Source organism: Sorex fumeus, unplaced genomic scaffold, assembly GCF_029834395.1.
Source record: "Sorex fumeus unplaced genomic scaffold, SorFum_2.1 ptg000065l, whole genome shotgun sequence".
NCBI classification, from domain to species: Eukaryota; Metazoa; Chordata; class Mammalia; order Eulipotyphla; family Soricidae; genus Sorex; species Sorex fumeus.
Window position 1 is genome coordinate 5,604,269 of NW_026606122.1, and position 144,179 is coordinate 5,748,447.

The window sequence follows — 144,179 nt, forward strand, 5'->3', positions numbered from 1 at the left end:
TTCTTCTTCTTCTTCTTCTTCTTCTTCTTCTTCTTCTTCTTCTTCTTCCTCTTCCTCTTCCTCTTCCTCTTCCTCTTCCTCTTCCTCTTCTTCTTCTTCTTCTTCTTCTTCTTCTTCTTCTTCTTCTTCTTCTTCTTCTTCTTCTTCTTCTTCTTCTCCTCCTCCTCCTCCTCCTCCTCCTCCTCTTCCTCCTCCTCCTCCTCCCTCAGATTTTGTCAGGCATGATCATTCCCAGCTATTATTGTCATACTGACCTCTCTCTATCTTACCTATGCTCAGGCTCCCACACAGTTGTGGTTCGTTCCAACCATTGACCCTTGTTTTTCCTGGCCATGGATATTAGTCTTCTACTATATATTTTTATATACCACAAATGAATGCAGTCATTCTGCATTTGTCCCTCTCCTTCTGACTCATTTCACTCAGCATGATACTCTCCACGTCCATCCACTTATAGGCAAGTTTCATGACTTCATTTTCCCTGACAGCTTTATAGTATTCCATTGTGAGATGTGCCATAGTTTCTTTATCCATTTGTCTGTTCTTGGGCACTCAGGTTGTTTCCAGATTCTGGCTATGGTGAATAATGCTGCAATAAACATAGGAGTGCTGATGGTGTTTCTGCTGTGTGTTTTGTGGCCCCCAGGTTATATTCCCAGAAGTGGTATTGCTGGGTCAAATGGGAGCTCAATTTCTAGTTTTTTGAGAAACGTCCATATTGTTTTCCAAAAAGGCTGGACCAGTTGGCATTCCCACCAACGGTAAAGGACAGCCCCTTTCTCCTCACATCCACGCCAACACTGGTTGCTTTTGTTGTTTTGGATATGTGCCAGTCTCTGTGGAGTGAGTTGATATATCTCATTGTTGCTTTGATCTGCATCTACCTATTATTAGTAATTAAGAGAATTTTTTCATGTGCCTTTTGGCTGTTCAAATTTCTTCTTTGAGAAAGTTTCTATTAATTTCATTGCTCATTTTCTGATGGGCCAATCCCCTTTCTTTTAAGACTATTTTCCACCATGTGCTGTTTCTTAGCAGTTTTCTCTCCTCCCTCCATCAATGTCCCCAGGTTACCTCCTGCCTCCTTGGCAAGACTATAACAAATTTATTCTATACTTTCTTCAACAAAATTAAAGGAATGGAAAATGGGATTATCAGAAAATATATTATTAAAATTCAATTTGATTTTAAGTGATTTTAACCAATACAAATAAGACATTAATTTATTATTGAAAATGTGTAAAATAGCTTTCTTAATCTAGTAGAGGGCAACCATATGCACCTTTAGTGAGTGCCATACTCAGTGCCACATGTTGGGAAGTTTGTCCTGTCCTTTAGAGAAGGTCTTTTAATACTTCTTGAAAAGCTCATTTCAAGGCTATGAATTTCCTAAGCTGTTGCCTGTCCATGAAGTTCTGGATTATTTCCTCAAGTCTTTATGATAATCTAGTTGGATAGAGTATTCTTGATGAGGTCTTAATTTCACTGAATTTTTATGCTATTTCCTTCCATACTCTTCTGGCCTGCAGAGTTTCATTTGATAGATCTTGTACATCTACTGGGATTTACTTTTTATGTAAGTTTCATTTTTTTATCTTACTACTTTCAGCCCGGCAAGCTACCGAGAGTATCTCGCCCGCACGGCAGAGCCTGGCAAGCTCCCTGTGACATATTCAATATGCCAAACACAGTAACAACAAAGTCTCCTATGGAGACGTTACTGGGCCCGCTCAAGCAAATCGATGATCAACGGGAGGGCCTTTACTTTACTTACTTTTACTACTTTCAGTATTCTATCTCTAGATTTTGTCACTTTTAAGTACACTGTGTCATGCATTTTCCTAGTTGATCTTTTTTTCCGCTAGGACCTTTCAGGCCTGTAATCCTCAATTTTGGGAAATTCCTGTTGATATTTTCTTTAACTAAAGGGTAAAGGCCCTCCCGTTGATCGTCGATTTGCTCGAGCGGGCCCAGTAACGTCTCCATTGGAGACTTTGTTGTTACTGTGTCTGGCATATCGAATACTCTCGGTAGCTTGCCGGGCTCTCCGAGAGGGGCGGAGGAATCGAACTCGGGTCGGCCATGTTGGCCGCTTGTAAGGCGAACGCCCTACCGCTGTGCTATCGTTCCAGCCCTATTATTTCTTCATCACCTTTGCTTTCCTGTTCTTCAGGAACTCGGATGATTCTTATATTATTCCTCTTGAACTTATCCCATAACTATATGGTATGCTGTTCATTTATTTTCAGACTATTTCCACTTTCTGTTGTTTGCTAGCAGTTTCCTCCTTCTCTTCTTAAAGCTTCTTGATTTCCCCCCTAGCTTCTATTATTCTGCTATTTAGAGCTTCTGTTGACTTTTTATGTCACCTACCTCGTTCTTTATTTCTCTCATCTGATGGTAGAAGGTTTTTTTGTCTTTTAGGGTTACAGCTGGTGATGTTCAGAGATTACTCCTGGCTCTGCACTGAGGAGTTAGTCCTGGAGGTGCTCAGGGAACCATATGGGATGCCGGGGATCGAACCCAGGTTGGCCACCTGCAAAGCAAATGCCTATCCGCTGTACTATCACTCCAGCCTCATATGACCAGCATATATCTTTCCTCTGTGCCTCATTGTCTTCATTCCCCAGAACTCTTTCACTTAGAGTACCCAGTTTACCCTCTATTTTACTTGATTCTTCACCATTTTATCCCCATTCAACCATATGCTGTAATGAATAATAATGAATATTATATAGTATATATTTCAACACTTAGCTGCATTTGTCACCACAAATTGTGCTCTACTTTTGATCTCCTCATTCACTCACCCTGCTCTAATTTAATTATATTAATTCATGTTTGATCGCATTCACTAACCTCTTCTCATTACTCAAGTTTTTTCATCTTATAGTCCTTCTACATCTCCATTCATCTTAGTCTCATTTCCTACTCTCTTTTTTTAGTCTTATCACAATACATTAAAATATATAATTCACCATATAGAGTATGTGATTTAATTTTTTAGTTAATCTACAAATCAGGTTGCTGTTCCAATCTGTAAATTAGATTTTAGAATATTTTCATTGTTAAAAATTGCTGTGCTTCATTTGTTATTTTTGGGTTTTGGGCTACACCTGGCTGTGCTCAGGGTTTATTCCTGGTTCTGCACTCAGAAATCACTCTTGGTGTGGCTTGGGGAATCATATGAAGTTCTGGGCATCCAACCTCATCAGCCAGCCACATACAAGACTATTTCCTTATTCACTGTTCTACCTCTCCAGTGCTTGTGCTCATTTATTGTTAGTCCTCTTTTTCACCCTCTACTCCAAGCAACCACTAATATTATCTACTTCTATAGAATTACCTTTTCTTTATATTTCATATAAATGGAATAATTTTACATATGGATTCTTTTTTATTTGTTTTTGGGTCACACCTAGTGGTACTCAGGGTTTACTCCTGGTAGGAATGGGGGGCCATATGGGGTGCCGAGGGTTGTACCCAGATTGGCCATGTACAAGACAAACACCCTATCTGCTGTATAATCTCTCTAGTCCCTATGAGTTATTTTTGTTTTGTTTTGGGGCCACACCCAGCAGTGCTCAGGGATTACTCCTGACGCTGTGCTCAGGGATTACTGTTGGAGGGCTCAGGGAACCATATGGGATTCCGGGGATAAACGTGGGTCAGCTGCATGCAAGGCAAAAACCCTACCCACTGTACTATCTCTCCTGTATTGTCTCTCCAGTCCCTGGGTTCATTTTTATTATGGGTTCATGTATCTTGCTTCATTCACTTGGTTTGTGAAACATGGTGGGGTTCATTCATATAATAATATATATCTGTCATTGAAAACCACACTTCAGTACCAATTTGAACAAAGAGAATGTGCTTTCTCCACAGCCCCAAATTCATCTTAAGACCAATTATTTTGATAACTTATCAGTGAAATGTGTGCATTACTAATTGTCTTTGATGAGAATGTCATATTTTGCAGATTCCGTGGTGGGATCAGCTATTTGCTAGTATTCCACAACTCTTCATCTAGTAACCTGCTGCTTAGACCACTGTATGAGGAAATTACATTGGTAGGGACTGATAGTGCTATCGCTCCAGTATATAAGATATAAGAGGATCCTAGCTCTGCAGAAAATCTGGCCTCACCTAGATGTGGTTATGAAATGTGAACTGTGTTATCATTTCTGAGGGACTTGGGAACATTTCTGATTTTGTTCATGTTTTTTGTATTGTTTGGGGGCCATATCTAGCAGTGTTTGTGTGTGTACTGTAATGGTGCGGTGCTAGGGATCATACCTGGGGGTCCCACAAAAAAAAACATGTTTTCCAGTCCTTTGAGTCCTTCTCCCACTAACCTCACGCCTTTATTAAGCTGTTAATCACTGAATCCCAACAACTATCATCCCTAAAATATTCTCACCCCTCCTCCCACTTCTCAGAGCGGTGGAGCTGGGAAATGAAGTTTACCGATTGAAAGAGCCCAGGCTGTGATGGGTGCTGAAGGTCCAGCTCTCCTAATTTTCTCTTTCTAAAGGAGGGGTGGGAAACATCTAATGCACTGACCCACGAAATTCTGTGGTCTTGTGCTGGTACATGACAGGACAGACATGTTTCTCATCAGCCGCACAAGGCAAGCCTGTCTATATTGTATATAGACACCTATACTTTATGATGTTATATCCAAATGGTTTCTGACAGAAAGAAGATTCCCCATCCCTGTTAAACGCATTCAGCTGAGCTGACAAGTTTTAGACCCGGGAGGTGTTTGTCCTTCAGGGAGCAAGAGGTCTGAGTTACTCCCGTGATTTCTCTCTTTGATTTGTCTGCGGGAAATTTCTAGATTGTAGAAACATTCTTGGTATAAATAATTCATTGGCTAGTTTTAGCGGTTCTGTAACGAGGCCTCTCAGATACTTTCTGAAAGTTCTTGGCATATCAAGTCACGAAGCAAAAAAAAGAGTATTAGTTAAGGAATTGACCTGGGCAAATTCATTTAGAGTTTGCAGCTCAGTTTCTTTGTCTTATTATTGGACTCATAGGACTGACTGTTCATAGATATGGGGACTGAGGCAGGACATGTCGTGTTCTCCATACAGTACTTGGCACATGGGAAATACTGAGCTAGGTCTCAGCGACTGTACTCAGTTACATGGCTGGACCTATGTTTAAGAGACTCCTCTCAAGTTCTTGTGCCTTGCTTTTACTCACAACAGTTCTGTTCTCCAGAAACTAGCCTTCTATTTTTCCTTTTTATTGACAGAAGTTTTACACACATCCGGAGGCTGGAGAGATAGTGCAATGGATAGGGCACTTTTACCTTGCACTCAGCCTACCTGGATTTGGTCCCCGGTATTCCATATGGTCCCCCAAGCCTGTCAGATGTAATTTCTGAATACAGAGCCATGAGTGTTGGATAATATTGAGTTCTCCTTGCTCCTCCCTCAAGGAGCTTAGGTTTATTGAGTTACTCCCACAACAGTGCCCCTGAGGCACACCTAATTCCATCAAGCGCTAATAATCCTACATTGCTTTTCTCTTTTCTTTATGTCACTTCCATGATTTAGCAATGTTATTTTTGTATAGAGACAGGAATACAGTTGATGCTATGCTATGCTTTTGTAACATGGGAGTTAATTAACTACAAATAATATTTACTCCTGGGCATCCATAATTACTTAACTTAAGCCTCAGTTGCTCTTAGTTCCAGGCACTCCAAAAGCAGGGTCCCGACGAAGGGACTGGATGGACCCAGGGCAAGCTGTAAGCTACCCTGGCATCAAAAGGGGACAAACTAAGCACTATAAATATAAATTAGTTAAGAACATGGTCATGGGACAGACTCTGTCATCACCCAAAAAGAAGTAACTGAATGGAGACCCTGCTGGGGTTGGGAAGGAGTAGCCTGGCTTATAGTCTGGGATGTATGGTGAGATGTTCCCAGGAAGAGTTAACCTTTAAGCTTTAATATATCTCTTACTGTGTTCATACAAAATTACAAGAAATATTATAAGAAGTAAATTTACTATGATTGTTTAAATGGATTACTAGTTGAGGAAAGTATAAAGCAATACATCCTGGATGGAATCCTGCCTTTGAGTTGGTCTTTGAGTAATCTGGAGTGCTGAACCCTCAGATAAGATTTTGTCCATAAATCAATCCCCTAGAACTTCCCCTGAAGGAGTAGCTTTACATGTTTGTTGTTATGACAATGTTCAACCCCACTTTTGTGTACCCCTGCCTTTCATGATTTCTATATAACTATGCTGTGAGGGGTAAGAAGGGTAGAGAGGACTTTGAAGTCTATGAGGAGACAAGGATGATGGAACTAGGATGACTGGGACTACGACCAAATCTTCAACTGCGATTGTGCTGTAAGGGGAGAGATTGGACTACTTTGGAGAGAAGAGAGAAATAACCCAACTACCAACCAGCCTGGGGCCCAGTTCCCCTGTTTCTCTGTTCTCCTGGTCCTTCGTCTGTCCGTTGCCATGGACTGGCCTACGGAGGTGGCTCTTGGCCACCGACTGCTCTCGTTCCTCTCATGCCCACACTATTATTTTGAAAACCACACCTGAGCATTGCCAAGTGTTACCCCAAAACCAAAAAAATATGTCATATAAAAATACATCAAATTTTATATGACAACAACAATCAAACATAGCACTTGATGTGTACCAGGCAGTTTTCTAAACCATTCACCACTATCAATTTACTTGTCATTACAACCAAATAAATTAGGTACTGCCATCATCCTAAAACTAGCACAGAGATGAGGAAAAACAAGCTATGTCCTGCTGTACAGTTTTTTTGGTTCTATTCTTTTCTGCTCAATATTTAGAACACTACCTGGATATCCAAGGGAACTAATGCAAATAGTGGCAGTCTGTTCCAGAGTTCTGGTGGTGCAAGACATGAGTCAAATATGTATCTTATATATTTTAAAATGTAATCAGATCCTGTATGGAGTCCTATTATGTAAGAATTAAATATGAGCGCTGTCCATGACAGAGAAAGCCCTAATTTGGCTCCCACTCGACTCTCCCTTGTCTACATCGCCTACATTTCTGACAGACTATTTCTGTTCCTTCAATGGGACAATCTAGGTGGTACTTCGGTGTCTTTGCAACAGATGTGCCTTCACCAGAAATCTCTTTGCCTTGAGATACCTATGTTATCAATTTTTTTCGGTCACCATAATTGTCTCCTGTGATGAGAGGGTATCATCCTTACCCATCAGTTTATCACTGTCAGGAACTACTTAACAATCCCCTCCCTCCCAGGATTTGTGCATGCCACTTATTCCTGAGTTCCTTGTTTGCATACAGCTAGACTGTGAAATTCCCAGGTTTAGCCACTGGGTGGAGCTAGTAACCTTCATCTACCTGCAATTCTTTGTGCCCTATAAACCGTTTGGCGACTCTCCCTGTCTTCCTGTACAGTTTCACCTGCAAATCCGATGCTGATGTCCAAGTTCAAGACACCACACTACTGCCTGATAAAATTTCCTTTAATTGGGCACTTCCAGCCATTAGGAAACTGGTCTTTAAAATCTTAGAAATGGTGGTCCCCTAAAAGTAAAGAATACCTGCTCGACAGGGCAGTCTCAACTAGAGAAAAAGAGACGATGGGCGTGACCATCTCTAGAAATGACGTCACCAGCGCGGCCAGCTTCCACTGCGCCTGCTCCGTGACTCCGTCATCTTCCCGTCGGGTGTGCGGAAGGAGGCCCCATGTTGACTCTTGGCGGAGGGACCCTCAAAACTCATACTGGGCGTGCGCACAAGCGATCTCTGCAGCCCTGTTGCTTGCGGAGCCCGAGTAGATCCCAAAACGGAAGTGCTTGTAGGGGCCAATTCTTATAACGGTTTTCTCTACCGGGCGCTAAAAATTGTCGAGAGTGCGAGTGAGGCTCAGTGGGTAAGTGCTAGAAGTGATGGGGAGCTCAGAACAAATGAAGAGGGACCTTTGAAAAATGAAGGGAGGTGGTGGGTGGTGGGGGTGATTCCTAAGAGGGCTTGAGGAGTGAAAGACTGGGGAACCGAGAGGTTAGTTTAAAAAAGAATGAAGGTCTGGTCTTAAGTTGTGTGACTAAAGTGTGACTGGTCAGGATTGAGTGAGGCTTATTAAACTTTGGTTTGCACACGTTTCCAGCATAGTGACTTGTGTAAAATATTCATAGACACCGCGTCTTTCTCCCCCCCACCCCCTTCCCGTCGCCCTAGCCCGAGGTAAGGCCTGGATCGAATGCTCCACTTAGAGGGATTCTGCACTCAAAGATTTCCAGCTCCGGCCCAGAGGGCTCCAGCGAGGTAAGAAGGAAAAAGAGGCACCCGAAAGGCTTCACCTGACTTGGGGCTACTCAAGACCTTGGGATGGGTGAGTGGGACTTCTTGCTTTGGGACATGGGAGGATCGGGCTGAAAACATGGGGGTAACTAGTCTTAAAGTGAAGTGTTTGGGGGCATTTAACGTTTCATTCGAAGTACAGATGAGTCAGAAAATAGAAGAAAAGAAAGTTTAAAGGAACTTATTTCACTCTGTTTATGAGGTTTTATACAAGGTATGTATCTGTAAACTATTAATACCTAATTTTAAATGGGTCCCTGCAGTAGTATCTGCCATTTTATTCATTTAGGAGATATTGGAATTCAACTTGAAAATATATTCTATAACTTGGATTTTTTTCTAAATTTAGGTAGCATATGCTCTCCCAAAGTACCATTCCACATATGATTTTAAATAGTTCCATAGCATTTCACCCCTTGTATTTCCTTATTAATCCCATATCAAGGGTCATATAGGATGATCTATATATGGCATGGTTAAAATAAATGCTGAGGTCCTTACAGAGGAATTAAAATATCTTATTTCTTTAAGGAAGATACCTAGAAATACAATTTTTTTGGTCACAACCCTACAATAAATTTGGCACTGGGGCTAGGGTGAGGGGGATAAGTTAGGGAAGGAACACTAGGACAATGTAGAAGGGGGACAGTGCCTGCTACAGAGGTAGGCTGAGGGGTGGGAGGGAAACTGGTGACACTGGTGTAGAGTGGTGGGTGCTGCTAAAGGGATTGGTGGCGGAACAATATACCTTAAACTCAATCATATATCTTTGTAACTTTGTAATTCACAGTGACTCAATTAAAAAAGGAATATAGTAGTGGTACTGGAGTGAAAGCAAAGCGGGTAGGGCATTTGCCTTGTTCGCGGCCGACCCGGGTTCGATTCCCAGCATCCCATATGGTCCCCCGAACACTGCCAGGAGTAATTCCTGAGTGCACAAACCAGGAGTAACCCCTGTGCATCGCCGGGTGTGACCCAAAAAGCAAAAAAAAAGGAATATAGTATAAAAGAAATCATAACATGTAAGTAAAAAGAAGTCACAAATATGTGGTTAAAACCATATGTTTGCCCAAATGTCCTGAACATTAGACATATTCAAAGTGACTCATTTTATATATAGACATATATAAATATGGGTACTGAAAGCCTGAGTAGACTACTCATATGCTCTCCTCCTCTACTCTTCAGCTCAGGGTTTACAAATCTCTGACTTTTCCCAAGAAGAGCAAGAAATGGTTGAGACCTGGGTAAGTATGTTGTCTGTTCCTGTTTTACTCTATGAGATGAGCCATGTAGGAATCTCACATAAAATAGGAAATTGTAAATAATCATTAGGATTATGGAAAATGAGAGTTAGCACATCAGGGCCAAGTTAGATTGTTAGACAAGTAGAAGATCTAGGATGTAGCAAAGGATTTATGTTTTACAGATGATAGCCCCAAATCTTTTGCAGACAGAGGGAAATGTAGATTACTTTACTCATCTGGAGAGAGGATACCACATCCTCGGGGAAATAAATGTTTCCTGTAATTGCCTTTTAAGGCATTTCTTTGTTAGGTTTTCATGTAGATGGTGGGATTGTCTTCAACCATCGCCTGGTGATAAATGCATTCTTTGTATATATTTCCAATGATGTTCCTCAGTGGATTGTACACATAATGGAAAAATATAATTTGGGAGTGAAATAGATAACCTTTTTGTATTGCAAATTATTTTCCTGGAGTAGCTTTTTCAAGTTGGATTTTGGTTTTTGTTTGGCCAAGAGACAAAAAAAATAATGTGGATACTTATAGCCTACCATCTGTCTGTTTATTTCACTTACAGATAATGTTTATTTTTTTATAGGGGCTCCTTAGTGGTGTCTGGGAATCCAGGAGGCATTACAGGGCCCACAATGCAGGCCTGACCAGTGTTTGCCTGGCAGTGCTGGGGCTTACCAGGGTCATGTCTTTTGAGTGCTAGGGGGCTGACCTTGTGGTGCCCAGAGTCAAATTCAGGGTCTAGCATACGTAAGACTTGTGCACCAGTCCTTTGAGCTATATTCCCAGCCCCCCCAATTTTTTAAAATTAGTGTATAGCACAATGACTTTGTTTTCTGTTTTGATCATAACAGAGATTTGGTATTGGTATAACTAAACTATAGGATGGAGAATTGTTTCATTACCCACAAAGTGCCTCATGCTTCCTTCCCCTTTATAGATATGTCCTCCCCTACCTACAACCTCAAGTTAACGCACATCTAATTACTGTCATATTGGTTGTGTAATAATTCAAGGGAATCATGGTATATGACCTTTTTAAAAAATATATGTTTCTTTTGAGATAGTTGATTGACATGTATTTGTGAGAATAATGGATATTTCAATAACACTTTGCCAGTTCCTTCAATTGTGAGGGCTATTCCAATAACACTTTGCCAGTTCCTTCAATTTGAGGGCTGGAGCGATAGCACAGCGGTAGGGCGTTTGCCTTGCACGCAGCCAACATGGCCGACCTGAGTTCGGTTCCTCCGCCCCTCTCGGAGAGCCTGGCAAGCTACCGAGAGTATCTCGCCCGCACGGCAGAGCCTGGCAAGCTCCCTGTGACGTATTCGATATGCCAGACACAGTAACAACAAAGTCTCCAATGGAGACGTTACTGAGCCCGCTTGAGCAAATTGATGATCAACGGGAGGGCCTTTACCTTTACCTTTACCTTTACCTTCAATTGTAACATCTTGTAAAAGTGTGTAGGAGGCTGGAGAGACTATACAGCAGGTAAGGCACATGCCTTACACATAGCTGATCAGGGTTCCAGGGTTCCATCCCTGGCCCCACTATGGTCCCTTGAGCCCTACTAGGAGTGATCCCTGAGTGCAGAACCAGGAGTAAGCAAGTGCTGAGCATAGCTGGGTGTGGCGTCAAAACAAAAATATGTAATATGGCCAGAATATTGACAAAGAGATAGTTAAGAAAGTTCTGTCTCTTATATTGTGATTTTATATTACATCTGCTTCCCTGTCCTGTATCCACTTTATAAATCTCTAACAACTTCTGATCTCCATTTCTAGAAATTCGTCATTTCAAGGATGTGGTATAAATCAAATTATACTATAACTTTTGGGACAGAGTTTTTCTTTTGGTGATTCACTCAAGTTATTGTGTGTGTCAGAAGTTCTTTTTTTTAATTGCCGAGTGTTATTCCATGGTATAGATGTACCACTCTTGAATTGATGTACTTCAAACAGTCATACACAAGGTTTTGTGTGAACATGTTTTTCTGTAAATATTGAATTGTTTGATTATGTAGCAAGTTTATTTAACTTTTCAAGAGTCTGCCTAATTGTTTAATAGAGTAGTTTCATCATTTAAATTTTTTTTTATTTTAATGAGTCACCATGATATACAGTTACAGACTTATAAACTTTCATGATTACACTTCAGTAATACAATGTTTGAATACCCATCCCTCCATCAGTACCTTTCTCCACCACCGATGTTCCCAGTATCCCTCCCACTACCCCCACCTCTTTTCACCCCCTGCCTCTGTGGTAGGCACATTCCCTTTTACTCTTTCTCTCCTTTTGGGTATTAAGGTTTGCAGTTAGTCATCATGTTTGGTCCATAGCCTAATTTCAGCACGCACCTCCCATCCCGAGTGAGCCCTCCAACCATCATTTACTTAGTGATCCCTTCTCTATCTCAGCTGCCTTTTCCCCCAGCATGTGAGACTTGTTTCCAAGCTGTGGAGCAATCCTCCTGGCCCTTATCACTGCTATCCTTAGGTATTAGTCTCCTATTATGTTACTTTATATTCCACAAATGAGTGCAGTGATTCTATGTTTTTCCCTCTCTGACTAATTTCATTTAGCATAATATTCTCCATATCCATCCAATTAAATGCAAATTTCATGGTTTCATCTTTTCTAACAGCTGCATAGTATTCCATTGTGTAAAATATACTAAAGTTTCTTTAACCAGTCATCTGTTCTCGGGCACTCAGGTTTTTTTTTCCAAATTCTGGCGATTGTAAACAGTGCAGCAGTGAACACAGAGGTGCAGATGTCATTTCTACTGTACTTTTTTGCATCTCCCAGGTATATTCCCAGAAGTGGTATTGCTGGGTCAAATGGGAGCTCAATTTATAGTTTTTTGAGAAATTTCCATATTGTTTTCCAAAAAGGCTGGGCTAGTCGGCATTCCCAGCAGTGAAGGAGAGTCTCTTTATCCCCACATCCATGCCAACACCGGTTGCTTTTATTCTTTTGGATGTGGGCAAGTCTCTGTGGTATGAGATGGTATCTCATTTTTGTTTTGATCTGTATCTCCCTAATGATTAGCGGTGAAGGGTATTTTTTCATGTGCCTTTTGGCCATTCAGATTTTTTCTTTGAGAAAGTTTCTGTTCATTTCATCACCTTTTTTTCTGATGGGATTGGATGTTTTCTTCATGTAGAGTTCAACCAGTGCCTTGTATACCCTTGATATTAACCCCTTATCAGAAGGGTATTGGGTGAATATCCTTCCCCATAGAGTGGTTTGATCATTTTCAATTTCTTCCAGTAATGTAAGAAAAATACAGTTGCTTAATATTTTTGCCAGCATTTGGTATTGTCAATATTTGTTTAGTCATCTTAGTAGCTAGTGGTAGATCAACATGTTTGGTCGCCAGCAACCTGGGAGTAACTCAAGGTTCCTACTCAACTTTACAAAATTGGTCTTTCTAATGTGGTCAGTCCAACCCTAAATCACATTATTTTATCATGTGGTCTTAAGGACTTAATGCTAATACTTATCAAGTGTCATTACCTCCAAGAAAGCAAGAACAAAGGGTACACAGCTTTCGTTTATCCTCCTTTCTCATAACTGAATTACATTCCAGATGTATGTATGTGTATGTATATATATGTGTGTGTGTATATATGTATATATATGTGTGTGTGTATATATGTATATATATGTATATATAATGCACCGCACCTTTTTTGTACATGGTTTTATTTTTAAATAAGTTTATTGACATAATTCACATGTCATAAAATTTGCTCATTTAATTATAAAGATTTATGTGTTTTAGTATATTCATGGAAATGTGCAACAATAACCATAATTGATTTAGAACATTTTTGTTACCCCCCAGAAGAAACTATATCCCAGATTGGTGCTCAGTGGTAGACTACTTGCCTTACATGTGTGAGACCCTAGGTTTGATAAATATAAATTCTTGATTAAAAATTAAACAATATCTCCCAGTAGAAGTCACTCATTTCCCATTTTCCTCTCCAGTCCTAAGCAATCACAAATGTATTTTTCCTTTATTAATGTTTAGACTGGAAATTGTGTGTATATATACATATATATATATGATTTTGGCCACACTTGGTGGTATTTGGGGGTTACTCCTGGCTCAAATAAAACAGATAAGCTGAAGAATTCTAACATAATTCCTTTCATTTTTACTGAGACAGTGATTTACAATACTGTTAATACTGTTAATGATAAAGTTTCGTACATACAAAGTTCCAGTACAACACCCACCACCAGAGTGCCTGCTTCCCTCCACCACTGTTCCAAGGATACCTCCCCTCCTGGGAAGGCTCAGTTCTGTAGACCAGCTCTTAGTTTCTCTTGCCTTAAGCCATTTGTTGTTATCTAATTGAGTTTTTTGATATCCTATATATGAGAGAAATCTTTTTGATTCTACCTCTTTCCTTCTGACTGACTTCACTTAGCATGATACCCTCTGGGTCCATCCGTGTGGTGGCATTTTGTATCATTTTCTCTTTTTTGGATAGCTGAGTAGTATTCTTCCACTGCGTATATACTCCGCAATTTCTTTATCCAGTCATTTGCTCTTGGGTATTTGGGTTGTTTCCAAATTTTGCCTGTTGTGAATAGTGCTGTAATGAATGCACAATTGGAATGCAAATGTCTTTTCAATTTGTTTTTAGACCTTGGGGTAGATGCCAAGAAGTGGAGTTGCTGGGTTACCTAGAAACTCAATTATTAGTTTTTGTTTTTGTTATTTTGAAATGTGTCCATATTGTTTTACAAAGAATTTGAACCAGGGGGCTGGAGTGATAGTACAGTGGGTAGGGCATTTGCCTTGCAAGCGGCTGACCCGGGTTTGATTCCCAGCATCCCATATGGTCCCCCCAGCACTGCCAGGAGTAATTCCTGAGTGCAAAGCCAGGAGTAAACCCTGCGCATCACCGGATGTGGCCCCAAAAAGCCAAAAAAAAAAAAAGAATTTTACCAGTGGACATTCCAATCAACTGTGGATAAAGGGTCCTTTTTCCCCAACATCCATGCCAGTACTGATTGCTGATTGTTTTCATTCTTTTTTATTTGATGTGTGCCAGTCTCACTGGTGTAAGCTGATATCTTATTGTTGTTTTCATTTGCATTTCCCTCATGATCAGTGATGGAGAGCTTTTTTGGGGGGCTCACACTCGGCTATCCATAGGGGTTACTCCTGGCTTTGCACTCAAGAATTACTCCTGGTGGTGCTCGAGGGACCAAATGGGATGCTGGGAATTGAACTCAGGTTGGCCACGTGCAAGGCCAATGCCCTAACTGCCCTGCCATTGCTCCAGCCCCAAGGAGAGCATTTTTAAATATACATATTGCCATTTGTATGTCTTTTTATTTTTGCTTTCTGGGTCACACCCAGTGATGCTCAGAGGTTAGTCCTGGCTCTGCACTCAAGAATTACTCCTGGTGGTGCACAGAGGACCATATGAGATGCCGGGGTCAGCAGCGTGCAAGCAAATGCTGTACTGCTGTACTATCACCCCAGCTCCTGTGTGTCTTTTAAAAGGAAATGTTCTATTGGTACTACATGGAAAGTATCATGCTAAGTGAAATGAGTCAGAAAGAGAGGAACAGACATAGAAAAATTGCATTCATCTGGGGAATATAAAGTAACAAAATAGGAGACTAACGCCCAAGAGTGGCGGACATTAGTACCAGGAATTTTGCTCCATGTCTTGGAGGCCAGCCACACATGCTAGGGGAAAAGGCAGCTCAGACAGAGAAGGGAGCACCAAGTAAAGGGTGTAGGGAGGATCCTCCCAGGATGGGAGATGCATGCTGAAAGCAGACTATAGACCGAACAGGATTGCCATTCAATGCCTCTTTTGCAAACTATAGCACCCAAAAGGAGAGAGAAAACAAAAGGAAATGCCCTGCCACAGAGGCAGGGTGGGATGTAGGTATGGGGGGTGGGAGGGATACTGGGATCATTGGTGGTGGGGAATGGGCACTGGTGGAGGGATGGGTACTTGATCATTGCATAACTGAAACCCAAGCACCAAAATTTGTAACTCTACAAAGTGTACCTCATGGTATCTCACTAATAAAAATTAAAAAAAAATAAAAGGAAATGTTCTTATCTATTCTCCCTATTTTTAACTCTATGTTAAAAACAGGGGGGAGCATACCTAGCATTGCAGAAGGCTTACTTGTGGTTCTCTGCTCAGGGATCACTCCTGGTGGTACTTGGGGGACTATATGTTCTGTTGGGGATTAACCTGATGTTGATCACATGCAAGTTGAGTGCCTTAGCCTTTGTACTATGTCTTTGGTCCCAGGTACTTCATTTTTTTTGAGGAACAGTTGTGAATAGGGTTTTCCCCTCTTCTACTTCATTGTCTGCATATTGAAATACCATGGATTTCTGTGTTGAATTTGTAGCCTGTTATTTATTTATTTGTTTGTTTGTTTTCTGATCGACATCTGGCAGTGATCAGGGTTTACTCTTGGTTCCACATTCAGGCATCTCTCCAGGCGGGGCTTGGAGGACCATATGGTGCTGGGGATCCAACCCAGGTCAGCAATGTACAAGGCAGTTGCCTTACCCACTGTACTATTTCTTTGGTCCTGTAACCTGCTACTTTGAACTGTAAAAGTTACTTATTCCTGGCTTACTCCTGGCTCTACAGTTACGGATCACTCCTGGCAGTGCTGGAGGGACCATTGAACCCAGGGATTGAACCCAGGTTGGCTGTGTGCAAGGCAAATGCCTTTCATGCTGTACTATAGCTTCTGTCCTGCCTTACGCCTGATTTCAGAGGCAGGGCTTTCAGATTTTTACTGTCATATATGAGAGTAGCTATGGGTTTGTGGTTAGTGGCTTTAGCTGTATTGAGGAGAGTTTCTTCTGTCCCTATTTTATTGGAAGTTGTTTTGATCATTGGGTGTTGGAGCTTGTTAAATGCTTTCTCTGCATCTATTGATACAGTCATATGTTTTTCCCCCTTATATTGATAGTAGTGTGTGATGTTGATTGACTTGTGATATTAGGTCATCCTTGCATCTGTGGGACAGATTTTACTTGATCATGGTGTATAATCCTTTTTTATATTGTTGGATTCAATTTGCTAATAATTTGTTGAGGATTTTCGCATCTGTGCTCATCAGTTATGTTGTCTTGTTGAGATGTCCCTGTCTATTTTTAGGCACCAGCATAATGTTTGTCTTATAAAAACTGGAAGGATTCCTGTTTCTTCAACTCTGGAAGAGCCTGAGAATAATTGGGAATCAGTCTTCTTTGGAAGGTTGGGATAATTTGACTGTAAACCCATCTGGGCTTAGATTTTTTTTTGTGGGGAGTGGATTTTTTATTACTGTTTCAATTTCCTTACATTTCAGGAAATCTCAATTTTTTCTCATTCAGTCTTGGAAGGTTAAAAGAGTTCAATAAATTTTTAATTAAAAAAAGATATTTTTATTGAATCGCTGTGAAATAGACCCTTACAAGGCTGTTCATGATAGGTTCTAGTCATATAGTGTTCCAACACACATCCCTTGGTTTCCCAGCACCAGTGTCCCCAGTTTCCCTTCCTTTACCCCCACCCACACCCCCAACAGCCTCTATGTCAGGTGCTTTTCTTCTCTCTCTCTCTTCTCTTCTCTCTCTTTCTCTCTCAACTCTCTCTTTCTCTCTCAAGTCTCTTTCTCTCTCAACTGTCCATCGCTTCTAGGTTCTCCAATTTTGTGGCATAAACTTTTTCATAGTCACTGTCACTGTCACTGTCATCCTGTTGTTCATCGATTTACTCAAGCAGGCACCAATAACATCTCCATTCGTCCTAGCCCCGAGACCTTAGCAAGTGCCGCATTGGAGGCTCTTTCATAGATGACCTGCTTCTGGGTCAGGGTTTCATTTCGTACATAGCAGAGCAGCTCCCTCGCTGTGATTGCTGCGATCTGTTTTTCATAGTAATTTTTAGTAATTCTTTGACTTTCTGTGTCTTGCCTTTCTCACTTTTCATTTTTTATTTGTTCTGTTAGGAGTTTCCCTTTTTTGTGAGTCTTAACTCATGGTTTATTGATTTATTTTTTGTCGTCTTAAGTCAACTTTTGGTTTTATTGATTGTTAAAATTGTCTTTTTTGTTTCTGTTTTGTTGATTTCTACCTTAAGTGTTATTTCCCCACTGCTTAGTTTGGATTCCCTTTGTTGGTCTTATCTAGTAACTGAAGGTGTATAGTTATTTATTTGGGCTCTTTCTTCCTGATGAAGAGTTGCATTGCTGGGAGCTGCCATCATTTTGTTTTAGGGCTACCCTCTGCTGTGCTCGGGACTTATTCCTGGCTGTGTGCTCAGGTATCACCTCTGGTGGGGCTTGGTAGACCATATGCCATACCCAGGATTGAACCTAAGGGCAACTGTTTAGAGGTAAGAGCCCTACTGGCTATACTGTCTCTCTGGTTACCTGAACCTCTGTCTTAACCTCTTTCTTAACATAGCTTTTTCTGTGTTTTGTATGATCTGTATGTTCTGGTGTGCTGTGTCTTTATTCTCACTTTTTTCCCCAGGAATTGTGTGGTTTCTTCTTTGATTTACACTTTGACCCACTAGTTGTTTAATAGTAATTTCCAAATATTTCCCCAGTTTCTGTTTGTGATTCATTTATACTTTCAAAGCATTGTGGTCTGGGAAAATAGTTGATAGGATTTCTGTTTTTTATACTTTATGAAGATATATTTTGTGTTACAGCATGTTGTCTTATTTTGGATTATATCCTCTGTGTACTAGAGAAGAATGTAGACTCAAATTTCTTGGGATGAAGAGCCCTATGCAGGTCTGTTGGATCCTTTTTTGCTATACCTACCGGTGCTCAGAGGTTACTCCTGGCTCAGTACTCAGGACGCCCTCCCAGTAGACTCAGGAATGCTGAAGTATCAGACCCAGTTGGCAGCGTGCAGGGCAAGTACCCTACTTGCTGTACTGTAGCTCTAAGCTTGTTAGACCCATCTTTTTATTTCTTATTTGAAGGTTAGTATTTCCTTATTGAAATTTTGCCTAATTGATTTAATAAGCAGTGAGAGAGGATTGTTAAATATCGTACTACTGTTGTGTTGCTATTATTATCTTTCTTCAGATCTATTAGTTGTTTTAAAAATCCTGTTGGTCCATCATCCTGATACCCTGATGGTGCCCTACTTTCTGTACTACTACTTCAGCCCTCTTCCTAACCCTTGTTAGGCAATTGTTTGCTCATAAGAGTTTTTTTTTGTAGCCTGGAGAGATAGTACAGCAGGTAGGGTGCTTGCCTTGTAAGCGCCAGACCCAGGTTCAATTCCCAGTACCCCATATGGTCCCCTGAGCACCGCCAGCAGTGATTCCTGAGCACAGATCCAAGAGTACACCCTGAGTATGGCAGACTAAAAACCAGAACAAAATTGTTTTGTCGCCTTTGAATTTTAATCTGATTTTACCCATATTATTTGTCATATGTATCTCTTGTAAGCAGCAGAAAGTTGATAGATCAGTTTTCTGATCCATGTTGCCGCTTTGTGCCTCTTGATTGGTGCGTTTCAATCCATTGACATTAAGTGTGACAATTGAGGTGAAGTAATTTATTGTAATAATTTTATAGAAATTATAAATGTATGTGAAGTTTGCCCTGTCTTTTTAGAAGCTCCTTTAATGCTTCTTGAAAAACTGATTTCAAGATGATGAGCATCCTAAGCTGTTGTTTGTTCATTAAGCTTTGTATAATTCCTTCAAGTTTGATGATAACCCACTGGCTAGAGTATTCTTGATGAGATATTGCTTTTATTGATTGATTTTTTTTAGTACATCCCATCATTGTCTTTTCTGGTCTGTTGAGTTTCATTTGATAGATAAACTGTGAATTTTATGGGCGATCTTTTGTAACTATAATCTCTATTTTTCCAGTTTTTGTATATGTAAGATTGAAGCAAACACTCCTTTTATTTTTTAATTAATTAATTAATTAATTAATTTCTTTAGTTTGATGTCGGTTGTAGTTTATTCCAATATCCTCTCCATTTACTCCTGTCTCTCTCCTCTGCTTCCCCTCAGCCCACTCTTTTTTTTAAATTTTGATTAGCGAACCACCATGAGGTACAGTTGTAGACTTAAAAATTTTTGTGCTTGGGTTTCAATTATACAATGTTCGAGTACCCATCCCTCCACCAGTGCCCATTTTTCACCACCATGGATCCCAGTATCCCTCCTACCCCCCATTCCCTTCATTCCACCCTGCCTCTGTGGCAGGGCATTCCCTTTTGTTCTCTTTCTCCTTTTGGGTGCTGTGGTTTGCAAAAGAGGCATTGAGTGGAAATCATGTTTGGTCTATAGTCTACTTTCAGCATGCATCTCTCATCCTGGGAGGATCCTCCCAATACCCTTTATTTGGTGCTCCCTTCTCTATCTGAGCTGCCTTTTCCCCTAGCATGTGTGGCTGGCCTCCAGGCCATGGAGCAAAATTCCAGGTACTAATGTCCGCCACTCTTGGGTGTTAGTCTCCTATTTTGTTACTTTATGTTCCCCAGATGAAATTTTTCTATGTCTGTCCCTTTCTTTCTGAGTCATTTCACTTAGCATGATACTTTCCATGTAGTATCACTTGTATGAAATTTCATGACTTCATCTTTTCTAAAAGCCACATAGTACTCCATTGTGTAGATGTACCAAAGTTTCATTAACCAGTCATCTGTTCTCGGGCACTCAGGTTTTTTCCAGATTCTGGCTATTGTAAACAGAAGCACTCCTTTTAAAGATACTCTTTTTTTTGGCTTTTTTGGGTCACACCCGGAAATTCACAGGGGTTACTCCTGGCTTTGAACTCAGAAATTACTCCTGGCAGTGCTCAGGGAACCATATGGGATGCTGGGTATTGAACCCAGGTCGGCCGCATGCAAGGCAAACCTCCTTGCATGTACTATCGCTGTACTATCGCTCCACCCCCCTTGAACATACTCTTATAGTTAAGGTAATGTGTTTACAATAGTGTTGACATTTGTGGTCTTGGTGTATACAGTTTTACCACCAAAGTGCTCAAGATCTGCCCCCCAACCCTTGTTTATCTCATTTTCTGAGTTCTTCAACATCACAGTTCTTTTAGATTAGAATTTCAACCTCTTTTGTAAAGTACTCCTGTTCATTAAAGTTATTCACAAGACCATTGTTTTACCTTTTAATTTTCCTACAGCCTGTTGTATTTCTTACAATTCTTGAATTGTATTTGTTTGCTCACAGTATTCATGTCTTTGGATTCAGTTGTTGGTAAATTTGTTATTTTCTTGTTTTTGTTTTGTTTTGGTGCCACACCCAGCTTCTCAGGGGGTACTCCTGGCTGTGCTCAGGGGACTTTATGCATTGCCAAGGTCAAATCCAGGTTTGCCACATGCAAGACAAGGACCTTACCCACACTGTACTATCTCTGCATCCCTTGTTTTCTTTCTGTTATATTTATCATGGATTTTAGTACTGGGGAATTTTGGCCACACTTGTTAATGATCAAGGCTTACTCCTGACTCTATGATCAGAGACTTGGGAGACCATATGGGGTGCTGGAGATCGAACCCGGGCTAGTCATGTGCAAGGCAAGAGCCCTATCTGCGGTACTCTTGCACCCGCCCCATTATCATGATTTTTATGGCGTAAGATGAAAAGTGCCTCTTCTCCAATCAAATTGTGGAGCTGAAGAAATTTTTTAAATGAGGCCAAAAAAATTACGTTAATAAAGAATTGGAAGTACAGCTGATAAGGAAGAGAGTCAGGGAGAGAGCTCAAAAGGCTATGTGTGGCACCTTGCTTACTCGGGTAAGATCTTGTTTATATATTTTCCAGCTGTTCAGGTTGCTAATTAGGAGTCTTCATTTTCTTTTTCAGAAGGTGGCACTGTAGCACAAGTTTTAAATTTTTATTTTCAGCGCTGACTTGCTACTAAAGTTGGGATTGAGTATACACATATACATACAAACTGGGGAGAAAACTGAAAAAGGTGAGGGAGTGGCAGAGTTGGAGATGATCACTTCACTCATGGCTTCTCTAAGGGGTTTGCCGGGTGTTGGACAGCATCAGAGGACTTTGGACAGTCCTTCAGCCAAAATCTTGAGGCAGATGGTTGGAAATAGGTTCATCTCTTCTAGTCACTGTTCTCTTCTCAGAGTGACTGGGTCCCTCCAACTGTAGCTAAGAAGGTGTGCTGACTGCTTCCTCAAAGCATATATACACACCATTTTCACCTTTCTCTGCTAGAAACATACTGTCACACTGCCAACTCCTACCACTGCTCCCTTGGCTCTTGTACCACGTTTGATTCCAGTCCACCTGCTTTTGGGTACAGAGCCAGATCTCTCTGGTTCCCTGATGTGTTTTATTACAGATGTTAGATTAGTTGTACATGAAATGGGGAGAAGAAAGGAATGAACGTCTTAGGCCACCCTGATTCTGACTGACTTGTTGAATTTTCCTTCCCTTCTTGTCTAACTTGTCTTCAGTTACTTTAAGGAAATCGCCATAATTTTTTTTCTTTGTGGGCCACTCCTGGCTGTGCTCAGGGCTTACTCCTGGCTCTGTGTTCAGGGGACCATATGTGGCACCAGGGATATAACCCTGGGTTGACTTCATGCAAGGCAATTACCCTACCCGCTGTACTCTCTTTCTGCTGGAAACTGCCATCAATTCTAATCTTCCTTAGTGTTGTTTTTTTTTTAATTAGGATTGGATATTGAATTGTTCTCCATTTTTCTTGCAACATATCTTATATTTAAAGGTATCTCTTTAGTTTTATTTAAATGGGATTTTCTGGTAGTATAAGTTGAGAATAAATATTATTGATTTGTGATATATTATCATAATATGGATTTATTCTGTTTATGTTTTATTTAAGATAGTTTCATTGAGGTTGATCAGTGTTATGGATCTGTAGTTTTCCAGCCTTACGGATCAAATTTTTATTTGGTTCATGGAGGAATTTGGAAATTTTATTTCCTACACTTGAGAAAAATTGATGCAGTTAGACTCTTCTCAATTCTTTTGTGAACATATATCTTGTTGTGGTCACATACCTGTTTTTCTAAATTCCACTTCACATGGGTGCTTTACATGGGTGTTTCCTCAGTCCTTCTGATAGTTGCTAGACAGGTTAGAACAGACACATTTTTCTCTCCAGAGACAGGGCTCTGGCTCTCAAACTGTTTAAAAGACAGACTGTCACTGCCAATTCATAGGGCAAGGGCAAATGAAAATAATGTGACTCTCTTTAATCTGCCTTTTGTGTACCCATCCTGTATTTGCTTGGTTGATGAGTATTTTGATTGTTTTCCAGAGTTTCGACAAAGATGGTTCTGATAGCTGTTTGATTTATTAAGAAGGGATTGTTGGGGCTACACCCAACTGTGGTCAGGGCATACTCCTGTCTCTACTCAGGGATCACTTCTGGTGGGGCCTGAGAGATCATATGTGGTGCTGGAGATCACATTGGAGTCAGTTGTGAATAAGGAAAGCACCTTTAACCCCTGTACTATCTCTCTGGCTCCAGCTGCTTGACATTTTATGTTCCTGTGTGTCTATAGCCTAGAAGCTATATGAAAAGAGCTTGGAGACTGAGACTCATTTTGCTGATGTCAGTGGTGAATAATTTTTGTCTCTTGAAATATTTTTTATTGCCCTTTTTTTTTAGTCCTGCCTGGCAGTGTTCAGGGGCTATTCCTGACTCTGCTCAGGGGTTAATCCAATAGTTCTCAGGGGACCCTGTGGTGCATGGGATCAACCTTGGGCTTTCCTTTTTTCTTTTTTAATTTTATTTTCATAAGGTTGTTCACATTAATTGATTACATTCAATATTTCAACACCAATTCCACCACCATTACACATTCTCGTCACCATTATTTCTAATTTTCCCAATACCATTCAAGTCTGCCTGCCAGGAGCAGATGCTAAATAATTTATTTTCTGTTGCTTATTATGAATATCATGAGAGGTTATGCGGCCATGAAAGTGACTGTGCAATTCTGGAATTCTAAAATCGTAAATGGTTGGGGTCCAGGGACATCTCTGTAGGGAACTAATCCATTTTGAGATTCCTTTGGGAGTCTCTGGATCAAAAGCTGTTGATGCGCTGAGATGGCGCTCGGAGGCAGATCTTGGGCATGACAACCAGGACCCCAAGTAGGCAGGGAGATGGGAAGGGACGGCCAGTCTCCGCTGCCACCATGTGGCCTGGAGTCTTAGTTCCCTGAACCCGGTACCGGGGTTTTTCTTCTGGAAGCTTGTGGCCATTGGGGTTTTATCTGGAGTTGCAGAGGGCGCAACCGCTCCATCTGAAGTGGAACTGGCTTGGTATGGGGTCTGGATAGATCTCCTGTGGGCTGCTGTCTTCCGGGATTCACTGCTGTGTCCAAAATTGGGCTTTCTACATGCAAAGCCTGTGCTTCAGCCCTCTCTCTCTCTCTGGATCCCCTGTTGTTCTTTTTTTATGGCTTTTTGGGTCACACCTGGTGATGCACAGGGGTTACTCCTGGCTTTACACTCAGGAATTACTCCTGGCAGTGCTCAGGGGACCATATGGGATGCCGGGGATTGAATCTGGGTCAGCCGCATGCAAGGCAAATGCCCTATCCGCCGTGCTATAGCTCCAGCCCCCTCCCCTGTTGTTCTTAAGCTTTGAACAGTTGCAGACTGTTTTCATTGCATTGCTCTCAATTCAAGAACACTTGTCAACGAGGTCAGATGTAGTTTTCTTAATTAATGATTTTCTCTTGATACCTTGAGGAACCATGTGTATGCAATGACTTACTTTCATATATTTTGGCCATTCTTTGTCTTACCTGAATCTCCATTCCCCATCTGTAGTTTTCTTTCCCTTTTTATCCAACTCCCCCTCCCCCTGCCAGTGATTCTTTGTTACCTTTTATCCTTTGCTCCTTTAATGATGGTTGCCATCTTGAGTGCCACACACTTTTTCTGTTGCTGGTTCTTTGCTACATCCAGTCAGTTTTTCAGTATTTTTATACTTATGGTAGACTTTTTCTTTCTGAGCCTGATTTCAGCTCATTTTTGAGGCTTTCTGCTCTCTTCTTCTATTCTCTTTAGTGTTTTTTTTCTGACTCTTCATACGAAAGATTATAGCAGTAGTTTGAAAGCCAGCTGAGCTAGAATTTGGTTCTTTCTAGAGTTTATTATTTATAGCTAAATTTTGGCTAGTCAGATTTTTTATTGTTAAACTAAAGTTGTAGATTATGTGTGGTTTTCTTTGTTTTTTTTATGATGATCTATAGTTTTCTGAAGGAATGGAGAAATTTATATTTACACAGAAGTTGTTATTCTATAAAATTAAAGTATACAGTGAATCCCAGTTTGATCCTCGATATATGGTCCCCAAGCACTGCCAAGAGTGGTCCCTGAGCACAGAACCTAGAGTAAGCCTCTTAAGTACCACAACAACAAAAAATAAAACAAGGCCAAAAAATTTAGGTTACAAAATTTTTATGTAATCAAATAATATATATTATATACAGTACACCGCCTTTGATACATAGTTCTTCAAGTTTTGAACAGACTTACACAGCTATATAAACACTATCACATGAAGATATAGACAGTATGGTTATCTCACAGTATTTACTTTCTGGTCAGTCCCTTGCTACATACTTACCGTTGGTAATCACTGATAGAATTTTGATCTCTGTGGGTTTTGCCTCTTCTCTTTTTATATAAACAGAATCATACCATAGGTTGCTTTTGAATGTGACTTATTTCACTTGGCATAATAATAGGGTTATTTGTGTTGTATTCTTTCATTTTTATTGCACTGTTCTAACATGGATTCCAGTTTATTCATTCACTAATTAAAAATCACTTGAATTATTTTAAGATTTTGTTTATTATAAGTATAGCTGTCAGAGAAATATTCACATCCAGGATTTTGGGTTTATATGATTACTAATTCCATTTTGGTAAATATACCTATTAGTGCACTTGCAGGGTCATGTAGGAATAGATGCTTAACTTCATAAAAAGACAGGAACCTGTATATGTACATATATATCTAACGATTCCAGCACCATTTGTTGGAGTGGAAACTTCCATTTTCTACCAGTTGCACATTTGTTAAAAATAATTATTAAGAATAAAGATTAAAAAGTGCATTTAAACACAATATACCAGGACTGGAGTGATAGTACACTGAATAGAGCACTTGCCTTGCATGTAGCCAACCCAGGTTTGATCCCTGGAATCCCATATGATACCCCAAGAACCACCAGGAATGATTCCTAAGTGCAGAGCCAGGAGTTACCCCTGAGCATTGCTGGGTGTGGCCCCAAACAAGTACATTTTTGTGTACAGCTTTAGGAATTATCACAAATTAAACACATTGTGTAGTTTTAGCCCCCGAACATGATCAGGACCTCTGAAATCCCAGTCGTGCCCTATAATAATAACTCCCAAATGTAATCTCTCTTCTGACTTCTGACTTCTAACTTCATGGAATGGCTTTGCCTCTCCTCCTACTATATCTAAATAGAACCATGCATCATTAGTCTTGTTTCTGAATTTTTTTGCTGATCCCTACATCTTTGAGATTCATTTAGGTTAGATATTTAGATCTTTCATTTTCATTATCATGCAGTATTCCATTGAGTGATTGTACTGCAGCATTTCCACTGTATTGTTGAGGAACATTTGGAATTGTCACATAATTTGGTATTAGAAATAGTGCTCCTGGAGCTGGAGTGGCACCAGAGTTGACCCGGGTTTGATCCTCAGCACCACATATGGTCCCCTGAACTCATCAGGAGACCTGAGGACAGCTGGGTGTGGCCCCCAAACGCACAGAAATAGAAATAGTGCTTCTGTGACTAACATTGTACTTGTTTTGTAAAATACACATTGTGATTTTCCCTGATATGTACCTAGGAGAGTTGCTGGGCTAGAGTATAAGCAAATCATTAATTTTAGTAAATGCCAGACTAATTTCTCAGGCAATTATGCCCATTTATATTTGTATTAATACTATATGAGCTTCACTTCAACACTCCTATAGCTTCTTAGTCTACTTAATTTTAACTTTTCTCACAGCTCAATGGTGGTGTCTCAGTGTCACTTGAATTTTCGTTTACCTAAGTAAATGCCAGTGGGGTTGAGTATGTTTCAACTTACCTGAGTGCTAATGAAGTTTAAGTAGATTTTCTTAGGTTCATAGTTCATTTGGCTTTTCTTTTCAGTGAAGTACTAATTTACATTTCTTGTCGATTTTTTATGTATATGCTTCTGATTATTGTCTAGGGTTTATTTTATATATTCTAAATAAGATTCTCTTCACTTACAAATGTTGTTGATAGTGTAGTTTTCCATCTATAAGCTTGCATTTTTATTTTTGACTTTTTTGTGGGGGAAGCATTTTGGGCAACACCCAGCAGTGATCAGGGGTTACTCCTGGTTCTGCACTCAGGGACCATTCCTCGTGAGCTCAGGAGACCCTGTGGGGGTTCTGGAGATTGAATCTAGGTCAGCAGCATGCAAGACCAGTGCCCTATCTGCTGTGCTATGGCCCCGGCACCCTCATTGTTGACTTTTATTTATTTATTTATTTTTGCTTTTTGGGTCACACCCGGTAGTGCACAGAGGTACTTCTGGGTCTGCACTCAGGAATTACTCCTGGCAGTGCTCAGGGGACCATATGGGATGCTGGGAATCGAACCCGGGTCAGCCACATGCAAGGCAAATGCCCTACCCGCTGTGTGATCTCTCCAGCCCCCATTGGTTCTTTTTTTAGTTTATAAAGACTGTCACTCTCACTGTCCTCCAGTTGTTCATCAATTTTTTTTCTGTAATTTTTTAAAATTAATTTTTATTAGTGAAACACCATGAGGTACAGTTGTAGACTTACAAACTTTCGTGCTTGGGTTTCAGTTATACAATGATCGAGTACCCATCCCTCCACTGATGCCCATTCTCCACCATCACTAATCCCAATATCCCTCCCACCCCCCATGCCCCCATCCCACCCTGCCTCTGTGACAGGGCATTCCCTTTTGTTCTCTCTCTCCTTTTGGGTGTTGTGGTTTGCAAAAGAGGAATTGACTGGCAATCCTGTTCGGTCTATAGTCTACTTTCAGCATGCATCTCCCATCCTGGGCGGATCTTCCCAATACCTTTTATTTGGCACTCCCTTCTCTATTTGAGCTGCCTTTACCCCTAGAGTGTGAAGCTGGCCTCCAAGCCATGGAGTAAACCTCCTGGTATTTATCTCGGCTATTCTTGCAGCCCCCATTGTTGACTTTTAATCTTATTTAGGTTTTTTTTCTTTATGAGTAGAGCGTTTCATGTCTTATTTATTTCTGGTTCTTGGGCCACGCCTGGTGGTGCTCAGGGCTTACTCCAGGTTCTATGTTCAGGGATCAGTTCTGGTGGGCTCAGGGGACTGTATGTAATGCCGGGGATCAAACCTGTGTCGACAACATGCAAGGAAAGCACCCTACTTGCTATACTCTCCCTCCAGGCTCGTGTCTTATTTTAGAATTCTTTCCCTTTTTCAAGCCTTTGAAAAACATTTTTTATTTTATTTTTATTGTTAAAATTGTATTGTAGTTTTGGTAGTTAATAAAGTTTATGGTACCAGGGGCTAGAGAGTACAGTTGGTAAGGCGCTTGCCATGCATGCAGCTGACCCATGTTCAATCCCCAGCACACATATGGTACCCCAAGCCCTGCCAGGAATGATTCCTGAGCACAGAGCCAGCAGTGAGACCTGAGCACAGCTTGGTTGGCTTAAAAAAGTTTATGGCATCAACATACAAATTTATCATACCCTCACCACTTCCAAAGTGCCTGTGACCCTCTACCACTGTCTAGTCTTTCCATCTTGTCCTCTCCCCACTGCTTGGCATTTAGTTATGTATTTCAAGGCCAAGGGTATTTTGTTGTTCGGTACTGGCAAGTTCTTTGTTTTGTCTCTCTATGTTTCACAAATGAGTGAGATCACCTGATATTTGATATTCCTCCCAACTTACTTCAATTATGATATCCTCCAGTTACATCCATGCTGCAGTTAATTGCATGATACCATCTTTTCTTATGGCTGAATATATTGTATTGTGTATACATATTATAATTTATGTTCATTTTTGGATGAATGTTTACTTATTTTATTAAGATATCATAGTATTAAAATCATTATTTTATATTTGCAGAGCATTATACCAATCTTTTCAATGCTGTTTCAAGATTCCTCCATCATTATTTCTTTATTCATTCATCTTTCATTGGACATTTGGGTTATTTTCATATTCCTACTGTTGTACTAAGTGTTGCAGTGAATATAGGTATGCATGTATCTTTTCAAGTTAACGTTTTGTATTTGGGAGGGTAGATGCCAAGAAGTGGAATTGCTGGGTCATATAAGAGTTTTGTTTTCACTTTAACAAATCTGCATGCCGCTTTGTGTAGAGGATGAACTAGATGAAATTCCTACCAATAATGAATGAGGGTAATGCTCCAAATTAGAGAAAGAGTATTGGGGAAATTGTCTGCATAGAGGCAAGGTGGGGACTGTGATATGTGTGTGTGTAGGGGGGGGGATACTTAGACATCGGTGATGGAAAATGTGCACTGGTGGAGGGATGGGTGTTCCATCATTGTATGGCTGAATCTCAAACATGAAGGCTTTGTACCTCTATGTCATGTGATACAATAAAATACAAAAGTAATGTGCAGTTCATGCCCAATTCATTCAGCTTAATTAATGGCTGAATAAATAGCAGTATTCCTACATTATTTAACAAAATATATAGTGAATGAGGGTTCCTCTTCACCACATCCGCTTCAACACATTGTTTTCTAGTCTTTTAGATATGTCATTTTCACTGGTGTGAAATGATATTTTATTTGCATTTCCCTACTAGTAAGTGACAATGACCTTTTCATTTGCCTACTGCTCATCCATATGTCTTCTTTGGGAAGTGTTTGTGTATCTCTTCTCCCATTTTTTGATGGAGTATTTGGCATGTTTCTTTGTTGTCAAGCTTTGAGTGTTTTTTTTGTTTGTTTGTTTGTTTTTTCTTTTTTTTGGGTCATACCTGGCGATGTACAGGCTCTCAGAAATTACCCCTGGCGGTGCTCAGGGGACCATATGAGATGCTGGGAATCGAACCCGGTTCAGCTGTGTGCAAAGCAAATGCCCTACCCACTGTGCTATCGCTCCAGCTTTGAGAGTGTTTTATGTATCTTGATTAGCCTTTTTTCTTCTACTGAGTAGGGTATCTATTTATTTTAGTCTGATGTTTTTGTTTTTGTTTTTGTTTGCTTTTGGGTCATACTCGGCGATGCTCAGAAGTTACACCTGTCGGGGGACCGTGTGGGATGCCAAGGATTGAACCTGGGTCGCCATGTGCAAAGCAATTGTCTACCCGCTGTATTTTCACTCTGGCCCCATGTGTTTTTTATTTTTAAAATTTTATGTAGTCCCTTTTGTTTTTGTTATTTTTACCTATTAACGTCAACTCAATAATGAAACCTCTGAGGTCCATATGGTAGAGAGTTGTAGTTATGTTTTTCTCAATGTATTTTACAGCTTCTGGTCAAGTCTTAGGTCCTTAATCTTTGAATTAAAATGTGTCTAATATGAGATACATTTCAAACTTCATATTTTTTGACATGTAGAAATTCAGCTTTTCCAACACCATTTCACGTACCCAATTCCTTTGTCTTAGCTTAATCTACCCTAAATCTGAGAGTTTATTTCTTAGGCTCTTTATTCTGTTCCATTCATCTACAAATATGTGTTAATTTTAGTATCACACAATTTTGATTACTATAGCTTTATAGTACAAATTAAAGTAAGGAAATGCAATAATTAAAATCTCCTTTCTTCTCACTCAATAAGTTTGAGAATAGGTTGAGATCGTTTCGGCCCCAAGACCTCTAATCATTCGCTTTACCGGATAAAACTGCGTGGGTGGTCGTGCGAGAGCGCCAGCTATCCTGAGGGAAACTTCGGAGGGAACCAGCTACTAGATGGTTCGATTAGTCTTTCGCCCCTATACCCAGGTCGGACGACCGATTTGCACGTCAGGACCGCTACGGACCTCCACCAGAGTTTCCTCTGGCTTCGCCCTGCCCAGGCATAGATAGCACAGCGGGTAGGGCGTTCGCCTTACAAACGGCCAACATGGCCGACCCGAGTTTGATTCCTCCGCCCCTCTCGGAGAGCCCGGCAAGCTACCGAGAGTATTCGATATGCCAGACACAGTAACAACAAAGTCTCCAATGGAGACGTTACTGGGCCCGCTCGAGCAAATCGACGATCAACGGGAGGGCCTTTACCTTTTACTTTACCTTTACCTTTACCTCACTCAATGCCTCTTTGGCTGATCACAGCGCCCAGGAGGAGAGAGAGAACAGGGGGGAATGCCCTGCCACAGTGGCAGGGGGGGATGGGGGGATGGGGGGATGGGAGGATGGCGGGGGAGGGATATTATCCTGGTGGTGGAAAATGGGCACTGGTGGAGGGATGGGTATTTGATCGTGGTATGACCGAGATCCAAGCACAAAAATTTGTAAATCTACAACTGTACCTCATGGTGTTTCACTAATAAAAAAGAAAAAAAAAAAAAGGATGGCAAGGTAAAAATTGAATGGACCTTGTGTTTGGGGACCATAAAAAATGAGATCCTGAAAAAAAAATCATCTCACTATTAATCAGCACAACCCACTATTACTTGGTGTCAGCTCACCTTTGCTTGAAGCTTGTTTAATTACTATGGCATGAAATATAACTTCCTTTAAAAAAACAAAAAAAAATCTCCTTTCTTCTCAGAATTGTTTTCGCTATTTGAAGGCATTTATAATTCCATACAGATTTCAGTAGTGTTTGTAATAAGTCCTTGAATAATATAATAGGAATTTTAATATGTATTGCATTAATTCTATATAGTACTTTGGGTAGAATTGACATTTTGACAATCACAATTCTTCTAATCCATGACATAAAATAATTTTTTATTTCATGGTGTTGTGTTATATTTCTTTTAGTTTTTTTTTAGTTTTCAATGTTTAATTCTTTAATCATCTTTAAGTTTATTCCTAGGTCTTTGATGTTTTCATAAGTGCTCACTATTTTGAATGGGTTGATATTTTTATTTATTTATTTATGTTTTTGATTTTTTTTACCTTACATGGCTGTGCTTAGGACTTACTCATGGCTCTGTGCTTAGGGATCACTCACTCCTGGCGGAGCTTGGGGCACCATATGGGATGCCAAAGAATGAACCTGGGTTGGCCCTTGCAAGTTCAGCACCCTACCCACTGTACTGTCTCTCCAGCCCTCGGTGCGCTATTTTTAAATTTTTCTCTTCAGTTAATTTTGAGAAATAGAGAAATGGAAGATATTTTGTTTATTGAGTTTGTATCTTGCCATATTGCTTTATTTCTAGGATTTTATTAGTAGAGTAGTTAGGGATATTTTGTATATATACATATAAATAAAATATCTATATTCATGTCATCTACAAATAGTGATAGTTTAACTTCTTTTCCAGTTTGAATCCCTTCAGTTTCTTTTTTTAGCCTGATTGCTCTGGTTAGGACTTCCAAAATACATTTAATAACAGTGGCGAAAGTGATCATTGTTTGCCTTGTGCCTGATCTCAGGGGGAAGGCATTCACTTTTTCACTTTTAGCATTATGTAGGCTGTGAGTTTGTTGTAAGTGACTATTACCATCTTGTGGTCTGTTCCTTCTGTCCCTATTTTATTGAGTTTATTTTAAAATCACAAATCAATGTTGAATCTTGTCAAAAGCTTTCTCTGCTTCTGTTGATATGATTATGTGATTTTCTTTGTTCTTTTGTGGCTATGCCAAGTGGTACTCAAGAATCACTCTTGATGGTGCTCCGGGAACTATATATGGTGCCCAGGATTGAACCAGGGTCAGTTGTTTACAAAGTAATTACTTTAACCTTCATGCTATCTCTCTGGCCCTGCTTACATGACTTTTATCTTTGCTTTTTTTTTTTGAAATGGTGCAGTACATTAATTTATTTGCTTAAATTAAACCATCTTTGCCTCTCTGGAGTGAATCCCACTTCATCATGGTTTTGACCCTTTTCATATATTGTTGAATGTCCTCCGCCCCTCTCGGAGAGCCCTGCAAACTACCGAGAGTATCTTTTTTTTTCTTTTTTTAGTGTGGCATGGATTGAAATATTTATTCAGTTAGTTACATATGGTATTTTTTTTTTATTATTAGTGAAACACCATGAGGTACAGTTGTAGATTTACAAATTTTTGTGCTTGGATCTCGGTCATACCACGATCAAATACCCATCCCTCCACCAGTGCCCATTTTCCACCACCAGGATAATATCCCTCCCCCCATCCCCCCATCCCCCCATCCCCCCCTGCCACTGTGGCAGGGCATTCCCTTTTGTTCTCTCTCTCCTTTTGGGTGTTGTGATCAGCAAAAGAGGCATTGAGTGGCGAACATGTTCAGTCCAGTCTACTTTCAACTTGCATCTCCCCTCCTGGGAGGATCCTCCAAACACCCTCCACTTGGTGTTCCCCTTTCTATCTGAATTGTCCTTTCCCCTAGAATACCCGGCTGGCCTCTAAGTTATGGAGTAATTCTCCTGGTGTTGATCTCAGCTATTCTTGGGTATTAATCTCATATTTTGTTACTTTATATCCCCCAGATCAATGCAATCTATGTCTATCCCTCTCTTTCTGACTCATTTCGCTTAGCATGATACTTTCCATATTGTACCACTTGTATGTAGATTTCATGACTTCATCTTTTCTAAGAGCTACACAGTACTCCATTGTGTAGATGTACCAAAGTTTCTTTAACCAGTCATCTGTTCTTGGGCACTCAGGTTTCTTCCAGTTTCTGGCTATTGTAAAGAGTGCTGCAATGAACAAACAAGTGCAGATGTCACTTCGACTACACATTTTTGCCTCTCTGGGATATATTCCCAGGAGTGGTATCGCTGGGTCAAATGGGAGCTCAATTTCTAATTTTTTGAGGAACGTCCATACTGTTTTCCAAAAGGGCTGAACCAGTTGGCATTCCCACCAACAGTGAAGGAGTGTCCCTTTCTCGCCACATCCGCGCCAGCAATGGTTGCTTTTGTTCTTTTGAATGTGGGCCAGTCTCTGAGGTGTGATATGGTATCTCATTGTGGTTTTGATCTGCATCTCCCTGATGATTAATGATGTAGAGCATTTTCTCATGTGCTTTTTTGCCATTCGGATTTCTTCTTTGAGAAAGTTTCTGTTCATTTCATTGCCCCATTTTTGGATGGGGTTGGATGTTTTCTTCTTGTGGAGTTCAACCAGTATTTTGTATATCCTTGATATCAACCCCTTGTCAGATGTGTATTCGGCGAATATTCTTTCCCATTCTGTAGACTGTCTTTGTATTTTGGTCACTGTTTCTTTGGAGGTACAGAAGCTTCTTAGTTTAAGATAGTCCCATTTATCTATCTCTGTTTTCACTTGCTCAGCCAGTGGTGTGTCATCTTTGGAAATACCATTAGCCTCAATGTCATGGAGGGTTTTGCCAACTTTGTCTTCAATGTATCTTATGGTTTCTGGTCTGATGTTGAGGTCTTTAATCCATTTTGATCTTACCTTTGTACATGGTGTTAGGCAGAGTTCTGAGCCCATTTTTTTGCATGTAGCCGTCCAGTGATGCCAGCACAATTTGTTAAAGAGGCTTTCCTTCCTCCACTTCACATTTCTTGCACCTTTATCAAAGATTAGATGATCATATGATTGAGGGGAGATGTCAGTGTATTCAACTCTGTTCCATTGGTCTGCAGTTCTGCCTTTGTTCCAGTACCATGCTGTTTTGATTATTACCGCTTTGTAGTAAAGTTTGAAGTTCGGGAGGTTGATTCCTCCCATTTTCTTTTTCCCAAGAATTGCTTTAGCTATTCGTGGGGGTTTATTGTTCCATCTAAATTTCCGGAGTGTTTGCTCCATTTCTTTGAAGAATGTCATGGGTATCCTTATAGGAATTGCATTGAATTTGTACAGTGCTTTCGGTAGTATTGCCATTTTGACAATGTTAAGTCTCCTGACCCATGAGCACGGGATGTCTTTCCATTTCCTCATGTCCTCTTTTATTTCCTGAAGTAGCGTTTTGTAGTTTTCTTTGTACAGGTCCTTTACTTCCTTATTTAAGCTGATTCCTAGGCACTTGATTTTCTGGGGCACAATTGTGAACGGGATTGATTTTTTCATATAGCTTTCCTCTCTCTCACTGTTTGTGTATAGGAAAGCCATGGACTTTTGGGTATTGATTTTATAGCCTGCAACTTTACTATACAAGTCTATTGTTTCTAGGAGTTTTTTGGTGGAGGTTATTGGGTTCTCTAAGTATAGTATCATATCATCTGCGAATAGTGAGAGCTTGATTTCTTCCTTTCCTACCTGAATGCCCTTAATATATTTTTCTTGCCTAATTGTTATTGCAAGTACTTCCAGTACTATATTGAACAGCAGTGGAGAGAGTGGGCATCCTTGTCTCGTCCCTGATCTTAGAGGGAAGGCTCTCAGTTTTTCCCCATTGAGGATGATGCTTGCTGTAGGCTTATGGTAGATGGCTTTAACTATGCTGAGGAAAGTCCCCTCTATACCCATTTTGGCTAGGGTTTTCATCATAAAGGGGTGCTGGATCTTGTCAAATGCTTTCTCTGCATCTATTGATATGATCATATGCTTTTTATCTTTTCTTTTGTTGATATGATGGATTATGTTGATTGATTTCCGAATGTTAAACCATCCTTGCATCCCTGGGATGAATCCTACTTGGTCATGGTGTATGATCTTTTTGATGAGTAGTTGGATTCTATTTGCTAGTAGTTTGTTGAGGATCTTTGCATCTGTGTTCATCAGGGATATCGGCCTGTAGTTCTCGTTCTTTGTGTTATCTCTGTCTGCTTTTGGTATCAGTGTGATATTTGCTTCATAGAAACTGTTCGGAAGTGTATTTGATATTTCAATTTCATGGAAAAGCTTAAAGAGGATTGGGAGTAAGTCTTCTTTAAAGATTTGGAAGAATTCACTGGTGAATCCATCCGGGCCAGGGCTTTTGTGCTTGGGGAGACTTTTTATTACCATTTCAATTTCCTTGATGGTGATAGGTCTGTTCAGGTATTCCAGGTCTTCTTGGTTCAGCCTTGGGAGTCTGTAGGAGTCTAGGAATTTATCCATTTCCTCGAGGTTTTGATGTTCCGTGGCATAAAGCTTCTCAAAGTACTCCCTGAGGATCCTTTGAATTTCTGTAGTTTCTGTTGTAATGACCCCCTTTTCATTTCTGATTCGGTTTATTAGGGTTTTCTCTCTCCCTTTCTTTGTGAGTTTTGCTAGTGGCTTATCGATTTTGTTAATTTTCTCAAAGAACCAGCTCTTGGTTTCATTGATCTTTCGGATTGTTTTCTGGGTTTGCATCTTACCGAGAGTATCTTGCCCGCACGGCAAAGCCTGGCAAGCTACCTGTGACATATTCAATATGCCAAACACAGTAACAAGTCTCACAATATTACTGGGCCCACTCGAGCAAATTGATGAACAGTGGGAGGGCAGTGACAGTGACAGTGACAGTGATGTTTACTAAGATTTTGTTGAGTATCTTTGCATTGGTGATGTATTTTGGAGAGTGTTTGGTGTGCACTAGAGAGGGATTTGTGTTCAACTATTAGGGGGGAGGACACAGTTTCCTGTGTGTGTCTCTATATGTTGTATTTTTTTTTCTTTTTGGGTCACATCCGGCGATGCACAGGGGTTACTCCTGGCTCATGCACTCAGGAGTTACTCCTGGCAGTGTTTGGGGGACCATATGGGATGCTGGAAATTGAACCCGGGTTGGCCATGTGCAAGGCAAATGCCCTACTCACTGTGCTATCACTCCAGCCCCAATATGTTGTATTTCTTTGAATTACTCATTTAGGGCTCCTGTTTCTTTATTATTCTCTCCAGTGGTTGATCTGTCCAATAATTGGAGTATGGTACTAAAGTCTCCCACTGCTTTGCGTTGCCATATTATGTATATTAGAAGTATGCCTTACACACTTTGCTCCTCCATCATTTGGTGCATGCATGTTGATGACAGTTAATTTCTCTTGATCAATCGATCCCTTAGTCAGTATGTATATAATAATGTTAATAATTACCTATTATTTTCTTAAAGACATTTTTATTGTGTTTTGGGTGATTGGGTTATAATATAGCTCAAGTTTATGGTCACTGTCACTGTCACTGTTCTCCCGTTGTTCATCAATTTGTTCGAGCGGGCCCAGTAACGTCTCCATTGTGAGACTCATTGTTACTGTGTTTGGCATATCGAATACATCACGGGTAGCTTGCCAGGCTCTGCCATGCAGGCGAGATACTCTCGGTAGCTTGCCGGGCTCTCCGAGAGGGGTGGAGGAATCGAACTTGGGTTGGCCATGTCGGCTGCGTGCAAGGCAAACGCCCTACCGCTGTGCTATCACTCCAGCCCAAGTTTATGGTACTGATGTACAAAGTTACTGCATACCACTAGCACTGAAGTGCCTATGACCCTTATCTATGTGTCACCTCCAGTCTGACCTGCTTTCTTCCCCATCATTCCCCAATTTTTTCTTGATTGACAGTTACAGGTTTGATACATATTCTGACTTCTGTTAGCACTATCTGTGTACTTCAGACCCTCTGCCTATGCTCCCGTGTTACTTCTAGTCAACCTCTTTCTTTCTCTACCCCCAGATCCAACACTCTCAGGTCTGTATTCTAGGATCCAAGGTTTAATATCAATCAATATTGGTCATGCCCTTCATATGTGTCTCTATACCACAGATGAGTATGATCATCCTGAATTTGTCTCAACTGGCTGATTTTGTTCAGCATGGTACTCTGTTTTCATCCAAGTTGCCATGAACTGCATGACTTTATTTTTCCTTTGGCTGCATGGTATTCCATTGTGTGTGTATGCCATAAATTCTCTATATTCATTCAATTGTTGTTGGACATTTGTGTTGCTTCCCTATCCTGGATACTATGCTAAGTACTGAAATGCATAAAGGTATGCATATGCCTTTTTGAATTAATGTTTATGTGTGTGGGGGTAGATAATTAGAAGTGAGGTAACTGGGTCAAAAGGCAGCTTCATTCCTAGATTTTGGAGAAATTTTTCATATTGTTTTCTATGGAGGCTGGACAAGGTGACATTTTCACCAACAGTGAATGAAGGTTCCTTTTTGCTATACCCCCAACAATACTCATTGTTTTCAGGGAGTTTTTGCTATATGCTTTTCTCATTGGTGTGAGGTGATTCTTCATTATCATTTTGATTTGTATTTCCCTGACAGTAAGCCGACATGGCCAACCCAAGTTCAATAACTATTTTTTCATATAGTTATTGGCCATCTGTATGTCTTCATGGAAATGTCTATTCATCTCGTTATTTTTTTAAACTTTATTTTTTTGGGTCACACCTGGTGATGCTCAGGGGTTACTCCTGGAACTTCACTCAGGTGGTGCTCAGGGAACCATATGGGATGCTGGTGATTGAACCCAGGTTAGTCTTGTGCAAAGCCAACACCTTATCCGCCTCTCTTGTCCTCATTTTTGGATGGGATTATTTCTTTTTTTAAAAAATTTTCTTTAACTTGAATGCTATTTTCTATGATACAACTATGGCTATTTATGTTTTTTGTTATCCCCTCCTTTTTAATTAAAGGACTATAATACACAAAGTTATTGGTAGTTGAGTTTTAGGCATACAATATTTTTATAAAAGGTAAAGGCCCTCCCGTTGATCGTCGATTTGCTCGAGCGGGCCCAGTAACGTCTCCATTGGAGACTTTGTTGTTACTGTGTCTGGCATATTGAATACTCTCGGTAGCTTGCCAGGCTCTCCGAGAGGGGCGGAGGAATCGAACTCGGGTCGGCCATGTTGGCCGCTTGTAAGGCGAATGTCCTACCGCTGAGCTGTTATACTACCAGTGTCAGCTTCCTTCCACCAGTGTTCCCATATCCCCTCCCCACCCTCAACCCCTGCTTCATCCTGCCTGTCAACTTGACAGGCACATTACAGAGTTCCAGTTGTTGGAACTTAGGTCTCATGTTCTCAGTGTTGTTGAATCTGTGTTTTGGATATATGGCTATTCCACTCACTTGGATATATGGCTATTCCACTCACCCATATCACCAGTATAACTGAAAACCTGATGCCTGTTCACCAGTTACTTCCCATGCTATCCATGATTTTATAGTTTGCCATTAGCCTATCTGATTATTTTCTGCCGTTTCACTCTGAATCTGTTCTTTTTAAAATTGAATCACTGTTAGATAGACCATTACAAAGCTGTTCATGATAAGGTTTCAGTCATACAGTGTTGCAACACCCATTCCTCCACCACTGTATATTTCCCATCAGCAGTGTCCCCAGTTTCCCTTCCATCACCACCCCAACCTCCCACCCCTCACCTGCCCCTCACCTGCCTCTTCTCTCTCTCTCTCTCTCTCTCCTTTTGTGCATTGTGTTTTGCAGTATAGGTGCTGAAAAGTCATTGTTTTTGTTCAGGATGTTCAGTATATTTATCAGGAAGGTAAAGCTTGAGTAGCTTTTTTATAAATTGCGTGGCAGCTGTGAGGTACGGACGTGACTGCCGGGGCTTCCAGAAATACAGGGGGTTGGAAAGAGGTAGCCAGTATCAATTCCTAAAAAAGCCTGGAGATTTCAGTCATAAAGTCTGCATACCTGAATTTTCAGCAAGTTAATGTCTTGGTGAGGTCCATCCCGAGATGGTGGAGTCTGGCTGAGGGCATGGAGGCAACTTTGGATTGTGGAAGCAAGAGACTGCCATGGGGCTCTGTTTGGGCAAGAGCCAGGCTACTTTCTCCCTCTGATCTACCCCAGTCTCTTCAGACTGTGCAGGTTGGAGATTGACTATGGCTTTTGATTTCTTTTGAAATTTATTTATAGGTCTCTAAAGCTAGGTCAGTTGAAGAGCTTACATAGTGGCGTTAGGAATGGTTCATGGAGGTGACTGCAGGTGCTTCCAGGAGTATACAAAAGTGGTGGGGAGATAGCCCATCCTGACTCTGAGAAAGCCTGGATATTTCACTCCCGCAACCCAAATACCCGAATTTTCAGCAGTTTAATATCTCAGTGAGATCCATCTTGAGATGGTGGAATCCACTGAGGGGCATGGTAGCAATTCTGGATTTGGGAACAAAGTGGCAGCTCTCGTGGGATTTGCTTGGGTGAACACTAGGATGTCCTGGCCCCCTCCGATTTACCCTGGTCTGGTTAGCCTTGCACAGTCCTTGGTTAACTGCAGCTTTTGATCTCTTTCAAGATTTATTTATGTGTCTCTGGAGTAAGGCCGATGAATGAGATTGTATGGCTGAGCCGGAGATACTTGGAGATAGTTTGTGAGCGTGGCTCCCACATACCTAACTTTTGGTCATTTAATTTCTCAGAAAACTTAGTCCTGAGTTGTTGGAGTCTGGCCAGAAGCAAAGTGGCAATTTGGGGGTGTCAGGAAGGCCAGGGGTACCATCAGATTGCAGATGCCCTCAACCCCTGCCCTCATGGTGCTCTGCCCTCTGGGCCTCAGTGGCAGTGGCAGCTGTGGGGCAGTGGCAGTAGGAGGGACAAGGACCGAAGGCAGAGCTGCTACCGTTTGCATCTCAGGCACTCTGGATGGGTTGTAGCCACCAGTTTGGCAGAACCTGCCCAGGGGACACATGCCCCCATCCTCAGTCTCCAGACAGTTGGCGCTTAGGGATATTTTCCTCCATTATATGCTGTAGGCAGCACTGGTGGCGCGGGCTGGGGAGAGTGGGGGATGCCCTGCAGACGGTGAGTTGCCTGAGCCGGTCTCCAATGGTGGGGACCCGGCGCCCCTCCACTCCGTGCCTGCACTCCCCGGTAGTGACCAGCTGGAGCCTAAGAGCCCCACTTATTCATGCTAAACTTCTTTCCAGAGCGCCCAGAGCTGCGGTAGGTCCCTCAGCTTTGGAGCTCTGAGGCGCAGGGAGCCAGTTTGCTTCCACTTAAAGCCACTCTTTTTGAGAGAAGGTTTTTAGAGGGCATCACAGTCATTCACGCAGAAATATAACCCCAATCGGCCCTTCTGTTCAGAGCCCTGAGAGCTGCTGCCTCTCTGCCAGCTCTCACGTGTGCTGCTGTGCCCCCACCATCTTCCTTCTGAGTCTGTTCTGTGAGTGTTCAAGCCTGTATCTGTAAACGACACAAGGTTAATTCTGTTTCCTCATGAATACAACCACTCTGTGCCTCTTTATGGATGAGTTCAGTCCATTGACATTCAGAGAAATTATATATATGGATGAATTTTTTGCCATATGTCTGTGAGGAATTTGGTTATTTATGATGCTTAGTTTTGCCTTTTGGGGTTTTTTTTTTACCATACCTGGTGTTGCTGAGGCATTACTGCAGACTTTGCACTCAGGACTTACTCCTGTTTGTGCTCACGGGACCATATGGTATGCCAGGCATTAAATCCGGGTTTGTCTGTGCAAGACAAGCACCCTACCTACTACTGTACTATAGCTCGAGGCCCTTCTCTTTGCTTTTTATAGGGAGATACTCAGTAACCCCAACAGTGCTGGCTTAGATGATACAAATGTCCTTAGCGGCATTTTTTCTCTTTTTCAGTTTTTTAATTTTATTTTATCATTATTTTTTAATTGAAATACTGTGAGGTAGACCCTTACAAAGTTGTTCATGATTAGGTTTCAGTCATACAGTGTTCCAACACACACCCCTCCACCAGTGTATATTTCCCAGCACCAGTGTCCCCAGTTTCCCTTACCTCTTAGCTGCTTTTTATCTGAGATTGTGTTTTTTAAACCTGAGATTTTTTTTAACCCTCCTTCAACTCTCGAGTAGTCCCTTTTTAAAAATTTTTTTAACATTTTTATTAGTGAAAAACCAGGAGGTACAGTTGTAGATTTAGATTTACAAATTTTTGTGCTTGAGTTTCAATTATACAATGATCAAACACCCATCCCTCCACCATTGCCCATTTTCCACCACCACGGGTCCCAGTATCCCTCCCACCCTCGAGTAGTCTCTTTTTTAAAATTTAGTTTTCTATTTTAATTTTTTCCTTTTATTTGTGTAGAGTCTTTATTGGGTGTTCTTTCCCCCCCATACTTTGTGTATATCACTCCATTCTTTTTGATAGATTTTCTTAGAAAAATCTCGTGTGAACCTTCTTTTTCCTCCCTTTTTGTGTGATGGTTTACTTTTCTTTTGCTTTTTAAAGAAGTCTACACCTGTTTTTGGTTCTTGCCATTTTTATCACACTGTGTCTTGGTGTTCTGCACTCAGGAATAGTGGTATTCGGGGGAAGAGAGGATCAAACACAGATCGGCCACATGCGAGGCAAGCGTCCTATCCACTGTAGTATCTCTCCAGCCCATGTGTCTTGGTGATATGTTTGGGCTTACTTTGATTTATACTATTTGTGTCTCTTGAATCAGTACTTCTATCAAACTCTTTCAACTAGAAGTACTCACCTGTTATTTTTTCAATAATCCTTCCTACCCTCTTCTTAGTTTTGCTCCTGGGATTTCTATGATTTTGAGGTTGTTCCTCCTAGTATTGTCAATAATATATAATACTTTTTTCCCATTCTATTTTCTGTTTCCTCTTATTTATTGATGGAGTTGTGCACTGTATCTTTGACATCACTGATTTAGTTTTATCCATTCTGCTGCTGAGACTTGCTACTGTATTCCTTAACTCCTTTTTTCTAGTTGAATGTGTGTTTCCCTATTTTTTCTATAAGGCTTTCCTCAAGTTTATTAATTCCCTGTTCAGATGTCTTTTTTTTCAGATCAGTGGGCATCAATATGATTATTGTTCTAAAGTCTTCTTCAAGTAGATTTAAAGGTCTCATATAATTGAGGATCTTCCTAGACTTCTGTTAACCTCTCTTACATGGCTGAATTCCTTTGGTTTTATTGTTGTTCCTGTTCAGTTGTCTGAGGAATGAAACTCTGCCTACTTTCTGCTCCAGGGGTTCTATTCCCAGATGCTCATGATAGCTGAGCAAGTGGCAGCACTAGGGCTGTTGTAAGACGATAGAGGAGAATTTGGGCTGGGAGGAAGGAGTACTCCCCCTGAGGTTTGCACTGGGCTACAAGCGGTGCCAGGGCCATACTCTATAGTACGTTATTGAGTTAACTTTTACATTAGATTTACAATGACTTGTAGTTGATTTTTGTATATGCTGAGAGTTTATCATTAAATGTTATTTCCCCCATATAAATAGCCACATTTAGGGCTGGAGCGATAGTACAGTGGCCAGCCAGGGTTCGATTCCCAGCATCCCATATGGTCCCCTGAGCACCACCAGTGGTAATTCCTGAGTACAGAGCCAGGAGTGACCCCTGTGCATCACCGGGTGTGACCCAAAAAACAAAACAAAAAAAGGAAAGAAATAATCTAGGCACATTTATTTAAAAAAAAAAACTATCCTCTTCCCCACTTCATTACACTGACAACTTTGCAATAACCTGTGTGTCCATACATAGTTGGACACTCCTATTAGTTCGACTGGATTATTTGTCTACTTATATGCTTGTATCACATAACTTTCCACATTCTGTTACATAATGAAATATTTTTCTTCCAAATATTTTTTGGGGCCACACCTGGCAGTGCTCAAGGCTTACTCTTGTTTCTGCACTCAGGGATCATCTCTGGTGTGCTTGGGGGGCCTTATGGGGTGTTGGGGATGAACCCAGGTCGGTTGTATGCAAGACAAACACCTTACCCACTGTACTATCTCTCTGGCCCCAACCATGATTCATTTCCCCACAGAGTAGGTCACCAACTGATATAAAGTAGACATTTTGCATTAAGTTGTCATTATGAATTGAGGCAGTTCAGACAGTCAGAAGTCCCCTATGTTACATCCTCATTACCCAGGATGTAACATAGGGGAGTTTAGAATAAAAAGAATGTGCAATTACAGGGACCAGTGACATTTGAGGATGTGGCTGTGGATTTCACCCAGGAAGAGTGGCAGTACCTGAACCTTCCCCAGAGGATTCTGTTCAGAGATGTGATGTTGGAAACCTACAGCAACTTAGTCTCTGTGGGTAAGAATGACTTTGTCAGGTAATTTTGTTGTTTATGATTATTGTGTCCAGGAGAGGGCCTTTCCTTTGTTAGTACTGGAAACTTGCAATATCTGAACTGCTTGAAGAGTGTGATATTGCATATCACAGTTCCTTTTCTCCCTTTTGCTCATTTTATGAGGCGTTTGTGAACTCAAGACTTAGGTGAAATGGTTGATTTTACCATTGTGTATTGTCCCGACCTCTATCTTCCCCTTTCTCATAAGTCTTTTTTGCCAAAATTTCTAATTAACAGGGCAGGAAGTTACCAAACCGGACCTAATCCTCAAACTGGAATTACAAGAGTCGTTCTGGGAAGAAGGAAAAGTCCCAGTTTGGAACCTCCCAGGTAAGTGGCTTGATTCAAGCAATGCAGACAAGATCCCCACTTTCGAGTGTAAGGACATCAGAAAGGTTTTGGTCTTTGATAAAGTTGGAGTATCAAATAAACCACACTCAGACATAACATTGACATTCCCTCACTTCCTCACATCCACCAGACCACCCTGCAGTTGGTCCTCACCCACAGCTTTCTGCACACATTTATTTACCATACCATATCTTATAAATGCTAAGCCCCTGCCTGCTAGCTTTGCTGTTTTCACCATTCTCATTTCTTACTGCCTTAGCTCGCACCCTGCACATCTTAATCACAAGACTATGTATTAATCCATTTTTTGGTATGAAAATGTATTTAAACACCATAATTTAGAAACTTGTTCACAGTACAGTTTTTTCAGGTTTTTAATATCCCAGCACCAGTTCCACCACCATTGTGCCTTTCTTACTCCACCAATGTCCCAGTTTCCCACCCATCCCCTAAGTCTGCTCCGCTAGAAGGCACAAAGGAGAGCCAGCAAGCTACCGAGAGTATTCGATATGCCAGACACAGTAACAACAAAGTCTCCAATGGAGACGTTACTGGGCCCGCTCGAGCAAATTGACGATCAACGGGAGGGCCTTTACCTTTACCTTTACTTGTTACAACATATATCTCATAATGGTGTTGCTGAAATCATGGCCTGAGGATTGACTAAGTTGTTAGGTGCAAATTGAACCTTCTGTTATTAGTTTCACCCATTGAGCATCATGGGCATCAATTCAATTTTCCCATCTAATTTTCTGTGCTGTCAGCTCTGTAGTTTGGAGGTTTTGTGCAGCCACACACTTCAGGACTTTAGGAACTGGAACAACCAGCTGTGGACATCTCTGGCATCTCTCTGGTGTCTCTCTGAGATCAGTTGTCAATCTGGGCTGTTTCTCTGGCTGCGGCAAGAGCCAGATGTGGGTGGGTGGAGTGCTGAGTCTTTGGCAGGGCAGGGGATGTGGTCTGCCCCGTCCCACTAAGGCTCCAAAGATCTGAGCTTGTTGGCGCCTGGGCCTACCTAAGATAACTCTGGTACTGATTCTTTAGTTCCAGTTTGGATTACTTGATTCCATTCAGCTTAGATGTATTCATATGTGCTCTGCTAAATCATTTTGGCTCTTTTCAGAATACCTTTGAGATATAATTTTTATTTTGTTTTTGTGCCATAACTAGATACTCAGGACTTACTACTGGCTTTGGACTCTAGAATCATTCCTGGCAGGGCTCAGAGGATCATATGGGGTTCCAGGAATTGAACCCAGGTTTGCCACATGCAAAGCAAACTCTCTACCTGCTATATTGTCATTCCAGCTCTACCTTTGAGATATAACTGACATACTATAAAATTTACCTTTTATGAAGTATACAAGTTTTATGATTTTTTAAATCTTGATAAAGTTGTACAATCATCATCATTCTAATTCTGGACATATTTACTACCCCCTAATGAAACCCTTGCCCCTTATCAATTTTTTGTCTCTTTTATCTCCCATCATCTCTCCCCCCTTACCTTAACTACCACCAATGTATTTTCTGTCCCTGTAGTCTTGCTGTTCTGGATATTTCAGTTAAATGGAATCTTACAAAAATAAAGTCTTTTGGTTTTTTTGACCACGCCCAATAGTGCTCAGGTCCTACTCTTGTCTGTATGCTTAGGGGTTGCTCTTGGCAGTGATTGGGGGATCAGTTAGTGATGGGGATTGAACTCAGGCATCCTACACACAAAACATTCACTCCAGTCCATTGAGTAATCTCCACGCCCAAATGTGGTCTTCTGTATCTGGTTTCTATCAGTTGGTGTGTTTCCAGAGTTCATCCTTAACGCATGTATCAGCATTATATTCCTTTATATTGTGGAATGGTGTTCCTTCTGTGGATATACCACGTTTTTAAAAAATTCATCCCTCGATGGACATTTAGGTTATTTCTACATTGTGACTATTGTAGACAGTATTGTTATGAACATTCTCAGGCAGAGGATGTCTCTTCATTCCTTCTGAGTACATACATAGAAGTAGAATTATTGGATCATGTGATAACTTTTTTTGGAATTGAAAAACTGAATATATTGTGCCTCGTTATTTTTCCCAGTAGTTTTGGCATTCACTTATGATTCTTGTCTGAGTCATTTCTTACTAAGATATAAAAGTGGCGAATTTTCTGTCATCAAGTGGATATACTTCTATAAAGAACTTCCCCTTACTTCATCTGAAGTAATTTATAGTATCAGTATGGGTAAAAATTTTATTTTTCAATGTATTTTATTTTTAATGTATTTTAATCAGCTGTTATTTGATGTTATTTTTCATTTTGATGTTCAAATTTCCCTTCATTTTGTTAGATATCTTTTGACTGGTCTCTATTTTGACATGCCCCAACATTCTGTGAACACTTTGTAGCACAGAAATACATTCCAGATTCACATTGTACTTTACCCATTTCAGACATGGAAGGAGTAACTTCACAAGGTTCTCTGATTCTTTCTATTTTTATTATTTATTTTCCTTTTTGGGTCACACCCAGCGATGCACAGGGGTTACTCCTGGGTCATACACTCAGGAATTACTCCTGGCAGTGCTTGGGGGACCATATGGGATGCTTGGAATTGAACCCGGGTTGGCCGTGTGCAAGGGAAATGCCCTACCCACTGTGCTATCGCTCCAGCTCTGATTCCTTTTAGTAAGGAATGATGTATAGAAATTAGGATCAAGGTGCTGGATCTACTCAGAGCAATTTGGATTTCTTTCTTTTACAATCTTCAGATAATTTGCCTCCATCTATCCTCCATGTGTTTCTTTTGATTATCCTTCAGTGTCCCACAATTCTGAATTTCCGTATTTCCTTGTTAAGTACCCTTTAGTATATTTAACATACTTTTCTGCCCCCAATTTTTCTTGAAAATTGGTACTTAGATCTCAGAACTTGTTCAGATACAGGATTTTATTCTTAGTAAAGTAAATGCCTAGCTGGTGTGGCATACTTTCCTCAGGAGATATTCAGTGTATGGGTTGTCTCTTTCTTTTATCTTTCTTTTTTTTTGGGTCACACCCAGCAATGCTCAGGGGTTACTCCTTGCTCTGCACTCAGGAATCACTCCTGGTGGGGCTCGGGGGACCATATGGGATGCTAGGAATCGAACCTGGGTCGGCTCTGTGCAGGGCAAATGCCCTACCTGCTGTGCTATCACTCCAGCCCCGTCTCTTTCTTTATAAATCAATAGTGGTTATTGCTTAGATCCGTAATTCATTAATAGTACAAAATGATGATATTTTGTGATTCCTTCTGTGTTTAAATGCTTCTATAAAGAGGGATTTCCACCTACTAATTATTTTGTTATGTATTAGTTACATATAAGTTATAATACAAAATATCGTCACATGGTATACATATGATTTTTTCCATTTATTACTTTTCAAAATAATTATTTGGGTTTGTAGGATGAAAGGTGACTAATATGTACTTTTATTTTTATTTTTAATTTTTTTAAAATTAAATTACTGTGAGATAGATCCTTACAAAGCTGTTCATGATTAGTGTTCCAACACCCATCCGTCCACCAGTTTCCCCAGTTCCCCTCCCATCACTCCCCCAACCCCTAGCCTGCCTCTATGCCAGGTTCTTTTCCACCTCCTCCCTTTTCCCCTCCCCCCCTCTCAGCATTGTGGTTTGAAATACAGATACTAAAAGGTTATCAGGAATATCCCTTTACTTACTTTTAACACTCAGTTATTGTCCAATGTGATCATAACCAGCTATTATTGTCATACTATTCCCTTCTCTATTTTACCTACCCTCTGCCCCCCACACATTTGTGGTTGATTCCAAACATTTACCAGTCCTCCTAGCCCCTACAAGCCATGGATATTAGTCTTCTAATATATGTAGAAGACTAAAGGTAAAGGTAAAGGCCCTCCCGTTGATCGTCGATTTGCTCGAGCGGGCCCAGTAACGTCTCCATTGGAGACTTTGTTGTTACTGTGTCTGGCATATCGAATACTCTCGGTAGCTTGCCGGGCTCTCAGAGAGGGGAGGAGGAATCGAACTCGGGTCGGCCATGTTGGCCGCTTGTAAGGCGAACGCACACATATATACATATATTTATATAAGAAAGACATGTTAGTCTTATACATATAGTAGAATATATATTATATGTAATGTAACAATATTTTTTAATTAAACATTTTTTAAAAATTTATTTTGATAAAGTAGTTCACGATATTTGATTACATTCAATATTCGAACACCAATCCCACCACCATTACACCTTCCCACCACTATATTTCAGGAGTTTCCATCCTGAACCCCAATTCCTGCCCCAAAGCAGAACCAAAATAATTTATTTTGTATTGTTTGTTATGAAAAACCACTGAAAGTGATCCAAAAATGTTTCCTTAGAGGAAAGTATGTGAAGATTGTTGTACTTCACCCAGGGACCATTAAGCCTTTCTATAGGAGAATACTAATGTGTTAAAGGTTTAGCTTTATGTGCACACACACACACAACATATATATGTAAAAATAATAATATGTCATTTCAAAAGTATTATTTGTGGACCTATAAACATGAGTATTTAAGTATTTAGCCATTATTTTTTTCCACTTCTATATTTGCATCTATTTTTTAAAAATTTTTTTAAAAAATTTTTATTAGTGAGACACCATGAAGTACAGTTGTAGACTTACAAATTTTGTGCTTGGGTTTCAATTATACAATGATCAAATACCCATACCTCCACCAGTGCCTATTTCTCACCACCACGGATCCCAGTATCCCTCCCACCCCCCATCCCCCACATCCCATCCTGCCTCTGTGGCAGGGCATTTCCCTCTGTTCTCTCTCTCCTTTTGGGTGTTGTGGTTTGCAAAAGAGGCATTGAGTGGCAATCATGTTTGGTCTATAGTCTACTTTCAGCATGCTTCTCCCATTCTGGGAGGATCCTCCCAATACCCTTTTTTTGGTGCTCCCTTCTCTATCTGAGCTGCCTTTTCCCCTAGCATGTGTGGCTGGCCTCCAAGCCATGGAGCAAAATTCCTGGTATTAATCTCAGCCATTCTTGGGTGTTAGTCTCCTATTTTGCTACTTTATGTTCCCCAAATGAATGCAGTCTTTCTATGTCTATCCCTCTCTTTCTGACTCATTTTGCCTAACATGATACTTTTCATGTAATACCACTTGTATGTAAATTTCATGACTTCATCTATTCTAACCGCTATATAGTACTCCATTGTGTAAATGTACCAAAGTTTCTTTAACCAGTCATCTGTTCTTGGGTACTGAGGACTTTTTCCAGATTCTGGCTTATTTAGCCATTATTTTATTATGAATTAAATTGCTCCGTCTCTGACTCCAAATCATGATCTCAAGGCAGCTTATGTATTGTGACATTAAAAAACTCAAAATTTGAGGCTGGAGCAATAACACAGTAGGTAGGGCATTTGCCTTGCACACGGACGACCCGGGGTCGATTCCCAGCATCCTGTATGGTCCCCCAAGCACCGCCAGGAGTACTTCCTGAGTGCAAGAGCCAGGAGAAACCCCTGTGCATCGCTGGGTGTGACCCAAAAAGAAAAACAAAAAAGAAACCCAAAAAACCTCAGAATTTGGGGCTGGGCCATAGTGTAGTGCTATGGTAGGGCATTTGCCTTGTACATGTTTGACCCAGGTTCAATCCCCAGCATCCCATATGGTCCCTTAGCACCTCCAGGAGTAATTCCTGAGTGCAGAGACAGGAGTAACCCCTGAGCGTGGCTGGGTGTGACCCCCCAAAAAACCCTCAAAATTTATATTCATGCTAATTCTAAGCTCAATTTACCACAATTTAATTTGAAGTTGAGTGATCCTTTCAGAAATTGGATGTAAAGAACCAATAGTATGTGAAGAATAGCAACAAATTATTCATGATAGCTACAAAAGGGAATTTTTAAGATGTATTATATTTTTTGGTTTGTTTCAAATCTCAGTCATATATATTAATTGAATGTCATATTATAAACATTTAGCTGGAGTGATAGCACAGTGTGTAGGGCTTTTGCCTTGCACGAGGCCAACCCGGGTTCCATTCCTCCGCCCCTCTCAGAAAGCCCAGCAATCTATCCAGAGTATCTCGCCCACACAGCAGAGCTTGGCAAGTTCCCTGTGGCGTATTTGATAGCTAAAAACAGTAACAACAAGTTTCACAATGGAGATGTTACTGGTGCCCACTCGAGCAAATCAATGAACAATGGGAGGACAGTCACTGAAGAAGTCATTGTCCTCCCATTGTTCATCAGTTTTCTTGAGCGGGCCCAGTTACATTGTGAGACTTGTTACTGTGTTTGGCATATCGAATACATCACGGGTAGCTTGCCAGGCTTTGGTGTGTGGGCTCAATACTCTCGGTAGCTTGCCGGGCTCTCCGAGGGGTGGAGGAATTGAACTCGGGTCGGCCATGTTGGCTGCGTGCAAGGCAAACGCCCTACCCACTGTGCTATCGCTCCAGCCCGGGAGGACAGTGCTACAGTTAATTATAAACATTACCAAGGAAATCGTGTTAGAAATATAAAAATGTGTACTAAACTCCTGATTCAAAATATTTCTCTCAATCTTCAATTCTGTGTTTATTTTTGAGCGAGTTCAAGTTGCTATTCCAGTTGTGAGGAAAACATTTTAATAATTAAGGCATCTTTATGTTAATTCTTGAAAAGTTTTTCCATTAAGAAATTTAGACATGGGGATTGGAGGTGATGTGAGGGAGGTGGGGACATTGGTGGTGGGAAATGCACACTGATGAAGGAACAGGTTTGGGAACATTGTATGATTAAAACACAATCATGAACAACTTTGTAACAGTATTTCACAATGATTCAAAGAAAAAAAGAAAAAAAATAATAATAGAAAGAAAATTAGATCTAAGGGACCAGAGTGATAGTACAACAGGTAGGACATTTGTTTTGCAAGTGCTGATTCGGATTTTATCCCGAACCCCATATGGTATCCATATGATAACCATATCACGTACCCATAGGTATCCTGAGTACCACCAGGAATAATTCCTAAGTACAGAGCCAAGAATAAGCCCCCAGCACTTCTGGGTGTGGCTCAAAAACTGTAGCACTGTAGCACTGTCCCCCTGTTGTTCATCAATTTGCTCTAGTGGGCACCAGTAACATCTCCATTGTGAGACTTGTTACTGTTTTTGGCATATTGAATATGCCATGAGGAGCTTTCCAGGCTGTGCCGTGTGGGTGGGATACTCTCAGTAGCTTTCCGGGCTCTCCAAGAGGGGTGGAAGAATTGAACCCGGGTTGGCCTCATGCAAGGCAAATGCCCTACCCGTTGTGCTATCACTCCAGCCCAGCCCAAATACTAAAAACAAAAAAAATTTTTTAGAAACTTATGCATTTAACTGTGATCCAACAAGTTTAAGGAAAATGAAAAATGTAACCTAGGCTATGGATTACATACTAGATTACATACTGGAAAGGATATCCATATTACATCTTTAGGAAGGATACAGCTTGCCTAGTTGTATATATTTTTTTTGCTCAGCAATTATTCACAATGCTATAACTGCAATCTTTACATAATCAACACACATGTAGTTATTATTTCATTAAAATCTTTGTAGAATATCTGGACGAAAAGTTCATGTATTCAAAATGTATAATAAACTGTCAAATCACATACCAAAATATATGGAGCTATGCTTCCATACACAAGCAAAAAAGTCATTAAAGGAAGACTTAAATATGTGGTTGAACATGAATAGGGATTCTAGGGTGAGAGAGATAGTCCAGCAGATAAGATGCTCGTCTTATACTTGGCTGACCCGGGTTCTATCCCTACCATCTAATATGGCCCCCTGAGCACCACCAGGAGTAGCAGGAGCACCACTTGGAATAATCCTGAGCACAGCCGGCACTCAAAAACATAGTAATTCTGTAATAACATATACAAAGGGAAAATTTTTTCCTGAAAACAGATTTCATATGGATTATCAAGTCTGAGGTGCTTATAGAAGTTGGATATCTGCAGTCAGTTTTTCAAAAGTGCAGGTTGCCTAAGGAAACGGTCATCAACTACTGTTCTATGGACCTGTGCTCATCCACAGGCAGAGAAAGATTGAAAACTGCTGGTCTATCACTTTGGTTATAACTACAGATTCATATGATAGGACCTTTTGAGGTATAATATGTTGAATTTAAAATGAAAAAATGGGACAACATAGAGCTGTAGAAGTAGTACAGTGTTTAAGACTATTGTTTTGCATGTGGGTAAGTCCAGTTCAAATTTTGGCACTGCATGTGGTTCCCAAAGTTCAAGAGTAACAACTTCTCCCTTCTCTTCCTGCAAATGCAACATATAAATAGCAGCTGAATCTAAATTGTGCAGATAAATACACATTCATAAAAAATATTTGCCAGATTAAAATGATCACTAGAATTCAAGACTTAAAGAAGAGTTCAAACCAAATGGAACCTCAAATCTAATACCCTTTCTTTACCATTGGAAACTGTAATTTTCAATCTTTTTTTTATTGAAAAAAATTTTAATAGTGAGACATCATGAGGTACAGTTGCAGACTTACACATTTTTGTGCTTGGGTTTCAATTATATAATGATCAAATACCATCCCTCCACCAGTGCCCACTTTTTACCACCATGCATCCCAGTATCCCTCCCACCCCCACATCCCCCCATCACACCCTGGCTCTGTGGTAGGGCATTCCCCTCTGTTCTCTCTCTCCTTTTGGGTGTTGTGGTTTGCAAAAGAAACATTGAGTGGCAATCATGTTTGGTCTATAGTCTACTTTCAGCATGCTTCTCCCATCCTGAGAGGGTCCTCCCAACACCTTTATTTGGTGTTCCCCTCTTTATCTGAGATCCCTTTTCCCTAGTATGTGTGGTTGGCCTCCAAGTCATGGAGTAGAATTCCTGGTACTAATCTCAGACATTCTTGGGAGTTAGTTTCCTATTTTGTTACTTTATGTTCCCCAGATGAATGCAATCTTTCTATGTCTATCCCTTTCTTTCTGAGTCATTTCACTTAACATGATATTTTCCATGTAGTACCACTTGTATGTGAATTTCGTGACTTCGTCTTTTCTAACAGCTACATAGTACTCCATTGTGTAAATGTACCAAAGTTTCTTTAACCAGTCATCTGTTCTCGGGCACTCAGGTTTCTTCCAGTTTCTGGCTATTGTAAAGAGTGCTGCAATGAACAAACAATTGCAGATGTCACCTCGACTATACTTTTTTTTGCCTCTCTGGGATATATTCCCAGGAGTGGTATTGCTGGATCAAATGGGAACTCAATTTTTAATTTTTTGAGAATCAACCATACTGTTTCCCAAAAGGGCTGAACCATCAGCATTCCCACCAACAGTGAAGGAGTGTCCCTTTCTTGCCACATCCTCGTCAGCACCGGTTGCTTTTGTTCTTGTGGATATGGGCCAGTCTCTGTGGTGTGAAGTGATATTTCATTGTGGTTTTGATCTGCATCTCCCTGATGATTAATGATGTGGAACATTTTCTCATGTGCCTTTTAGCCATTCGGATTTATTCTTTGTGAAAGTTTGTATTTGTATTGGCAGAGGGACAAAGCCACGCGGGTTCCGGGGCCGAGACCTCCAAGCCTACTCGAATTGGAGTCGAGCATCTTCCACCCAGATCCTCCAAATTCCAGTAGGCGGGGGTCACATCCACCACCTGGCCCCCTGGCGCCGTGTAATCCCATCAGCGGCCAAGACTTAGAGACTATAAAATCCAGATCCCGGAACCGCGCGGCCGCATTTGCGGCCGCGCGACATCTTAACAGAGCTTTTTTATGACATCTTATTGTCTTATTCCTACTTTGGACAAACTTGCAGGCTATCGAATGTAGCCTGCCCACAGTTTGCAGTCTGGCAAACTCCCCGTGGCGTACCAAATATGCCAAATACCAGTAACAATGATGGGTCTCATTCTCCTAAATAGCCTTGAATATAATCTCAGGGCTAGAATGAAAGAGACGTTACTGGGGCCTGCTCGAGGCAATCGACGAATAACAGGATGATGAAATGAAATGAAATGAAAGTTTGTATTCATTTCATCTCCCCATTTTTTGATGGGGTTGAATGTTTTCTTTTTGTGGTGTTGAACCAGTACTTTGTATATCCTTGAAATTAACCCCTTATCAGATGTGTAGTTGGCGAATATCCTTTCCCATTCTGTAGACTGTCTTTGTATTTTGGTCACTGTTTCTTTTGAGGTGCAGAAGCTTCTTAGTTTAAGATAGTCCCATTTGTCTATCTCTGTTTTCACTTGCTTGGCCAGCGGTGTGACATCTTTGAAGACACTATTAGCTTCTATGTCATGAAGGGTTTTGCCAACTTTTTCCTCAATGTACCTTATAGATTCCGGTCTGATGTTGAGGTCTTTAATCCACTTAGATCTTACTTTTGTACATGGAGTTAGGCAGAGATCTGAGCCCACTTTTTTGCATGTAGCCGTCCAGTTTTGCCAGCACAGTTTATTGAAGAGGCTTTCCCTGCTCCATTTCACTTTTCTTGCCCCATTACCAAAAATTAGATGATTATATGTTTGGGAGGAAATGTCAGCATATTCAACTCTGTTCCATTGGTCTGCAACTCTGCTTTTGTTCCAGTACCATGCTGTTTTAATTATTACTGCCTTGTAGTAGAGTTTGAAGTTAGGGAGGTTGATTCCTCCCATTTTCTTTTTCCCAAGAATTGCTTTAGCTATTCGTGGGGACTTATTGTTCCATATAAATTTCAGGAGTGTTTGCTCCACTTCTTTGAAGAATGTCATGGGTATCCTAATAGGGATTGCGTTGAATTATACAGTGCTTTGGGAAGTATTGCCATTTTGACAATGTTAATTCTCCCGATCCATGTACAGGGAATATTTTTCCATTTCCTCGTGTCCTCTTTTATTTCCTGAAGTAGCCTTTTGTAGTTTTCTTTGTACAGGTCCTTTACTTCCTTAGTTAAGGTGATTCCTAGGTACTTGATTTTCTGGGGCACAATTGTGAATGGGATTATTTTCTTCATATCACTTTCTTCTCTTTCACTATTTGCATATAGGAAAGCCATGGACTTTTGGGTATTGATTTTATAGCCTGCCACTTTACTATACAAGCCTATTGTTTCTAGAAGTTTCTTGGTAGAGGTTTTAGGATTCTCTAGGTATAGTATCATATCATCTGCGAATAGTGAGAGCTTGATTTCCTCCTTTCGGATGCCCTAATATCTTTTTCTTGCCTAACCGCTATTGCAAGTACCTCCAGTACTATATTGAACAGCAGTGGAGAGAGTGGACATCCTTGTCTCGTCCCTGATCTTAGAGGGGAGGCTCTCAGTTTCTCGCCATTGAGGACGATGCTTGCTGTAGGCTTGTGGTAGATGGCTTTAACTATATTGAGGAATATCCCCTCTATCCCCATCTTAGTTAGGGTTTTCATCATAAATGGGTGCTGGATCTTTTCAAATGCTTTCTCTGCATCTATTGATATGATCATATGATTTTTATCTTTTCTTTTGTTGATATGGTGGATTATGTTGATCGATTTCCGAGTGTTGAACCAGCCTTGCATCCCCGGGATGAATCCTACTTGGTCATGGTGTATGATCTTTTTGATGAGTAGTTGAAATCTATTTGCTAGTATTTTGTTGAGAATCTTCGCATCTGTGTTCATCAGGGATATTGGCCTGTAGTTTTCTTTCCTCGTGGTGTCTTTGTTTCCTTTTGGTATTAGAGAGATATGGGCTTCATAGAAACTGTTTGGGAGAGTTTCTGTTTTTTTCAATTTCCTGGAAAAGCTTGAGAAGGACTGGCAGCAGTCCTCTTTAAATGTTTGGAAAAATTTGCTAGTGAATCCATCTGGGCCCGGGCTTTTGTTTTTGGGAAGACTTTTGATTGCAGTTTCTATTTCGTTGATGTTAATAGGTCTATTCAGATACTCCAGATCTTCTTGATTCAGCTTTAGGAGATTATAGGAGTCCAGGAATTTGTCCATTTCTTCTAGGTTCTCTTGTTTTGTGGCATACAGACTTTCAAAGTAGTCTCTGATGACCTTTTGGATTTCTTTGGTTTCTGTTGTGATATCCCCCTTCTCATTTCTGATTCGATTTATTAGGGTTCTCTCTGTTTCTTTGTGAGTGTTGCTAGTGGTTTATCTATCTTGTTTATTTTCTTGAAGAACCAGCTCTTGGTTTCATTGATCTTTCGGATTGTTTCTTTGGTTTCCATGTCATTGATTTCTGCTCTATGTTTTGTGATCTCTTTCCTTCTGCCTGATTTAGGCTCTTTCTGTTGATCCTTTTCTAAGTTCTTGAGCTGTGAGGTCAAGTTGTTTATGTGCATCGTTTCTACAGACCTAAGATATGCTTGCAGAGCTATAAATTTTCCCCTTAATACGGCTTTCGCTGCATCCCATAGGTTCTGGTAGCTCGTGTCTTAATTCTCATTTGTTTCCAAGTATCTTTTGATTTCGTCCTTGACTTCATTCCTGACCCACTCGTTGTTCAGCATCGAGTTGTTTAACTTCCAGGTGTTTGATTTCGTTTTCCGTGTCTGTGTGTGATTCACTTCTACCCTCAGTGCATCATGGTCTGAAAAGATGGCTGATACTATTTCTATCTCCCTGATTCTGTTGAGGTATGTTTTGTGTCCTAGCACATGGTCTATTTTGGAAAATGTTCCGTGTGCACTGGAGAAGAATATGTATTCTTTCTTTTTGGGGTGTAAAGCCCTGTATAGGTCTATAAGCCCTCTCTCTTCTATTTCTTCTTTCAAAGCCAATGATTCCCTGTTGTGTTTTGTTCTTGTTGATCTGTCCAGAGGTGATAGGGCAATGTTGAAGTCTCCAGGTACTATTGTGTTGCTTGTAATGTCCTCCTTAAAATCTGTTAGCAGTTGTTTTAAATATTTAGCTGTTCCCTCATTAGGTGCGTATACATTTAAGAGTGTGATTTCTTCCTGTTGTATGTATCTCCTGATGAAGAGAAAATAGCCTTCACTGTCCCTTCTAGTCTTTTTCAAGGTGAAATTAATGTTGTAGGATACTAGTATGGCCACCCCAGCTTTTTTGCAGGAGCTATTTGCTTGCAGGATTGTTTTCCATCCTTTGACTTTGAGTCTATGTTTGCTCTGAGTGTTGAGATGAGTTTCTTGTAGGCAGCAGAATGTTGGGTTCTGTCTCTGTATCCATTTTGCCACTCTGTGTCTCTTCAATGGTGAATTGAGACCGTTGACATTGAGAGAGAGTATGGTTATGGGGTTTTGTGTCATGTTTCTGTGCGGGTGTGTTGTGGTTGTAGGGTTTGTCTTGTCTTATAGTAGCCCCTTTAGGCCTTGTTTTAGGTTTGGTTTAGAGTCTATGAAGTTCCTGAGCTGTTGTTTATCTAGAAAATAGTGTAGTATTCCTTCAATTTTGAGTGAAAGTTTAGCCGAATAGAGTATTCTCTGTGAAGCATTCATATCAGTGAGTTTTTCTGACTATATCTCGCCACTGCGATCGGACTGGTAGGGTTTCCTCTGATAGGTCTGCTGTGAATCTCAGGGGTGCTCCTTTGTATGTGATTTCTTTTTTGCCCTTGCTGCTTGCAGTATTGTGTCTCTATCGGCAGCATTGATCATTCTAACTATAATATGTCTTGGAGTGTTTCTGTTGGGGTCTCTTTTAGCTGGCACCCTTCAGGCTTCTTGAATCTGAATGGCTGTATTGTGGAGCTCTGGGAATTTCTCGGCGATGATTTGTTTAAGCATGGTTTTTTCATTGGGATTGTTACCCTGAGATTCTGGTAGTCTAATGATTCTAATGTTGTTTCTTTTGGAATCGTCTTGTAGGACTCTGATTCTCTGTAGAGCTATTTTGAGGTCCTTTTCCACTGTTTGTTGTTGATTGTTCGCTTGGTGCAGCTGATCTTCCAGGTCACTGATTCTTTCCTCAGCTGTGGTCATTCTATTTTTGAGGGCAGAGAGTGAGTTGTTGACTTCATCTAGGGAATCTGTGATGCATGCCATTTCTGTGCGAAGCTTTCCAATTTCGTCTCTCATTTCTTGCTGTATTTTTTCGATTGTGCGATCAATTGTTTCTTTCATGTCCTCTTTCAGTTTAGCGGATATCTGTCTGACTGTTTCATTGAGTTGATTGAAAATCTTAATGACTTCATATCTGAATTCCTTGTCAGAGAGGTTCCTTAGGTGGCCAGCACCTAGTGAGGCTTCTGGACTTATTTCCTCATCGTCTCCCTGTGGCGGAGATTTGCGTTGTTTCTTCATGTTGTTGTGTAGGTGTAGGGATGAGATTTCTTGATTTGTGTAAACTACCTTCAGCTGCGTAAGCGGCCACCTGCCGAAAATTAGGCCACGCCCACTTAAAAAACCACGCCCACTTGTAAAGTTGCCACACCCCTACAGCTACCTGGTATGTGTCCTGGGAGAAAAGACTGGGTGGGGAGAAGAGACCAGCTCGGCTTGGGCGGCGGAAAGGGAGAGGCAGAGGGGCTCCGATCAGCTTTGTTGCCAGGCGTCCGTGGGATGCCGTTCCCAGGGCTTGCGCGGTGCAATCCAAAGTCCCGGGTCCGAGAAATGGCCCCAAAACTGACCTGGGGATTTAAGGAGGGAGACCAGCTCGGCCCGGGCGGCAGAAAGGGAGAGGCAGAGGGGCTCCGATCTGGAGTTAATACTTTTTTAGTGGAAAGAATATACAAAGAGGATAGTAGTATAAAATAGTGCTAGCTTGTTTTTTCTGTTTGTTTCGGGGCCATGTCTGGTGTTGGTGCTCAGAGGTTACCACCAGCTCTTTGCTTGACGGTCACTCCTGGTGATGCTTTGGGGATCACATAGTGCTGGAAATTGAACTAGGTTCAGCTGCATGTATGGCTAGTACCTTAATTACTGTATTATCTCTCTGGCCCACAGTACAATCTTGGATGGATACAAAGGTGAATTTAGTTAAAGATTTTTTAAGTTTAATTGTTTTAGGTCTTTGTTATTCATTGAGAATGTGGATTCAGCATTGTAAGATTTTTTTCTTTTCTTTTTCACTTTTGGTTCACATCTGGCAGTCCTCAGGGGTTACTCATGGGTCTGCACTCAGAGATCAGTCCTGGTGGGCTTGGGAGTCTATATGGGATGGTGGAGATCAAACCTGGGTTGGCTGTGCACAAGGCAAGCTCCCAACCTCTTATGTTGTATCATTCCCGCCCCACATTGTAAGATTTAATTCAGTGGATTAAGACTGTCAGATTATAAAAATTTTATTATACTTTTTTTCAGAAGAAGCCCACCATATTGATCAACAGATTGAGAGACTGTATCAATTTGATGAACAAATTGAGAGCCGGTTCCAGAACGGTGAAGATAAATGTTTGATGATGGAAGTTGAATTCCATAACAAGAAAACAATAAACCCCACTAGGGGTGGTTATAATGAATTTGGGAACACACTTCATCTGAGTACAAACCTTATTGCTTCAATACCTTATAAACATGAGTCATTTGTAAATAATATGTTAGATAATTTAAACCTATTTAGTAGAAGCTCTGTAGGAAAGAAATATGATAATGGATGTGCAAAATTATTATTCCATACAGAATTCGAGAAGACAAATCTTGGAGTAAAACCCTACATGTATAAAGAGTGTGGGAAGGCCCTCAAGAGAAAAGATCTTAGTCTGCATCAGAGAATCAAAAATGGAGAGAAACCTTTTGAATGCACTGCATGTAGGAAAACCTTCAGCAAGAAATCACACCTCATTGTACACTGGAGAACTCATACAGGAGAGAAACCATTTGGATGTACTGAATGCGGAAAAGCCTTTAGCCAAAAATCTCAGCTTATAATACACTTGAGAACTCATACAGGAGAGCGACCCTTCGCGTGTCCTGAATGTGGAAAAGCCTTCAGAGAAAAGTCAACTGTCATAATACATTACAGGACACACACAGGTGAGAAACCTTATGAATGTAATGAATGTGGAAAGGCCTTCACTCAGAAATCAAATCTCATTGTCCACCAGAAAACACACACAGGAGAAAAAACCTATGAATGTACTAAATGTGGGGAATCTTTTATACAAAAGCTTGATCTAATCATACACCATAGTACTCATACAGGAAAGAAACCACATGAATGTAATGAGTGTAAGAAAACTTTCAGTGATAAGTCAACTCTTATTATACATCAGCGAACTCACACAGGAGAGAAACCTCATAAATGCTCTGAATGTGGGAAGTCTTTCAATGAGAAGTCAACTCTCATTGTGCATCAAAGAACTCATACGGGAGAGAAACCCTATGAGTGTGATGTGTGTGGAAAAACCTTCACCCAAAAATCTAATCTTGGCGTACACCAGAGAACTCATTCAGGAGAGAAACCCTTTGAATGTAATGAATGTGAGAAAGCATTCTCTCAGAAATCCTATCTCATGCTTCACCAAAGAGGTCATACAGGAGAGAAGCCCTATGAATGCAATGAATGTGAAAAAGCATTTTCCCAGAAATCATATCTCATTATACATCAAAGAACTCATACAGAAGAAAAGCCCTATAAATGCAATGAATGTGGCAAAGCCTTTAGAGAAAAATCAAAGCTCATTATACATCAAAGAATTCATACAGGAGAGAAACCATATGAATGCCCTGCATGTTGGAAAGCTTTTAGTCAGAAGTCTCAGCTCATAATACATCAGAGAACACACACCGGAGAAAAACCCTATGCATGCACTGAGTGTGGCAAAGCCTTCCGTGAAAAATCAACATTCACTGTACATCAGAGAACGCATACAGGAGAGAAACCTTATAAGTGTGCAGAATGTGGGAAAGCCTTTACCCAGAAATCAAACCTTATTGTACATCAGAGAACACATGCAGTAAAGAAAGTCCATGGGAAAGGCCATGCCCGGAAGTCAAAGCTCAGTGCACATTAGAAAGTAAATTAAGAGTGCCTGTCATGTATGCTGGAGAAATATTTTTATCAATTAGCATTTTTAAGTATGTTCTGAACTTCTAGAGAATAATGGAAGCATTAAAAAAATTTCATCTCAGGGCTGGAGAGATAGCTCAGTGGACTGAGCACATGCATCGTGAGGCCTGGATTCCATCCTGGGCAACACATGGACTCTAAGCACTTCTGAGAGTGATCCCCAAGCACTGAACCAGGAGTAGCCACAAGCATTGCTGAGTACAGACTTCAAAGAAAAAATTTCACCTCAGTCTTCACTCAAAAGCTACAGGGCGAAAAAGAAGCAGAAATATGATCTCTGTGTTAGAAATAGATCACTGAAATTCTTTTTTTTTGGAGACACCAAGAATCTTTATTTATAAATCAAGAATTCTGCAAACTGGTGAGATTCCCTATCTTTTTTTTTTCTTTTTTTAAAAAATTTTTATTAGTGAAACACCATGAGGTACAGTTGTAGATTTACAATTTTTTGTGCTTGGGTTTCTATTATACAATGATCAAATACCCATCCCTCCACCAGTGCCCATTTTCCACCACTATGGATAATATCCCTCCCACCCCCATCCCACCCTGCCTCTGTGGCAGGGCATTCCCTTTTGTTCTCTCTCTCCTTTTGGGTATTGGATCACTGAAATTCTTGTGAGAAGACAGGCAGAAGAAATCAAGAGCCAGTACTGGAGGTTACAGAGATCACTCATGACTGTAGATATGAGACCAAGCTGGTAAAGACTTTTAGCTGAGGTTCAGGTTATATCCTGAAGAGGTTCATGTCCATATATAAAATGGATACACATATTTATCTCGGAGAGCCTGGCAAGCTACCGAGAGTATCTCGCCTGCATGGCAAAGCCTGACAAGCTACCCGTGATGTATTCAATATGCCAAACACAGTAACAACAAGTCTCAAAATGGAGATGTTACTGGGCCCGCTAGAGCAAATCGATGAACAATGGGAGGACAGTGCTACAGTACACATATTTATAATAGAGCACATGAACAGGTAGAAGGTGGGGTGTTTTCTAGACATATTTGAGATCTGAAGAGAGACAGCAACGGGCCTCAACAAGATATCACTAATACAAGCCATATTTGCAGAAAGTCTGTACTCTTAGGTGCAGTATTGGGGCAAGAGAAAGGATCTTTCCTTTTGAAGAATGCTACAAATGTTCCTGCTTAGTAAATCCAGAGCTGTAAAGTTTGAAAGAACCAGCATATTGGAAAAAAATTTCTAGATGTAAGAAAACGTCTTACCTGCCTAGAATGTGGCTTTGGTTTACATGACCTCCAGCAAAAAAGTCCAGGAAAAAACTTAAAGAGGAATGATTCCAAAGTAATTAAAACCACAATTCATATGGCTATGAGCCAGAAATTCTGCTTGTAGAAATGTGTATGTTCATGCATGTACGAGTTGTTGATATACTATATATAGAAAAGGATTTGAAGTTGTGTAGAATACATAACCAGGGTCTGGTAAGTGAAGTAACAGCAAATTCCATAGCAGACAAAAATAAATAAAAATATGGAGAACTTGAATACCATTTTATGTAGTGATGTGAGACGATCTCCAGCATACATTATTAGATGAGGATAGTGGTATAAAATGTTGCCATTTGTACATAAAAAGGAGAATAAGTGGTAAGTACATAATTGAGTGTATTGCGTAAAATCTCTCTGGAAAGATATGCAAGAAGCTGAGAATCTTGATTACCTCTGGGGAAAGAAAGAGGAAGTGGGTGGGTAGGGAGATGAAATAGGGAAAGAGCTAATTGTATATCCTCTCACAACTTAAAAAACTACATTATGTGAATGTAATACCTTTTCAAGAAATAAAACTTTTTAAAAAGAATATTTTGTTACATTACTGTTAAGCTAGATTCCAGATAAAGGATTTTATAACATTTTATATAGATATGCTCAATGTGTACTTTTCAGGTGACTTCATTGAATGGTCAGACAGAAATACAGATGTACAATTGATTCCCAAATCAGAAAGAAATTTATTTCCTGAGGGTAAAGTATAATTTTGAAGTTGGTTGGTACCATATTGTATAAACCTAGAATAATCGAGACTGCAGTGTATTTATTACTTAGTGTAGGACTGCACTGTAGCACTGTCCTCCTGTTCATTGATCTGCTCGAGCGGGCCCAGTAACATCTCCATTGTGAGACTTGTTGTTACTGTGTTTGACATATCGAATATGTCATGGGTAGCTTGCCAGGCTTTGCCGTGTGGGCGAGATACTCTTGGTAGCTTGCTGGGCTCTTCGAGAGAGGCGAAGGAATCGAACCTGGGTCGGCCGCATGCAAGGCAAACGCCCTACCTGCTTTGCTACCGCTCCAGCCCATTACTTAGTGTACTCAGTGAAATCTATGAAAATACTCTGCAGTAAATTCCACTGTCTTTTATATCTTTTATATTTTATATCTTATTACAATGATTTAAATTACTTAATATGTGTGTATGAATATACAGTTGACAAGTATGAACTACATGGTTCACTTAAGTATATATTTTTAAACATGGTTCTAAATTTATTTTTCTCTTGTGATTTTCTTAACATTTTCTTTTCTCAGGGCTGGAGCAGTAGTATAGTGGGTAGGGTATTTGCCTTGCATGCAGACAACCCGGGTTCGATTCTTAGCATCCCATATGGTCCCCTGTGCATCGCTGGTGTGACCCAAAAAGAAAAAAAAACTGAAGAATTTCTTTTCTCCAAATAATGTTAATCTAGAGTGTAGTATATGCTAGTAGAACACACAAATTGTGTTAGCCAATAGCATAGTATTAGAAAAGTTCTGGGTAGTCAGCAGTTTTGCATGGGCTTTTCCCACTATGGAGAAGCCCGTGTTCTGTCTTAAATATATATTTCTGACTTTATCTCTCTCAATCTTCTCTAAGTAAATTTCTTTAAATAAAACTATTTTGCTTCATCAAAGAAAGTTGTGTATGAAGTTAGTGTGAAGGGTTGGTGCACTGTTCCACGGTTCGCTGTGTGTATTATTATATGTGATGTAAATCTTGAACATAGAGGAATTAGGTCAACACTGCTGATGACATACTATTATTTCCCAAGGTGGAAGGAGAGAGGAGAGGGATAGTGAGAGTGTGTCCCAAGTCTGAATAGACACAAAGACTATGTAAGAACACTTTTGCTCCAGAGCAAATGGTCCCAGTTGTGAATGACCATATTTGACTTTCATCCTTCTGTGGCTTTTCAGTGGGGCCTTTGCTGGTTGAGCTGGGCAACCTAAACTATGTGAAACCTGGGAATATTCAGTGTTTGATGTTAGCAAACACAAGTGGATAATTCAGGTTTTTTAAGTTGTACCTGTACTCTTGCAGGCCTTGTTTTCCCCGTAAAAGATGCTCCAGGAAAATAATCAGTGGGCTTATTATTTTATGAACAGTAAGTCATACACATCATCTTTAGTGCTGGGGAGGGTGTGTGTGAGTAAAGTTTGAATGGACAAACAATGGATGTTGGAAATGTGGACAGAGAGGAGTAAAGTAGGAATGGCGGTAGTGAATGGGTAAAAAGGTAAAGGTAAAGGCCCTCCCGTTGATCGTCGATTTGCTCGAGCGGGCCCAGTAACGTCTCCATTGGAGACTTTGTTGTTACTGTGTCTGGCATATCGAATACTCTCGGTAGCTTGCCGGGCTCTCCGAGAGGGGCGGAGGAATCGAACTCGGGTCGGCCATGTTGGCCGCTTGTAAGGCGAACGCCCTACCCGCTGTGCTATCGCTCCAGCCCAGTGAATGGGTAAGAGTGGCAAAATGTAGGAGAAAGTACAAAAAAAGAGTGACTGTCAATATGTAGGCCACTGGGATTTGGAAATAGGCACTCTGTGGTGAATGATGAGCTGTGTTTGGGAGCCCAGAGATGCCTGTGGTGGTGTTGGCAATTAGTTGGCAAAGACTGTATAAGCAGAAGATGTTGGATATGGCCACAGGTTTTCTCCACCAGAGAACTCAGGTGTGTGGAATGGAAAAGTTCTGTGATTAGAAAATTATTTCATGTACTTGTTACTTTAGACAGTGATTTCAATCATTTTACACTTGACGACTAGCACTTGTCTAAGCACTGACTATCAATTTTCAACCATTTCATGCTTTTGGCACTGGTCTGTGGGCCAGTAGTTGTAAACCACTGATTTATAATGCAGGGAGAAGCCCCACCACAAGTATGTCCATGACACTTCCAGATCCGCTCCTTTGTGCTCATAGGCCAGTCCTTCCCCTCAAAGTACCCTACATTCATACCAGTTATATGCCTTGTTGCATTAGCTAAAATCTCTAAAATGATAGGATTCTGCTTTAATATTTCTTCTTTAATTCTAGGCTATTCAACACTACAATGGAACCCTCGAGATTAGCCATCAGGCTTGTTATTGGCCTTACAGTCACACAAACAATACTAAACCTTCAATATTTTAAATTATTTTATATTTGAATTATGATCCCCTTTGCCTCACCTTTTGGGACTTATTAAATATGTGGCATTTCTTGAATGCAATGATATTCTCTAATATGCTCCCAGCCGAGTTACTCCAAAGTTTTCAGCATAAAAATGCTCAGAACAAAGCTGAAATGTTTGAGACTCATGAATTATTATTATTATTATATCAACTTAAAATATATTTTAAAAAACACTTAGCAAAGGTGAAGAGTCGGAAAAGTTAACATACTTAGGACAAGGTGCCATCACAGTGAAAGACTAGATTTATTGAAAATTGTTGTGTAATGTTTGTATTCCCTTTCACCTACTTTCTATCTTTAGTATTAACATTCATGTGAAGACCAGAGCTGAGGTTTGAATAAGGGGGCCAGTCACTGTCAGCAGTGTCAGAGCCAATAACATTCCTACTTCCTTCAGCTCTAGCTTGCCAACTATCAGGCACAGTCATGGCTGTTTATGTTCAGTGTCATAATTCTTACCAGATAGATTTAAGTCAACTAAAATTGTCAGGGGTTGGAGCCATAGCACAGCAGGTAGGGCGTTTGCCTTGCACACGGCCAACCCGGGTTCGATTCCTCCACCCATTTTGGAGAGCCCGGCAAGCTACCGAGAGTATCCCACCTGCATGGCAGAGCCTGGTAAGCTCCCTATGTCATATTCAAAATGCCAAAAACAGTAACAACAAGTCTCACAATTTGTTGGGAATTGAATCCAGGTCGACCACATGCAAGACAAACACCCTACCCGCTATACTGTCACTCAAGACCCATGGCTAGAAATTTTAAAAAATGAAATGCAATCTCCACAGGTGATACACGAAGTTCAAAAGCATAACCTGGCAAGGCTGCAACAAACAACTAAAAAACAAAGACAACATACTTTCAGTTTGGGGGAAGGGAGAAACAACTGATGTGGTTAGGTATCCTTAAAAGGAGTTTAAATTTGGTGGCATGGAATCTGATTGTAAAACATGGGGAAAACATGTTGGAGCTTCTCACATGTGAAAAAATGGGGAAATGCCATGAAGTTAACAGATCTAGAACTATATGTCCATAGAAAGGGGCTGATAACCTATGGGAAAGCATTGATGCCAACTCAAGGGGGAGAGTGAAAATAGCCAGAGAGAATGACTTGTCTTATTTAGTTTGAAGAGGTTGGGATCATATTCTAGGGACAAGGGGGCATGCAGGTTCTCTCATAGCTAAGGGCCAGAGATAGTACAGCGGGTAGGGCATTTGCCTTGCATGTGGCTAACCTGGGTTCTATACTTGGCATCCCATATGGTCCCCTGAGTTCTGCCAGAGGTGATTGATACCAGAGTTCAGAGACAGTGGTAACCCCAGAGTACTTCTGGTGTGTCCCCCCTAAAACAAAGCTAAGCAAAGAATGAGAGAGGATTGTGGAAGTCATTCTGAGGAGCTCCCATACATGGGCTGTAACCATCCTTATTTTTGTTGTGTGATTTTGGATCATACCTGGCAGTGCTTAGGGTTTACTCCTAGCTCTGCTTTCAGGGAGCACTCCTGGTATGGGCGCAGAGGATCACGTGGGGTTCTGGGGATTGTACCTGGGTCAAATGTGTGCAAGGCAAGTGCCCTTCCCGCTGTACTATCACTCCAGCCCAGTGTAACCACCCTCTTGAAGAAAGACTAATACTCATGTGGATGATGTCAAGGGAACCTCACTCAGGCCAGCTGAAATCTTCTGCCCACATGATCTATTTTACTTACTTTGCGACACCCAGTAGTGCTTAGGGATTACTCCTGGTCAGTGCTTGGCGGTTTCTTGTTCCCTATGGTGCTTGGGTTACCATGCAGTGCCAGGTACAAACCCAGGTTTATAAGAAAAGCATAAATAAACTCAACAATATCTCTGCATCCTCCCCTTTATTGAGCAAGCCAGTCCCCTCTAGTCTTCATAGTTTTCACCTTTATGGAACTTTAGATTTTTCTGCCACCCAAGGTTCTGATAAAATATCTAGTCTGATTTGGAAACTGATATCCTGCAAGAGGACATGATTGGGAATGTAAGATACCTGCTTAGTCTCAGAGCAGAAGGGGGATCTTCTGATTACAAAAAAGTAGCTTAATGAAGTCTGGCCAGTTTCCTTGGAAGGTAAGAACAAAAAGAAGAGGAATTTTTCACAGCACAGTAGTAGGGCGTTTGCCTTGCACGCAGCCAGCCTGGCCGAGCCAGGTTCGATTCCTCCACCCCTCTCAGAGAGCCTGGCAAGCTACGAGAGTATTCAATATGCCAAACACAGTAACAAGAAGTCTCACAATGGAGATGTTACTGGGCCCGCTCGAGCAAATCGATGAACAACGGGAGGACAGTGTTTGTTGTTTGAAAATGTGCAGCACTTCAGAGTTAAGGAGCGATCAGACATTTTCTTTCTCACCCAGAAATGACCACTTCAGACTGAGTTATGTGGATGCATTTGAGTATGAGGGCTTCATCTGGGAGAAGTAGTTGGCTTTCTGTAGCAACACGATTCTGGAGAACTACAGCAACCTGGTGTCTGGGCAAGGAAGGCTCCCTCTGGAAATGTGATTTTACAATTATGCCCCGCACAGTACCTTAATTTCTAGGGTATTTTTGCTTTGTTTGTGGGGGGGCATACCTGGCTATGCTCAGGGGTTACTTCTAGTTCTGCACTCAGGAATCACTCCTGGCAGTGCTCAGGGGACCGTATGAGATGCCAGGTATCGAACCTGGGTGGGTCGTGTAACTTATCCACTGTAATATTGCTCCAGACCCTATTTCTAGTTTTGAGAGCTTTTCCTCATCTAATGTCACTGATATAATGCCATGTGATGGCTCCACTGGTATGATGCCATGTGATGACTCTGTAATTCCTGAGGATTGGTGAAAAGTTATATGGGAACTTCATACTTCTATTTCCACAAAACGGATGTCTATATTCAACCTTGGCTTTTTTATATTATAAAGAGACAATTCTAGTTGAGAAACTTTTGCTTTTAGCACAGCGGGTAGGGCGTTCGCCTTACATGCGGCCAACATGGCCGACCCGAGTTCGATTCCTCCGCCCCTCTCGGAGAGCCCGGCAAGCTACCGAGAGTATTGGATATGCCAGACACAGTAACAACAAAGTCTCCAATGGAGACGTTACTGGGCCCGCTCGAGCAAATCGACGATCAACGGGAGGGCCTTTACCTTTACCTTTACCTTTACCTTTACCTGCTAAGAGAGAAAAGCTTTTAACTTCTATATTCCTACTAAGAGCAACAATAAAAAACTAGACTTTATTGAGAAAACAAATCTGCTGAGGCACCTGATATTTGAGAGGCAAAGATTCCAGAAAATTAAAATATCTAAGGATATCGGATGAGATGAAGATCAAGTCAAAAAATAGCATATGCCACCTGTGAAAGACAGCTTTCTTCAGCCCTGCCCTTAGACTATGCAAGTGGCTACCTCTAAGTTTTCTTTTTTATTTTTTTTTTGGTGGGGGAAGAGTTTATTTCTGGCTCTGCCCTCAGGGACCACCTCTGGTGAATTTGGGGAACCATATGTGGTGTTGACCATACTATCACTCTGGCCCCTAAATGTTCTAGGTCTCTCTCCAGTGCTTGAGATTAGCTGTAGTCCAGTCCCTTCGGGGCAGGTAATTAGCTTGATTCTGTAATACCAGCACATTGGTATTCTTGTTTGGCACCACATATCTTTATATCTTTCATGGGTTCTTATGTGATTAAGACACCAGAACAGTGCTAACATGTTTTGTATGCTATAGACATGGAAAACAGAATGTCCTGAGCTCTGAACTATAAACCACAGGCTTGAGCTACATCTGTCAGTTTTTACTTGTAAACTGTTTTCAGAATCCAATAACAGTGGGCTGCCTTTATTATGAGAAAATAGAGGTGCAAGTGGATGAAAAATACAATGAAATGAACAATCAAAGAAATAGAAAAAAAGCTGGAGCGATAGCACAGCGGGTAGGGCGTCTGCCTTGCACGCAGCCAACATGGCCGACCCGAGTTCGATTCCTCCACCCCTCTCGGAGAGCCCGGCAAGCTACCGAGAGTATTGGATATGCCAGACACAGTAACAACAAAGTCTCCAATGGAGACGTTACTGGGCCCGCTCGAGCAAATCGACGATCAACGGGAGGGCCTTTACTTTACTTATTTTTACTTGCAATGACTAACCAAAGAAAGTAGGTGTGTCTATACCAATGTCAAGCATGTTCTATAAAGTGTGTATCTGGGTGAAATGGTTTTATAAGTAATCTGGACAAAATACAAAGTCTTGTCAAACTTGGATGTAGAGCTTTATAGTATTTTCCTTTATACCTTTTGATCTGAAATACTAAAATTTAAAAATAAACCAAAACAGACAAATATTAAAAAAATAATGGAAAATGCACATCAAATAAAGGCAAAAATATTAAGCAGGACAAAGTGGGATGTTCTGTAGTAATTAAAGGAAAAAAATCAGGAACTGAAGAAATAGTACAGTGGGTAGATTGTTTCTTTTGTATGTGGCCAACCTGGGTTTGATCTCCAGTACGGTATGGTCCCTTGAACCTGCCAGGAGTGATTCCTGAGTGCAGAGCCAGAAGTAGCCCCTGAGCACTGCCAGGTGTATACCACCAAAAAAGGGAAAGAAATCCATGAAAACTCAATAATGGTATTCAAGGATGTGGCTCAGTGTTAGAGTGCATGCTTGGTATACATACTTGTATATGTGCATATGTATACATATACATACATATATGTATATATATATTTTTAAGTATATAGACAGAAAACATCTGATTAAAAGAAAAATGGTAAAAGAAATATTAGGAGAAATGGGAGATTACTAGACATACAGGAGAAAATTTTATTAACCCAATCTAAGGTTTCTAGGTTAAAAATGTAAATTGATTATAAGTAACTTACCCCTCTTTTTCCTGAGACACATATACACTCTTTTAAAAAATTGTCTTTACTGGACTGGAGCGATAGTACAGTGGTTATGGCGTTTGCCTTGCATGTGGCCAACCGGGTTTGATTCCCAAAAACGGGAAAAAAATGTCTTTACTGGGTGTTGGGAGGATCTTCCCAGGATGGGAGAAGCATACTGAAAGTAGACTATAGACCAAATATGATTGCCACTCAATGCCTCTTTTGCAAACCACAGGACCCAAAAGGAGAGAGAGAGAACAAAAGGGAATGCCCTGCCACAGAGGCAGGGTGGGATGGAGGGGATGGGGTGTGGGAAGGATACTGGGATCCGTGGTGGTGGAAAATGGGCACTGGTGGAGGGATGGGTACTTAATCATTGTATAATTGAAACCCAAGCACAAAAATTTATAAGTCTACAACTGTACCTCTTGGTTTGTCACTAATAAAAATTTAAAAAATGTCTTTACTAATGTTAGTTTATATGACCTCTGTGATTTAGGGGTATAATTTGATGCCTCTTCAAAGTATCTGTTACTGCACTGTCTCCACCAATAAAGCAATAATGTCCCTTCATTTTAGTCAGCTGGGCCTCCTCATCTATTGATTCCCTCACCCCACAGCGGCAGGGTGGGATGGGGGGGGATGGGGAGTGGGAGGGATGCTAGGACCCGTGGTGCGGGAGGATGGGCACTGGTGGAGGGATGGGTACTTGATCACTGTATAACTGAAACCCAAGCACAAAAATTTATAAGTCTATAAGTGTGACAAAGTTCTTAGCTCTGAGTCTACAGGTTGGTTTCTGCTGGTTTTCTGTATTCCCATGCTTTGCTTCTCTGTTCTGCATGGGTGTAGTCAGCTAATAACTTGTTTTTCTCCTAAGATTTTATTAAACAAAATTGCCCTTCATGTTGTTGCAAAAGGCAAGATTTTATTTTTCCTTCTGACTGAGAAGGAACTTATCATGTATACATGCCACATTTACTTTTGAAAATCAATTTTATTCTCTCCTCCACTGCCTTCATTATTGTCGATAGTGTTGGCAATGACCAGGGGTTGCTAGCACTTCTGGCTATGGTGCTTCCACACTGTTACCTGTGACACTTGCTAGGGGTCACAAATCAAGTTTCAGTGCTTGCGCACTAAGCTGCAGTGCACAGAAAAGTTTTGAACTCCTTTGGTTGTGTTGTTTCCTAATATATCACACTTTTGAGGTCCATAATGTATAGTCGTGGTGCTTGTTGTGGGTTGCTGTGATGCTAAAGCACATGCTTCTCTGGGGTTATGCTTCTTGGACATGACACTATCAATTTTTAGTTGTGATGCTGACTAGGGTCGCACACCTTTTTGTGGTACAGCCAAAAATTGCTTGCAGTGCTGAGGATCAGACTGTAGAGCTGCCAGAATTTCCTGGGCTATCCGTGGTGTATATAGGATACCAGGGATTTGAACTCAAGACCATATACTTGCAAGTATTCTAAGTCTGACAATATTCCTCTGGGTCCTATACCACACTTTATTTTCTGGTATGTCTGTTGTTGGGCACTTTGGTTGTTTCCATATTTTGTCTATTGCAGATAGCACTGCAGTGACCATACTTTTTCTTTTTTTCTGGAAGCTAATGTGTTTTTCCCCCCATTTTTTTAAAAAAAATTGAATCACTGTAAAATAGACCCTTACAAAGCAGTTCATGATTAGGTTTCAGCCAATGTTCTAATACCCATCCCTCCACCAGTGTACATTTCCCAGCACCAGTATTCCCAGTTTCCCTCCCATCTCCCCCATCGAAATGCCCCCAGCCTGGCTCTATGCCAGGTACTCTCTCTCTCTCTCTCTCTCTCTCTCTCTCTCCCTCTTCCTTTTGGGTATTTGGTTTGCAATACAGATACTGAAAGGTTACCAGTAATATCCCTTTACCTACTTTTAACATTTGGTTCTTGTCCAACGTGATCATTTACAGCTAATATTGTCATACTGTTTCCTTCTCTATCTTACCTACCCTCTGCCCCACACACACTTGTGGTAGATTTCAACCACTGACCAGTCCTCCTAGCCCATTTTCTCTGGCTGTGGATATTAGTCTTCTAATATATATATATATATATATATATATATATATCACAAATAAATGCAGTCATTATATGTGAGTATATATATTTTCAAAGTAGTATATTTGTATTATTTGGATTGCTACTGAGGAGTGGAATTTCTGAGTTATACAACACATCCATTTTTAGCATTTTCAGAGACTACGCCAATTTATATTTCTACCGAAATGAATGAGGAATCCTTTTATCCCCAAACACCCCGACAACACATAATTATTTTTGATATAATTCTTCTATGTGTTAATTAGCATCTCATGTTTTGATTTGTCAAACCTTAATAATAAATGACAATTAGCCATTTTTATGGGCTGGTTGGCCATCTATGTGTATTCTTTGGTGAAATGACTATTCAGCATGTTCAACCATTTCACTGGTTTGTTTCCGTGTTGGTGAGCTTTGTTAATTACTTACATATCCAGTCATGTGTATTTTATGTATTCTGTACCATTCAGTAGGACATCCTTTCATTTTTGTGCTGTTTTCTTTAAATAAAGCAGACACTTTCTAGTCCGATCACATACTTTTAAAATTTTTCAATTTTGCTTCTCCTATCAGGCTGGTAGGGCATTTGCTTTGCACATGGCCGACCCGGGTTAGATTTCTTCGATCCTCTCTGAGAGCCCAGCAAGCTACCGAGAGTATCCCGCCCACACAGCAGAGCCTGGCAAGCTCCCTGTGGCGTATTCGATACGCCAAAAACAGTAACAACAAGTCTCACAATGGAGATGTTACTGGTGCACGCTCGAGCAAATTGATGAACAACAGGAGGACAGTGCTACAGTGCTTCTCCTGTCAAATCCCAGAAGACATCACAGGACCCAATATCATGGCATGCTTTTCCTGTTTTCTTCAATGTATTTTATGGCTTAGGGTAGAATGCCCTCAGCTAACGTGTGTATGGTGTAAGATAGTGATCCAGTTTCACTTGTTTTGTGTATGGCCATTTGATTTTCCCAGAGCCATTAAAATAATTTTTAAAGACAAATATAATTCCACCAGAATAAAGGGAGTGGGAGAAATACTTCCATTTTTATTAAAAAGTAACAAGATAGACACATAAAAATTGCCTTATCTGTAAAGGGAATTAACACAAAACCTATAGCAAACACAATAGTCAATTTTGAATGAGTAAAAGGTTTTCCTGAGATGAACACAAGAAAAGAATATCTTCCATAACTAGGTGATTTCCATTCAATATTGAATTGAAGATCCTAGCCAATGCAAGAAAAGGGTAAAAATACAAGAGACAAGAAAGAAGAAATGAAATTATCCTAATTTTTAGGTCACATTTTTATGAATGCAAATATTTTTAAATGCAACTATTAGAATATTTAAGTGAATTTAACAAGACTGCTAATAAAATGCCAACATAGGAGCTGAAAGATAGTACATGGTTAGGGTTCATGCCTAACATGCTCCTGACCAGGGTTCAATTTCTGGTATCACATGGTCCTCCAAGCATCACTGGGTGCCGCTCTGGAGGCCCCAGTGGACCAGGTGTCTCCAGCACCACAGGGCTGGAGCAACATCACATCCTCGGGCTTTACACTGAACTGACAGTTCAACTGGTTGACTGAGATCACTGGTGGGGTTCCTGGAACTCCTGAGAACTGCTTGAGAGCCCCTCCAATGTAAATATACAAATTTATATACATAACAATGATATATCAGCAACAACTATTAGAAAATGAATATTTAAGATGACGATGCTACTTACACTAGCATCCATAAATGTAAAAACACAACTAGGAATACTTTTAAGAAAATATGTGCCATTCCCCTGGAAAGAAAATTCTAAAAACATTACTGAAAGACTAAAAAAAAAACACAACAAAATAGCACATAGCAAACTGGAATACTAAATACTGCAAATGTATCAACTTCCCCCTGTTGATCAATGTCCTTTCAGCAATCTTTTTTTTTGGGGGGGGAATAACATTCTAAAATATACATAGAAATTCAAAGGAGCAAGAATATACCAGAAAATTCTGAAGTAAAAAAACCCCAAAATTTGAGGACTGATAATATCTGATTTCAAGCCTGAATATGAAGCTATATTAAAATACTTGAGACCGTGAAGTACTTGTTTCCAATCTGAAATCTTCTAATGGCAATAAGTTACAATCACATCTATTACACAAATGTGGGAACTCCAGGTATCTGGTGGGAAACTTTTTATGAGCACAATTATTAACAGCTGGTTTTCCATTAGAAATCAGCAAGTTATTTTTTCCTCCTTTTTCTCTTTTGGGGGGAAGGCATACCCAGCAATGCTTAAGGGTTACTCCTAGCTCTGAATTCAGGAATTTCTCCTGGTGACACTCGGGGGACCATATGATGTGCCAGGGATCAAACCTGGTTGTCTGCATGCAAGACAAATACCTACTCGCTGTAATATCACTCCAGTCTCTCTCTCTTTTTTTGTATTTGGACTACACCTGGTGGTGCTTCAAAAACCACCAGAGCTTACTCCTGGCTCTGCTCTTAGGGGTCATTCCTGGCAGGTTTAGGAGACCATATGAGGTTCTGGGGATAGAACCCAGGTTAGATGAATATAAGGCAAGCACTGTACCTGCTGTACTACCTTTCTACCCCCCTCCTTGTTTTTCTTTCAAAGGACTATTCTCTGGTAAGTGGTTCAGTATTTATGATCTATCAAAAACCAAAGGGTGGGGAAAAACAGTGATGAATTAAAACTTACTTTTCAGGAAGGACAACACTCATTTTCACAAATTTACAGGTGTTACTGGTGCAGGAATATCTTTATAGTAATTATCCTGGGAATGCAACATAAATTCCACTTCCTACCCAGAAATTACAGAAAGAGAGATTTTGGTGTATCTTTCTAAATCGAGCAGCTGTCTATTTCAACCAAGTGTTTTGGATTTGAAAGTTAACACAAATGATTAATTTCCAGACAGATCCCAGGATATCTGTCTCCTGCTCTTTCTAGCCTAATTCTGTGAAAAATAGAGGAGCTGCGTGGAAGAGTGGGGAGCGTGGAGGGTAGAAGGTCGGGGGGTTACAGCCCAGCTACAGGAGGTCTACACGTTGATAGTACAGGAGATAGGCTGTGCGGCCTGTAACAGGCTTCACCACCTGGCACTGGTTTACCACCTGGACCCTTTGGTCATCGATATGCAGCCAGTTGTTGAGGCCCATCTGGAAGATGTCAGTGGTGTAATGGATGCCGGTGGCACTGCTTCCGTGGTGGTATATGACTGCAAAGAGCTTGTAGGTTCGGTGGCTTTTAGAGTTCTTATGTTTAGCCCCTGGAGAAAGCAGTTCTTTGCTAATCTCCAAGTAAATGGGGTAGTAGATATTCTTGAGGATCTTCTGACACTCCCCAGTCTTCTTGTACACAAAGCGCTTCAGGTGTAACACCAGGACAGGTGGCAGCTTCTCCAGAGTCACTCTCCGGCTGATCTCCACCTCCTGTTTGGTTTTGGTGCTGTAGCCTTGGCTGTACTCCCTTGCCACCAGGCTTTCCAAGGCATCCTGGACAGTGTGGATCTTGTCAGACTGGATGTCCAGTTGCAGCGTGAAGAACAGCTGCAGTGTGGCCGAATCTTTGAAGCTCTGCTGGTAAACCACCGACCTGATGTGTCCCCCAAAAATGCTAGTGATTGGAGTTTGCACAAAGTCCATCAGCCACTTCACAGATCTCTTGTTTCTGGGGCCCACTTGTTCCCACTCATCATCACTTCCCTCATCCGGTACCTCTGGCCTTTCTTGGTTTACAGAGAGGCCTTTGGGTCCATTGGAAAGAATGAGTTTTTCACTATCTGGTGAGAGCAATTTCTTCAGGGCCAACATTTCTTCATGGAGTCCATTGAGGATGAAGTCCAAGCACTCCTCTGCATCTTCCTGCCGTCCCATTTTGGACGGGTTGGCCTTAATCACAGTGAAGAGGTGATAGATATAGGTGGGCTCAAAGGCAATACCGGGGTGGATTTCTCTTATGAACCTATTCCCGAGAGTTTCTCTGGACTTTGAAGGTATTGGCATACTTGTGAACTCATTCATCAGCTGGACAAAACCATCAATCATGGGTGTTGATGAGTAAGGCCGTTGAACTTTTGAGTAGAGAGGGATGAACTTCATTAGGTGGTACATAGGAGGGCAGGCAACTATTGCCTGCAGTGTGGCATTAATGTAACTCCAGTTTCCCTTATTTATTAACCCACGTGGCTGCAGGGACACAGGTGTGTGCACCAGGGTCACATTCTCCAGCAGCTCTGCAATCTCTAGAGCGACAGAATCCTCTGAGAGTGGAACCATCCCTTCCTTGACCTCCACCTGCTCTTTTGAGACCATGGAAGATGTGGCAGAAGAGGAGTGCTTAGAGGCCACAGGCAAGGAGGAAGAGGGCTTGGTATCATAAAAGAGACTGGCCCACAACTTAGTGGGCTGACTAAGAGGCACGGCGCCCATGGCAGGTTTCTGCACATCAGCAGAAATGGGGGTGCCCTTGGCACTTGCAAGGTCCAAGTCTATGCTCTTCACAGTGTGGAACTCCATGCTTTTGGCAGCTGAGCCTTCTCCCGAGGATTCACATATTTGTTCTTTATCAACTACAAGCTTTTCAGTAGTATCAGACTCAGCAGAAGGCTGAGCTCCAGTTGTTGACAGCAAATTATCCCTGTCCCTGCCTGCCTTTGCAGGGTGGCAACTTTGTTCAAAGTCAGTTCTGAGAACGCTCTTGGGTTGCCCTCCAGGCAAAGAACCACCAGGCACAGCATCGCTGATGAGGTCAGTGGATTCCTGAGGACTCCTACTAGTGCTGGGAGACAATGATGGAGGAAAGTCCTCTGCCACCTTGGCATCCTTAGGGCCTACACTGCACATAGCTGCTGGGTTGGCCGGTGCTTTGGAGGAAGTAGTGCCATCTCCATCATCTTTCATGGAACTGTAATAGCTAGGGGGGCGTTTCTTCTTCTTCCGCTTCTTCTGCCTTTCCCCAGTGCCCTTGTTCTCCAGACACTCAGTCTCTGCATTGGAGGGGCTTTCCACAGCCAGGGTGGCAATGGTCTCCTGGCAGTCTGTAGAGTTAGAGGTGACTTCTTTGTCCATGTTCTCAGGGGTTGTTCTGGAAGTTGTGCAACTCTGAATAAGCTCAGACTCCTGAGGAGTCAATGTGCTTGAAACACTGCAGTCAGGGGTTCTTGGCGGAGTGTCACTATGGTCTGTGACTTCATTAACACCAAACTCGGTTCTCTGGTCCTCCGGGTGCTCTGGTCCATCAGGCTCCACAGCCTGTGCATCACCCATGTACATCATATTTAATGGAGGAAGTTCAACTGAAGAAGAATGAGTCATGAAGAACTGATCATATTCATCAGGAGTAAAATCTCCAAAAATTAACTGTAGCTTGGGGAGGGCCATGGTCGCCCTTTTCAGTGAGCCCTGTTGCTCCTCTAGTTGCTCCTGCTGATTCTCCTGTTGCTTGCTCTTTGTCTCCTGCATCTCCACACTTGTCGAAACTGTGAAGTATTGACAAGGGTGCATGATTAAATCAATGGTCTAGGAATATATTATCATCAATACATGTATGAGTAATTGAAGTCCAACAAAAATCACAATAAAATTCACTGAAGCAATGTCAGTATTTTGGAATCCATGGTGCTAGAACAACTAAGTTTCTGCTTAAAAAATGATCTTTTATTTTGCTTTATGGGCTGCTGGGAATTGAACCCGGGTGAGCCGCGTGCAAGGCAAATGCCCTACCCGCTGTGCTATGGCTCCAGCCCCCAAAACAAAATGATCTTGATCATTTTCTCACATTATAAAAACAGAAGATTGTTACAGAAATGAGCAAAAGAAGGACAATACATATTAGTTCTTTAAAAAATGTTTTCTTTTCTTTTTAGAGGGGTTACAACTGGCAATGCACAGGGGTTACATCTGGCTCTGCACTCGGTTTCTTTGGCCCTCCAAATGATATATTTTAACTGAAACTTACTTAGATGTGAAAGGAGAGAAATGGGGGAAATGTGTTCAAGAGAGAACTAAGGCAGCAAAGCAACATAAAGACAAGCAAGTAAATTACATGTTCAAAGTAGAACATGGCCTTGATAAGCAGTTTTCAAATGATGTTTTAAATCCATTTAGAGTCTGACTGCTTTGTACCCCTTGAAAACAGTATCATCTTTTAGGGGTTGATAAACCCTTGAACTATACAGAATCCAAAGAAGCTATTGTTCTTAATTATCCTGTCCCCAAACTTTAATGTTGTGGGTCACAGTCAGCAGTGCTTAATGGTTACACATAGACCAGTGCTCAGGGATTACACCTGTGAGTGCTAGGGGGCATGAGCTCCTGGGGCCTTAACCCTGGCCTTCCACATGCAAAACATTAGCAATCAAGCTATTGCCTTTTTAGAACTTTTTTTTATGTTGGAGTACTGCTATTTATTCAGCCACTGATCAGCTGATTGAATTGTGTATGAACTCCACCTTACTTTTCTTTTTTCATTTTTTATAATTTTATTTATTGAATCACCATGAGAGTAGTTACAACGCTTTTGGGTTTAAGTCTCGGTCATACACTGAAACACCCATACCTTTACCAGTGCCCATTCTCCACCCCCAACAACCCCAGTATACCCCATCCCACACCCTCCCCCTACCTGTGGGGCAGATGATTTCCACATTACTCTCTCTCTACTTTGATCACATTCAACACTTTGACACCAGACACACCATTATTATTTGAGATTTTACCCCAACACTTAGATCTGCTGAAAAGGCAACAGTAGACAATCTGTTTTCTATTCCTGGTTATGAATAACATATGATGTCGCATGGCTGCAGTAGTGGCCGTGCAATTTTGAAATTCCAAAATTTTAACACCTAAATCTGGAGGGATTTCTGCCAAAATTTGCTGGTTTCCGAGATCTGCTCCTGGGTCTCTGGAATCATGGCCGTTAAGCAGCTTGATCAGGAGCCAGAGAGGGTGTTCGTGGGCAATGACTTGGGGTCTCGTTGGGGTGGGGAGGACAGGACTGGCTCCACCCCCATCCCATGAGGCCCTGCGTGTCTTGTCACTGCAGGCCCAGACCTGACTGTCCAATGGCCTCTGGAGGATGGCGGCCACCAAGTCACCAGGGGGAACAGGCCAAGGCACGAAACCTATTCCCACCTGGGTTGGCCCAGCACCTGTAACCTACTGCAGGGAATGGATGCATTCCTGCCAAAAGTCACTGGGTTTCGAGATTTATTTCTGCGTCTCTGGGATCATGGCCGTTAAGCAGTTCAATCAGGAACCAGAGAGGTCATGCCTCCAATTATATAGCTGAGCCGGAGGTGGTTTGTGGGTGTGTTTCCCACATACCTTTTGGCTGTTTACTTTTTTGGTAAAGTTTGCCCCAACTTTTTGGGGTCTGGCCAAAGGCACAGCAGCAATTTTGGGGTATCTGGAAGTCGCCTTTTCAGAAATTTTTGACACAGAACCTTCATCTCACTGCTGTGGAACATCATCTAAGCAATTTACATGATTTTAATCCACCTCTTCACTAGGAATTCAATGGCTTCTTCCTTTCAGAAGGTAAACTGTGCCACTTGTTTTGGAGATCTCCTGGTGTGAAGTAAATCCATCTTATGCAACCAGACACAACTCAGTACTTATTGCCCCTGAAAAACTTATTATATAGTAATGATATCTTATGATCTATAATTTTTGATCAGCTCCTAAATCTTCAGACTCTACATGGGGTAAAAAAAGATGGAACTTGGTGAAAGATAAAAAAAATGAAATTGACATGTTTCACCAGTCAGTATGACATTCACGACAAACAGATACTAACTGATCTAAAGTGGTTAAGATTCAAATCTGGAATCTGCCTGTGTTGGTTAAGCATAGCATTCCTCTTTAGAGTTTCTCTATATCAGGACTTATTAAACTTTTCCAACTCATGACCCCTTTTAACTACCCTGAGAAACTTTATGCAACTCTAGGTATAAGTGTATAAAATAGGTATGTAAATAAAATATTTACTAATATAAAGAAATTTAGGGGCTGGAACAACAGTAGTATGGGTAGGGTGTTTGCCTTGCACGCGGCTTACCTAGACTCCATCCCCAGCATCCTATATGGTCCCCAAACACTGCCAAGTGTGATTCCTGAGTACAGACTAGGAGCAACACCTGAGCACTGCCCAATGTGGCTCCAAAACAACAAAAGAGGAATTAATTGTGAGGACGGCATAACCGGCAGTGCCTAGAGGCTTTTCCTGGCTCAGTGCTTGGAGGACCATGTGGTGCCAGAGATGGAACCTAGATCTCCTTCTTACAAAATATGAGGTCCAACTAGTAAAAGATTGGTGTTAGAACACTGTACATCTGAAACTCTGACATAAATATGTATGTAACTGTATAATTTACCGTGATTCAATTAAAAAAGAAAAAAACCATGAGGCCCAGTCCACTGAGCTATCTCTCTGGCCTCAAGAAACTTATTTTTTTAAATTTAAATTATAAAACTCCTGATACGTTTCAACACATAATTAAAGAAGATATGTCCTCTATTCCTTGTGGTCTCTCCTCTCTGCTCCATAGTCTTCCCAGACAGTAATATTAGTATTTGAGTGATTAGAACTGATTTTGTAATCAAAGGTATTGAGGTGTCCTGGGATGAAGGTCAACTCCTCACCTTTGCCTCTGACCCTAACCACATTCTAGACACTGTAAGAACTGGGGGATTACAAATAAAAAGGGGGAAGACTGTTCACCTCTCGGCTAAATGTGGGCTACCATTGCTCCCATAACAGACAATTAAAGGAGGATGCTCTTGTTACTGGGCTTATGATTTGGTTTATTTTGAGACTCAAGTATGGGCTTGCCCCTGAAGACCTCTATGGGATGAAGACAAAGTACAGGAGGCAAAGTTATTAGGACAAAGCCAGATGCTAAAGTGCAGCTGGGGGGCAGGGAGCATATATGCAACCAGCTAGTGAGCTTCAGATGTTATGACATTTAATTTGTTGTGAATGCCATCATTGTAATTCTTCTCTGGACAGACACTGAAGACAAAACCCAGGACTTAGACAGCAAAGGGGTTACTTAAAATCACAAAGGCAGTATGATATTCCTATCATCAAGGATCTGTGAAGGAGGTTTCTGTACTGCCAAAGAGGAGCATCCAGTTATGAAAGGCATTCTGGGCCTTGCTTCCTCTAGGCAGCTTCACCCCAGGACACTATCTGGGTAGTAGATAAAATTCCCCAGGGGTATCAGTGGATTGGGTGGGGTGGAGAGAAACTTGGGAAGGCACATTAGTTCCACATTTAGATGAAAGTTCTAAAAGTTTTTTTTCTTTTTTTTTTTCTTTTTGGGTCACAACCTGGCAATGCACAGGGGTAACTCCTGTCTCATGCACTCAGGAATTACTCCTGACGGTGCTTGGGGGACCATATGGGATGCTGGGAATTGAATTTGGGTCAGTCATGTGCAAGGCAAGCACCCTACCCTCTGTGCTATCTTGCTCCAGCCCCCCTTTTTTTCATTCTTGACTCATTTTTGCTTGAGAAATACAATAAAGGCGAGCACTGCCTGAAGCTCTTTATATTCATTATGCAGTTGGTTTCAGACTTTTTGGCCATCAAGTATTCAGAAATCTGTTAGTATTGCCAATTAGTCTTGTACCAGTCTCATTCAGTTACATGACCCCATATAGGGTTCACTTAATCACTTAATCACTTAATCCCCGTTATTCATTGATTTACTCGAGCGGGTGCCAGTAATGTCTCCATTCATCCCGGTTGCGTGCTAGCGTAGCCCAATGGTATCTGTTCGTTCTAGGAACATGCAGAGCCTCAAACCGATCATTCAGGGTCTTGACGAAGAAGTCTGACCATCTTGTAGGTGGGCGTCCACATGATCTTTTGATGTCCCGTGGAATCCAATCAGTAATGGCTCTAGTCCAGCGGTTGTCTGTAAACCTCATTATGTGTCCAGCCCATCTGATTTTTGATGTCCTGGCAAATGAGACAGCGTCCCTGATTCTTGAGCGTTGACGAAGATCAGAACTCCGGATTCTATCTCTCATTTGAGTGAATCGTGATATTCCAAGCATAGTTCTTTCGATTCCTCTTTGAGAGACCTGAGTAGCGTTCTCATCCTGTTTTCATAGGGTCCAGGTCTCTGAGGCATATGTTAATGCAGGAAGAACAGTGGAATCAAAGAGATGTGCTCGTAGCTGGAGGTTCTTTGTTCTTTTAGTTATTTCTTCAACGTTCTTGAAGGCATTCCATGCCGCACTCTTCCTCCTGCGCAACTCAGGTGCCAGGTCATTCATCATGTTGATTTCTCGACCTAGGTATATATAACTGTTGCATTCGGAGATGGTGGTTCCGTTGAGAGCGAATGGAGCGTCAGGAACAAGGCTCTTTCTCATAAACATTGTCTTCTTAAGATTCAACTGTAGTCCGACCTTTCCACATTCACGGTCAAAGTCGTTCAGCATTTGTGCCACTTGGCTGATGTTTGGTGTTATTAGAACGATGTCCTCAGCAAAGCGGAGGTGGTGTAGTTGCCGACCATCTATCTTCACTCCCATGCTTTCCCATTCCAGTCGTCGCATGATGTTCTCGAGGGTGGCACTGAAGAGTTTTGGTGAAATGGTATCACCCTGCCGAACCCCTCTCTTGATATGGATGATTACTTCTTTGTAGAATGGTGAGATCCTGGTAGTGAATCCGCAATAGAGCTCACGAAGGATCCTGATGTACTGAGTTTGTCCGCCCTGATTGGCTAGGGCTTCCATGACCGCTTCCGTCTCAACAGAATCAAAGGCCTTCTTTAAATCAATGAACGTTAGACACAGCGGCATCTTGAACTCCCGAGAAACCTCAATGAGCTTAGTAATCGTGTGGATATGGTCGATTGTACTGAATCCTTTTCGGAATCCTGCTTGTTCACATGGTTGTCCTTCATCTAGTGTTCTGCTAATCCTATTCAGGATGACTCGAGTGAACAGTTTGTAGATGACAGACAATAGGCAGATTGGGCGATAGTTGCCAATGTCGTGGATGTCTCCCTTCTTGTATAGTAGTACAGTCCTGCTGGTTTTCCATTGGGATGGAACCTTGCATTCAGACAGGTAGCGTGTGAAGAGCCGAGCCATATAGGGTTATAACACACAATTTAAGTTAGGCTCAAGAAAAACATCCAGCATGTTAGTGATGAGAATATACCCTAAGCTTTGCTGGTGACCAGATGCATGTAATAATGACAGAAGATAAGAGGGGACAGTCAAGAAAGAGGGGCTGCTTCTCACTTGGAGGAGATACTTATCCTCTCATCATCAGGAGCCGACTCCCTTAAAGACTTAGTCCAGAAATCCAATGAAAGGGGCTGCTAGGCCTGCCACTTGCCCCCCTACCAGAGCCCACCACTAAATCCCTCTTCCCACCTGCTTTGCTCCTGCAGATACACTAGCTTCCACTTATCCTTCCTATTGGCCCAAGCTCACTTCTACCTCTCATTCAGAAACCACTGCTGAGCCTCACCTCCCATGCATCTTGCTCTGTAGCTGCCCTCCTGCAATTGTCACCTGGATGCTCAGCCCTTCTGCATTTGCAAGCCTTTAACATGGAGCCTACATCCAAACTAGACTTCTACTTGCTCCAGCTCTGCTCCTCACTCCTTGTATACTTCCCCTCTCTACTGTGATCCTGCAAGGGCTTGATGAGCCCGGCCAGCTCTGAGTCCCATGTAGTGAGAGCCTGGTCCTGAAGAGAAATCCTCACAAGGCAGCAGCACTGTCAGAATTCAATAGTTAAAATAAGCACTAGCCTGATTTTGAGTGGCAGCACTGCTCAGATTATCCGGAACATGGAGTTCACTCTTGCTACCCAGAAAGCCCCAGAAATAATTTATAAAATAAAGTAAAGTAAAGAAAGTAAAGGCCCTCCCGTTGATCGTCGATTTGCTCGAGCGGGCCCAGTAACGTCTCCATTGGAGACTTTGTTGTTACTGTGTCTGGCATATCGAATACTCTCGGTAGCTTGCCAGGCTCTCCGAGAGGGGCGGAGGAATTGAACTCGGGTCGGCCATGTTGGCCGCTTGTAAGGCGAACGCCCTACCCGCTGTGCTATCGCTCCAGCCCTATAAAATAAAGAATTGAAAAAAATAAATAAATAGTTCACCTGCTATACAGAGGGGGACAGAAATCCAAATAAGTACTCAAACACATCAGAATGTAAAATAATTTTATCTTTACTGATTGAGGTACTGTGACAATACTGTTAATGATGGTTTCATGTGTACTTCACACTATGTGTACTTCACGTACTTCACACCATGTGTACTTCACACCATGTACTTCACACCCATCACCAGTGTATTTGCCTCCCTTCCCCAATGTCCTCAAAGCTGTAAACTCATTTCTGTGGATCAACTCTCCTGTTGTGTTTCCTTGGGACTTTTGCTGCTACCTTGCTATGTATCTTTAAGTTTCACATATTAGAGAGATCATTCTATATCAGAGTTTTTGACACTGCCCAAGGATAACTTCAGAGCAACAATTCTTTTTATATTCACTGAACTAAGTAAGTCATTGGAAGAGAGATTCAAAAAACTCACAAGATTGATGGAGGGACTGGAGAGACTGTACAGTGGACAGGATGTTTGCCTTGCATGTAGTTGACCTGGATTCAATCCCTGGCACCCTATATGGTCTGCTGTGCCTGCCAGGAGTTATTTTGAGCACAAGGCCAGGAGTAACCCATGGGAACTGCTGGGTGTGGCAAAGAAAGATTGATAGGAAAACTTAAAATAATTCATTCAAGTAGAAATGAAAGTTAAACAACAGAGTAACAAGTCAAAGTAGCATAAGAGAAGAAGCCTAAAATAGAATCAGTGATTTTGGAGACAAAGGTACATGATTATATTAACAAAGAAGAGTGAAAGAAGAGAATTTTTTTAATTAAGAAAATTTCAGACATTAAGTGCACAATAGTGGAACAACATACAAATTATGGAATTACAGAAGATATAAAGAGGAGAAATGGCTGGTGGAAGATATAATAGCTGAGAACCTCCCCAGTCTGAGGTGGGAGATGTTTGCACTAATCTAAAGTGTCAAATAGGGGGTATGGTGCCGCCAAAAGGTCAATCTGTACCTGTGAGGCGAGTGCATCCATCAGCAGCCTGATGGCGCCTTCAGACTTCCAGATACCCCAAAATTGCTGCTGTGCCTTTGGCCAGAGCCCAAAAACTTGGGGCAAAGTTTCCCAAGAAAGTAAATGGCCAAAAGTTAGGTATGTGGGAAACACACCCACAAACCACCTCCGGCTCAGCTATATAATTGGAGGCATGGCCTCTCTGGTTCCTGATTGAACTGCTTAACGGCCATGATCCCAGAGACTCAGAAACAAATCTCGAAACCCAGCAGCTTTAGGCATAAATGCATCTGGTCCCTGCAGTAGGTTACAGGTGCTGGGCCAACCCAGGTGGGAATAGGTTTCGTGCCTTGGCCTATTCCCCCTGGTGGCTCGGTGGCCGCCATCCTCCAGAAGCCACTGGACAGTCAGGTTTGGGCCCGCAGTGACAAGACACGCAGGGCTTCACAGGATGGGGATGGAGCCGGTCCTGTCCTCCCCACCCCAACGAGACCCCCAAGTCATTGTCCACGAAGGCCTCTCTGGCTCCCTATCAAGCTGCTTAATGGCCATGATCCCAGAGACTCAAACAAATCTCAAAATCCAGTGGCTTTTGGCAGAAATGCGTCCAGACACTGCGGTAGGTTACTGTAGCCAGACCACCCCAGGGAGGAAAGGGTGTTGTCCCTCCGCCTGCTTCCCCCTGGCGGCTCGGTGGCTGCCATCCTCCAGAGGCCATTGGACAGCTAGGATTGGGCCTGCAGTGACAAGACATGCAGGGCCTCATGGGATGGGGGTGGAGCCAGTCCTGTCCTCCCCACCCCAACGAGACCCCAAGTTATCGCCCACGAACACCCTCTCTGGCTCCTGATCAAGCTGCTTAACGGCCATGATTCCAGAGACCCAGGAGCAGATCTCGGAAACCAGCAAATTTTGGCAGAAATCCCTCCAGATTTAGGTGTTAAAATTTTGGAATTTCAAAATCGCGTGGCCACTACTGCAGCCATGCAACATCATATGTTATTCATAACCAGGAATAGAAAACAGATTGTCTACTGTTGCCTTTTCAGCAGATCTGAGTGTTGGGGTAAAATCTCAAATAATAATGGTGTGTCTGGTGTCAAAGTGTTGAATGTGATCAAAGTAGAGAGAGAGTAATGTGGAAATCATCTGCCCCACAGGTAGGGGGAGGGTGTGGGATGGGGGTATACTGGGGTTGTTGGGGGTGGAGAATGAGCACTGGTAAAGGTATGGGTGTTTCATTGTATGATCGAGACTTAAACCCAAAAGCGTTGTAACTGCTCTCACGGTGATTCAATAAATAAAATTATAAAAAATGAAAATAAAGTGTCAAAATAAATCAAACAGAACAACACCAACAACATACACTATAATAAAAATTGTAAGAATGAAAGAGAGGGAGAGTTAAACTACTTAGAGTGGCAAGAGAGAAGCAAAGCACCAAATGCAAGGGGAATAAGAAAAACCACAACCATATTTCTGAAGTGAAAGTCTTTGAGCAAGAAGGGAATGAAATAATACATTCAGAGAATACTCAACAGAAAGAATTTTTAATCAAGAATCCTCTGCCCTTTAAAGCTGTCACCGAGATTTGAGGGAGGGATAAAAACATTCTCAGACAGACAACATCCTCCTATGAATAACCAATATCAAACAGCAAAATGACCTAAATCCTCATATGAGGAAAACACAACAAACTCCTTCACATCAATAATCTCCAGTCAACAAACTGAAGTTTTCTATGGAAAGACACACAGTAACCAGATGTATCAGTAAACAAAATCTAATTTTAATTTTCTGATAATTCTATTTGCCATTTTATTGGAGCAAACAATGTGAAGTAAATTTGTTATGTGTCAGCTAAGGAGGCAGACAGTGGGGTGTTAGGTAAACTATGGACACTGATGGGGGGAAGGTCACACCAATGATGGGAATGGTGTTGGAACACCGTATGCCTGAAATAACTGTATTATGAACAAACTTGTAAAGTGATTTAATAAAAAAATTTAAGATTTTAAAATTTATATATTTCTCTCTATGATTTGTTGACTACTACCTGAACCCAAATATGGTGTGGTAATTATGGAAAATGGGTAGGAAGTGTTTTGGCTGGACAGGACAGGCCCTCCCGTTGATCGTTGATTTGCTCGAGCGGGCCCAGTAACGTCTCCATTGGAGACTTTGTTGTTACTGTGTTTGGCATATCGAATACTCTCGGTAGCTTGCTGGGCTCTCCGAGAGGGGCGGAGGAATCGAACTCGGGTCGGCCATGTTGGCCGCTTGTAAGGCGAACGCCCTACCCGCTGTGCTATTAGCGGCCACGCGGTCCGGAAAGCAGCCTGGAGCGTGGTGGCAACTGTAGCAGAGGTTGGCTGCCGGGGCTGGGTCTCTTGGGGTGGAAAAGGCTCTCACCCGCCCCAGTATGGTGCGGAGTCCAGGGATATATATCCCTCTCTGGGAGCCCAGCAAGATACTGAGAGTAAGTATCCCACCTGCACGGGCAGAGCTTGACAAGCTCCCCGTGGCATATTTGATATGCCAAAAACAGTAACGACAAAAGGTCTCATTCCCCTGACCCTGAAAGAGCCTCCAATCATTGGGAAAAGACGAGTAAGAACAGGCTGCTAAAATCTCAGGGCTGGGAGGAATAGATGGAATGACAGTGATACAGTGAAGATTTTAAAAAGTAACTGATTCATCTTAACACTCTCACTCAGTATCAATACAGAGTGGCAGGATGGATCAGAAAACCGAACCCAACTTTATGCTGCCTACAGGAGATGCATCTGACCAGTTAGGGTAAACATAGAACATAGGCTCAAATTCAAAGTCTGGGAAACAATCTGACATGCAATTAATTCCCAAACATCCTACCCACTGCATAGTCTCTCCAGTCCCTCCATTAATCTTTTGAGTTTTTTGAATCTCTCAGTATTGCAAACCACAGTTCCTAAAATGAAAATGAGAAAGAGAAAGAGAGAGAGAATGAGAGAATGACAGACTATGGGGCCAGGGTAGGGGGAGGCAGTCAGGAGTCAGGAAGGAAACTGGGGGGCATTGGTGGCGGAAAATGTGTACTGGTGAAGGGATGGGTGTTGGAACATAGTATGAATGAAATTCAATCATGAACAACTTTGTAACTGTATATTCCATGGTGATTAAATAAATTTAAAAAATTAATGGACATATTAATATTGGGCTGGAGCGATAGCACAGCGGGTAGGGCGTTTGCCTTACAAGCGGCCAACATGGCCGACCGAGTTCGATTCCTCCACCCCTCTCAGAGAGCCCGGCAAGCTACCGAGAGTATTCGATATGCCAGACACAGTAACAACAAAGTCTCCAATGGAGACGTTACTGAGCCCACTCGAGCAAATTAATATCAGACAACAGACACTTTAAATTTAAAAAGGCTATAAGGGAGAGGTACGGTCATTTCTTAATGATCAAGGGGTTTTTACATCAAGAAAAACTCACACTCTTAAACACATATGCATCTAATGATGGACAATCAAAATACATGAAACAACTGCTAAAAGACCTGGATGAAGGAAGACACTGACATCAACACAATAGCAATTGGAGATATTAACATCTCACCAGTATTTCTGGTTAGATCAACTAGATAAAAACTCAAAAAGGAAGTTCTGGCATTGCAAGAAAAAAATGTATAAGATAGAACTAGTAGGTATATATGTTCATCTCCCAAAAGTTGAGTACACATACTTCAGTGAACATAAGACATTCTCCAAGGTAGACATGTTGGATCTGTAAGGTTTGCTCAGACCATCTGGCAACCAGACCAAATGGCAACCAGCTGAGGAGATAACAGGATTCTCAGAATCAAAGATCACCCTGCCTCCAGCACTGACTTGTGGCCTGCCCGAAGACTTCTGGGCTGGATTTCATGCTTCCTAACATCAACCCCCAAGGATGGCAGGGTAAAATTCCTGAAATCTTGAGCTCAAATTACAGTAGGCCTTCGTGCAGGAAATTGGAGCAACAGGGACACCTGTTCGCCCCTTTCTTCCTTTCTGTTTTCCTCGGTGGGAGGCAGGATAGAAGATGTTCTTTCCCTCTAATCACACAGTTTTTCGGGAGTACCGAACCAGTACTGAGATGTAAACACTCGGTTGAACTTTCCCAGTTATTTACTGTACCGTTCTATGATTTGGTCGTGGACGAATTCAAATAGGGAACCAAAAAATAGAAACCCACGCCTGACACCCTTCTGGGGTGCCTTTTGCGTTGGATCCCTGAAGGCACTTGATCCATCCCAACCGTCGGATACATTTCTCTGATGTTGTTTGGCCTCAATACTCCCTGGTTGATGGTCTTAGCACTGCACTGTACTCCCATTGTTCATCGATTTGCTGGAATGTGCCCAGTAACGTCTCCATTGCGAGACTTGTTGTTACTGTGTTTGGCATATCATCAGAGGTAGCTTGCCAGGCTTTGCCATGGGAGCGTGGGAGCGAAATACTCTCGGTAGCTTGCCGGGTTCTCCTAGCTTGCCGGGTTCTCCTAGATCGGCGGAGGAATCAAACTCAGTCCGCCAAGTTAGCGGCGTGCAAGGCAAATGCACTACCACTGTGCAATCGCTCCAAGACTTTTGACTATTTGATCTTAATGGCCTTCTGAAATAACTGCCAGTGCGAGGACTGGTGGGGAGAAATACCTTATATTCAGGTCTCTCTTCCTCTCTCTTGCGCGCTCTCTCTCCCTTCCCTCTCCTCTAGCTATCTCACTCTCCAAGCTCTCTCTCCCAGCCAGCTTTAACGCTCCCTCCCGCCTCACAGGCTCTTGCTGCGCTAGCTTCTGTCCAGAGCCACCGCCCTCCGCTCCCCTTCCCCCCCACCAGTCAGCTCCACTGAGTTTCTTAGAGTCCCGCCTACCTCCCCCCACTCCCCTCTGCGCTGCATTTCCCACCACTTCAGTTCCTGCTCCCCTCCCCCCTTACCGCCACCTGGAACACTTTCTCTCTCCCAGGTTTATTGAAAGGCTGCCAGCCATGTGATAGAAAAGCTGAAAATGGTAACATCTGATCACCTTTTAACATATTTAATCATCTGTGGCAATACCATTGCATAGATGCAGTAAAATGGGATATCTTACTGAAAGAGGACAGAAACCTTAAGATTTGCAATATCTGCTTCACTTAAGCTTCAGTTGCTTTAAGAATGACCTTAAATCCTAGCACCCCAACCAAAATGTGGGTTCCACCAAGGTCCTTTTCCTGTGTTTGAAAACAAATATTTGTTTATTTGTTTCAGTGTGGAATTGGAAAGATATCTGGCCTAGATAACTAATGATCTGAAATAACTGAGGTAAGAAAAATACTGGTAATTTAGTTTAAGACATAGATTCCTAAAAGTTCTAAAATTGGAGGAAGTCAAAGCTCATTTATCTCACCCTTCCCCTCCAGCAGGGGCCCAGTGAACTTATTGTCTTGTATGCCAATGATGGCAGACTGAAGGGGAAAAGGGCTTTAAAATAAAACTCAGCTGCTGCTATGAGAGCTGCTTCAACTTTAGTGGTTTCTGAGAATGGAGAACTGCTGTCTATAATAACTAGCCAGTTATTTTCATACTACTGTTAGTCCTCGCAGTACATGAAAATGCATGCTATTATTAAGATAACTTTATTTCATGCAAGCTTTGTCACCAGTTATCAACCTAGTCTTGACCTTAAGAGAGCTTTATCCACAAGCGTGAAATCCTAATTGTTTTGTATTTTAACCCTTTTATATTAGATGGATAACCTGGACTCCTGTTACAGCACTCTTAGTTAATTGGAAATCAAAGTTTTCTACATAGGATTAAATTAGACATGATTTTTTTTTAGTTTACAAGAGTTTTTTGTTGTTTGTCTATTTGGTTTCTGGGGAGGGGGATTTTGCTAGCCTTTTGTTTTCATATTTTTATGTATTGTGATTCGAGGTGGGATGGAGGGATAGCACAGTGTGTAGGGCCTTGCACGTGGCCGACCCGGGTTCAATTCCTCTGCCCCTCTTGGAGAGCCTGGCAAGCATCCAAGAGTATACCACCTGCATTGCAAAGCCTGGCAAGCTCCCCATGACATATTCGATATGCCAAACACAGTAATAACAAGTCTCACTATGGAGAGTTACTGGGCCGATCCAGCAAACTGATGAACAATGGGAAGACAGTGCTACAGTGTATCATGTTAAACTGTATCCTCTATCTCTACAAATCTTAGTGCTGGACCCCTGTTACAGTGCTCTTAGATAATTGGAAATCAAGGTTTTCTACATGGGATTAGATGAATTAGATATGATGTTAAGCTGTGTTATCTCTACAGATCTTAATGCTCTTGTTTTGAAACAGGACCCAGAGCAAACGGGTATATTGCATCTCGTTGTGAGTAAAGTGAAATATTTAGTTTTCTCTTTTTTGCACTTTTAGATACTTCATGGTACTATGTTGGTTTTCATAAATTCAGATAAAAGTATTTCTTCTCTGTATCCCACCCCTCCTGCAGATAGGAAATCCAGCAATAGGACCGCAACACCCTCTTCCAGGAAAACGGAGTCAAGAGATTGGTCTAAATGACAGGAGCAGATATTTAATAGGTGCTGTTCTATCTGTACTGCTGGTTGTCAATTGACCCCCCTCCCCCGAGCAAACCATTCCCTTAATAACACAATCCTAATTCCACCAGAAGTTAGAGAGATCGCTGCAACCCCTTTTATATAACCCAAACCACTAGTTTGTACAAATGGTAACTGTAACTGGCTGATGAGATAACAGGATTCCCAGAATCAAAGACCACCCTGCCCTCAGCACTGACTTGTGGCCCACCTGACGCCTGGACTGGATTTCATGCTTCCTCACATCGACCCCCTATAGGTAGCAAGAGCCAGGCTGGGTACACCAGACCAATCTTTGTTCTCTTCCCCCACTCAAGACAACTTAAAAAGTCACTTTAGTCTTTCCCAGGGAACAACACTACCTAGCCTATCCAGGGCCTGGTGGGGAGGGGGTCGATTCCGCCCAGCAGCATACCTCTCCATTTCCCCACTATATAATAAACTTCTCCTATTTCTTCACTTTATTTGCCTCTGTCCCTCTGCACCAGTCAGGGTCCTCCAAAAATCTACCAGGGTCAAAAAACATAGCACTGTAGCACTGTCCTCCCATTGTTCATGGATTTGCTCGAGTGGGCCCAGTGACTTCTCCATTGTGAGACTTGTTGTTACTGTTTTTGGCATATTGAATATGTCATGAGTAGCTTGACAGGCTTTGCCATGCGGGCGAGATACTCTTGGTAGCTTGCCGGGCTCTCTGAGAGGGGTGGAGGAATCAAATCTGGGTTGGCCGCGTGCAAGGCAAACGTCCTACCCGCTGTGCTATCGCTTCAGCCTGGTCAAAAAACATATCTCCGTAAAATAAAGACTACAGAGACTATAGACTACAAAGACTATATCAAATATCTTCTCAGATCATGTCATGAAAATGAAAATCACAAACAGGAACAGAAAAAACTCAAACACTTGTAAATTAGACAACCTACTGCTGAAGAACAAGTGGGTCAAATAGGAAATCAGAGGGAAAAAAATCAACAATTCCCGGAAACAAATGAGATTGAACTCACGAACTACTAGAACACTTGGGACACAGTAAAACAGAATTAAGAGGAATGTTCAGGGAAAGAGATATAGCGTAGTGATTATCATATAGCATAGTGGTCAAAATGGGTAGAAGAGAAGAATAGAAACTTCCTCAAAGAAGACAAGAAATGGCCAATAGCTATCCAAAAAAATGACCTGCATTTCTTATAATCAGGGAATTCCAATCATCAGCGACATATCACCTACACTATGAGACTGGCACACACCACAAAGTACTTAATCAGTGTTGACATGGATGTGGGAGAAATGAACTCTCATTCACTGCTGCTGGGAATGTTGACTAGTTCAAACTTTTGGGAAAATAATACGAACACTTGTAAAAATATTAAGCCTCCATATGACCTAGTAATTCCAGTTTTTGACATCTACTGCAAGGAACAAAACACTACTCTGAAAAGGCATTTGAGCTCCTATATTCATGTAGTACTATTCACAACAGCATGCATTCATGCAGTACTATTCACAATAGCCAAATCATGGACACAACCTGAGTCCATGAACAGATGACTCGATAAAGAAATTGTGGTATATAAACACAACAGAATATTATTTGGCTTTAGCACAAAATCATGCAATTTTCTGCTATGTGATGAACCTTGAGAGTGGCAGCTGAGTGAAATCTGTCAGGAGAGAGACAGACACAGAATTATCTCTCCATATATGGGAAATAAAGAGACAGAATAGGGGACTAACACATGGCCAATGGCAACAGAATCTGAGACCTGGTCTACAGATTGAGCTTACCAAGCTCAAAAAATGGGTGGCGCACACATAGAAACAGAGCCCAAATTTTGGAGCACAGAATAGGCTGAAACAGAAACACTAGCATTATCAACTGCTGCTCTTTTGGGAAACTAGCTTTGATGTCCCTGTATTGTTTTCTTTATATATCTCTGATTATTCACCATTTCTAATAATTTAAGCCATTTATAGTATATTTATAGTTGTTTCTCTCGAAGTTGTCTTTCTATAACTGTGTCATTTGGTAAGCACGTTTTTTGTAGGTGGCATTTATTCCCCATTATGATATGACAAAAAGGATATTCTTTTGTTTGTTTGTTTGTGAGCCATACCAAGTGGTGTCGGGGCTTACTCCTGGCTCTTGGCTCAAGGATCATTCCCAGCGGGCTTCAGGGAACATGTGTTTGGCTGCATGCACGACAAGCATCTTATCACTGTACTATCTCCCCAGTCCTCCCACCCAAAGAAAATTTTTATATTAGATTTCATTTTTAATTTAAAATTTTTGGTATTAAATGTTTCTGTTATTTCCTTTTAATATAATTATTAAAATTAATAACAAAATCCATTTGTCTGGACTGCAGATTTAGTGTAGGGGTTAAGATGCTTGCCTTGCACAACTACAGCTTGTAGTTGTAGACTACAGTTTGATCTACAATGATTTGTTGTCCTCAGAGTGAGGACAACCAAGAGTGATCCCTGAGCACAGCTAGGAGAAAGCCTTAGAAAAGTGGGCTGGGCTATACTCTGGAAGCCCTGAAAGTCATTCCTACGAACTACCTCTGGTGCCACCATGCAAGCTCATCTACTGGCCTTGCTCTAGAGACTCATAAATAAATCCCAAAAAAGATCAACAAGCTGCGGATCTTTTTTCAGACTTCTACACATGGCTGAGACATCTGGATGGGGGTGTGTTAGCCTAATACCTGCCCAAACAGAGCCTGCGATAGTCACTTGCTCCCAGAATCCAAAATTGCCACCATGTCCCCCACTGAACTCCATCATCTTAGGATGAACCTCACTGAGAAATTAACCTGCTGAAAATTCAGATATATAGGATTTGTGACTAAAATCTCCAGCTTTCTCAGAGTTGGGATGGTCTACCTCCCCTTGTTTTCCTATACTTCCGGAAGTTGAAGCAGTCACGTTCATACCCCAAAGATGCCACACAGTTAAAAAATCAACTCAGCTGTACCTTCCTGAAAAAATTCTGAACTTCCTGACATCTCAAACTTTGCAATACTGATAAACCAGTAATTGCACACCAAATTGGAGACGTCAACCAACCTCCATTAACAAAACAAACACAGACAACTTAATCTGTAACATTTTAGTAATCTCTCATATAAGGACTTAATGTCTCCATAAGATACAACATTTTATCGGTCTGTAGTTGGAAGCCTGCCTCAAGTACTGTGGTGGTGGGGAAAGGTAGCTGGGATAGAGAAGCGACCACTAGGACAGTGACAGTTACGTGATCACTGGATAAGAAGTGCATGCTGAAAGTAGGTAAAGGAACAAGCATGGTAACTTTCTCAGTACCTGTATTACAAACCATAATGCCCAAAAGGGGAGAGAGAATGAAAGCAGAAAAGCACCTGCAATAGTGTCAGGCTGGGATTGGGGGGTGGTGAGAGGAAAAATGGGGGCATTAGTTGTGGAAAATGTACACTGGTGGAGGGATGTGTGTTAGAACATTGTATGACTGAAACCCAATCATGAATAACTTTGTTATGGTATATCTCATGGTGATTCAATGAAAGAAATTTATTCTTTTTTAAAAGCAGAGTGTTGCCTAAACCCTCTTCCCCCCAAATAGTAATATATTCATCATATTTTGTTTGCCCTTTTTCCATAGTTTAAGTTTTTTCTCCTGGTTTTGGAGCAACACTGAGCAGTGCTTAGGAACTATTCCCTAATCGGTTCTCACAGGTCCTGCCCACTGGTGCTGGGGAAAAAAAATATCAAGGATAGAGTGATAGAACCCAGGGCTACTACAAGCAAAAGCATGAACTTAATCCCTACTCCATCTCCTGAGTTACTATGTGAGACATCTTACCAGTGCCAAGGCACATCTAAAATATAAGTATATGGAGAAAAAATTCATAATCATTTATCAACAGGGAAACAATCTAAAATATTACTTCAAACTATGAGACTGGCCCACATTACAAAGAACAAAAACAATGAAGTGTTGCTGTGGATGTGAAAAAAAAGGAACTCTCAAACACTGGTAGAAATGTTGGTAGAAATGTCCACTGGTTCAATCTTTTGGAAGAAAATATGAACACTGCTCATAACACTTAAAATTGAGCTTCCATATGACCAAGAAACTCACTCTTTGGAATCTATATCATGGTCCCAAAGCACTGAAGAGGCACTTGTGCTCATTGTTCACTCCTGCAATGTTCACGATTGCCAAAACATAGATATATCCCAAATGCCCAAGAATAGACAATTATATAAAGAAACTGTGATATATAAAAACATTGGAGTAATTCATGGCTATAAGAATGAAAAAATATCATGCACCTAATGCTATTTTTCTGGGCCATCCCTTAAAAACAACACAACCCAGGGGGTATGGTGCCACCAGCGGGTCAATCTGTACCTATGAAGTGAGTGCATTAGCAGCCTGATGGCACCTTCAGACTTCCAGATACCTCAAAATTGCTGCTGTGCCTTTGGCCAGAGCCCAAAAACTTGGGGCAAAGTTTACCAAGAAAGTAAACGGCAAAAAGTTAGGTATGTGGGAAACACACCCACAAACCACCTCTGGCTCAGCTATATAATTGGAGGCATGGCCTCTCTGGTTCCTGACTGAACTGCTTAATGGCCATCATCCCAGAGACTCAGAAACAAATCTCGAAACCGAGTGCCTTTTGGCAGAAATGCGTCCGGTTCCTGCAGTATGTTACCGGTGAGCCACCCCAGGTGGGAATATGTTTCAGTGCTTTGGCCTGTTCTCCCTGGCGGCCTGGTGGCCGCCATCCTACAGAGGCCATGGACAGTCAGGTTTGGGCCCGCAGTGATGAGACACGTAGGGCCTCACGGGATGGGGGTCGAGCCGGTCCTTTCCTCCCAACCCCAACGAGACCCCAAGTCATCGCCCACAAACGGCCTCTCTTGCTCCTGACCAAGCTGCTTAGTGGCCATGATCCCAGGGACTCAGAAACAAATAGTGAAACCCAGCGGCTTTTGGCAGAAATGCGTCTGGACCCCACAATAGGTTACTGTCGCCGGGCCACGCCATGGGGGAAAGGGTGCTGTCACTCCACCTGCTCCCCCTTTTGGGCTTGGTGGCCGTCATCCTCCAGAAGCCATTGGAAAGTCAGGCTTGGGCCTGTAGTGACTAAACTTGTTGGGCCTCACAGGATGGGGGTGGAGCCAGTGCTGTCCTCCCCACCCCAATGAGACCCCAAGTCATTGCCCACGAATGGCCTCTCTGGCTTCTGATCAAGCTGCTTAACAGCCATGATCCCAGAGACTCAGAGAAACAAATCTCGAAGCCCAGTGGCTTTTGGCAGAAATGCGTCCAGACCACTCAATAGGTTACTGTTGCTGGGCCACCCCAGGGGGGAAAGGGTGTTGTCCCTCCATCTGCTTCCCCTGGCGGCTCGGTGGCCATCATCTTCCAGAGGCCATTGGACAGCCAGGATTGGGCCTGCAGTGATGAGACACGCAGGGCCTCATGGGATGGGGGTGGAGCTGGTCCTGTCCTCCCCACCCCAATGAGACCCCAAGTCATCGCCCACGAACACCCTCTCTGGCTCCTGATCAAGCTGCTTAACGACTATGATCCCAGAGACTCAGGAGCAAATCTCAGAACCCAGCAGGTTTTGGCAGAAATCCCTCCAGATTTAAATGTTAAAATTTTGGAATTTCAAAATCGCGTGGCCACTACTGCAGTCACGTGACATAATATGTTATTCATAACCAGCAATAGAAAACAAATTGTCTACTGTTGCCTTTTCAGCAGATCTGAGTGTTGGGGTAAAATCTCAAATCATAATGGTGGATCTGGTGTCAAAATATTGAATGTGAGCAAAGTAGAGAGAGAGTAATGTGGAAATCATCTGCCCCACAGGTAGGGGAAGGGTGTGGGATGGGGGTATACTGGGGTTGTTGGGGGTGGAGAATGGGCACTGGTGAAGGTACGGGTGTTTAATTATGTGATCGAGACTTAGACCCAAAAGCTTTGTAACTGCTCTCACGGTGATTCAATAAATAAAATTATAAAAAATGAAAAATAAAATAAAATAAAAACAACACAACCCTGTATTAAGGAGGCAGAAATACTAATCAAAAGGTTGGAGCAAAGTTAATCTGGGAAAAACTTTTTTGGAGTATCCACACCCCATTCTCCCAAGGCTACCTCAGAAGCTGCCCTAGAAGATCATGCCCAGAATAAAACCTATGAAGGAAGCGGTCTCCAATGGAAGCACTGTAGTGTCATCATCAACAGGAACAGAAAAGGCAAACATATCTTCTAAGATTCATGTCTGTTTCATAAACTGTGTAGAGCCATGAGGATCCTCTATATAAAGGGCACATAGCTCAGAATCCCATAGTTTAGATCTGCGACTAAATTCATAACTTATTTCAGATCTGCTGACAGCAGTCTATGTTTAATCACATCCATGGAAACAGATCAATGCTTTTAACTGTTCGCAAATTAGTAGGGACCTGACACTAATGCACACCCACAGAGAGAGGAAATATCTACCTGATTTTACTATAAAGAATATTAACCTCTCTCCTTGGCCAAGCTCTTCCATATCCCTCACATATCCATATGATCCTAGGCCTCTCCTCTAACAACCCAGGTTTTGAATATGCAGGTTTATTTGACTGGAATAGTCTATTCAGTTAATTCCACCTGAAGTTGCACTAAAGGATACTCACTTCCACAGGACCAGGAAGAAGTCAGGTAACAGAGGGAGCCAGGTAGGTCTGTAAGGAAGACAAAGTTGTCAATGCTTCCCTCATTTGACGCTGAACAGTCATCCTTGTAGTGGGGTTTGCATCCAAGTGCCAGTTGATTTTCACTCAGAAGCAGAACCCCAAGGGAGATCCCCCACCAATTGCTGTAGCAGAACTCTAGAAGGCCACAGTAGAGTTTCCAAACATTTCCCTGTTACAAACATTGCTATAGTAAACAGTGGTCACCTTGGGGTCACAAATGTGGGGACAGTTGGAAGAGCACAAGTATAGAACATCACATATTCAGGTCATTGGTCCAAAAAATTAACCACAGAAATAATCAATTACCCAAGGACTCTATATCTCAGTATGAAATCATGGATTTAGATAATAACATTGCTCTAAAAAAATCCTAACATTATCCTGGATTACCTGTTCGAAGTTTCCCCCAATCATGAACAACTTTGTAACTGTGTATCTCACCATGATTCAATTGAAAAAAGAAAAAAAGGGGTCTCTAAATTCATTTAATTTATCACCCTCTTTCCAGAAAAAAAAATTATCCAATGCTTGGAAATCTACCTTTTAAAAATAAAATCAAAGGAAACTAATAAACAAATTAGAAAGCAGCCCTCAAATGACCCAAGGCTACTACCTCCCCCAATCCTTCCAGCACTCCCAGTGGTTTCACTCACTCAGGGACACTCTTGTTAGATCATACCTGGGCCCTTATAAACATAATTTGATACATGTCGGTTGTAGAGAAAAACAAGTCAGAGTTTAGCAAGGAGAATCTTGTCCTTAAAGGACTATTGCAAAGGAGGGAAAGTGGGGGTGGGGGTAGCAATAGTGGGAATGCTGTGGCAATAAAGTCTGAAAGTCTCAAAATCAAACAGCCAAACACTTTTTCTTTTCTAGGGTGAGAGGCAAACAAAGATCAGCAGATTCTTTGAAGGGGAAGTTAAACAAGCAAGGGGAAACAGTGAGTGGGCTCTGACAGGAAATTGTCCTGTTGTGGCCAGTCAATTCCCCAGCAAAGCTAAGCTAGCAGAGGGCTTGTTCCAGTTCTTTGTGTGCTGGCTCAAGTGCGGGGGGGGGGGGGGGGCGCGGAGCCTGGAGGAAGAGAGAAGCCGCCTTAATGAAGTTTGGTCAAGATCAAGCAGAGGGTGAGCAGTGGGGGACTGCTGGAAAAGACCAAGTCTGTCCTTCAACACTGTCAGAGATGGAGTCAGGATCATCAGGAAGGGAGTCTGATCTGAAAGTTTTCATGGAGGAGCGGCCTTTCCTGTTCTGGTCCTGGTGGGTTTGAGAGTGTGGTTAGGGAGGCAGGTGTCCAGGTGTTTCTGAGACTAGGAACTTAGCTAGGAAGCAACATGTTCGAAGGGGCCAGGGAGAGAGCTCAAAGGACTGGAGTGCAGGCCTTGCCTGCGGGAGCCCCTGGCTGAACTCCAGTACAGGAGGGTCCCTGAACATTGTTGTAGACTCAAGGAAACAAAAAGAAAAGAAAGCCTATTATTATAGTCATTCAAGTTTGAATTAGAAATAATTAAAATCAAGGTTTGAGGTTGAGAGAGACTGTTGAAAAGTAGGCCCCAGACACATTGACATTGGGTCTGGGGTGTACTCTGATAATCATTGAGCAAGGATAGTGGCGACAGTGGCAAACCCACAAATTTGCTGGATTGTCTAAATGTATTCGTGATGCTTAAAACATCAGAGACTTTCTGGCCAAACAGATATCTCAATGTGCTGGAGCACATGCTCTGCACCACAGGAGGCCTGGTGGAGGCTTGGGTTCAATGGAGCACCACATGCCTGCTGGGCCTGGAGCCCCTGAGAACTACCAGCTGTCTCAAAAACACTTGATGTAGCAAATTTTGTAGGTTTATTCTCAGCGTCCTAGTCTTTCATTCAAATGTCCTGAGAACCCAATGAGAACATAGCATCCATCTGGAGCTATAATTCTGCCTAAGTTTGGAGTTGCAACATGCTATGTTAGAACTGTCAGCTTCTGGAGAGCCTGAGCAACTTAAATCAGAGGTGATGTCCTTTTTGAAAAGTATAGGGATTATACAGGATTCTGTTTGAAATAGGTCTAGGGAGAAAAGCTTTAGTGCCTCTGAGGGCTAACACAAAAGATACCCTTAAATCTGAGACAGCTTCAAAAGTTTAGGGGACACTAGAGGCTATCAAGAAAAATAAGCCTAGGGCTAGAGCGATAGAACAGCAAGTAGAGTGTTAGTCTTGCATGCAGCCAACCCAGGTTCGATTCCCAGCATCCCATACGGTCCCCTGAGCACTACCAGGAGTAATTCCTGAGTTCAGAGCCAGGAGTAACCCCTGTGCATTGCCAGGTGTGACCCAAAAAGCAAAAAAAAAAAAAAGAAAGAAAAATAAGCCTATTATCGGCAATTGTACATAGCGTAGGCCAGAACCCCATCAGAAAATATGGAGAATAGACAGTCACTTGCCAAAAGACATAAAGGCAGCCAGTTGGCATATGAAAAAGTGTTCATCATCACTTATTATCAGGGAAATGTAAATCAAAATGACAAGGGGACCTGCTACCAATTAGGATGGCAGTGTGTGATTGCTCGTTCGGGTTTCAGATCCAGTGGCGATCAGAGGCAACAAGGCTATACTCAGTGATGCTCAGGGGCCTTATCATACTGCAGATCTAACTAGGGGTCTCATACATGCTGGCCCTATTCACTTACTTGTTATGGGAACAGGTCAAAGATCAAAGGATAAACTTTAGGTCTCAAACCCCAAAGACATTACATGGGTTAAGGCACTTGCCATGCATGCAGCTGGTCCCAGTTTGAACTGCACTAGCAGGTGTAGCAGAGCCAGGAGTAGCACAGAGCCAGGAGGAGGAGCCTTGATCATCCCCAGGTGTGGTCCATATTTCATTACTCCCAATAAAAATAAATTACCTGCTCCTTAATTAGCAAGTTTTCCAACAGAAAGAGAATAAATATGTTGACAATCATGTCATGTAGGAGCTAAAGGGAATGTCTTAATATCTGTATATTAATAATTGCTGTGGAAAAGTGATATATGAATATCTATCTGGAAACCACTTAGAACAAACTAGATTATCAAGGTTTACTTATGAGGTAGGCAAGATCTCTACATTTGCTGGGGTCAGAGACATAGTACAGTGGGTAGGGCACCTGTCTTGCACGCAGCCGACCTGGGTTTGATTTCCGGTATCCAATATGGTCCCCCAACCGCCACCAGGAGTTATCTCTGAGTGCAGAGCCAGGAGTATCCCCTAAGCATTGCTAGGTGTGGCCCAAAATAAACGAACACAAAAAATATCTCTACATTTGTTGGGAGACCAACCACGCAGTGCTCAGGGAAACTGGGGCTATTCTATGCAATTTTCTGCCAAATAAACCCCACATTTCCCCCAATTTTATTTTATTTTTATAAAGTTGTTCACTATAATTTATGACATTCAATATTCCAATACCAATCCCACCACCATAACACCTTCCCACCACTCTTACTTTGAACATTCCCACCACCACCCAAGCCTGCTCCCAAAGCAGGTACTAAATAATTTATTTTGTATGGCTTGTTATGAATAATGTGTTAAAAATGATCCAAAAAAAGTTTCCTTAGAGGAAAGTGTGTGAAGATTGTTGCATCTCATCCAAGAGCCATTAAGCCCTTGTATAAAAGATTACTAACAAGTTGTTTCATGTCGAGTCTTGTGTGCTAATATTTATTTTTGGATTGAGGTTGATTGCCTTCTACCTTGATCCCATCAAATGTGGTGTGCTACTCTTTTTTTTAATTTTTAAATTTTTTTAAATGTAGGAGTATTGCTATTTATTCAGCCATTGATTAGGCTGATTGAACTGGTGTACTACTCTTGGTACATCAGTTAAACCCCACATTTAAAAGTGACTGATACTTGGGCCTTGTGGTGCCGGGGACCACTGGGACCAACCTGGAGATGCTCAGGGGTCTCCAGGGATAGATTCAGGGCTGCATAGTGGTCATATGTTGCCATAGGTCGAAGGGGGTTCCACACATGCAGGGTATGATATCTAAGCACTGTACTAACTAACCAGCCAGCTGGTTAGCATAACTTACAATAGCATGGGTAAAATTGTATTATTTCTGCATAATATACGGTGAAGCAGCACAAGACCAATAAATAAAAACAATAAGAACAATAGCAAATCTTTAAAAATGTTATAATTTTTGAACATTTTCCCAATAACTTCAACCTGACGATACTGAATATTTGGGGGCCTCCCCAGCAGTGCACAAAGGCCTAGGGTTGACTCCAGCAATCCTCAGTTGGCAGAACAGACTTGCCAGTCCAGTGCACATGTGAGTGATGTGGTGCTGCTCAGGGATGGTGGGGCTAGGGGCCCCCAGGGACACTCAGGCAATGCTTGGGTATCCTCACCTGCTGGGGGTCAAACTTGGGCCCTGAGCATGCAGAGCATGAGCTCGAGCTTTCAAAGTGATCTCTGTGGCCCATCCCTGAGTACTTCTGAGAATAAGTAATATAATTTATATAATGTCAAATAAATGTAATTATTGACAGCCTCACATTTTATAAGATGAAAAAGCAAATCTTTGTGACTTTTTTCAAGAGTCCTCTGAGAAATCCTAAAGGCAGTTTATGGGAGGGCATTGGGGGGTCCCATGTGGCGTTTATGGGGCCTGGGGGGCTACTCCCTATAATTCTAAGGAACAAATCTGATGGTTCAATGCTCAGATGGGATACTACTTTGGTCCTGTGGTGCCGGGGGTCCTGGAAATGCTCAGGGATCTCAAGAATCACGTGTATAGGTGCTCAGGTGCTTCTAGGGCTGTATACTCTGATATGCTCTGGGAAGTCATATAATGTCAGGTTTTGAATTCAGGTACCACATGTGCTCCTGACTGCGGAAGTATCTTCCTGGCTCCTCCAAGTCAGTTTTATGTGTAAGTTAAGATTCAAATTGGGTATGGAAAATGTTAAAACGTTGTCAGCTTGGCCAGCTGGGTAGGGAGTTTGTCTTGCATAGAGCCAACTTGTCTTCAATCCTGTAAATTTCCTCTGGGTGCCTCTGGGATGATCCCTGAGCAGAGCCAGGATTAACCCTTTAGCACTACTGGGGTGGTCCAAAAGAAAAAAATTGTAAGCTATGGGAGTGGAAAGATAGTTCAGAGGGAAGGGCAGTTACCTTGCACACAGTCAGCCTGGGTCTATCCCCGGCACCCCATGCAGTACTCTGAGCTGGAAAGAAGTGATCCCTGATTACAGAACCATGAGTAAGCCTTGAGGATTGCCAGGTGTGGCCCAAAGACCAAAAAGAAAAAGAAAGTTGTCAGCATACTGGAGAAATTGGTTAATTTTCCTCATGGGTCACTAGGAAACAATCTTTGGTTACTTATTTAATGAAAATAATATTAAAGGGTTTTTAAAGAAAAAAAAATCTCCTGTATACAAATATTCCCAGCACTTTAAAAGTAGCAAAACTTGATTCTTGTAAATATGAAGTACATGACACAGTCAATACTAAAACCTGAAAATGCTAATAAGGCACAGTTTAGGCAGAATATTCAAAAATACTGAGAGAAACACTGATTAGAACAGAGCAACAGTCACCAGGAAAACTGTCATTTTATTTTGTTGTGGGTGGGAGTTCTCAAGTACTACGGGGCCAGGGCTACTCTGACAACACTTGGACAAGCAGCCTGAATGGCTCAATGCTCGGGCCCGGTGATGGGGAGCTACTCAGGGTACAGCCTTGTTGGGTTCTCCAGGGCAAGTCCTAAGGGTGCTTGCATATAATACATTGCAGGGACCGAACCTGGATCGAGTACAAGGCAAGCACTCCTGACCCCTGAGCTAGCTCAATAGCATCAACAATTTCATCATTTTAACAGAGCACTGTAGCACTGTCATCCTGTCATTCATCGATTTGCTCAAGCGGGCACCAGTAACGTCTCACAACAAATTGTGAGACTTGTTACTGTATTTGGCATATCAAATACGTCACAGGTAGCTTGCCAGGCCTTGCTGTGTGGGTGAAATACTCTCGGTATCTTGCCAGGCTCTCCGAGAGGGGTGGAGGTATCAAACCCAGGTTGGCAGCCTGCAAAGTAAACGCCCTACCCACTATGCTATCGCTCCAGCCCATTTTAACAGAGAAAAATCAAATTTTATATTTCCTTGTATAAACTTCTCGGGGATAAATTTTCCCTTTGGTTTTTTCTTTTCGGGTCACACCTGGCGATGCTCAGCAGTCACTCCTGGATATGCACTCAGGAATTACTCCTGGATGGCTTTTGATAATGTCCCAACATCAATTCCAGCACCAGTGTCAACATCTCTCCATCAGTGTCCTCTCTGGGGTATGTTCAAATCTTAGAAACAAACCCATCAGCTTGAAGTCATAAAATACTTTCTTGTGAATTTTCTGCAACCTTCTACAGCCATGCAATTTTTGGCACAGATGTTCTTTCCCGTTTTGGCTCCACCAGTCAACTGAATTTAGAACAAACATATTTGGCTATAGGAAGTAGAGGATCCACTGCAGGAAGTGGAGAGCCTCCAGAGCTGCACTGGAGGGGTTGGCTTGAGTCTGTGCTGTCAAGCCAGCAAAGGAGGAAATGAGAAGTGGTGAGGCAGAAAAGGCCCTGGAGTCAAGGCGCTGGGCTGAAATGACCAAGAGTCAGGCAGAAATCAAAGCATAGCGCCACTCAGTGGCAGATGGAGCAACTGATGGACATATGTGTCAACCACTAGATGTGCTCCCTCTCCTGAGACGTGGGAGATGCAGGTAAGAGCATGATATCCTGCTGGGAGGATTGGTGCCCTGCTGAGAGACAGCCCCAGAGCTGCATGGATGCCTCAGACTCTGCCTCGAGGAATACTCGCTGCAAGTGACCTGACCTCTCAGTCTCTTCCCTTCCCAGTAAAACAGGGCAGGTTCTGCCTCCTCCAGGCATTGCCATGCAAAGTTTGACTGCGCTGGATGCCTTGAGCCTAATGTGTCCCTGTCGGCAACAAAACTGGGTCAGCCTCTGGGAAACCTTGGGCTGCATTTGATAGTGCACTGTTACACACTTAGCAGCCAGGGTCCCTGGACTGATATAGGCCAACCTGACCTGACTCTATCTATGTGCAGTTGTAGAACTGGTTAAAGGAATCGGTATAGAGACAAGTCAGGACACTGTTTGTGTCTGCAGGGGATAGTAGCAAGAAACAAGAAAGGAACTCTCTGGAGGGAGGGTAATGTCTGAGGGATCTCATAGGAACTTGCATTGGTGAAAACTCTTTGATAACTGGGTCTGGGGTGTGGCTCGGTGTTACAGCACATGCCTTAAGGCCCTGATTCAATCCCCACCATGGCAAAACAACCCCCCCAAAAAAGACCCTGAGATCTGTACACCTCAATGTTACATAAATTTTGCTTTAAATTGTAAGCACATTTTATACTCTGTTTTATGATATGCGGATTCACTACCAAGATCTCACCATTCTACAAAGAAGTAATCATCCATATCAAGAGAGGGGTTCGGCAGGGTGATACCATTTCACCAAAACTCTTCAGTGCCACCCTCGAGAACATCATGCGACGACTGGAATGGGAAAGCATGGGAGTGAAGATAGATGGTCGGCAACTACACCACCTCCGCTTTGCTGAGGACATCGTTCTAATAACACCAAACATCAGCCAAGCGGCACAAATGCTGAAATGCTGAATGACTTTGACCGTGAATGTGGAAAGGTCGGACTACAGCTGAATCTTAAGAAGACAATGTTTATGAGAAACAGCCTTGTTCCTGACGCTCCATTCGCTCTCAATGGAACCACCATCTCCGAATGCAACAGTTATATATACCTAGGTCGAGAAATCAACATGATAAATGACCTGGCACCTGAGTTGCGCAGGAGGAAGAGAGCGGCATGGAATGCCTTCAAGAGCGTTGAAGAAATAACTAAAAGAACAAAGAACCTCCAGCTACGAGCACATCTCTTTGATTCCACTGTTCTTCCTGCATTAACATATGCCTCAGAGACCTGGACCCTACGAAAACAGGATGAGAACGCTATTCAGGTCTCTCAAAGAGGAATCGAAAGAACTATGCTTGGAATATCATGATTCACTCAAATGAGAGATAGAATCCGGAGTTCTGATCTTCGTCAACGCTCAAGAATCAGGGACGCTGTCTCATTTGCCAGGACATCAAAAATCAGATGGGCTGGACACGTAATGAGGTTTACAGACAACCGCTGGACTAGAACCATTACTGACTGGATTCCACGGGACATCAAAAGATCACGTGGACGCCCACCTATAAGATGGTCAGACTTCTTCGTCAAGACCTGAATGATCGATTTGAGGCTCTGCATGTTCCTAGAACGAACAGATACCATTGGGCTACGCTAGCACGCAACCGGGATGAATGGAGACGTTACTGGCACCCGCTCGAGTAAATCGATGAATAACGGGGATTAAGTGATTAAGTGATTAAGTGATTTATGATATGCACTCTGAGTTAATTACGCAGTACGCTGAAATCTGAATTACACCCAAAAGTCAGATGGATTAACTTGACAAACAGAGATGGATGGATGGAATAAAGCAAGATTAGCAACATGTAACTGTCTGGATAGAGGATAGACAGTGGTTTACTGACAGTCTGGATCAAGCATAGACTGGGCCTTACTGAACAGTTTTGTTGATCTTTTGAATGCTTGAACACCCCAGAATAAAATGTTGAAAACACTGTTAGCATGCCTTATGAACAGAGATTTTTTCCTTTGTTGTTATTGCTCTGAATCCTTTCATTTACATATATTGACTCTATTTTTTTTACTGCTACTATTGTTTACACAGAAAGCTCAGGAAATACTGTCAACTTCCTGCCCTATAACATTTGTTAACAGGCTAGCAAACCTTATTAGAATCTAGCTTTATATGTGCTTTTATGTGTTTACTTCATTAAAGCACAGATGATCAGGCTACCAAAAACAAAATCTAACTTTTATTAGCAGATCAAATACACACACACACACACATATATATAATATACATATATATATATGTATGTATCAAGGGACACATGTACCAGTGCCTAGGGAGTTCTGAAGGATCATAGAGTACTGGAGTGAACCCAGGTCTTCTTCATGCAAAGCATGACAAAGCCCATTAAGTCATGTCTCCAACTCTACCTTGTTTATGGTGTTTATAAAACCTAACAGGGTCAAATAGAAGTATAGGACCTGAATGGCATCATTCTTGGATATTTTTGTCTGCTTGATTTGGGGGCACACCAGGCAATACTCAGGGATTACTCCTGGCTCTTCACTCAGACACCACTCCTGGCAGTGTTCGGGGGTGGGGGGCTAGGGTCTATAGGAGGCTGGAAATCTAACTAGGGTTGGATACATGCAAGGCAAGTGTCCAACCAGTTCCATTTGGATATATTTTTACCACTCATGCTGAGCTCAGGAAGCCTAGAGGTACCACCTGGTGATTCTCTGCTAACCTGACTCAATGTGAGGTCCGAGGAGGAGCTCCAGACCTGTGGTGTCAGGGATTTCCTGGGGTCCCGTGCCCACTCAGGGGCCTCTAGGGAGAAACCCTGGTGTGTGAGATCCTGTAGTGCTGCACACAACTGCATGTGGGGTCTAGGATATAAGCAGGGTCATGTGCCTTAAACCCTGTACTATCTGTTCCACTCTGGGACATGTTCCTATCATACAATACAATGCTGAATGGGATGGAGCAATTGTCAGTGACTGAATAGAACTCTACTTGCTAGCATCCTTTGGCTTGTTTTTGTGGATACATATACTCAAATTAGATCCTCTGGGAAGAAATTTCTGGGAATTACCCACTAACAGACTTTGTTGTGAAAAACTCTCATGGGGGGCTAAAGTGGTAGTATAGGGGTTAATGCCCTTGCTTTGCATGCAGCCAACTGCAGTTCAATTCTGGTACCAAATATGCACCCCTCACCAGCACTGCCAGGAGTGATCCCTGCATATACAGCTAGGAGTAAGCTCTGAGAACTGCTGCTGGTTGTGGTCCAAAAACAAAGTTAAAAGCCTCCAAGAAAGCTGATTTCTGTGTGACTATGAGCCTTGATGAAAGAATGCTTAGAAATTTCCTTAGATATAATGGACAAAATAGAGCGGTGGTGTGACTGACATACCATAGTGTTTTATACAGTATTTATTGTCCCTGATTTTGTGGATAAAATGCTATTTACCAGGACAGGGAACACACTGAATCACTGATAAAAACAGAAGGAATAATATGGTGGGTCCAGTTCTCCAGAGAAGAGCTCCTTGGCCTGAGATGAGGAGACCTGGTTGCTGTACTCAGAGTAAATGACACTGAGGGGTAAGCCATAGATACCACAAAGGTTGGGAGCACTTGCCATTCATGAGACTGGCTTTGATCCCTGGCAGAGTAGGCACTGCAGGGTATTACTCTGAGGACCTCCAGTGAGCGCCACTGGGACCACCACATAACTGTGCTGAGTGCTAAACTGTCTGACCTGCACAGTCAGACAAACTATTTCTGACAGCATCCCAGGAGACCCCTGAACACTGCATGCAAGACACTTAAAATCATATCTTGGTGGGCCACCACTCAACTACTAATGGGGATGCCAGCATTTTGGGTTGAAAGAATATATCCTAAATGCATGTGGCCATTGGTGCTTAATAAGGACAACAGTGTCCACAATTAAGTAAACAGTATTAGTCCATGATAGAGAAAAGGGCTTTAGAGCCCGAAGGCAATATAAAGGAAGAGTAGAAGAACTGATCCCTAGTAGGAAACTTATAATGGGAATGGGGTGTGTGTGATGGGACAGGGTAAGGGACAACAAGGACAATAACAGAGAGAAGTGGTTGCTCTGGACCATGGCTAGGTGGTAAAGTTATATGCACTTAGAGTTATATGCATGACATCGTATCAGTAACAGTACTACAAACCACAGTTGGTAAAAGGTGTAAGCGAAGAAAAGGACAGAAATTCTTGTCATAGAGGCAGCCTGGGGAACAGAGAAGGAAACTTGGGACATTGATGGGGGGAGTAGACACTGGTGAAGGAATTGGTGAAAGATTATAAGCTTGAAAATCATGAATAAATTTGAATCCTGTAATGAGAGACAGAGAGAGAGTGAGAGGGAGAGAAGAAAAGTGTCTGAAATAGAGGCAGGCAGGGTGGGAGTGGAGGGTGATGGGAGGCAAACTGAGAACACTGGTGCTAGGAAATATACACTGGTGGAGGGATGGGAGTTGGAACACTGTATGACTGAAAACTAATCATGAACAGCTTTGTAAAGGTCTATCTCACAGTAATTCAATTAAAAATTTTTCAAAAAAAGGGCTTTAGAGACAATAGGTGCTGGTCTTGGTATCATGAGAAAAATTAAAATTGATTTTAATAAAGAGCAGCATGCAGAGGGAAATACCACATTAAATAGAACTAGCAAATTCTTTCTTCAGGCAAAATCAAAGATAGGCAGAAAGATGAGGCTTTCTCTCTTTAACAAATGGTGCTGGCAAAACTGGACAGCTATAGTCGAAGTGACATCTGCACTTGTTTGTTCATTGCAGCACTCTTTACAATGGCCAGAATCTGGAAAAAACCTGAGTGCCCGAGAACAGATGACTGGTTAAAGAAACTTTGGTACATTTACACAATGGAGTACTATGTAGCTGTTAGAAAAGACGAAGTCATAAAATTTACATACAAGTGGTACTACATGGAAAGTATCATGTTAAGCGAAATGACTCAGAAAGAAAGAGATGGACATAGAAAGATTGCATTCATCTGGGGAACATAAAGTAACAAAATAGGAGACTAACACCCAAGAATGGCTGAGATTAGTACCAGGGATTTTACTCTATGGCCTGGAGGCCAGCCACACATGCTAGGGGAAAAGGGAGCTCAGATAGAGAAGGGAGCACCAAATAAAGGGTGTTGGAAGGATCCTCCCGGGGTGGGAGAAGCATGCTGAAAGCAGACTATAGACCAAACATGATTGCCATCCATTGCCTCTTTTGCAAACCACAACACCCAATAGGAGAGAGAGACAACAAAAGGGAATGCCCTGCCACTGAGGCAAGGGGGGATGGGGGGATGGGGGGGGGAGGGATACTGGTATCCGTGGTGGTGGGAAATGGGCACTGGTGGAGGGATGGGTATTTGATCATTGTATAATTGAAACACAAGCACAAAAATTTGTAAGTCTACAACTGTACCTCATGGTATCTCACTAATAAAAAAAACTGGACAGCTACATGCAAAAAAAATGGGCTAAGACCTCTACCTAACATCATACACAAAAGATAGATAAAAGTGGATTAAAAACCTCAACATCAGACCAGAATCCATCAGGTACATTAAAGACAAGGTTGGCAAAACCCTCCACGACATTGAAGTTAAAGATATCTTTAAAGGTGACACACCATTGGCCAAGCAAGTGGAAACAAATGGGACTACCTTAAACCGAGAAGCTTCTGCACCTCAAAAGATACAGTGACTAGAATATAAAGACAGTCTACAGAATGGGAACTGATATTCACCCAATACCCATCTGATAAGGGGTTGATATCAAGGTCTTACAAGGTACTGGTTGAACTCCACAAGAAGAAAACATCCAACCCCATCAGAAAGTGGGGCGATGAAATGAATAGAAACTTTCTCAAAGAAGAAATCCAAATGGCCAAAAGACACATGAAAAAATGCTCCTCATCACTAATCATCAGAGAGACGCATATCAAAACAACACTGAAATACCATCTCATACCACAGAGACTGGCCCACTTCCAAAAGAACAAAAGCAAGTGGTGTTGGCATGGATGTGGGGAGAAAGGGACTCTCCTTCACTGCTGCTGGGAATGCCAACTGGTTCAGCACTTTTGGAAAACAGTATGGATGCTTCTCAAAAAATAAGAAATTGAGCTCCCATTTGACCCAGCAATACCACTTCTGGGAATATATCCCGGATGCAAAATAATAGTAGAAATGACATCTGCACTTATATGTTCATTGCAGCACTGTTTACAATAGCCAGAAACTGGTTAAAAAAAAACTCGGGTGCCTGAGAACAGATGACTGGTTAAAGAAACTTTGGTACATCTACACAATGGAATACTATGCAGCTGTTAGAAAAGATGAAGTAGTGAAATTTGCATATAGGTGGATCAATATGGAAAGTATCATGTTAAGTGAAATGAGTCAGAAAGAGAGGGACAAACAGAAAGATTGCACTCATTTGTGGAATATAAAGTAACAGAACGGGAGACTTAATACCCAAGAACAGTTGAGGTAAGTACCAGGAGGATTGCTTTACAGCTTAGAAGCCTGGCTTACATGCTGGGGGAAAAGGCAGCTCAGATAGAGAAGGGATCATCAAGTAAAGGGTGCTAGGAGGGCCTGCTTGGGATGAGAGATGCGGGCTGAAATTAGACCATAGACCGAACATGATGGCCACTTCATACCTCTGCTGCAAATCACAACACCCAAAAAAAGAGGAAGAGAGCAAAAGGGAATGCCCTGCCACAGAGGTGGGGTGGGGTGGAGGGGACAGGGTGGGGGTTATGGGATGGATGCTGGGACCATTGGTGATGGAAAATGGGCACTGGTGGAGGGATGGGTATTCAACCATTGTATGACTGAAATGCAAGCACGAAAGTTTGTAAGTCTGTAACTGTACCTCATGGTGATTCACTAAAAAATTTTTTTAAAAAATGATGAGGCTTTCATGATGTAGATCAGATTCAACAAATGCTGGATCCAGAATAGGGAAAAAACTTGTCCACTATCTCAATAGGACATCTGTTTTTATGCAGATGAACGATGGAACAGTCTCCATGGGGCAAGAAGCTTTCCCTCAGCTGTGGAGACTCCAGAGGCAACTTCCTATGGGAGTCTTCTGGACCTCCAAACCTATAGACTGTCTAAGGAAAAATCCTGTAATATGACCCAATGTATTTTGTCTTCAATGCCCAAGATAAGAGTAGAATGAGATCTGCCCTGCACTGCAGTGGAGGAAATTAAAACCTGTCCTTGGAGATCACCATTATACATCTCAATGGCAGGAAAGAGGTGGGCCCTGTCATATGACAGCATTCAAAGGAAACCAGTCCCAGTACAAGCCTGTGAAGGATAGCTAGCTTTGTCCCACCTGAGTTGGAAGTCAAAAAGAACTGAATTACTATAATTCAGGCAAACTGTAATGTGACTGTCTAGAGAAATATATGGTATATGGGCAAGTTCTGATTCTACTGAGAAGGTCTAGAAAATACTTCTGCAAATCCTACTTACTTCAAATGAATTCTGACCCTGCCATGATATGTGACATGGTGGAATACGGGCACTGTTGGGAAGATTCAGCTGCCTTATATCAAAAACTCATGTGAGACTACTGATTACTGATGGTCATTGGGGAAATAGAAATAAAGTCTCTTAAGGATGTAATATGGATGGAGAATGACTAGCCTGAAGTAAACCTGGATTTCGCTCATTATCTACTCATGTCTATGTGGAGTAGTTCTCTACAATTTTAGCATAAGGCACAAACAGGAGCAGATCAAGAGGATAAATAGATATGCAGATTTATACTAGAGGTCAATGGTTTTATAGAACATATTAGTTGTTTCTTTATATTGACCCCTCCAAGCATTAGGATTAGTTGTACTAATGCTACTGTTTTCACAGATATTTGCTCTTTTCTAAATATAGGTGAATAGACTAGTAGGAACATTTTGGAAGGAGTCTTGCCAAGTATCAGGGAACGATGGAATATGCAGTAAATTGTAGACTCAGCTGGCCTGATCACCCAAATACTGCAAATTACAAACATCTTCAGGCCTGACCCTTGATGGGTTCCTAAAAGATCACCTACAAGGCTAAGGAATATCTTGCCTGGTAAAACTATCTTTGTATACCTGGGACCTTGGGCTATAGCAGATAATTATGCTAACAATATGATCTGTGTTAATGCCTATTTTGTGTGCCTTGGTCTCTTTGCCTTACACTGCAGCAGTGCTCAGGGGTTACTCCTGGCTCTGCACTTAGGAATTACTCCTGGCAGTGTTTGGAGATCCATATAGGATGCAAGAGATTGTGCGCAGGTTGCTGAGTGCAAGCAAGAACCCTACCCACTTTACTATTACTATGGCCCCAACACAGCAGCAGTTTGACCTTTATGGATCTAGAAAGCAAATAATAAAGCTCACCATGAGACACTTCATGGCCTACAGTGAAACCCTAGAAAGCATGACTCAGGTGAGCTTCAATTATGGGCTATACTTAGACATGTTTTTAGACATGGTTTCTGTAGTGTTATCCATGGGAATCTCCTCGGAGAGGATACCTGGAAGCTCACACCAGGAGTTCTTTCTCCAAAGTGTCCAATGCAGATTTGTACCAGAGTTCAATGACTTTATAGAACATATTAGTTATTTCTTTAAATTGACCCCTCCAAGCGTTAAGACTAGTTTTACCAATGCTAGTGTTTTCTCAGGTATTTGTTATTTTCTAAAACCTTTACTGAACCCTATTTTTTTATTAGTGAAACACCATGAGGTACAGTTATAGATTTACAAATTTTTGTGCTTGGGTTTCGGTTATACAATGATCAAATACCCATCCCTCCACCAGTGCCCATTTTCTACCCACATGGATAACATCCCTCCCCCCCATCCCCCCCATCCCACCCTGCCTCTGTGGCAGGGCATTCCATTTTGTTCTCTCTCTCCTATTGGAGGATATAAAGTAACAAAATATGAGATTAATATCCAAGAATAGCTGAGATCAACACCAGGAGGATTACTCCATAGCTTGAGGCCAGCCGGGTATTCTAGGGGAAAGGGCAATTCAGATAGAAAAGGGAGCACCAAATAAAGGGTGTCTGGAGGATCCTCCCAGGAGAGGAGATGCATGTTGAAAGTAGACTATGGACTGAACATGTTTGCCACTCAATGCCTCTTTTGAAGACCACTGAACCCTATCTTTAGCTATTATTAATTGCAACTCTAAGTATAACAGTCTTTCTTTTTGTTTGTTTGTTCTGGTTTTGGGCCACCACTGGCAATGCTCAGGGGTTATTCCTGGCTCTACCCTCAGGAATCCTAATGAAATAAAGGCTTTCAGGCACCTGGATCTGAAAAATTTTGCTGTTGATTTTTCACAAAGTTTAGTGGTTTTTTTCTGGTCAGGATTATCCTAAAGGCCATTTTGCATTAAAATTTGCTAGCTGCTGCTTGCAATATGGATAATGGCTTTTCTAGTTTTCCGTGGATAACTAGAAAAGTTTCTGTCTGTCAACTCTGTGAGTTCCTTCCCCCAAAGGAAAGCACATTCCTTTTTCTATGCCTTTCAACGTCAAAAATATTATTTTCTCCCACAAATATAATTATATGTGAAACAAAAACTTCTAACATAAGGAAAGAAACTCCCCTCTAAAAGGAAAATGTAAAATCTTCTATTATTTCTTTACTGATCACCATCCCACTGTAACATTACCATCTAATTCAAAGATGATGTAGTCAGATACACTTTTACACACATAAAAACATGACAGTATAGTCATAAACCAGAAGTATTAGGAAGACGGCTGATTTAGGTTAAAAGAGGCCTGATGAATTTTAAGGAATAAAGGAAACCATTAATGTCATGGGAGAAGAAGTGCCCTCTTGATTGTCTACCCCATCCTCTCTCATTGGCTGAGTAAATACACCTTGAAAACTCACTCTTATGATTCAGGAGTCTCCTTTATGTTCCCACTTGAAGATTACATCTGTTTTGATTTTTGTTTTTTTGGGACACACACACTACCTGTATTCAAGGCTTACTCCTGGCTCTGCACTCAGGTATCACTCCTAGAGAGCTCAGGGGATCACATGGAATGCTGGTGCTCAAACCCAGGTTGGCCACGTGCAAGAGAAATGCTCCAACCCCCTACATCTTGTTTTATACATGAACATCCTGCTAGGAAAAATTATAATGGCAATGGCTTGAGCAAAACAGAAGAAGCAGATTCTGGAGCCTCTCCCCCATGAAAAGAGGCATCTTTAACTCAGAAAGGTAAATTACAGATACAATGAATTATAAACATAAAAGGTAGAAGCTATTAAGGAAAACATCCCATTAGTGGAAAATCATAAAGTTCATGTCTTTGACATCTCTCAGTATGAGGAGAATCTGATGCACTGTTACCCAGAGAATTTGTCCTTACCTAGAGAGACCAGATGGTTAGAAATTCCCAGTGTCACATTCCCATGCAGCGTCTTTTAAGGAGGATTCAGCTGCTACAACTCTTCCTGGATAAGTCCACTGTCACATTCTCAGATGTCACAGGATCCTATAACAACACAATCATTTATAATCTATTCTGATCACTTTGTACAACAACATGTGCAGGATGCTTGCTTTGAGATCATGTACTGTATTTACTGGGGAAACCTATTACAAAATCCTACCATTAGCAAGAAAAGATAATGGAACAAAGTAGAGTCTAAAACAGATGCAAATAAAAATAGAAGACAAAATAATATTAGCATTTTAAATAAGTGTAGAAAATAATTATTAAAAACTCAGTAGTTACCACAAAAATATGTACATTGGGAACCCTTGTCTCATACTATACCATCCTGGATCCACAAAGACACCCCAAGTGCTTCTGAGTGTACCCCTAAGCACTGGTGAACCCTAGCAGTACCCATATTACTGGGAACTGAGTATTGTAGTAAATGCCCCCTGGATCAGAATGCCCCCCATTGAATTAATCAATTTAGGTCGGTACCTTGCAAACAATAAAATATTATCAAACATTTTATGACAAGGTATCTGCAATGAAAATGAAGAGATGGTAAATTCTCACCAACAAAATGAAAATGGCTTTGACTCTTTAAAAGAGGGCCAAAGAGGTAGTACAGCAAGTAAAGCCTTGCACATGCCTGAATAAGATTTGATCCGTGGCACCCAATGTAGTCTCTCTAGCCAACCAGGAATCATCTCTGAGTGAAGAGCCAAGAGTAAGCCCTAAACACCACTGGGTAACGTGCAAAAGTCAACCAACCAAGAACAACAACAAAAAATTAAAACAAAAATATTTTGTGATATGTGAAAATTAAATAAAATCAACTTTCTGTATCCATGAAGTTTTTCTTTAACAATTTATACAAATATATTTCGAAGAGTTCAGCAGAGCTGGGATAAGTTTGCCATCTATAAAGTTTTATGGGTTCCCAGCCATGAGCATTTGTTTACATATTATCCACATGTGCTTTCATCCTACAACAGCAAAGTAACTGCTATAGAAATACATGGTCTACCAAGCCTAACTTACCTCTGTCTTCTGCAGAAGCATTTTGCCAACCCTGATGCAGATTAATTGGGCAAATTACTTGAAAAATCACAAAATATCAGCAGAGCTTTGCAGGTATGTGGCTCTGGATTTGACACCCAACACCACAAAAATAAGGAAAGGGAAGGAGGGAGGGAGCAGAGAGGGAGGGAAGAAGAGAGAGGGAGGGAGAGAGAGAGAGAGAGAGAGAGGAATCTGGGTGGTATTGTATCTTTTTGACCAATTGAATTTATAATTAAAACCCTACTGACATTGGGCTGGAGCAATAGCACAGTGGATAGGGCATTTGCCTTGCACGAGGCAGACCTGGGTTTGATTCCTCTGCCCCTTTCGGAGAGCAAGGCAAGCTACTGAGAGTACCTTGCCCGCACGGGAAAGCCTGGCAAGCTACCCATGACGTATTTGATATGCCAAAAACAGTAACAAGTCTCACAATTTGTTGAGACTTTCCAGGTGCCCGCTCGAGCAAATCGATGAACAACGGGAGGATAGTGCTACAGTGCTACTCACATTGAAGCTGGAAAGATAGTACAGCAGGTAGTGCATTTGCCTAGCACCTGTTCGATCCAAATTTGATCCCTGGCACCCCATATGGTCCATTTAACCCACCAGGAGCAGTTCCTGAGTGCAGAGCCAAGAGTAAAGCCCTGAGCAACACTGGGTGTGGTTCCAAAACAAAAATATTCTACTCAGAAAGGAAACTCCAACAATAATGACTTCACTGGAGTATTCTTCCATATATTTAAAAAGGAAATAATACTGAGAGAGAGAGAGAGAGAGAGAGAGAGAGAGAGAGAGAGGAAGAGAAAGAGGGAGGGAGAGAGGGAGGGCGGGAGAGAGAAGAAAGGTGCCTGCCACAGAGGCAGGCTGGGGGTAGGGAGTTGGGGGTTGATGGGAGGGAAACTGGGGACATTGGAGCTAGGATGAAATATACACTGGTGGAGGGATGGGTGTTGGAAAACTGTGTGACTGAAACCCAATCATGAACAGCTGTAATGGGCTATCTCATGGTGATTCAATAAAACAATAAAAATATAATTAAAAATAAAGGTAAAGGTAAAGGCCCTCCCGTTGATCGTCGATTTGCTCGAGCGGGCCCAGTAACGTCTCCATTGGAGACTTTGTTGTTACTGTGTTTGGCATATCGAATACTCTCGGTAGCTTTCCGGGTAGCTTTCCGGGCTCTCCGAGAGGGGCGGAGGAATCGAACTCGGGTTGGCCATGTTGGCCGCTTGTAAGGCGAACGCCCTACCGCTGTGCTATCGCTCCAGTGCCCATAATTAAAAATAATTTAAAAAATTTAAAAAAGAAGGAATACCAAGCTCACCCAAACTCTTCCAGATAATGCTTCACAACTTGTCAAATGAAGCCAACATAACTGTGATGCAAAAACTAGGACAATAATACAAGAAAGGAAAATAACAGGCCAGTATTTAATGAGTACAGTGGCAAAAAAAATCCTAAGCAAAACATCAATAAAGACTGACTATGGGCCAGTGATGATAATGATGTGATTATGTGGAGTGTGTGAAGATTTTACAACAGGTGTTAAATAATACTAAGAACAAGATTGTAAACTACAAATGGCCACCAGTTGATAGCATTGGCAGCTGGGTGTAAAGTGCAAGGAATTCACTAAAATGTACATTCATATATGCGAAAAACTAAAATTTTCTCCAAGAAAATGTATAAAGTCTTGCCTTTTTGCATATGTTTTATGAGCGAAAAGAAAGTAGCAGAACAGAATTTGTGTGTGTGTGTTTTCCAGTTTGGGGGTACTCAGGGCTTTTTCCTATCTCTATATTTAAGGATCAATCCTAGTGGTTGTTGGGGAACCTTAGCCTGGCTGGGATTGAATCGGGATCTACTTGCTACAACACAAATACCCTAACCCTCTACTATCTCTCCAGCCCGAATTTTTTTTTGTGTAAAGAAAAACCTGCTTACTATAGTCTTATACGATTGCTCACACACATCTTACACAAATATAGCTATGCACATATTTAGATTACATGTGTAAAAGGTATGCGAGAATTATCCTCAAACCATTATTACCACTGATACCAGTTATGTCAGGGAAGAAACCCAAAATTAAATTACTGATACTTCACTTTCTATATATTTTTTTTCATTTTGGGTCACACCCAATGATGCACAGGGATGACTCCTGGCTCTGCACTCAGGAATTACTCCTGGTGGTGCTCGGGGAACCATATGGGATGCTGGAAATTGAACCTAGGTCAACCGCGTGCAAGCAAACACCCTACCCGCTGTGCTATCACTCCAACCCTCTAATTTTAACATTTTATATTATTATATTAGGGCTGGAGCAATAGCACAGTGGTAGGGCATTTGCCTTGCACGCAGCCAACATGGCTGACCCGAGTTCGATTCCTCCGCCCCTCTCGGAGAGCCCGGCAAGCTTCCGAGAGTATCTCACCCGCACGGCAGAGCCTGGCAAGCTACCTGTGATGTATTCGATATGCCAAACACAGTAACAACAAAGTCTTCAATGGAGACGTTACTGGGCCCGCTCGAGCAAATCGATGAACAATGGGAGGACAGTGACTTGATTATTATATTATTTGCCCTATGTCAATTATTCACTTAAGTAGGAATAAAAAACTAAAACAGGATAACAGAGAAGGAATTGGCCTTGAGTTGGGACATGACCCTACAATGTCTAAAAGGATGGCAAAGCAGCCATGGAAAGCTGGAACATCATCCAGATTCTAAATCCTGGTCAGACCATTTAAACAAAAAATAACTAGCCTCTTTGGAATAATTTTTGATGATATCACAGTAAGCTAAAAACCTTTAGAAAAACTCACTATTAAATTTTCTTAGGGTAAAGGCCTAGAAATATTGACTTGCTTGGCTGATGAAGTTTTTTCCTTTTCGTTGTTTTGTTGCCACAACTGGCAGTGCTCAGGGTCTACTCCTGGCTCTGTGTTCAGGAATCACTCCTGGTGGGGCCTGAGGGACCATATAGGATCTTGGGGATCAAACACATGTTGCCTTGGCAAGGGAAGCACCCTACTTGTTGTACCATCTCTCCAGCCACTGAACTGCATTCTTTTGATGGAGAAAGCTAATCATCTAGCCATTCTTTTTTTTCCTTTTTGGGTCACACCCAGCAATGCACAGGGGTTACTTCTGGCTCATGCCATGCACTCAGGAATTACTCCTGGCGGTACATGGGGGACCATATGAGATGCTGGGAATCGAACCCGGGTTGGCCGCATGCAAGGCAAATGCCCTACCTGCTAAACTATCAGTCCAGCCCTAGCCATTCATTTTTGCTCTTTTGACTATGAATACCACAACGCTCACTCAACACAGGTTTAGTTGAGTTTGTATAAAGTAAGATCATCTAGATAACACAACAAGAAAACTGGTCCACACAACTGATATTTTAGGGGGAAGGGTTCAAAGGTACAGGCACTGGAGTCCTTAGGAGAGGGTGCATGCACTTGGTGAGGGATGTCATGTTGGAATTATGTGCATGGGAAAACGTCATTAACAGTATTATAAATCACAGAACCACATTCAATAAGAAAGTTTTTTTAAAAACCAGGTGACCTCTTTATCTCCACAGCAGTATTACCTGCATCTTGTTCTTCTAGTCTCTCTAAATTTCCCTATTTCTTGTTTTCAACTAGTTACCCTTTCCCTATTCTGTTGTGAGAAAGTCAATGGGGAGTAACAACTGAGCTGGGGCACAATAATTCTCTTCTCTTTGGAAAGCAAGTAGGTGTGGGGTAAGGTTCAGTAAAGAACAGTATTCAGATTCCAAACTGGGTTAACCACTTTTCAATGGCTGCGTGTGAAAAGTATTTCTTGTTAATTCACTGATAATTTGTTTCTACAATACTGGATTATAGAATATTATATTCTAAATAATTCAGTAATTCCATTTCTAAAACTTCATTGTGAGATAACAGTCACTGATATGTGAAGAGATTTATCTGTAAGAATCTTCATAACTATACTTTCTTTAACACTATAAAATGAAAAATACCCTAAATACCTAATCACTGAGGATATACTATGAAAAATCTATAGGCTGAAAAGACAGGTCAAAGAAGACAGACAGATGACAAACAGGCATTCGAAAAAGTGCCCTTTATCATAAGGAAAATGCAAATGAGACATCACACCAAGAAGAAAGATTTTTATCAAAAATTAGGGGGAAGAGATAGTACAGGAAGTAATGCTCTTACACCATGACCAAGTAGGATTCATCCCAGGGATGCAAGGATGGTTTAACATTCGGAAATCAATCAACATAATCCATCATATCAACAAAAGAAAAGATAAAAAGCATATGATCATATCAATAGATGCAGAGAAAGCATTTGACAAGATCCAGCACCCCTTTATGATGAAAACCCTAGCCAAAATGGGTATAGAGGGGACTTTCCTCAGCATAGTTAAAGCCATCTACCATAAGCCTACAGCAAGCATCATCCTCAATGGGGAAAAACTGAGAGCCTTCCCTCTAATATCAGGGACGAGACAAGGATGCCCACTCTCTCCACTGGTATTCAATATAGTACTGGAAGTACTTGCAATAGCAATTAGGCAAGAAAAAGATATTAAGGGCATTCAGGTAGGAAAGGAAGAAATCAAGCTCTCACTATTCGCAGATGATATGATACTATACTTAGAGAACCCAATAACCTCCACCAAAAAACTCCTAGAAACAATAGACTTGTATAGTAAAGTTGCAGGCTATAAAATCAATACCCAAAAGTCCATGGCTTTCCTATACGCAAACAGTGAGAGAGAGGAAAGCTATATGAAAAAATCAATCCCGTTCACAATTGTGCCCCAGAAAATCAAGTACCTAGGAATCAGCTTAACTAAGGAAGTAAAGGACCTGTACAAAGAAAACTACAAAACGCTACTTCAGGAAATAAAAGAGGATATGAGGAAATGGAAAGACATCCCCTGCTCATGGGTCGGGAGACTTAACATTGTCAAAATGGCAATACTACTGAAAGCACTGTACAAATTCAATGCAATTCCTATAAGGATACCCATGACATTCTTCAAAGAAATGGAGCAAACACTCCGGAAATTTAGATGGAACAATAAACCCCCACGAATAGCTAAAGCAATTCTTGGGAAAAAGAAAATGGGAGGAATCAACCTCCCGAACTTCAAACTTTACTACAAAGCGGTAATAATTAAAACAGCATGGTACTGGAACAAAGGCAGAACTGCAGACCAATGGAACAGAGTTGAATACACTGACATCTCCCCTCAATCATGTGATCATCTAATCTTTGATAAAGGTGCAAGAGATGTGAAGTGGAGTAAGGAAAGCCTCTTTAACAGATTGTGCTGGCATCACTGGATGGCTACATGCAAAAAAATGGGCTCAGAACTCTGCCTAACACCATGTACAAAGGTAAGATCAAAATGGATTAAAGACCTCAACATCAGACCAGAAACCATAAGATACATTGAAGACAAAGTTGGCAAAACCCTCCATGACATTGAGGCTAATGGTATTTTCAAAGATGACATGCCACTGGCTGAGCAAGTGAAAACAGAGATAGATAAATGGGACTATCTTAAACTAAGAAGCTTCTGTACCTCCAAAGAAACAGTGACCAAAATACAAAGACAGTCTACAGAATGGGAAAGAATATTCGCCGAATACACATCTGACAAGGGGTTGATATCAAGGATATACAAAATACTGGTTGAACTCCACAAGAAGAAAACATCCAACCCCATCAAAAAATGGGGCAATGAAATGAACAGAAACTTTCTCAAAGAAGAAATCCGAATGGCAAAAAAGCACATGAGAAAATGCTCTACATCATTAATCATCAGGGAGATGCAGATCAAAACCACAATGAGATACCATATCACACCTCAGAGACTGGCCCACATTCAAAAGAACAAAAGCAACCATTGCTGGCGCGGATGTGGCGAGAAAGGGACACTCCTTCACTGTTGGTGGGAATGCCAACTGATTCAGCCCTTTTGGAAAACAGTATGGACGTTCCTCAAAAAATTAGAAATTGAGCTCCCATTTGACCCAGCGATACCACTCCTGGGAATATATCCCAGAGAGGCAAAAATGTGTAGCCGAAGTGACATCTGCACTTGTTTGTTCATTGCAGCACTCTTTACAGTAGCCAGAAACTGGAAGAGACCTGAGTGCCCAAGAACAGATGACTGGTTAAAGAAACTTTGGTACATCTACACAATGGAGTACTATGTAGCTCTTAGAAAAGATGAAGTCATGAACTTTACATACAAGTGGTACAATATGGAAAGTATCATGTTAAGCGAAATGAGTCAGAAAGAGAGGGATAGACATAGAAAGATTGCATTCATCTGGGGGATATAAAATAACAAAATATGAGATTAATACCCAAGAATAGCTGAGATCAACACCAGGAGAATTACTCCATAGCTTAGAGGCCAGCCGGGTATTCTAGGGGAAAGGACAATTCAGATAGAAAAGGGAACACCAAATGGAGGGTGTTTGGAGGATCCTCCCAGGAGGGGAGATGCAGTTTGAAAGTAGACTGGACTGAACATGTTCACCACTCAATGCCTCTTTTGCTGATCACAACACCCAAAAGGAGAGAGAGAACAAAAGGGAATGCCCTGCCACAGTGGCAGGGGGGGATGGGGGGATGGAGGGGAGGGATATTATCCTGGTGGTGGAAAATGGGCACTGGTGGAGGGATGGGTATTTGATTGTGGTATGACCGAGATCCAAGCACAAAAATTTGTAAATCTACAACTGTACCTCATGGTGTTTCACTAATAATAAAAAAATAAAAAATAATAAAAAAAAGAAAGTAATGCTCTGGCCCTGCATGCAGCTGTCCCCAAATCGAATAACCTGCAATGCACTACACATGGTCCCCTTAACTACAAATGGTCCCTGCACCATATATGGTCCCCTGAACACCACCAGGAGTCACTCCTGAGCACAGAACCAAGAATAGACGCTGAACACTGAGGTGTGTGTTCCCTAGCCCACAAAAAGTGTAGAAATAACCAGGCAGGCAATGATGTAGGAGTAGAGGGGGAGGATGAGCCATCATCCACTGTCGGTAGGAATGTCATCTGGTTTAGTCCCCTAGGAAAACATTATGAAGACTTCTCAAAAAAACTAAGAGCAGAGCTTCCATATGACCCAGTGATTCTACTTCTTGGGATCTATCCCTTGAGCCCCAAAATAGTATTTAAAAGCACCCATATGTTCATTACAGGTTATTCTCAATATTTAGGATAGGTAAACAACTCAAATATCTATGAGTACAGAGGAATGGATGAAGAAACTGGCATAGTGGGACTAGAGAGAAAGGCTTGCCTTGCATGCGGCTGACCTGGGTTCCATCTCCAGCACCTGACAGCAATCCCCAAGCCCTGCTAGGAGTAATCCCTGAGTGAAGAGCCAGATAATAATTGCATGTGGCCCACAAACAAATGAAGAATAAAAGCAACTACTATACATAAACCCTAGACTATGATTCAGCTATAAGAAAAGGTGAAATCTGGCAATTTGCTGATTCATAAAAATGAGTCAGAAGGAGAGCAACAAATGATCAGAATGATCCCTTTTATAAGTGAAATATAAAGAAACATAATACAGGAATCAAAATTGGCTAATGGTAACAGCCCCAGAGAACAAGCCATCAGAAATGAGTTTGTCAAGGAAATTGTGTGTGGAGGAAACGGGAGAGGAGGATATTGAGGGTGTGATGTCAGAACACTGCATGCATGAAACACTGTTCATTGTATTATAAATCAGAGTGCGTAAATAAAAACTGGAAGAATAAGATAAAATGAGATGAGCTGATATAAGATGTCCAAACTGAAGAAGGAAAAAAGCAATAGTAATGATGATTAGGAGATTCCAGAGACAGCAATCAAATACAAAGTATGCCTCTTATCTGTACTCCAACAAAAGTAACTTTGCGGGCTTGGAAAACAGCACAAGTGATAGAGCACATGCCTAATATGAGTACAAGTTTGATTCTGAGCATTGCATAGCCCTTCATGCACTGGCATGGTGGTCCCTGATGATCCCTGAGCAACACCAAGCTTGAGCACCAAACCATTAGGCCTGGGGCTGGAGCAATGGCACAGTGGGGAGGGCATTTGCTTTGCACACGGCCAACCTGGGTTCAATCCCTGGCATCCCATTTGGTTCCCCAGCACCGCCAGGTGTAATTCTCGAGTGCAGAGCCAGGTGTGATCACTTCCCTGCTCCCCCCTCCACCCCCCCGGGGCAAAAAAAAACCCCCAAACCTTTGGGCCTATAATGCTAGGTGAACATCACAAACAGTGGCCCCAGGGAACCCCCCACACTGCCAGAGCATTGCAGGAGTTGTCTCCTATTTTAAAAAAGTATTATTGGGATAACCACTAAATTTGAGAACTGACTATTTGATGATATCTAGGAATTTAACAGATGATCTGAAAATAGTATTCTTAATATTTCACCTTGAATTTTTTATGGATGGAGTAATATGCCAAGTATTTACTTAAAAAAGGAATATATATGTAAAAATTAATTGAGTAGTATATTTAATACGTGTATTTTATGTTATTCCTCAATAAAAGAGAAACCAATCTGAGAGTATGTTTGGGTGGTCTAGGTTAAAGGATGGAAAACCTTTTTTCTGTAAAGGACCAAATAGTAAATATTTCCTCCTAGTGAAGCCTATGATCCCTGGTGCAACTACTTATATTTACCACTGCAGATTGAAGGCAACTACAGGCAATAATACATTAGCCAACTATGTCCAGCCACTTAAGGGGACAGTGAATGGGCAATGACTATGGTAGAAGGAAACACTGAACCAGTAAGAGGAAATGGTGCTGAAAGCTTGTAAAGTGTTATGTCTGAAATCCTATCAATAATGGTACTGTACACCATAGCGCAAAACCTTTAAAAAGTACCTCTCATAGAAGCAGACTGGTGGGGGCGGGCAAATGGGAGTAGGGGTCATTGTCTTTGATGGAAGGAAGTGGACCCTGGTGAAGCGATTGATGTTGAAATAATGAGTGCCTGAAACCCAATCATGAATAACTGTAATTTCACCATGACTGAATTTTTGAAGAGCCAACTGTTCACTGTGTTCTAATAAAACCTCTTAGCATCACTATAATTTTCATTTTATATCATTTTCACATTATCACAAAACATTCTTTTGGTCTTCCCCAGTTAAAAGAATGGGGGAAATCATTCTTAACTTATGACTGCATAGCAAGAAGTAGGCTCAATTTGGCCCATGCCTCTAGTTTTTCATCCCCATATCTATAGAAAACAAGATTGGCCCTACATTGATGACTGATGAGATTATGTGATAGGTATGATGGGGTTTTTTTAGGCAATTTCTTCTAGTTTGTGAATGTTTTCAACTTTCACAAGAAATAAGCTAGTTTCTACCATGAAAATAAAGCTAATGGCATGGAAAGAGAGCTGCAAAATGACGAAGAGGGAGACTGGAAGATCCTATTCCCAATTGCTTAATGACAAGCATCTGTCCCCCAAGATTCTTGTCATTAAACAAGATGGCTTGTAGCCCTCTGAAAGTTCAAATCAATCTAACAAAACCATATTCCTAGTATCTTTCTATCAGGATTTTTGGTTACATGAACAGCATTGGCTTTGCATTCATGGGATAGTCATGGAGCAGTGCTACAAAACTATGGTGAATATATAATGATCAAACATTAAGTCCTCTGAGGTCAGAGTGATAACACAGGGTTAAGGCACTTGCCTTACATGTGCCTGACCAGCTTCAATCCCCAGTATCACATATGACCATACGTGTGACCACTGGGTGTGATCCCTGAGCATATAGCTAGGAGTACGCCATGAGTATGGCTAGTTGTGGCCTCAAAGTAAAAAACAAATAAAATAAAAGTCAAATATCAAGTCGTTCAATTATCAACCAAAGTGTCATAGGTTAGGTCTTGCTATTATCCCCATTTCATAGTAAGGGAACTGAGAGGCCACTTATTGTTTCATTTGAGGGGGTGGGCTCTCACAAGAAATGTTCAGGGGGGCCCTAGGAGCGAATTCCTGGGCAAAGTTGCCCAACAGGGATTGACCTTCAACCTTTGTGTTTGGCTATGCAGTTCTGATTGGGCAGAGAGGTGCTGGGGGCCTCTAGAGCAATCTCCTCAGTGCTGACATCAGGATAATACCACCAGTATTTACTCAGGGGACCCTGCAAGTGCTGGTGATCAAATCACAGCCTTGCACATGTGGCCCTACCATAGAGCTATCTCCGAGGCCCAGAAACTGAGGGAGTTGGGTTTCTTGTCCAAGATCAAAGAGCCCCAATGACTGAAGGGTGAGTTGTTGGGGCAAAAATGAGAGTCAGAGAATCTCCCCCAGCTGTGGGGGCACCATGACTTTCTGAGATGCAGCTCTATTGTATGCCCTAAGAAACGGATTCATCCCCCAAATAACACAGGACATCATCTACTTTTTAACTCAATAATCACAAAAGGTTATGTTTACATTGTGCTTGACTCTTTTAAAATTAAAATCTTTATCTTCAAAACCTGAACAAGGAAATTAGAAACCAAAATTGGATAGTTGCAAAATACCTATACAGGGGTGGTTTTCAAAATATAGAGAAACGATTCTTAAAAATCAACAAGGAAAAGGCAGACAACCCAATAGAAATATGACCTAAAGATCTGACCAAGCGCCTCACAAACGTGACTCGGCAAGAGATCACTCCATAAATGAAAAGGCATTAGGGCAACACAGGTGAAAACATCGGTGACTGATTCCTCCATTGGCATAAATGACAGAACGGGCCAGGGAAGCTGTTTACTCCTGCATGTCTTTCTGATAGAAAAGTATGAGGGCCCCACCGAACCCAAACACTGAGCTCACACATTCCAGTTCTGTCCCCACAGACCCTCACCTAAACACCCTATTTCCTCACCCCACACGTACATCATCCACTCCAGCGCCTCTCAAATCTCACCCCCATCAGCTCCCCTTCCCATAGCCCACAAACCGATGACTTCCCCCAGTACACATCGCTGACCACACAAATCAACGTCACTCACTCAGCAGAGTCCCTCACCCAAGCTCTGCTCTCAGGACCCAAAAGCTCCTTCTTAAGCCAGATTTGGGGCCCTGCTCGGACAGACGGACACTCTCCCACAGTCCCTTTGCCTGTCACCCTCCACCGTCTGCCTAGGCGACACGTCAGCTTCTTTCTCCCGCTCAAAAATAGCCGCCAAACCCAGCTCTACCAGGATCAAAGATGGCGCCACTGCGTCCGCGCCCAGGTCCTGTCGCCGGGCGGGAAAAGTCCGGGCCTCACCCCGCGCCATGAGGCTCCCATCCCAGCCAGAGGAGAAACACGTTTACCCCGGGGCGGGGCTGGGGTCCCCGTGATATTTCGGGGGCAGGGAACTCGGACTTAGTGGTTGGGATGTAGTGTGAGGCTCGAAGCGTCGCGACTGTACCCGGCGGAGTGGGCGTTCCCGGCCATCAGCAGGGGCGCCGCGGGCCGGGCTGCTCCGTGCCAATGAGGGGAAGTGGGAAGGGCGGATCTGATGGGCTCTGCCTAGGGGGCGGCTCTACGCTCGCCTCGTTTCGAAATCGTCGGGATAAACTGAAGAGACCACACCGTGTGTCCAGTTAGGGGGCTCAAATACACACCCTGCAAACCTGTGGGACCTGCCGTCACTGTCCTCGCGCCGTCCTTAGATCCTTAAAGGTGCAGGGCCCGCCCCCGTCTCGCTCACTTGCTGGCTTCTCAGCCCTCCCGGTCTTCCATTGGTTCCCTCTGATGCGGAAGAGCCCGCCCTCGCCTGTCACTCACAGGCTGGAATTCCTGCCCACATTACCTCAAGTGCAGGGATGTGACCCTTTATAGCTCTTATGGAACCAAGACTTTAATAGAGTCTCAGATTTAAGGTAAAAGCTTAAGGGGCAATGGATTTCCGAAGACTGAACAAAAGGCTGGATTTGGGGTTGTCCTGGAATGGGATTAAATAGTTAAGAAATGGATTCAGATGAGAATAAATTCAGATTCTCAAAATGGAGAAGCGGAGTTTATCCTCCTTTGATCAGCCTCATCACTCCTGAAACAAACCCACATTCTGACAACGTCAAGTGTATTGACCCTCTACAATGAGGGAAATCGCACACCAGAAGAAGCGTGGGACAACTCTTCAAACACAAAATAGGTATGGGACTTGGGGAAAGAATGAAATTGAAATTAACCTCACCACATCTGTTCACATCATGTTTATTCATAAATATATTGATCATGAGGAGCACATCTTACATATGCTTACTTCTAATATGGAATTTCTAAACCTCAGTTCTACTGGCAATTTGGGCTTGATACTTCTTTGTCCTAGGGGGCTGTCTTGTGAAATATGGTAAGTTTACTCTTTTTTTTCTGGCCTCTACATACTAGACGCCACTTGATGTTTCATAGTAATAAACTATATTCATTTTATATATACATAAATAATGTGTGTACACACATATCCATATATTTGTCTCTTGCTCCATTTTCTGGAACAGAGACCTTAAAATTCTTGTCATTAAAAAAACCTTGTTTTAAAATAAGAGCACTAGGAGAATCTTTTGTTCAAATAATTGGTATTTCACCATGGTTCCTGACACTGGAATCCTTGTAATTTTTTGGGTAATAGGAAGGAGTGTCATTTATTCTAATGAAGCAACTCTGGGCTAGACACTAGAAAGACCATGATTAGAAATGTGGCTTTTCAGACCACGCCCCATTCTCTTAGGAGTGAGAAGGATGAAATAGAATTAATGATTTCTCATGCTCGCATGATGAAGTCTCTCAAACCCCCAAAACAAAGCATTTGAAATGTCTTCAAATCTAATTTTGTGAGACTACCTGGAGGTGCTACTAGGGAGGGCAAAAAGAGTGCCAGGACTTTTCTTTCCCCAGTGAATAACTGATACTGGGTGACTCGAGAAAATTAATGGGACCCAAAGAGTCATTGGAACCTCTGATCTCTTGCAGATTGATCAGTTGATCAATAATCTGCACTGTAACTGGCACCTGGAGTGTGTGTGCTGGGGGTGGGAGTCCGCTGTGGTGTCTAACATGACTTATGGGTAGATTGTGTCAGAATTGAGTTAAAGTGTAGGATATACAGATGATGTCACAGAGAGTTTCCTGGTGGAGAGAAAGCCTCCACACATTTGGTCTTCAGAAGTGTCAAAAGTGAAGTCTACAAAAAGGGGGGGGATAGAGCTATAGCACAGTGGTTAGGGCGTTTGCCTTGCACGCGGCCAACCAGGTTAGATTCCCAGCATCCCATATGGTCCCCCGAGCACCACCAGGAGTAATTCCTGAGTGCAAAAACAGGAGTAATTTACCCCTGTGCATCGCTGGGTGTGATCCAAAAAGCAAAAAAAAAAAAGTGAAGTTTACTGTGTGAAAGTAAAGGGCACACAATATGATAAAAAAGAACATTCTTTCATTATAAAAAGGGAGAAAAACTGTATTTTTATGTTTTACACGTTCCTATCCCAATTGTGAAAAAGTATTCTTTTCTCACTTTGCCAACCCCATAATAATGGCTGAAAACTATTACAATGCTTTATGACCAGTGAATGTCTTAGTGGCTACTTTGTAAAATGTTTTGTGTAATGACTTCTGTTTTCCCTTTTCTATACTACATTATGGGGTGGGGGTATTAAGTGAGGGGCATATTAGAATAACAAATCTGGGTGTAGAAAGATAGCTCAATGGCCTGAACATATGCTTTGCAAGTGGGTGGCCTGTTTTGATTCCTAACACCACGTGTTCCCCAAAGTACCAGTGGAAATGAGTCAGGAATAGTTTCTGACTACCAGCAGGACTATCACCAAAAACAAAATACATAAATAAAATGGAAAATTTGTCATAGATCAATTGGACATAATTGAGAGTCCTAAAATTTATGGATAGTTAAATACAAAGTTAATACATGAGATGGCATGAGGAAAGACTCTTCAACAAACACTGATGGAAAAACTGGTTATCTACGTGTTAAAAATGAAACTGGAGCTGTATCACACACATTTCACAGAAGTTAACTCAAAGTGGGATAAAGACCTTAAGATTAGACCAAAATCATAAAATCTGTCACTGTCACTGTCCTGTTGTTCATCGATTTGCTGAGCGGGCACCAGTAATGTCTCCATTGTGAGACTTGTTGTTACTTTTTTTGGCATATAGAATACTCCACCGGGAGCTTGCCAGGCTCTGCCATGCAGGCGGGATACTCGGTAGCTTGCCGGGCCCTCCGAGAGGGGTGGAGGAATCGAACCCAGGTCGGCCACGTGTAACGCAAACACCCAACCCACTGTGCTCCAGCCCTAGCTTGCTATTGCTCCAGTCCTTGATTCCTGTGTGTTTGTCTTGAATCATAAAATAAATGGAAGGAATCATAGGCACAAATCTCCAGAAAATGGAACTCAGAGATATCTTTAAAAAATTGATCACAGAGGCAAAGACAACAAAACTAAAAATAAATAAAGGGGACTATAGCAAATAATTTTTTTTGCAGAAATACAAATGGCCAAAAGACACATGAAAAAATCCTCTACACTAATCATCAGGGAGATGCAAAGGAAAACAACAATGAGATATCATTTCACACCACAGAAATTGGCACACATCAAAAAGAACAAGAACAACCAGTGCTGGCATGGATGTGGGGATAAAGGGACTTTCTTTCATTGAGAGTGGTAATGCCGACTGGTCCAGCCCTTCTGGAAAACAATATGGGCATTCCTCAAAAACAAGAAACTGAGCTTCTATATGACCCAGCAATACCATTTCTGGGAATATATCCTGAGGGTTCAAAAAAGCATAGGAGAAATGACATCTGCACCTGTATGTTCATTGCAGCACTGTTCACAATAGCAAGAATCTGGAAACAACCTGAGTTCCCAGGAAAAGACACTGGTTAAAGAAACTTTGGTACATCTAAACAATGGAATACTATGCTCCTGTCAGGAAATTTGCTTATAAATGGATGGACATGGAAAGTATCATGCTAAGTGAAATGAGTCAGAAAGAGAGAGGCAGACATAGAATGACTGTACCCATTTGTGGAATATAAAATAATATAATATGAGACTGACACCCAAGGACAGAAGGGACAAGGGCCAGGAAGACTGCTCCATGGAAGCCTGCCTCATGAGCTGGGGGAGAAGGCAGCTGGGATAGAGAAGGAATTACTAAGTCAATGATGATTGGAGGGATCGCTCGGAATGGGAGATGTGTGCTAAAAGTAGATAAAGGGCCAAATGTTATAGCCTCTCAGTATCTGTATTGCAAACCATAATGCCCCAAAGTAGAGAGAGTAAGAGGGAAATTATCTGCCATAGAGGCAGGGGGAGGGGTGGGATGGAGGGAGAAACACTGGGGACACTAGTGGTGGAAAATGTATACTGGTAGAGGGATGGGTGTTTGATCATTGTATGAGTGAAACTCAAAAATGAAAGTTTTGTAACTGTATCTCACGGTGATTCAATAAAAAAAATTTTAAGTTTTGCATGGGAAAGGAAAGTCCATGAAAATAACAGAAGTCCTACGAAATGGGAGAAAATATTTGAACACAAAGCGTCATCTAAAGAACTAATATCAAAGATTTTATAAATAAATTATAAATAAATTATGGGTGCTTTATAAATAGCACCCATAATGATCAACAACAAAAAATACAATAACTCCATCCAAAAATGAATAGACGTTTCCTCAAAGAAGAAATACAGATGTCTAGTAGACATATGAAAACATTATCATCTTCACATATTATTAAGGAAATGCAAATCAAAACAATGAGATAACATCTTGCTCCAATGAGAATGGCATTATATATAAAAAAATAACCAACATTGGCAGGGATATAGTGAGAAAGGAACCCTCACATACTGTTGGCAGGAATGTTGTTTGGTTCAACCTCTATGGAAAGCAGTATTCTGAGTTCTCAGAAAATAATACAACTCACATATGACCCAGAGATACCATTTCTTGGCATTTATCCCCTAAACAGAAAATGTTAATTCAAAAGGATATATGCACATCTATATTCATTTAACATTTAGTGCAAACTATATTTTAATAATCACTATAATTTATTCTTTTATAATTTAATTTTCTTTTAATTTATTCTTTTCCTTGTAGGTTATTAAGAACTCAGGAGCTTAAATGCTAAGCTGTTGAGAATTTGCCTATTTATCTCTGTATTCTCCATTTCCATTTTAAATTCAAAGTAACCAGAGAGCAGACCCTAACCTCTTTCAGTCAGTAGATTTTATTTTAGATTTTATTTAGTGACCAATTATCATATACAGGGATAACTGTTCCATGCATTCAAAAAAGTTGGACCTGCATCTAAGTGCATTATTTTAAATATGTACTTATCTTATTAATCATATTGCTTTAATATTTTCTATCCTTATTGATTTGGTTGTTGTAGTAATACTGAAAGCTAGTATGTTAAAAATCTCCTATTATATGATTTTTCTGGGAAGTTTGCATAGTTATGCAGTTTATTTATTTTTTAAAATTTTATTAGTGAGACACCATGAGGTACAGTTGTAGACAGACAAAGTTTTGTGCTTGGGTTTTGATTATACAATGATCAAATACCCATCCCTCCACCAGTGCCCATTTCCCACCACCACGGATCCCAGTATTCCTCCCACCCCTCATCCCCCCCCATCCCCCTCTGCCTCTGTGGCAGGGCATTCTCTTTTGTTCTCTCTCTCCTATTGGGTGTTGTGGTTTGCAAAAGAGGCATTTAGTGGCAATCATATTTGGTCTATAGTCTACTTTCAGCATGCTTCCCCCATCCTAGGATTATCTTCCCAACACCCTTTATTTGGTGCTCCCTTCTCTATCTGAGCTGCCTTTCCCCCTAGCATGTGTGGCTAGCCTCCAAGCCATGGAGCAAAATTCCTGGTACTAATCTCAGCCATTCTTGGGTGTTAGTCTCCTATTTTGTTACTTTATTTAGGTCAAATTTTCTAGGTCTCTTAAATTTTTGCATTATGTTTTTTGAAACATTATGTTTTTAATGCCCCTAGGTAAAAACAGCACATTTTAGGCTGGAGCGATAGCACAGCGGGTAGGGTGTTTGCCTTGCATGCGGCCGACCCGGGTTCGATTCTTCAAGCTACCGAGAGAGTAACCCGCCTGCACAGCAGAGCCTGGCAAGCTCCCTGTGGCATATTTGATATTCCAAACACAGTAACAAGTCTCACAAAGGAAACGTTACTGGTGCTAGCTCAAGCAAATCGAAGAACAACGGAAGGACAGTGCTACAGTGCTATTTAGTGCAATAACAAAGATATGGAAAGAACACAAATGTCCAAATGGATCAAGAAGTTGTGGTATGTATACGCAATGGAATACTGCACAGCTATAAGAAAAGATGAAATCATGCATTTTGCTGCTATGTGGATGAAACTAGAGGGTATCACACTGAATGAAGTCAGTAAGAAGGAGAGAGGGAGAGATACCTCTCATAAATGGGATATAAAGAGTGATAGTAAGGGAACAACAAATGTCCAAATACAACACAACTGGAGAATTAATCTATATAACTGTATTAACTGATGGGGAGGCGGGGGGGTGGGGGGAGGGATTAAGGACCTGCAGGACACTGGTGGAAGGAAGACGGCACTCTGGTGATGTTGGAACAAGGTATGGATAACAGTACCTTAATAAAAGTGGGGAAAATTGAAAATATTTCTCTTCTACATAAGAAAAAAGTGACTAACAACAAAATCACGTTGGGACTGGAGAGATAGTATAGTGGGTAGGGTACTTGCCTTGCATGCAGTACACTTTGGTTCAATTCCTGCCCAACATCCTATATAGTCCTTGAGACCACAGGAGTAATCCCTGAGTTCAGTGCTAGAAATAAGCCCTGAGCACGGCCATGTGTGCCCCACCACAAAAAAAAAAATTCTCCCCTCACACTTCTCTAAGTAAATTTCTTTCTCTAAAAAATATTTCTGGCTTGTTTATCTTAATAGAACAACTTTTTTATTTACATGAAATACGTTCATGTGAAACAATTTATTTTAGCGGTAAAAATTGTAATCAAATTCTGGTTAGATATGAGAATATTTCAAATTTATCACAGGAATACAAAGATTACTTTTCACATGTACTGTACTTTTTACATGTCTGTACTTTTTTCACATGTACAGTTAATTTTCACATGTGCTGTACTAATAGTTTCCTATTGTATATGTATTTTTCTATGCACTTTCATTAAGGTAAATGCTATGTGTTTTCACAATTGTCTTTAAATGTCTTTTTTATTTTACTTTTTTATTGAATCAGTGTCCCCAGTTTCCTTCCTTTCCAACACCCCACTCCCATCCCCCAGCCTGTCTCTATGCTTTTTTTCTCTCTCTAAATTTATTTAAATACAACTATAAAAAGAAAACAATTAATGTCTTTCTACTCCTCTATTTACATATTACAGTATATTCTTAAGCATCTCCTTATCCTTAAATATTTTATTACAAAGCAGATACTCCTCCTTCAAATAAAACTAGATTTTATATGACTTCCTAGACTCTATGTTATATAATAATAAATTCTAGACCTTAAGGCATAAAAAGAAAAATAAAACAAATTTGACAGGATCGCATGAGAGTTTACATGATCAACTATGTAGGAAATATGACAGTAGTTATTTGAAAGCTACTAGATCTAATAGATATATTAGAAAGATTGCAGGATATAAGATTGATAAATAAAACTCAATTATTTTCCATACTAGCAAGGAACAATCAGAAATTGCAATGATAAAATCCATACCATTTATAAGATCATAAAATATGAAATACTTAGGGATATATTTGTCAACGGATGAAAAGGACTCATCAAATGAAAATTACAAAGGAAGAAAGCTGAGTAAATGGAGCAAATTGGAAGAGACAATATTGCTAGGTTTCAATTCTGTTTAATTTAGCTATAGGTAATTGCTGTTTTGTGGGGGAAAAGGTCCCCGGTGCTGACACAAGAAGAGTCATGGAGAAGTTAGAGAGAAATAAACAGCAGCATAACAGGGAAGAACTGAGAGAGTCAGATACAGTCAGACCTATTACTAGCCAACTTGAGCTAGGAAAGCAAGAACGAATCTGCAACACAGACACTGGAATGGAAAGGGCTTCACCTGGTCAGGAGAAAAGGAAGCTTGATGAGAGGGATCAAAGACCTCCTGAGAATGTCTGTGCAGCCTGGCAGATTCCCATTATCAACCATTCTCCCATTAAGCAAAATGGAAGTAAGCTAGGAGGAGACTGAAAAAAGAAGCTGACAGTTATGCTCTTCCATCTTACCTCAGTGGGTGGGGGTCTGAAGGGGGCTGCCAATCCTCCTGGCTGGTTTGCCAAAGATGTTATGATAGACCTGTTCCTGGTTATTGAGAGACAGGAGATGAATGGTCGAGTGCAGACTCAGGTATACATTACAGGCAAAAGCAAGCAGCACAGTAGGGAAACTAGAAAGGAGTGGGAGAGTGGATAGGACAGCAGTGGGTAAGTGCCCACAAAAGAAAACTGTGCTCCTCTTCTATATTTTCTAACTAAGGAGGTGAAAGAAGAAACTTTTTTCTTTAGGTTGTTAGGCAGAAACTGGTCCTTGTATCTTATCTTTGTTCTAAGCTGTAGCAAACTGTCCGCTCACTCCTTTTCTAAGCAGATGCTGTTTCTTCTTTCTTATCTATGCTGTATTGTCATATGGGACCTGTGACAGCTCCCATTCTCTCTTGTCTAACTCTTTGTAAACTCAACCTCTCTCTAACATGTGCTTAGCATTGCAATGGTTGGTATGATGAACTAGACAGCACAGGATAAAAGGAAGAAAGAATGGGATCAGAGAATCACTGGGAAGCAGTGAGGCAGAAAGGAACTCAGGGTCCCTTGTAGAAGAAGAAAGGGAGATGGATCAGAACAAATGGTAAAACAGACACAGAGATACCTGTCAATATAGCTGGGGCAGGTATGACAGCCAGAGGTAGAACAATAGCATACTATCATAATCCTCACTTTGCAGAAACAAAAATAATCTGATCCAGCACCAGATACAATTTAGATTCTGCAGCCACAACTCCTTATTTCTCTCGGTGGCTTTAAATTGGTAAGCAAAAGTTTGAGCTTTCCTAGGGTTCTTCTGGCTCTTTTCTTTAACCACCTGCACTTTCTTATCGCCTGCCAAGATCCCACATTGAACTTCACATAAACTTAGAGCTAAGGGCCTTATTTTTTGCTCCAATTCCAGATTCTATCTCCCTTAATTTACATTCATGTGCATTTCCATTGTCATTAACATCTCAAAATGGATGCAAAAGGAAGACTTTATTATTATTTCTGGCCTGTTCTACTCTGCTCTAGTGCGTTTCTCTCACTTAATGGGACCACAATCCATCCAGGTAGCACAGCCATTAAATTGGCAGTCCTTTTAACCTCCTGGATTTCCTCTCTTTACGCTATGGCCAATACACACACTCCTGTAACATTTACCCATGCAGTTTATTCGCTCTCCACTACTTCTTTGGGAGACTTGCATTCCTTTCTATGCACCTAGACTGACACACACTTCCTATAAGTAAATGATCTCCTGTTTTCTGGAGATTGTTTTGATCCATTGCCCCACTCATCCACTAACCACGCATCTGAAAAGAAAATCAGATATTCCTATTCTTGCCTTGAACTCTCATGGGAATCTACAGCCTCCTCCCCATGGTTCTAAGAGCTTGGTGGCTTTCCCCTGATACTTCTGTCTTTTCTCCTTAACTCTCTTGTCCAAACATCCCTGAATGCAGAATGTATATGTTACCTGGGGAAAGCGTATGATTTTTACTCCTGCCCTGTGTAGCTGATCCCTTGAAAAGTGTGAAACTTCCTTCTCTCTCTCCTGGGTATCCAATAATCCCTATTGAAATATATAATTTAGCTTGCCCCCATTCCCGACAGACTATACTGAGGCTCTGAACCAGAACATCAAATGCTATTTGTTAATTCTTTGTCATAACACCTCACACTGTGCCTTCAGGCAAAACCATTCAGAGCACTGAGAGTATATGAATTTGTCAAAGGGAATTGTTTGTGGCAGTTTCCCAATGAAAAGTATAATATTAGCATCTTTTTATGTACTTTATGGGTCCTTACTTATACTATGTTCTATCCTGAGCTATATTATGTGAGAGAAAAGGAAGGGATTAATCTGGAGAATTTTAAAAAGAGTAGAAATTGGGACAGGAGAAATATTTGAGCTATTATAGCCGGCAAGGCTCTTGCTTAGCAGGTGGCTGACCTGGATTTGATCCCAATATCCCAGATGGTTCCCAGAATCTGCTAAGAGTGATCTCTGAGTGCAGAGTCAGCAGTAAACCCTGAGCACTGCTGGGTGTGACTCCAAAAACTAAAACATAAATAAATAAAAAGTGGAAATCTGGGGGGATAAAAAAAGAGCTTCACAAGTCTCAATATATTAATTGACATAGAGATATTAGCATAGATTAAACTGCTCACATTGTTGAACACACAATTGGTAGACTAAAGATGTTTTTAAAGATGTGGTTCTTGTGTTGTAAATTCTGCTGGGAAAGCATAGTGAAAGACACCAACCACTCCCCCAGCTTTCTGGGCTGGAATCTAGAGCTAATCTTGGTAGTTGGATTGTTCTGGTTTGGACAATTCCAAGTTTGAGAACTGAAACAATGACCAGAGTTTCTATAGTTATCTTTTGTGCCGAGTACAGTACCTTCCGCCTGGTACAAAATCTGACTGCCTCCCCCAACTTTCCCCCAGGATGTGTGCCTGGATTGTTCTTTGTCCTGCCCTTTCACTCTTTATGATATACTGGTTTTCTCCCAACAGCGTCCTAGTGAGTAAAGGTTCCTGAAGCAGCTCAGGTATGATGCCAGAACCAGCCTGCTGACATTGGCTCCAATTGGTCAACTTTCTGAGTTGGTTCCCTTTGCACAATAGCCTTGCTTACTGTAAGGACAACACATTAAATCTGTACCTTTAGCCGTTGGCCTTCCCTGAATTGCTTTCATCTGAATTTATAATCATTATGGTCTGTCTCATAAAGATCTGAACTTGCAGTATTATAATTGGAATAATTTGGCAGGATTCCCAAAGAACATTTATTGAGAGCCTGCCAGGCTTGGATACTGTCGGGGAGCTCTGTTGGAGGCAATCCTAGTATAAGGCCCAGCATCCCTATGTCTAGAGGAGTGTCTTTTAAAATTTTTTTGCTTTTTGGATCACACCCAGTGACATACAGAGGTTACTTCTGGTTTTGCACTCAGGAATTACTCCTGGTGGTGCTCAGGGGACCATATGGGATGCTGGGAATTGAACCCAGGTTAGCAGCATGCAAGGCAAACACCCTACCCGCTGTACTATTGCTCTAGTCCCAACTTAAAAAAATTTTTTTTCAAAATAATTGAATCACCCTGAGATACACAGTTACAAAGCTGTTAATGATTGAGTTTCACTCATAAATATTCCAATACCCATTCCTTCACCAGTGTACATTTCCCACCACCAATGAGCCCAGTTTCCCTCCTGCCCCTTCCCCAGTCTGGTGGAAGCCTGTCTCTATGTCAGACACTTTTGTTCTTTCTCTCTCTCTCTCTGTCTCTCTCTCCTTTTTTTCCTTTTAGGTACTGTAGTTGGCAATACTTTCATTGAAAGAATATCGTGCATATCACTTTACTTCCTTTCAGCACTCAGTTCTTGTCCAGAGTGAGCATTTCCAACTATCATTGTCATAATGGTTCCTTTCTTGTCCTAACTGCACACCCCTTTGTGGCAAGCTTTCTCAACATGAAATAAAAAAACATAGTATGTGAATAATACTCAAAGATAGTAGAAACAAAGGCCAGGAGGACTGATTCATGGTAGGAAGGAGTGAAACTTCTTGACCTCTGGTGCACTCATAAGTATGGGGACTCTTGTAGTGTTGGCTGGATTGGCAGTTTTGCTGATGCAGATCTCCAACAAAGGAGACTTTGGCAAATGCATCTGAGCAGTCATAGCTGAGGCCTGGTCTGTGTTTGGGCTGTCCAGTGAGTAACTGATAAGCAATTAACATTAGCTGTATTGGTAATATTGGCCAGTCAGTTGCAAGAGAACTTACAGGTGGTGCAAGAATTTCGGTCACTTTTCACAAGAAGACAGTAAATAGCTGTTAACTGTAACATTAGAAAAGGCTGATAGTCAAAGGATCTTGCGTGCTGGTTTCATGAGTGAAACAGAGGAAACTGTCAATCTCCTGTGTTAGATTGTTAGATTCCAGTAAGTGGGAAGCCACTCAGGTCTCTACCTACATCTTCACGAGCTGGAGGAAGGGAGTATTAGGTAAAGGTAATAGAGGAATTAGAGGAAAGAGGGTGAAGATCCAGCTTTGCAAAAACTAAAAGTGCAGCAGGGACAGCTTGAGGGGCTGGATCTTGATTTGATGGCACCTCTTTAATTTAATAACTAATTCATGCATACTAGTACACAGTTATACACTGCTGCTAAATTAGGGAGACTCTGTACAATGTCTGAACCAGAAAATAAGGGAAGTCAATCAAAGAAACATTTGTCCTCTAAGTTCAAGCAACTTGTCTCACTGACTTTGAGTGTAGCAACATGACTGACCATGAAATCCCTATTAGAAAGGAAAGTAGGGGCTGGGACCAAAAATACATGCCTTGCATGTGGCTAGTGTAGGTTTGATCCATGGCACCTCATAAGGTCCCCAAGACCTCTAGGAGTGATTGCTGAGCACAGAACCAAGAGTAAGCCCTGAGCAATGCCAAATGTGGCTCCCATATCCACCTCCCAAAATCAGAAAAGAAAAAAGTAAACAGGAGAACAGTTATTTTAAAATAGAAACTGCAACATAAATCTGTTGGCTTGTAGTATCTATGTATACATATGTATATATATACACATATATGCATATGCACACACACACATATATATATAAAATTACCTGCTCCTGGATCTTTCCCCCATCATCCCAGCCACACTAATCTGGCTGCTTTCTACTTGCCAACTGTAATGCAACAAGCCAAAATCTTGAGAGCTTATGCATAATGATTACCAATTCCAAACAGAGCACTCAGAAAGCTGGTGGTTAAAGACACAGACATAATGTTGTCTACTTACAGAAGCAGCAAACAAGATTACTTAGGTGAGTGGACTAGGCAAACAAGCTGAACCAGTCCAGCAAGTGTAACTAGTGTCAGCCTGCTGGTCTTGTACCATAACTGTGCTGGTTCATGTATCTTTACCACACCAAGACTTTGTTGGGTAGTGATCTATCTACCATACAGAGCAAAGGCATAACAAAGAACAGTCCAACACACTCATGGGGAGGATCAATGGGGAAAATTATATGCTGTACTGACCACAGAGTTACTGTATTGGGCAGGCAGATGATGTGCAGGAGCACCAAAGAAGATAACACAATAACAAAGAGTTAACTGCAAGAGAAAGCTTAGTAAGTTCCAACCACTAGTTCAAATAATTGGCATTAACTCAGAGTAAGATATAGGCTTATGATTTGGTTCTCACTTGTAACTTCATTTCCTGACTAAGAAACCGAGACTAAAAGCAGTAGGAACATGTAGCCAGGAGTTAAAATAACTGTGCTATGATTCAATTGGCATAATTTAAACTTGTGGAATTTGATGCTGTGCATATTAATTAAGAGACAAGTGATTATTTTCCTTAGATAATCTAGTGACATGATTTGAAGGACTGGCACAAAAGTAAACTGTGGCCACGATCACATCCCCTAGTAACACCAAAAAACTTAGTAACACAATATTGGCTCCACAATAACCACCATGTTCCTGGCCAGACCTCACTGCTTGGATGAGCCCCATCCAGAAATTAATTTGTTGATAAACTCAGGTATGAGGACTTTGTGATTGAGATTTCCAGCTTTCACGGGGTCGGGGATGGGTGACCTCCCTGAATCTTCCTGTACTTCCGGAAGCCTAGTAGTAACACACATATGCCCCACAGCTGCCAGTCTGTTAAGAATTTAACTCCAACTGTATCACCACGTTAAAAATTTTGGATACACTGGAGCATGCGGCCACGATTTCGGCCACATGACATCTCAAACTCTGTAACACTGATAAACAAGGGAGAGCACACCAGATTGGATGGGATGTAATGTAGAAAGCAACCAATCTCACTTAACAAAATATAAACCCAGAAGGCTTAATCTGTAATAACATTTTAGCAATCTCCAATATACAAGGGCTTAAGGGCTCCATGTGAGACACAACACTCTTCACTAGCTTTCTTTCAATGAAACATTTTTTATCATCCTCTTAGCAAATTATTTACATCAAGCAATAAAAAATAAATTATTGAGGTCCTGCTATGGGGGCAGGCTCAAGGGATGGTTGGAAAAATTGGAAATGGTGGTGGGAAACTGCAATGGTGGTGGAATTGGTGTTGGAACATTGAATGTCTGTAACTAATGACTTAATAAAGTTATTTTAAAAACACGGTAACACATATCAATAAAATTCACACTTATTTCTTCTGCTAGAAGTATAGCACAGAATAAAATTAGATGCAATGAAGATGGACCTGGATATACTCGGCACAATTTATCCAAAATTAGAAATTTATATTTGCTAGATTTGGCCATTAAGGAACAGTTAGTAGATCTGCACATATAATAAAAATTTGGGTAGATATGAACAATTTATGCAGACCTCTGGAACTAGAGACAGTGGACAGTGTTCCTATAAATCACTGCAGGTCTTCCAGTGACATGAGAAGGCAGGACCCTACCACATAACCAGCAGATGCTAGGAAATTCTGGATTGTCCTCTAGAGCTTTGTGGAATAAGGCTTACTGGATTAAATGTCTGACAGGTCCTAAGAGTTGACTCCTGGAGTGTATAACAGTAGAGTCCTACTGTTAGGACTACTGTTAGTTCTACTTTGTCAGGGTCCCACCATTCATCCATTGATGACATTTTTTTAATTTTTAAATTTGGGCTGGAGCAATAGCACAGCGGGTAGGGCGTTCGCCTTCCAAGCGGCCAACATGGCCAACCCGAGTTCGATTCCTCCGCCCCTCTCAGAGAGCCCGGCAAGCTACCGAGAGTATTCAATATGCCAAACACAGTAACAACAAAGTCTCCAATGGAGACGTTACTGGGCCCGCTTGAGCAAATCGACGATCAACGGGAGGGCCTTTACCTTTACCTTTACCTTTATTTTCATAAGGTTGTTCACATTAATTGATTACATTCAATATTTCAACACCAATACCACCAACATTACACCAACCAGCACCATTATTTTGAATTTTCCCACCACCATTCAAGCCTGCCTGCCATAGGCAGATGCTAGATAATTTATTTTCTATTGCTTATTATGAATACCCGCTGCGCTATCGCAGTGGGTAGGGCGTTCGCCTTACAAGCGGCCAACATGGCCGACCCGAGTTTGATTCCTCCGCCCCTCTTGGAGAGCCCGGCAAGCTACCGAGAGTATTCGATATGCCAAACACAGTAACAACAAAGTCTCCAATGGAGACGTTACTGGGCCTGCTCGAGCAAATCGACGATCAACGGGAGGGCCTTTTACCTTTACCTTTTTTACCTTATTATGAATACATTGATGGCCTTTTATTTCAAGCATATTCTGAACTTGATAGTTTGGACTTCCAGTGGCTATCCTAGAGTAAGTTTTGTCGACTCCTCTACCATAAGTGCAGTTATTGCCACTGTTCAGAGGCATCTGGGCCAATCCTGGGCCACTCTGTATAGCAGTTTAGGCTAAGTAGGATTCAGGTCTAGGAGTTT

General features: G+C 41.6%; 2 protein-coding genes across 2 annotated transcripts; one reads left to right on the forward strand and one right to left on the reverse strand.

Moving 5' to 3' along the window:
* Nucleotides 1-7,814: 7,814 nt before the first annotated feature.
* Nucleotides 7,815-61,337, forward strand: LOC130036689 (zinc finger protein 182). The gene is made up of 6 exons (XM_056128582.1): nucleotides 7,815-7,917; nucleotides 8,223-8,376; nucleotides 9,534-9,592; nucleotides 43,578-43,704; nucleotides 43,979-44,071; nucleotides 59,355-61,337. The coding sequence occupies exons 2-6, from the start codon at nucleotides 8,373-8,375 to the stop codon at nucleotides 61,004-61,006; spliced, it is 1,935 nt and encodes a 644-aa protein (XP_055984557.1). The 5' UTR covers nucleotides 7,815-7,917; nucleotides 8,223-8,372; the 3' UTR covers nucleotides 61,007-61,337.
* Nucleotides 61,338-75,440: 14,103 nt separating this feature from the next.
* LOC130036686 (ubiquitin carboxyl-terminal hydrolase 10-like) lies at nucleotides 75,441-77,901 on the reverse strand. The gene has a single exon (XM_056128576.1). It carries the CDS (start codon nucleotides 77,899-77,901, stop codon nucleotides 75,550-75,552), a length of 2,352 nt encoding a protein of 783 aa, XP_055984551.1. The 3' UTR covers nucleotides 75,441-75,549.
* Nucleotides 77,902-144,179: the final 66,278 nt, after the last annotated feature.

Bases quoted from the DNA above. Each gene is read 5' to 3' on its own strand.
- LOC130036689 (XM_056128582.1), top strand. The intron at 9,593-43,577 runs GTAAGTATGTTG...GTGCAATTACAG, and splicing joins AAGAAATGGTTGAGACCTGG to GGACCAGTGACATTTGAGGA. The intron at 43,705-43,978 runs GTAAGAATGACT...TCTAATTAACAG, and splicing joins CAGCAACTTAGTCTCTGTGG to GGCAGGAAGTTACCAAACCG.
- LOC130036686 (XM_056128576.1), bottom strand. From the start codon at position 77,901: ATGGCCCTCCCCAAGCTACAGTTAATTTTTGGAGATTTTACTCCTGAT.